This window comes from Bos javanicus, chromosome 15 (genome assembly GCF_032452875.1).
Source record: "Bos javanicus breed banteng chromosome 15, ARS-OSU_banteng_1.0, whole genome shotgun sequence".
NCBI lineage: Eukaryota > Metazoa > Chordata > Mammalia > Artiodactyla > Bovidae > Bos > Bos javanicus.
Window position 1 is genome coordinate 11,043,568 of NC_083882.1, and position 144,179 is coordinate 11,187,746.

The window sequence follows — 144,179 nt, forward strand, 5'->3', positions numbered from 1 at the left end:
TTTTCTGAATACTGAGCTTTAAGCCAACTTTTTCACTCTGCACTTTCACTTTCATCAAGAGGCTTTTTAGTTCCTCATCACTTTCTGCCATACAGGTGGTGTCATCTGCATATCTGAGGTTATTGATATTTCTCCCGGCAATCTTGATTCCAGGTTGTGTTTCTTCCAGTCCCTATCAAATGTAATGCTTCATATTACTTGTGTTCAAAACTGTAACACATACACAGTGTCAGATGAATTATATATAATTCATCTGACAACTCCCAGAGTTCACTCAGACTCACGTCCATTGAGCCAGTGATGCCATCCAGCCACCTCATCCTCTGTCGTCCCCTTTTCCTCCTGCCCATAATCCCTCCCAGGAGGGATTTACACATACACACCATGGTATGTATGTATATGTGTGTATGTATATATATATATATATATAAATTATATATATATAATAGGCTTCATTTTCTAGGTTCACTGCAAAACTTGAGAAGGAAAAACAAAAATGTTTCATAAACCCTCTTCCCTACCCATGCATAGCTTCCTCCCTGATCAGCATCTCCACCAGAGTGGTACATATGTTACAATTAATGAATCTACGTTAATACATAATTATCACCCAAAGTCTATACTTTACGTTAGTATTCACTCTTGATATTGTACATTTTATGGGTCTAGGCAAATTTATAAAGACATGTATCTATCATTATAATATTATGTACAGTGTTTTTTTACTGCCTTAGGAATCCTCTGTGCTCTGCCTGTTCATCTTCTCTCTTCTCTAATGCCTGGCAACAACTAAAATTTTCCATAGTTTTGCCTATTCTGGAATGGCATATAGTTGGAATCATAGAGTAGATGGTTTTTTCAGACTAACTAATTCACTTGTGAATTTAAGTTTCCTCAATGTCAATTAATTGCTTGATAGCTCATCTCTCTATAGCTTTTTTTTTTTTTTTTAACACTAAATAATATTCTACTGTCTGGATGTACCACAGTTTATTCACCCATTTATCTACTGAAAGACACCTTGGCTGCTTTCAAGTTTTGACAATTATTAGTAAAGCTTCTATACATATCTATGTGCAGATTTTTGTGTGTAGACAATTTTTCAGTTCCTTTGGGAATGCAGGGTAATTGTGAGTTCATATGGTAAAAATATGTTTAGTTTTACAGGAAATCACCAAATTGTCTACCAAAGTGTCTATGCCATTTTACATTCCCAATAGTAATAAATGTTTCTGTTGTTTCATAGTCTCACCAGCATTTGGTTTTATTGGTGTTATGAATTTTTTCAATTGTAATAGATGTGAATGATTAGTCTAGTTAGAGGTTTATTTAATTTATTGAATTTTTCAAAGAGCCACATTTTGGTTTTATTGATTTTCTCAATTGATTTCCTATCTTTAATTTCACTGATTTCTACTTTTATTTTTACTATAGGTTTTTTCCTGATTTTTTGGACTTAATTTGCATTATTTCTGTTCTCCTAAGGTAAAATCTTAGATGATTGATCTAATTTTCCTTTTTTTACTAATATATACAATCATTCTCCCTTTAAGCACTGCTTTGGTGACCTCCCACACATTTTATTTAATGTTTATTTTTATTTTCACTTAGCTTAAAATATTTTAAATTAATTTATCTATTTTAATTGGAGACTAGTTACTTTCCATGGGGTCGCAAAGAGTTGGACACGACTGAGCAACTGATCTGATCTGAATTACTTTACAATATTGTAGTGGCTTTTGCAATACACTGACATGAATAAGCCATGGGTATACTTGTGTCCTCCATCCTGAAACCCACTCCCACCTTCCTTCCCTTCCATCCCTCAGTGTCATCCCAGTACACCAGCCCTGAGCACCCTGTCTCATGCATCAAACCTGGACTGTCAATCTATTTCACATATGGTAATATACAGGTTTAAATGTTATTCTCTCAAATCATCTCACCCTCACCTTCTCCCACAGAGTCCAAAAGTCTGTTCTTCACATCTGTGTCTCTTTTTCTGTCTCACATATAGGATCATTGTTACCATCTTTCTAAATTCCATATATATGCATTGATAGACTGCATTGGTGTTTTTCTTTCTGACTTACTTCACTCTGTATAATAGGCTTCCGTTTCATCCACCTCAGTAGAACTGATTCAAATGCATTCTTTTAAACAGCTGAGTAATATTCCATTGTATATATGTACCACAGCTTTCTTATCCATTCATCAACCGATGGACATGTAGGTTGTGTCCATGTCCCAGCTATTGTAAACAGTGCTGCAATGAACATTGGGGTACATGTGTCTCTTTAAATTCTGGTTTCCTCAGTGTGTATGCCCAGAAGTGGGGTTTTTGGGCTGTATGGCAGTTCTGTTTCCAGTTTGTTAAGGAATCTCCACACTGTTCTCCATAGTGGCTGTACTAGTTTGCATGCCCAGCAACAGTGTAAGAGCATTCCCTTTTCTCCCCATTCTCTCCAGCATTTATTGTTTGTAGGCTTTTTGATAACAGACATTCTGACCAGCATGGGATGGTATCTTTTTGTGGTTTTTATTTGCATTTCTCTGATAATGAGTGATGTTGAGCATCTTTTCATGTGTTAGTTAGCCATTTGTGTGTCTTCTTTGGAGAAATATCTGTTTAATTATTTGGCCCATTTTTTGATTGGGTCATTTATTTTTCTGGTATAGAGCTGCATGAGCTGCTTGTATATTTTTGAGATTAATTATTTGTCAGTTTCTTCATTTGCTATTATTTTCTCCCATTCGGAAGGCTGTCTTTTAACCTTGCTTATAGTTTCCTTCATTGTGCAAAAGCTTTTATGTTTAATTAGGTCCCATTTGTTTATTTTTGCTTTTATTTCCATTACTCTGGGAGGTGAGTCATAGAGGATCCTGCTGTGATTTTTGTCAGAGAGTGTTTTGACTATGTTTTCCTCTAGGTGTTTTATAGTTTCTCATCTTACATTTAGGTCTTTAATCCATTTTGATTTTCTTTTTGTGTATGGTGTTAGAGAGTGCTCTAGTTTCATTCTTTTATAAGTGGTTCACAAGTTATCCCAACACCACTTGTTGAAGAGATTGTCTTTTCTCTATTGGATATTCTTGCCTCCTTTGTCAAAGATAAGGTTTCCATAGGTGCATGGATTTATCTCTGGGCTTTCTATTTTGTTCCATTGATCTGTATTTCTGTCTTTTGCCACTACCATGCTCTCTTGATCACTGTAGCTTTGTAGTATAGTCTGAAGTCAGGCAAGTTGATTCCTCCAGTTCCATTCTTTCTCAAGATAGCTTTGTCTATTCAAGGTTTTTTTGTATTTCCATACAAATTGTGAATTATTTGTTCTAGTTCTCTGAAAAATACCATTGTTAGCTTGATAGGGATTACACTGAATCTATAGATTGGTTTTGGTATTATACTCATTTTACTATATTGATTCTTCTGATCCATGAACATGGTATATTTCTCCATCTATTTGTGTCCTTTTTGATTTGTTTCATCAATGTTTTACAATTGTATATATATATATATATATATATATGTATATATAATCTTTTGTTTCTTTAGGTAAATTTATTCCTAAGTATTTTATTATTTTCATTGCAATGAAATGAATTGTTAATTGTTAATGAATTGTTTCCTTAATCTCTTTCTGTTTTCTCATTGTTAGTGTATAGAAATGCAAGGAATTTCTGGGTGTTAATTTTAAATCCTTCAACTTTACTATATTCATTGATTAGCTCTAGTAATTTTCTGGTGGTGTCTTTAGGGTTTTCTACGTAGAGGATCATGTCATCTGCAAACAGTGAGAGTTTTACTTCTTTTCCAATCTGGATTACTTTTCTTTCTTTTTTTTTTTAAATTTTTTAAAATTTTATTTTATTTCCAAACTTTACATAATTGTATTAGTTTTGCCAAATATCGAAATGAATCCACCACAGGTATACATGTGCTCCCGATCCCGAACCCTCCTCCCTCCTCCCTCCCCATATCATCCCTCTGGGTCGTCCCAGTGCACTAGCCCCAAGCATCCAGTGTCGTGCATCGAACCTGGACTGGCAACTCGTTTCTTACATGATATTTTACATGTTTCAATGTCATTCTCCCAAATCTTCCCACCCTCTCCCTCTCCTACAGAGTCCATAAGACTGTTCTATACATCAGTGTCTCTTTTGCTGTCTCGTACACCGGGTTATTGTAACCATCTTTCTAGATTCTATATATATGCGTGAGTATACTGTATTTATGTTTTTCCTTCTGGCTTACTTCACTCTGTATAATAGGCTCCAGTTTCATCCACCTCATTAGAACTGATTCAAATGTATTCTTTTTAATGGCTGAGTAATACTCCATTGTGTATATGTACCACTGCTTTCTTATCCATTCATCTGCTGATGGACATCTAGGTTGCTTCCATGTCCTGGCTATTATAAACAGTGCTGCGATGAACATTGGGGTACACGTGTCTCTTTCCCTTCTGGTTTCCTCAGTGTGTATGCCCAGCAGTGGGATTGCTGGATCATAAGGCAGTTCTATTTCCAGTGTTTTAAGGAATCTCCACACTGTTCTCCATAGTGGCTGTACTAGTTTGCATTCCCACCAAAAGTGTAAGAGGGTTCCCTTTTCTCCACACCCTCTCCAGCATTTATTATTTGTAGACTTTTGGATGGCAGCCATTCTGACTGGTGTGAAATGGTACCTCATAGTGATTTTGATTTGCATTTCTCTGATAATGAGTGATGTTGAGCATCTTTTCATGTGTTTGTTATCCATCTGTATGTCTTCTTTGGAGAAATGTCTATTTAGTTCTTTGGCCCATTTTTTGATTGGGTCATTTATTTTTCTGGAGTTGAGCTGTAGGAGTTGCTTGTATATTTTTGAGATTAGTTGTTTGTCAGTTGCTTCATTTGCTCTCCCATTCTGAAGGCTGTCTTTTCACCTTGCTAACAGTTTCCTTTGATGTGCAGAAGATTTTAAGGTTAATTAGGTCCCATTTTTTTATTTTTGATTTTATTTCCAATATTCTGGGAGGTGGGTCATAGAGGATCCTGCTGTGATGTATGTCAGAGAGTGTTTTGTCTATGTTCTCCTCTAGGAGTTTTATAGTTTCTGGTCTTACGTTGAGATCTTTAATACATTTTGAGTTTATTTTTGTGTATGGTGTTAGAAAGTGGTCTAGTTTCATTCTTTTACAAGTGGTTGACCAGTTTTCCCAGCACCACTTGTTAAAGAGATTGTCTTTAATCCATTGTATATTCTTGCCTCCTTTGTCAAAGATAAGGTGTCCATATGTGTGTGGATTTATCTCTGGGCTTTCTATTTTATTCCATTGATCTATACTTCTGTCTTTGTGCCAGTACCATACTGTCTTGATAACTGTGGCTTTGTAGTAGAGCCTGAAGTCAGGTAGGTTGATTCCTCCAGTTCCATTCTTCTTTCTCAAGATTGCTTTGGCTATTCGAGGTTTTTTGTATTTCCATACACATTGTGAAATTATTTGTTCTAGCTCTGTGAAGAATAATGTTGGTAGCTTGATAGGGATTGTGTTGAACTTATAAATTGCTTTGGGTAGTATACTCATTTTCACTATATTGATTCTTCCAATCCATGAACATCATATATTTCTCCATCTATTAGTGTCCTCTTTGATTTCTTTCACCAGTTTTTTATAGTTTTCTATATATAGGTCTTTAGTGTCTTTAGGTAGATATATTCCTAAGTATTTTATTCTTTCCGTTGCAATGGTGAATGGAATTGTTTCCTTAATTTCTCTTTCTGTTTTCTCATTATTAGTGTATAGGAATGCAAGGGATTTCTGTGTGTTGATTTTATATCCTGCAACTTTACTATAGTCATTGATTAGTTCTAGTAATTTTCTGGTGGAATCTTTAGGGTTTTCTATGTAGAGGATCATACCATCTGCAAATAGTGAGAGTTTTACTTCTTCTTTTCCAATTTGGATTCCTTTTATTTCTTTTTCTGCTCTGATTGCTGTGGCCAAAACTTCCAAAACTATGTTGAATGGTAATGGTGAAAGTGGGCACCCTTGTCTTTTTCCTGACTTTAGAGGAAATGCTTTCAATTTTTCACCATTGAGGACAATGTTTGCTGTGGGTTTGTCATATATAGCTTTTATTATGTTGAGGTATGTTCCTTCTATTCCTGCTTTCTGGAGAGTTTTTATCATAAATGGATGTTGAATTTTGTCAAAGGCTTTCTCTGCATCTATTGAGATAATCATATGGTTTTTATTTTTCAATTTGTTAATGTGGTGTATTACATTGATTGATTTGTGGATATTGAAGAATGCTTGCATCCCTGGGATCAAGCCCACTTGATCATGGTGTATGATCTTTTTAATATGTTGTTGGATTCTGATTGCTAGAATTTTGTTAAGGATTTTTGCATCTATGTTCATCAGTGATATTGGCCTGTAGTTTTCTTCTTTTGTGGGATCTTTGTCAGGTTTTGGTATTAGGGTGATGGTGGCCTCATAGAATGAGTTTGGAAGTTTACCTTCCTCTGCAATTTTCTGGAAGAGTTTGAGTAGGATAGGTGTTAGCTCTTCTCTAAATTTTTGCTAGAATTCAGCTGTGAAGCCGTCTGGACGGGGGCTTTTGTTTGCTGGAAGATTTTTGATTACAGTTTCAATTTCCGTGCTTGTGATGGGTCTGTTAAGATTTTCTATTTCTTCCTGGTCGAGTTTTGGAAAGTTGTACTTTTCTAAGAATTTGTCCATTTATTCCACGTTGTCCATTTTATTGGCATATAATTGTTGATAGTAGTCTCTTATGATCCTTTGTATTTCTGTGTTGTCTGTTGTGATCTCTCCATTTTCGTTTCTAATTTTATTGATTTGAGTTTTCTCCCTTTGTTTCTTGATGAGTCTGGCTAATGGTTTGTCAATTTTATTTATCCTTTCAAAGAACCAGCTTTTGGTTTTCTTGATTTTTGCTATGGTCTCTTTTGTTTCTTTTGCATTAATTTCTGTTCTAATTTTTAAGATTTCTTTCCTTCTACTAACCCTGGGGTTCTTCATTTCTTCCTTTTCTAGTTGCTTTAGGTGTAGAGTTAGGTTATTTATTTGACTTTTTTCTTGTTTCTTGAGGTGTGCCTGTATTGCTATGAACTTTCCCCTCAGGACTGCTTTTACCATTTCCCACAGGTTTTGGGTTGTTGTGTTTTCATTTTCATTCGTTTCTATGCAAATTTTGATTTCTTTTTTGATTTCTTCTGTGATTTGTTGGTTATTCAGCAGCGTGTTGTTCAGCCTCCTTATGTTGGAATGTTTAATATATTTTCTCCTGCAATTGAGATCTAATCTTACTGCATTGTGGTCAGAAAAAATGCTTGGAATGATTTCTATTTTTTTGAATTTACCAAGGCTAGCTTTATGGCCCAGGATGTGATCTATCCTAAAGAAGGTTCCATGTGCACTTGAGAAAAAAGTGAAATTCATTGTTTTGGGATGAAATGTCCTATAGATATCAATTAGGTCTAACTGGTCTATTGTATCGTTTAAAGTTTGTGTTTCCTTGTTAATTTTCTGTTTAGTTGATCTATCCATAGGTGTAAGTGGGGTATTAAAGTCTCCCACTATTATTGTGTTATTGTTAATTTCTCCTTTCATACTTGTTAGCATTTGTCTTACGTACTGTGGTGCTCCCGTGTTGGGTGCATGTATATTTATAATTGTTATATCTTCTTCTTGGATTGATCCTTTGATCATTATGTAGTGACCTTCTTTGTCTCTTTTCACAGCCTTTGTTTTAAAGTCTATTTTATCTGATATGAGTATTGCTAGTCCTGCTTTCTTTTGGTCCCTATTTGCATGGAAAATCTTTTTCCAGCCCTTCACTTTCAGTCTGTATGTGTCCCCTGTTTTGAGGTGGGTCTCTTGTAGACAACATATGTAGGGGTCTTGTTTTTGTATCCATTCAGCCAGTCTTTGTCTTTTGGTTGGGGCATTCAACCCATTTACGTTTAAGATAATTACTGATAAGTATGATCCCGTTGCCATTTACATTATTGTTTTGGGTTCGAGTTTATACACTGTTTTTGTGTTTCCTGTCTAGAGAATATCCTTTAGTATTTGTTGGAGAGCTGGTTTGGTGGTGCAGAAATCTCTCAGCTTTTGCTTGTCTGAAAAGCTTTTGATTTCTCCTTCATACTTGAATGAGATCCTTGCTGGGTACAATAATCTGGGCTGTAGGTTATTTTCTTTCATCACTTTAAGTATGTCTTGCCATTCCCTCCTGGCTTGAAGAGTTTCTATTGAAAGATCAGCTGTTATCCTTATGGGAATTCCCTTGTGTGTTATTTGTTGTTTTTCCCTTGCTGCTTTTAATATTTGTTCTTTGTGTTTGATCTTTGTTAATTTGATTAATATGTGTCATGGGGTGTTTTGCCTTGGGTTTATCCTGTTTGGGACTCTCTGGGTTTCTTGGACTTGGGTGATTATTTCATTCCGCATTTTAGGGAAGTTTTCCACTATTATCTCCTCAAGTATTTTCTCATGGTCTTTCTTTTTGTCTTCTGCTTCTGGAACCCCTATGATTCGAATGTTGTAGCGTTTAATATTGTCCTGGAGGTCTCTGAGATTGTCCTCATTTCTTTTAATTCGTTTTTCTTTTATCCTCTCTGATTCATTTATTTCTAACATTCTATCTTCTAATTCACTAATCCTATCTTCTGCCTCTGTTATTCTACTATTTGTTTCCTCCAGAGTGTCTTTAGTTTCATTTATTGCATTATTCATTATATATTGACTCTTTTTTATTTCTTCTAGGTCCTTGTTAAACCTTTCTTGCATCTTCTCAATCCTTGTCTCCAGGCTATTTATCTGTTATTCCATTTTGATTTCAAGATTTTGGATCAATTTCACTATCATTATTCGGAATTCTTTATGAGGTAGATTCCCTATCTCTTCCTCTTTTGTTTGGTTTGGTGGGCATTTATCCTGTTCCTTTATCTGCTGAGTATTCCTCTGTCTCTTCATCTTGTTTAAATTGCTGAGTTTGGGGTGTCCTTTCTGTATTCTGGCAGTTTGTGGAGTTCTCTTTATTGTGGCATTTCCTCACTGTGTGTGGGTTTGTACAGGTGGCTTGTCAAGGTTTCCTGGTTAGGGAAGCTTGTGTCGGTGTTCTGGTGGGTGGAGCTGTATTTCTTCTCTCTGGAGTGCAATGAAATGTCCAGTAATGAGTTATGAGATGTCTATAGTTTTGGGGTGACTTTGGCAGCCTGTATCTTGAAGCTCAGGGCTGTGTTCCTTTGTTGCTGGCGAATTTGCTTGGTACGTCTTGCCCTGGAACTTACTGGCCCTTGTGTGGTGCTTGGTTTCAGTGTCGGTATGGAGGCATTTGATGAGCTCCTGTCAATTAATGTTCCCTGGAGTCAGGAGTTCCCTGGAGTCAGGGTTTGGACTTAAGTCTCCTGCTTCCGGTTATCGGTCTTATTTTTACAATAGTTTCAAAACTTCTCCTTCTATATAGCACCATTGATAAAACATCTACATTAAAGATGAAAAGTTTCTCTATCATGAGGGTCACTCAGAGAGGTTCACAGGGTTACATGGAGAAGAGAAGAGGGAGGAGGGAGTTATAGGTGACCCAAATGAGATGAGGTGAATCAATAGTGGAGAGAGTGGGCTAGCCAGTAGTCACTTCCTTATGTGCACTCCACAACTGGACCACTCAGAGATGTTCACGGAGTTATACAGAGAAGAGAAGAAGGAGGAAGGTGACAGAGGTGGCCAGAAGGATAAATGGGGGGAATGAAAAGTAGAGACAGATCCAGCCCGTAATCAGTTCCCTAAGTGTTCTCCACTGTCTTGAACACACAGAAATTCACAGAGTTGGGTAGAGTAGAGAGGGGTTAGGGAGGAGACACAGGCGACCTGGTGGAGAAAAAGGAGAGTCCAAAGGGAGATAGAGCAGTCAAGCTAGTAATCTCGTTCCCTAGTGAAAAATGGGTCCTGAAGATTGGGTTCTTAAAGGTACAAAATTGGTAACAAATACATAAAAGCAAAAATTAAAAATCTAGAGCAGAGTTTGGAATTTCAAAAATACGATGTTAAAGAAAAGAAGAAGGAAAAGAAAGAGAGAAAAAACGAACAAACAAAAACAAACAAGGTTGCAAAAATTATAAAGAAAGTACAGGTACTAAATTGATAACTAATACCAAAAAGCAAAAATTAAAAATCTAGAGTAGAGTTTGGAATTTCAAAAATACAATGTTAAAAAAAAAAAAAAAAGAAGAAGAAAAATAAAGAGAGAAAACAAACAAACAAAAACAATGTCACAAAAATTATAAAGAAAATACAGGTACAAAATTGATATTAAATACCAAAAAGCATAAATTAAAAATCTAGAGTAGAGTTTGGAATTTCATATATACAATGTTATATAAAAGAAGAAGTGAAAGAAACAGAGAAGAAGAAAAAAAAAAGTCACAGAAATTATATAAAAAAAAAACTATAGGTACAAAATTGATAACATATACCAAAAAGCGAAAATTAAAAATCTAGAGTAGAGTTTGGAATTTCAAAAATACAATGTTAAAGAAAAGAAGAAAAAAAAAAACAAGGTCAAAAAATTATAAAATATATATATATGAAGTTTGCTGAAGAAGAAAAAAATAGGGTCTTTTTTTTTTTTTTTTTTTTGCAAAGTAATAGGTTATAAAAGTGAAAATTAAAGGAACAATAGAGGACTTAAATTTTTTTTAATTAAAAAAAAAGAAAGAATGATCATAAAAATAATAAAAATATATCTAGGACTTTCTTGGTTTTGTTGTGGGTGTTGTGGGTTCAGTTCATTTTTGGCTAGTTCCTTGGTCAGACTTATATTTCTCAAGATCTATAGGCCCCTTCCTATGTAGTCTGTAGTAACCACAGGGTTTTGATCTATTGCCTGTAGCTTCCAAGGCGTTTCCCTCTGTTATATCTTCTTCTGTTTGCTAGTCTCTTCAGTATCTGGTTTCCGCCCTGACACAAAGGGCACCGTGGAGGACACTTTTTTTTTTTTTTTTTAGGCTTACTTGTTCAGTCGCGCTGTGGGGAGGGAGGGAGGGATGCTGCAAACAGATAACACTGGCGTGGGCTCACAGTGCCTCAGCCACCCTGGGTCTGCCCCTGCTCACGGCGCATGTAGCCACCCTGCCCACACTACTCGGGCTCTAGGTTGTTCCGCCGGGAACAATCCGAGGCCAGCCCTGGGTTGCGTGCACCTCCCAGGTCCAAGCCGCTCAGGTTCAGGCACTCGGGTAGTCCTCAGAGGTGCAGACTCAGTTGGGCCTGAGTTTTGTGCCATTCCCAGGTCCGAGCAGCTCAGGTGATGAGGTGTTTGGCGAGCGCCAATGCTGCGACTTATCGCCTCCCCGCCACTCGGTTATCTGGGTGTAAAACCGGTGCACCTTCTCAGGCAGATGTTGACCGTCCAGACCCCCAAGAAGTTTTAGTTAGCAAAGAAGCCTGCTTACAGTTTTATAGATAATGTCTCTCTGGGGCTGCGATTGCCCCCTTCCGGCTCTGGCTGCCTGTCACTGGAGGGGGAAGGTCTGCAGCCGGCTATCTCTGTTCAGTCCTTTGTTCCATGCACGGGCCTGGCGGTCTTTGGTTAGGGCTGGCTTTTCGCGTGGTAGATATCCCACAGTCTGGTTTGCTAGCCCAAATTATTTCGCTCAGATAGCGCTCAGGGTATTCAGGCCAGATTCTTACTCTCAGCGATGCAGCCCGCGCCACGCCTCCCTGCCCAGCCCCCGCTTGCTAATGGCGGATGCAGGCGTCTGCGCTGCTTCTCCGCTGGGGGAGTAACCATGGGTTTCGCAATCTGCGAATTTTAATTGTTTATTTATTTTTTCTCCCTGTTATGTTGCCCTCTGTGCTTCCAAAGCTCGGCACAGATTCGGCAGTGAGAAGGTTTCCTGGTGTTTGGAAACTTCTCTCTTTTTAAGATTCCCTTCCCGGGACGGAACTCCGTCCCTCCCTCTTTGGTCTCTTTTTTTTGTCTTTAATATTTTTTCCTACCTCCTTTCGAAGAGTTGGGTTACTTTTCTGGGTGCCTGATGTCCTCTGCCCGCATTCAGAAGTTGTTTTGTGGAATTTACTCGACGTTTAAATGCTCTTTTGATGAATTTGTGGGGGAGAAAGTGTTCTCCCCGTCCTACTCCTCCGCCATCTTGGCTCCTCCCCCTACCTTTATTTCTTTTTCTTCTCTTATTGCCATGGCCAAAACTTCCAAAATTATGTTGAATAGTAGTGGTGAAAGTGGGCATCCTTGTCTTTTTCGTGACTTTAGGGGAAATGCTTTCTATTTTTCACCATTGAGGATAAAGTTTACAGTTTGTTTATCATAAAAGGCTTTTACTATGTGGACATATGTTCCTTCTATGCCTGCCTTCTGGAGGGATTTTATCATAAATGGATGTTGAATTTTGTCAAAGTCTTTCTCTGCATCTAGTATGGTAATTATATGGCTTTTATCTTTCAATATGTTAATAATATGGTGTATCACATTGATTCATTTGCAAATATTGAAGAATCCTTATATCCTTGGGATAAAGTCCACTTGGTCATGATGATGATCTTTTTAATCCGTTGTTGAATTCTCTTTGCTAGTTTTATTTTTGTTGTTGTTGTTGTTGTTGAGGATTTTTGAATCTATGTTCATTAGTGATATTGGCCTGTACTTTTCTTTTTTGTGGAATCTTTGTCCAGTTTTGTTATTAGTGTGATGGTGGCCTCATAGAATGAGTTTGGCAGTTTACCTTCCTCTGCAATTTTCTGAAAGAGTTTGAATAGGATAGGTGTTCTCTGTTCTTTAAAATTTTGGTAGAATTCATCTGTGAAGATATCTGGTCCTGGGCTTTGGTTTGTTGGAAGATTTTTTTTTTAATTTTTAAATTATTATTATTATTTTACTTTACAATATTGTATTGGTTTGGCCATACATCCACATGCATCTGCCACGAGTGTACACGTGTTCCCCATCCTGAAGCCCCCTCCCACCTTCATCCCATACCATCACTCTGGGTCATCCCAGTGCACCAGCCACAAGCTTCCTGTATCGTGTATTGAACCTGGACTGGTGATTCATTTCTTATATGATATTATACATGTTTTAATGCCATTCTCCCAAATCATCACCCCTCTCTCTCCCACAGAGTCCAAAAGACTGTTCTATACATCTGTGTCTCTTTTGCTGTCTCGCATACAGGGTTGTCGTTACCATCTTTCTACATTCCATATATATGCATTAGTATACTGTATTGGTGTTTTTCTTTCTGTCTTACTTCACTCTGTATAACAGGCTCCAGTTTCATTCACCTCATTAGAACTGATTCAAATGTATTCTTTTTAATGGCTGAGTGGTACTCCATGGTGTACATGTACCACAGCTTTCTTATCCATTCATCTACTGATGGACATCTAGGTTGCTTCCATGTTCTGGCTATTATAAACAGTGCTGTGATGAACATTGGGGTACACATGTCTCTTTCAATTCTGGTTTCCTCGGTGTGTATGCCCAGCAGTGAGATTGCTGGGTTGTATGGCAGGTCTATTTCCAGTTTAAGGAATCTCCACACTGTTCTCCATAGTGGCTGTACTAGTTTGCATTCCCATCAACAGTGTAAGAGGGTTCCCTTTTCTCCACACCCTCTCCAGCATTTATTGCTTGTAGACTTTTGGATCGCAGCCATTCTGACTGGTGTGAAATGGTACCTCATTGTGGTTTTGATTTGCATTTCTCTGATAATGAGTGATGCTGAGCATTTTTTCATGTGTTTCTTAGCCCTCTGTATGTCTCCTTTGGAGAAATGTCTATTTAGTTCTTTGGCCCATTTTTTGATTGGGTTGTTTATTTTTCTGGAATTGAGGTGTAGGAGTTGCTTGTATATTTTTGAGATTAGTTGTTTGTCAGTTGCTTCATTTGCTATTATTTTCTCCCATTCTGAAGGCTGTCTTTTCACCTTGCTTATAGTTTCTTTTGCAGTGCAGAAGCTTTTAATTTTAATTAGATCTCATTTGTTTATTTTTGCTTTTATTTCCAATATTCTGGGAGGTGGGTCATAGAGGATCCTGCTGTGATGTATGTCAGAGAGTGTTTTGCCTATGTTCTCCTCTAGGAGTTTTATAGTTTCTGGTCTTATGTTTAGATATTAAATCCATTTTGAGTTTATTTTTGTGTATGATGTTAGAAAGTGTTCTAGTTTCATTTTTTTACAAGTGGTTGACCAGTTTTCCTAGCACCACTTGTTAAAGAGATTGTCTTTAATCCATTGTATATTCTTGCCCCTTTTGTCAAAGATAAGGTGTCCATAGGTGCATGGGTTTATCTCTGGCTTTCTATTTTGTTCCATTAATCTATATTTCTTTCTTTGTGCTGGTACCATACTGTCTTGATGACTGTGGCTTTGTAGTAGAGCCTGAAGTCAGGCAGGTTGATTCCTCCAGTTCCATTCTTCTTTCTCAAGATCGCTTTGGCGATTCGAGTTTTTTTTGTATTTCCAAACAAATTGTGAAATTATTTGTTCTAGCTCTGTGAAAAATATCGTTGGTAGATTGATAGGGATTGCATTGAATGTATAGATTGCTTTGGGTAGTATACTCATTTTCACTATATTGATTCTTCCTATCCATGAACATAGTATATTTCTCCATCTATTAGTGTCCTCTTTGATTTCTTTCATTCAGTGTTTTATAGTTTTCTATATATAAGCGTTTAGTTTCTTTAGGTAGATGTATTCTTATTTTATTCTTCTCATTGCAATGGTGAATGGAATTGTTTTCTTAATTTCTCTTTCTATTTTCTTATTATTAGTGTATAGGAATGCAAGGAATTTCTGTGTGTTGATTTTATATCCTGCAAGCTCAAACTACAACACAATTACACTCATCTCACATGCAAGTAAAGTAATGCTAAAAATTCTCCAAGCCAGGCTTCAGCAATACATGGACCGTGAAATTCCTGATGTTCAAGCTGCTTTTAGAAAACTCAGAGGAACCAATTATCAAATTGCCAACATTCGCTGGATCATGGAAAAAGCAAGAGAGTTCCAGAAAAACATCTACTTCTGCTTTATTGATTAGCCAAAGCCTTTGACTGTGTGGATCACAAGAAACTGTGGAGAATTCTGAAAGACATGGGAATACCAGACCACTTGACCTGCCTCTTGAGAAGTCTGTATGCAGGTCAGGAAGCAAGTTAGAACTGGACATGGAACAATAGACTGGTTCCAAATAGGAAAAGGACTAGGTCGAGGCTTATATTGTCATCCTGCTTATTTAACTTATATGCCGAGTACATCATGAGAAACGCTGGACTGGAAGAAACACAAGCTGGAATCAAGATTGCTGGGAGAAATATCAATCACCTCAGATATGCAGATGACACCACCCATATGGCAGAAAGTGAAGAAGAACTAAAAAGCCTCTTGATGAAGGTGAAAATGGAGAGTTAAAAAGATGGCTTAAAGCTCAACATTCAGAAAACGAAGATCATGGCATCCGGTCCCATCACTTCATGGGAAATAGATGGGGAAACAGTGGAAACAGTGTCAGACTTTATTTTTCTGGGCTCCACAATCACTGTAGATGGTGACTACAGCCATGAATGGGGAGCACATGTATACCTGTGATGGATTCATTTTGATATTTGGCAAAACTAATACAATTATGTAAAGTTTAAAAATAAAATAAAATTTAAAAAAAAATAAAAAATAAATAAAAGACGCTTACTCCTTGGAAGGAAAGTTATGACCAACCTAGATAGCATATTCAAAAGCAGAGACATTACTTTGCAAACAAAGGTCTGTCTAGTCAAGGCTATGGTTTTTCTAGTCATCATGTATTGATGTGAGAGTTGGACTGTGAAGAAAGCTGAGCACCGAAGAATTGATGCTTTTGAACTGTGGTGTTGGAGAAGACTCTTCAGAGTCCCTTGGACTGTAAGCAGATCCAACGAGTCCATTCTGAATGAGATCGGCCCTGAGATTTCTTTGGAAGGAATAATGCTAAAGCTAAAACTCCAGTACCTTGGCCACCTCATGTGGAGAGTTGACTCTTTGGAAAAGACTCTGATGCTGGGAGGGATTGGGGGCAGGAGGAGAAGGGGACGACAGAGGATGAGTTTCCTGGAGGGCATCACTGGCTTGATGGACATGAGTCTGAGTGAACTCTGGGAGTTGGTTATGGACAGGGAGGCTTAGCCTGCTGTGATTCATGGTGTCGCAGAGTTGGACACGACTGAGTGACTGAACTGAACTGAACTTTACTATATTCTTTGCATAGCTCTAGTAATTTTCTTGTGGAGTCTTTAGGGTTTTCTATGTAGAGGATCATGTCGTCTACAAACAGTGAGAGTTTTACTTCTTCTTTTACAATTCGAATTCCTTCTATTTCTTTTTCTGTTCTGATTGCTGTGGCCAAAACTTCCAAAACTATGTTGAATAGTAGTGGTGAAAGTGGGCACCTTTGTCTTGTTCCTGATTTTAGGGGAAATGCTTTCAATTTTTTACCATTGAGGATAATGTTTGCTCTGTGTTTGTCATATTTAGCTTTTATTATGTAGAGGTGTGTTCCTTCTATTCCTGATTTCTGGAGAGTTTTTATCATAAATTGATGTTGAACTTTATCAAAGGCTTTCTCTGCATTTATTAAGATAATCATAAGGCTTTTATTTTTCAATTTGTTAATGTGGTGTATTACATTCATTAATTTGTGGATAGTGAAGAATCCTTGCATCCCTGGGATAAGGCCCAACTGGTCATGGTCCCTCATCTTTTTAATGTGTTGTTGGATTCTGGTTGCAAGAATTTTATTAAGAATTTTTGCATCTATGTTCATCAGTGATATTGGCCTGTAGTTTTCTTTTTTTTGTGGCATCTCATCAGGTTTTGGTATTAGGGTGATGGTGTCCTCATAGAATGAGTTTGGAAGTTTACCTTCCTCTTCAATTTTCTGGAAGAGTTTGAGTAGGATAGGTGTTAGCTCTTCTTTAGACTTTTGGTAAAATTCAGCTGTGAAGCAATTTGGACCTGGGATTTTGTTTGCTGGAAGATTTCTGATTACAGTTTCAATTTCGGTGCTTGTGATGGTTTTGTTAAGATTTTCTATTTCTTCCTGGTCCAGTTTTGGAAAGTTGTAATTTTCTAAGAATTTGTCCATTTATTCCACATTGTCCATTTTATTGGCATATAATTGCTGATAGTAGTCTCTTATGATCCTTTGTATTTGTGTGTTGTCTGTTGTGATCTCCCCATTTCATTTCTAATTTTATTGATTTGATTTTTCTCCCTTTGTTTCTTGATGAGTCTGGCTAATGGTTTGTCAATTTTATTTATCCTTTCAAAGAACCAGCTTTTGGCTTTGTTGATTTTTGCTATGGTCTCCTTTGTTTCTTTTTCATTTATTTCTTCCCTAATTTTTAAGATTTCTTTCCTTCTACTACCCCTGGGGTTCTTCATTTCTTCCTTTTCTAGTTGCTTTAGGTGTAGAGTTAGGTTATTTATTTGACTTTTTTCTTGTTTCTTGAGGTATGCCTGTATTTCTATGAACTTTCCCCTTAGCACTGCTTTTACAGTGTCCCATAGGTTTTGGGTTGTTGCGTTTTCATTTTCATTCATTTCTATGCACATTTTGATTTCTTTTTTGATTTCTTCTGTGATTTGTTGGTTGTTCAGCAGCGTGTTGTTCAGCCTCCATATGTTGGAATGTTTAATATATTTTCTCCTGTAATTGAGATCTAATCTTACTGCATTGTGTTCAGAAAAGATGGTTGGAATGATTTCAATTTTTGAATTTACCAAGGCTAGATTTATGACCTAGGATGTGATCTATCTTGGAGAATGTTCCATGTGGGCTTGAGAAAAAGGTGAAATTCATTGTTTTGGGGTCAAATGTGCTATAGATATCAATTAGGTTTAACTGGTCTGTTATATCGTTTAAAGTTTGTGTTTCTTTGTAAATTTTCTGTTTAATTGATCTATCCATAGGTGTGAGTGGGGTATTAAAGTCTCCCCCTATTATTGTGTCATTGTTAATTTCCCCTTTCATACTTGTTAACAATTGTCTTACATATTACAGTGCTCCTGTGTTGGGTGCATGTATATTTATAATTGTTATATCTTCTTCTTGGATTGATCCTTTGATCCTTATGTAGTGTCCTTCTTTTTCTCTTTTTACAGCCTTTGTTTTAAAATCTATTTTATCTGATATGAGTATTGCTACTCTTGCTTTCTTTTGATCTCTATTTGCATGGAACATCTTTTTTCAGCACTTCACTTTCAGTCTGTATATGTCCCGTTTTGAGGTGGATCTCTTGTAGACAACATACATAGGGGTCTTGTTTTTTTATCCATTCAGCCAGTCTTTGTCTTTTTTTGGGGACATTCAACTCATTTACTTTTAAGGTAATTATTGATAAATATGATCCTGCTGCCATTTACTTTATTGTTTTGGGTTTGAGTTTATACACTATTTTTGTGTCTCCTTTCTAGAGAATATCCTTTAGCAATTGTTGGAGAGCTGGTTTGGTGGTGCTGAATTCTCTCAGCTTTTGCTTGTCTGTAAAGCTTTGATTTCTCCTTCATATTTGAATGAGATCCTTGCTGGGTACAGTAATCTGGGCTGTAGGTTATTTTCTTTCATCACTTTAAGTATGTCTTGCCATTCCCTCCTGGCCTGAAGAGTTTCTATTGAAAGATCAGCTGTTATCCTTATGGGAATCTCCTTGTGTGTTATTTGTTGGTTTCCCTTGCTGCTTTCAATATTTGTTTTTTGTGTTTGATCTTTGTTAATTTGATTAATATGTGTCTTGGGGTGTTTTGCCTTGGGTTTATCCTGTTTGGGACTCTCTGGGTTTCTTGGACTTGGGTGATTATTTCCTACCCTATTTTAGGTAAGTTTTCAACTATTATCTCCTCAAGTATTTTGATTACAGTTTCAATTTCCGTGCTTGTGAAGGGTCTGTTATGACTTTTTATGGCTTCTTGGTTCAGTTTCAGAAGGTTGTACTTTTCTAAGAATTTGTCCATTTCTTCCGAGTTGTCCATTTTATTGTCACACAGTTGCTGATAGTAGTCTCTTATGATCCTTTGTATTTCTGTTTTATCTGTTGTGATTTCTCCATTATCATTTCTAATATTATTGATTTGATTCTCCTCCCTTTTTTTCTTGATGACTTTGGCTAATGGCTTGTCTATTTTATTTATCTTCCAAAAGAACCAGCTTTTAGTTTTGTTGACTTTGCTTTAATCTTCTTTGCCGCTTTTTCATTTATTTCTGCCCTAATTTTTATGATTTCTTTCCTTCTACTAACTCTGGGGTTCTTAATTTCTTCTTTTTCTAGTTGCTTTAGCTGTAAAGTTAATTTATTTATTCAATTGTTCTCTTCTTTCTTGAGGTAAGCCTGTATTGCTACGAACCATCCCCTTAGCACTGCTTTTACTGAATCCCATAGGTTTTGGGTTATAATGTTTTCATTTTCATTCATTTCTATGCATTTTTTTTGTAATTTCTTCTGTGATTTGTTGGCTATTCAGAATCATGTTGTTTAGCCTCCATATGTGTCTCTGTGTGTGTGTTTTTCCCTGTAGTTGACATCTAATCTTACTGCATTGTGATCAGGAAAGATGCTTGAAATTATTTCAATTTTTTTGAATCTACCAAGGTTAGATTTATGGCCCAGGATGTGATCTATCCTGGAGAATGTTCAGTGTACACTTGAGAAAAAGGTGAAGTTAATTGTTTAGGGGTGAAATATCCTATAGATATCAATTAGGTCTAACTGGTCCATTGTATCTTTTAAAGTTTGTGTTCCTTTGCTAATTTTCTATTTAGTTGGTCTATCCATAGGTGTGAGTGAGGTATTAAAGTCTCCCACTATTATTGTGTTATTGTTAATTTCCCCTTTCATATTTATTAGCATTTGCCTTATATATTGTGGTGCTTCTATGTTGGATGTATATATATTTATAATTGTTATACCTTCTTGGATTGATCCTTTGATCATTATGTGGAGTGCTTCTTTGTCTCTTTTTGCAGCCTTTGTTTTAAAGTCTATTTTATCTGATATGAGTATTGTTACTCCTGCTTCTTTTTGGTCTCCATGTGAGTGAAATATCGTTTTTGAGCCCTTCACTTTCAGTCCGTATGTGTCCCTCGATATGAGGAGGGTCTCTTGTGGAGAACATATATAGGGGTAATGTCTTTGTATCCATTCAGCCAGTCTTTGTCTTTTGGTTGGGGTATTCGACCCACTTACATTTAAGGTAATTATTGATAAGTATGATCATATTGCCATTTACTTTGTTGTTTTGTGCTTGAGTTTATAAGCATTTTCTTTGTTTTCTGTCTAGAGAAGATCCTTTAGCATTTGTTGAAGAGCTGGTTTGGTGGTGGTGAATTCTCTCAGCTTTTGCTTGTCTACAAATAGTAAAAGGATTATGTCAAGGCTATATATTGTCACCTTGCTTATTTAACTTATATGCAGACAACCTCATGAGAAATGCTGGGATGGAGGAAGCACAAGCTGAAATCAAGATTGCCAGGAGAAATATCAATAACCTCAGATATGCAGATGACATCACTCTTATGGCAGAAAGTGAGGAAGAACTAAAGAGCCTCTTGATGAAAGTGAAAGAGGAGAGTGAAAAATTTGGCTTAAAGCCCAACATTCAGAAAACTAAGATCATGACATCCAGTCCCATCACTTCATGGCAAATAGATGGGGAAACAGTGGGAGATTTTATTTTTGGGGGCTCCAAAATCACTGGATATGGTTATTGCATCCATGAAATTAAAAGACACTTACTCCTTGGAAGGAAAGTTGTGATCAATCTAGATGGCATATTAAAAAGCAGAGATATTACTTTGCCAAAAAAGTCCATCTAGTCAAGGCTATGGTTTTTCCAGTGGTCATGTATGGATGTGAGAGTTGGACTATAAAGAAAGCTGAGCCCTGAAGGATTGATGCTTTTGAACTGTGGTGTTGGAGAAGACTCTTGAGAGTCCCTTGGACTGCAAGGAGATCCAACCAGTCCTTCCTAAAGATCAGTCGAGGGTGTTTGTTGGAAGGACTGATGTTGAAGCTGAAACTCCAATACTTTGGCCACCTGATGCGAAGAGCTGACTCATTTGAAAAGACCCTGATGCTGGGAAAGGTTGAGTGCAGGAAGAGAAGGGGACGACAGAGGATGAGATGGTTGGATAGCATCACCGACTCAATGGACATGGGTTTGGGTGGGCTCCGGGAGTTGGTGATGGGCAGGGAGACCTGGCGTGCTGAGGTTCATGGAGCTGCAAAGAGTCGGACATGACTGAGTGACTGAACTGAATTGAAAGCTTTTGATTTCTCCTTCATATTGAATGAGATCCTTGCTGAGTATAGTAATCTGGGTTGTAGCTTTTTCTCTTTCATCACTTTAAGTATGTCCTGTCATTCCCTTCTGGCCTGAAGAGTTTCTATTGAAAGATAAGCTGTTATCCTTATGGGAATCTCCTTGTGTGTTATTTGTTGCTTTTAATATTTACTCTTTGTGTTTCATGTTCATTAATTTGATTAATATGTATCTTGGGGTGTTTTGTCTTGGGTTTATCCTGTTTGGGACTTTTTAGATTTGGGTGGCTATTTCCTTTCCCATTGTAGGGAAGTTTTCAACTATTATCTCCTGAACTATTTCCTCATGGCCTTTCTTTTTGTCTTTTTCTGGGACTCCTATGATTTGAATGTTGGAGTGTTTAACATTGCCCCTGAAGTCTCTAATGTTGTCCTCATTTCTTTTAGTTCATTTTTCTTTTTTCCCACTTTGCTTCATTTATTTCCACTATTATATCTTCCGCCTCACTTATCCTATCTTCTGCCTCAGTTATTCCACTATTGGTTCCCTCCAGGGTGCTTTTGATCTCAGTTATTGCATTATTCATTACTGATTGAATATTTTTATTTCTTCTAGGTCCTTGTTAAACATTTCTTGTATCTTCTCAATCTTTGTCTCTAGTCTATTTATCTGTAACACCATTTTGTTTTCAAGAATTTGGATCATTTTTACTATCATTATTCTGAATTATTTTTAAGGTAGACTCCCCATTTCTTCTTCTTTTGTTTGGTGTGATGGGCATTTATTATGTTCTTGCTGTTGCATGTACCTGTTGAATATTTCTATGACTTTTCATGTTGTTTAGATCGCTGTGTTTGGAGTGGCCTTTCTGTAGGCTCAATCTTTGTGGTTTCTCTTTATTGTGGAGACTTCTCCCAGTGGGTGGGGTTGGACTAGTGGCTTGTCAAGGTTTCCTGGTTAGGCAAACTTGCATCGGTGTTCAGGTTGGTGGAGCTGGATCGCTTCCCTCTGGAGTACAATGAAGTGTCCGGTAGTGAATTTTGAGCTACCTATGGGTTTGGTTTGACTTTGGGCAGCCTGTCATTTAATGTTCAGGGCTATGTTCCTGCATTGCTGGAGAATTAACATGGCATATCTTGCTCTAGAACTTGTTTGCCCTTGGGTGGTGCTTCGTTTCAGTGTAGGTATGGAGGCTTTTGGATGAGCTCTTGTCAATTAATGTTCTCTGGAGTCAGGAGTTTTCTGGTGTTCTTAAGTTTTGTATTTAAGCATCCTGCCCCTGGCTTTCAGTCTTATTCTTACAGTAGCCTCAAGACTTCTTCCATACAGCACAGATGATGAAACATCTAGTTTAATGGTGAAAAGATTCTCCACAGTGAGGGACACCCAGAGAGGTTCATAGAGTTACATGTAGAAGAGAAGAGGGAGGAGGGAGATAGAGGTGACCAGATAGAGAAGAGTTGGAATCCAAAAGCGAGAGACCAGTCTATCCAGTAATCAATTCCCTATGTTCTCTCCACTATCTGGAACACCCAGAGAAGTTCATGGAGTTACATAGAGAAGAGAAGAGGGAGGAAGGAGATAGAGGTGACCAGGAGGAGAGGACGGGGATTTAAAAGGCGAGAGACCAGTCCAGCCAATAATGAGTTCCCTAAGTATTCTCCACAGCCCAGGACATCCAAATAGATGCACAGAGTTAAGTAGAGAAGAGAAGGTGGAGGGAGAAAATAGAGGTGACCTGGGTGAATAGAGAGAGAGGCAAAAGGGGAGAGAGTAATCAGACCAGTAATCACACTCCTAAGTAATAATGGATACTGAAGATTAGATTCGTAAAGGTACAAAATTGATAACAAATACCAAAAGGCAAAGATTAAGAATCTAGAGTAGAGTTTAGACTCTCAAAAATACAAAACAAAATCAATCACAAACATTATAAATAAATAAATAAAAATACATATATACATATATATGTGTGTGTGTGTGTGTGTGTGTGTGTGTGTGTATGGAATTTGCTTTAAAAATAGGGTCTGTTTTTTTGAAAGGTAATAGGTTATAAAAATGAAAATTAAACGAGCAATAGAGAACTTAAAAATTAAAAAATGAAAATAGTAAAAATATTCTAGGAATTTCTCGAGCTGTTGAGGGCTGTGTGGGGTCAGTTCAGTTTCAGCTAGTTACTTGTTCCAGTTTATACTTCTTCTCAAGGTCTATAGGCCCCTTCCAATGCTTAGTCAATGTCAACTACAGGGTTTTAATCTGTTTGCACCTGTCACTTCCAGAGTGGTTCCCTCTTCTTTGTTTATTTTGGGTTCCTCTGCTTGAAAGTCTCTTCAGTGTCTAATTTCTGCCCTGATACAAGGTGGCAAATGTGGTCACTTATTTAGGCTCACTTGGTCAGTCCTGCTGTGTGGAGGGAGGAACACTGCAAACAAATATCACTAGCTTGTGTGTGGGAGTGTTCGCAGTGTATGGACCACACTGGGTTTGCCCCAGCTCATGGCAGTGTGTGCTTGCTGGGTCTACACTGCTCAGGCTCCAGGTTGCACCGCAGGGGAACTGTCCTAAGTGGGCCCTCTGTTTAGTGCACTTTCCAGGTCTAAGCTGCTCAGGTTTGGGTTATTGGGTTTTCCACATAGGCACAGACTCATTTGGGCCTGCGTTTTGTGCCCTTCCCAGGTCTGAGCAGCTCAGGCAACCAGGTGCTTGGTGAGCACACTGTCCCAGGTGAGCTGTGCATCTTAATCACCTCCCTGGCCCCAGCCGTTTGGTTTATCAGATTTTTCAGGCCACAAGAACACCATCTCAGGTGTGCCCTGTGTCTCCTCTGGGGAGCTGATATGAGGCTGCGACCCTCCTGGCAGATGTCAACCGTCCAGTATCCCAGGAAGACTTGGTGAGCAACTGGGAGAGTGTTCACAATTTGGTGGAGGATGCCATCTTTGGGGCCGAGACTGCCCCTTGCCTTCCAGCTCTGGCTATCTCCTGCCTGCCTCTCTGTCTCTGACAGGGGGATGGGCCAGTCCGCAGCTGGCTAGCTTTCTTTTGGTATTCACTCACTCCTTTGTTCTGCGAGCAGACCAGGCTGCACCTTAGTTTAGAGCTTTGTGCGGGAAAGTTCTCTCTCTCCCTGGTTTTTTTTTTGTTTCTCTCTCTGGCTATGCCACAGTTTGGGTTGCTATCTCACGTTATCTCCCTCAGATTGTCCTCAGGGCATTCAGGCCTGGTTCTTACCCTACATGCAACCTGTGCCTCCCTGTCCAGCACTTGTTTGCTGGTGGTGGATTTGATTGTCTGGGATACTTCTCTGCTGGAGTTGTGGTTAGGCACATATTTTGTGGGTTTCCCCCCACCCTCCCAGTTATGCTGTCCTCTGAGATTTCAAAACCCCCCACAGACCCACCGGTGAGAGGGGTTTCCTGTTGTTTGGAAACTTCTCCTCTTACACGACTCCCTCCCCATACTGGTCTCCATCCCTAACTCTTTTGTCTCTCATTTTGTCTTTTGTATTTCGTCCTACCTCCTTTCAAAGAGAATGGGCTACCTTTCTGGGTGTGTGGTGTCCTCTGACAGCATTCAGAAATTGTATAGTGGAAGTTGCTCCTCATTTAAATGATCTTTTGATGAATTTGTGGGGGAGAAAGTGGGCTCTCCATCCTATTCCTCTGGTATCTTTTTCAGTAACCTTAGCTTAAAATATTTTAAAATTTCTCTTGAAATTTCTTCTTTGATCCATATGTTATTCAGTAGTTTGCTGTTTGCTGTTTAATTTCAGGGATTTCCCAGTTATCTTCATGTTATTAATTTTTAATTTAGTTTCATTATCTGAAAGCAAAGATTGTATGTTTTTATTCTCTTAAATACTTTAAGATGTCTTTCATGTCCTAGAATGTGATCTATCTTGTTGAAAGTCCCATGTGAGCAAAGAGAAAAACATACGTTCTGCTGTTATTGAATGAAATTGCATCAGTTCAGTTCAGTTCAGTTCAGTTGCTCAGCTCTGTCCGACTTTTTGTGACCCCATGAATGCAGCACTTTAGGCCTCGCTGTCCATCAGCAACTCCCTGAGTACACTCAAACTCACGTCCATCAAGTCGGTGATGCCATCCAGCCATCTCATCCTCTGTCGTCCCCTTCTCCTACTGCCCTCAATCCCTCCCAGAATCAGACTCTTTTCCAGTGAGTCAATCCTTCGCATGAGGTGGCCAAAGTACTGGAGTTTCAGCTTTAGCATCAGTCCTTCCAAAGACATCCCAGGGCTGATCTCATTCAGAATGGACTAGTTGGGTCTCCTTACAGTCCAAAGGACTCTGAAGACTCTTCTCCAACAACACAGTTCAAAAACATCAATTCTTCAGCACTCAGCCTTCTTCACAGTTCAACTCTCACATCCATACATGACCACAGGAAAAACCATGGCCTTGACTAGACGAACCTTTGTTGGCAAAGTAATGTCTCTGCTTTTCAATATGCTGCCTAGGCTGGTCATAACTTTCCTTCCAAGGAGTAAGCGTCTTTTAATTTCATGGCTGCAATCACCATCTGCAGTGATTTTGAAGCCCCCCCAAAAAAAGTCTGATGCTATTTCTACACTTTCCCCATCTATTTCCCATGAAGTGATGGGACCAGAGGCCATGATCTTCATTTTCTGAATGTTGAGATTTAAGCCAACTTTTTCACTCTCTTTTTTCACTTTCATCAAGAGGCTTTTTAGTTCCTCTTCACTTTCTGCCATAAGGGTGGTGTCATCTGCATATCTGAGGTGATTGAAATTTCTCCCAGCATCTTGATTCCAGCTTGTGCTTCTTCCAGTCCAGTGTTTCTCATGATGTACTCGGCATATAAGTTAAATAAGCAGGGTGACAATATACAGCCTTGACGTAGTCCTTTTCCTGTTGGGAACCAGTCTGTTGTTCCATGTCCAGTTCTAACTGTTGCTTCCTGACCTACATATAGGTTTCTCAAGAGGCTGGTCAGGTGGTCTGGTATTCCCATCTCTTTCAGAATTTCCCACAGTTTATTGTGATCCACACAGTCAAAGGCTTTAGCATAGTCAATAAATCAGAAATAAATGTTTTTCTGGAACTCTCTTGCTTTTTCCATGATCCACTGGATGTTGGCAATTTGATCTCTGGTTCCTCTGCCTTTTCTAAAACCAGCTTGAACATCAGGAAGTTCATGGTTCACGTTATTGATGTCTTTTATATCCAGTTTATTAACAGCATTGCTGATTTTAACTATGCCCTTATTTTTTACCTGATGTGTCTATCAATTTTTGATAGGGGGCTGTTCAATTACCCCCTCATAGAGTTTTCATTTAATTTTCTTTGTGGTGTGCTGTGTTTAGTCACTCAGTCATGTCTTACTCCTTGAAACCCCATGGTCTGTAGCCTGTCAGCCTCCTCTATCCATGGGGATTCTCCAGGAAGGAATACTGGAGTGGATTAGCATGCCTTCCTTCAGGGGATCTTCCCAATCCAGGGATCGAACCCAGAACTCCCACATTACAGGTGTATTCTTTACTGTTTGAACCACCAGGAAAGCACAGTTTTGCTTGTATTTCTATTAACTTTTGACTTTTGTATTTAATATTCTCTTTTTAGTCATATACATACTAAGGAATGTTATGCTTTCTTTGTGAATAATCTCCTTTATTGTTGTATAATGCCTCTGTGTCTAAGAAATTTCCCTGTTCTAAAGTTTTCTCCATCCAAAATTAATACATCCATTTACACTTTCTTCCAATTACAGATATCCTGAAATGCATTCTTTTGTCCAGTTACTTTTAATCTATTTCTATCTATAAATCTAAATTGGCTTTCTAGTAGACAACATAGAGTTGACATACTGTAATAATTTTTCAGTTCAGTTCAGTTCAGTTTAGTTGCTCAGTCATATCCGACTCTTTGTGACACCATGAATTGCAGCACACCAGACTGGATTTGATCTTCTCCTGCCTGGGAAGTGTCAAGCACTCAGGTTTTCAGTGTGCCCCTGAACTGCACGGGCACAGGAGGGCCTAGAAGAGCTATCCCATGTTGAAGGTCAGGGAAGGGCGGCGGTGAGGAGACACCCCTCATCCAAGGTAAGGAGCAGCAGCTGCGCTTTGCTGAAGCAGCCATGAAGAGGAACCCCACGCCAAAAGTAAGAGAAACCCAAGTAAGACAGTAGGTGTTGCAAGAGGGCATCAGAGGCCAGACACACTGAAACCATACTCAAAGAAAACTAGTCAATCTAATCACACTAGGACCACAGTCTTTTCTAACTCAATGAAACTAAGCCAAGCCTGTGGAGCACCCCAAGATGGACAGGTCATGGTGGAGAGTTCTGACAGAATGTTGTCCACTGGAAAAGGGAATGGCAAACCACTTTAGTATTCTTGCCTTGAGAACCCCATGAACAGTATGAAAAGACAAAATGATAGGATACTGAAAGAGAAACTCCCCAGGTCAGTAGGTGCCCAATATGCTACTGGAGATCAGTGGAGAAATAACTCCAGAAAGAATGAAGGGATGGAGCCAAAGCAAAAACAATACCCAACTGTGGATGTGACTGGTGATAGAAGCAAGGTCCGATGCTGTAAAGAGCAATATTGCATAGGAACCTGGAATGTCAGGTCCATGAATCAAGGCAAATTGGAAGTGGTCAAACAAAAGATGGCAAGAGTGAATGTAGACATTCTAGGAATCAGTGAATTAAAATGGACTGGAATGGGTGAATTAAACTCAGATGACCATTATATCTACTACTGCAGGCAGGCATCCCTCAAAAGAAATGGAGTAGCCATCATGGTCAACAGAAGAGTCTGAAATGCAGTACTTAGATGCAATCTCAAAAAGACAGAATGATCTCTGTTAGTTTCCAAGGCAAATCATTTAATATCAGAGTAATCCAAGTCCATGCCCCAACCAGTAATGCTGAAGAAGCTGAAGTTGAATGGTTCTATGAAGACCTACAAGACCTTTTAGAACTAACACCCAAAAAAGATGTCCTTTTCATTATAGGGGACTGGAATGAAAAAGTAGGAAGTCAAGAAACACCTGGAGTAACAGGCAAATTTGGCCTTGGAATACGGAATGAAGTAGGGCAAAGACTAATAGAGTTTTGCCAAGAAAATGCATTGGTCATAACAAACACCCTCTTCCAACAACAAAAGAGAAGACTCCACACATGGACATCACCAGACGGTCAACACCGAAATCAGATTGTTTATATTCTTTGCAGTCATAGACGGAGAAGCTCTATACAGTCAGCAAAAACAAGACCAGGAGTTGACTGGGGCTCAGATCATGAACTCCTTATTACCAAATTCAGACTTAAATTGAAGAAAGTAGGGAAAACCGCTAGACCATTCAGGTATGACCTAAAACAAATCCCTTATGATTATACAGTAGAAGTAAGAAATAGATTTAAGGGCCTAGAAATGATAGATACAGTGCCTGATGAACTATGGATGGAGGTTCGTGACATTGTACAGGAGACAGGGATCAAGACCATCCCCATGGAAAAGAAATGTAAAAAAGCAAAATGGCTGTCTGGAGAGGCCTTACAAATAGCTGTGAAAAGAAGAGAAGTGAAAAGCAAAGGAGAAAAGGAAAGATATAAGCATCTGAATGCAGAGTTCCAAAGAATAGCAAGAAGAGATAAGAAACCCTTCTTCAGTGATCAATGCAAAGAAACAGAGGAAAACAACAGAATGGGAAAGACTAGAGATCTCTTCAAGAAAATTAGAGATACCAAGGGAACATTTCATGCAAAGATGGGCTTGATAAAGGACAGAAATGGTATGGAACTAGCAGAAGCAGACAATATTAAGAAGAGCTGGCAAGAATAAACAGAAGAACTGTACAAAAAAGATCTTCACGACCCAGATAATCACGATGGTGTGATCACTGACCTAGAGCCAGACATCTTGGAATGTGAAGTCAAGTGGGCCTTAGGAAGCATCACTACGAACAAAGCTAGTGGAGGTGATGCAATTTGAGTTGAGCTATTTCAAATTCTGAAAGATGATGCTGTGAAAGTGCTGCACTCAACATGCCAGCAAATTTGGAAAACTCAGCAGTGGCCACAGGACTGGAAAAGGTCAGTTTTCATTCCAATCCCAAAGAAAGGCAATGCTAAAGAATGCTCAAACTACCACACAATTGCACTCATCTCACATGCTAGTAAAGTAATGCTCAAAATTCTCCAAGCCAGGCTTCAGCAATATGTGAACCGTGAACTTCCTGAAGTTCAAGCTGGTTTTAGAAAAGGCAGAGGAACCAGAGATCAAATGCCAACATCCGCTGGATCATGAAAAAGCAAGAGAGTTCCAGAAAAACATCTATTTCTGCTTTATTGACTATGCCAAAGCCTTTGACTGTGTGGATCACAATAAACTGTGGAAAATTCTGAAAGAGATGGGAATACCAGACCACCTGATCTGCCTCTTGAGAAATTTGTATGCAGGTCAGGAAGCAACAGTTAGAACTGGACATGGAACAACAGACTGGTTCAAATAGGAAAAGGAGTATGTAAAGGCTGTATATTGTCACCCTGCTTATTTAACTTTTATGCAGAGTACATCATGAGAAACGCTGGACTGGATGAAGCACAAGCTGGAATCAAGATTGCCGGGAGAAATATCAATAACCTCAGATATGCAGATGACACCACCCTTAAGGCAGAAAGTGAAGAGGAACTAAAAAGCCTCTTGATGAAAGTGAAAGTGGAGAATGAAAAAATTGGCTCAAAGCTCAACATTCAGAAATCGAAGATCATGGCATCCGGTCCCATCACTTCATGGGAAATAGATGGGGAAACAGTGGAAACAATGTCAGATTTTATTTTGGGGGCTCCAAAATCACTGCAAATGGTGACTGCAGCCATGAAATTAAAAGCCACTTACTCCTTGGAAGGAAAGTTATGACCAACCTAGATAGCATTTTGAAAATCAGAGACATTACTTTGCCAACAAAGGTTCATCTAGTCAAGGCTATGGTTTTTCCTGTGATCATGTATGGATGTGAGAGTTGGACTGTGAAGAAGGCTGAGCATCGAAGAATTGTTACTTTTGAACTGTGTTGTTGGAGAAGAGTCTTCAGAGTCCTTTGAACTGTAAGGAGATCCAACTAGTCCATTCTGAATGAGATCAGCCCTGGGATGTCTTTGGAAGGACTGATGCTAAAGCTGAAACTCCAGTACTTTGGCCACCTCATGCGAAGGATTGACTCACTGGAAAAGAGTCTGATTCTGGGAGGGATTGAGGGCAGTAGGAGAAGGGGACGACAGAGGATGAGATGGCTGGATGGCATCACCGACTTGATGGACGTGAGTTTGAGTGTACTCAGGGAGTTGCTGATGGACAGCGAGGCCTGAAGTGCTGCATTCATGGGGTCACAAAAAGTCGGACAGAGCTGAGCAACTGAACTGAACTGAACTGATGCAATTTCATTCAATAACAGCAGAACGTATGTTTTTCTCTTTGCTCACATGGGACTTTCAACAAGATAGACCACATTCTAGGACATGAAAGACATCTTAAAGTATTTAAGAGAATAAAAACATACAATCTTTGCTTTCAGATAATGAAACTAAATTAAAAATTAATAACATGAAGATAACTGGGAAATCCCTGAAATTAAACAGCAAACAGCAAACTACTGAATAACATATGGATCAAAGAAGAAATTTCAAGAGAAATTTTAAAATATTTTAAGCTAAGGTTACTGAAAAAGATACCAGAGGAATAGGATGGAGAGCCCACTTTCTCCCCCACAAATTCATCAAAAGATCATTTAAATGAGGAGCAACTTCCACTATACAATTTCTGAATGCTGTCAGAGGACACCACACACCCAGAAAGGTAGCCCATTCTCTTTGAAAGGAGGTAGGACGAAATACAAAAGACAAAATGAGAGACAAAAGAGTTAGGGATGGAGACCAGTATGGGGAGGGAGTCGTGTAAGAGGAGAAGTTTCCAAACAACAGGAAACCCCTCTCACCGGTGGGTCTGTGGGGGGTTTTGAAATCTCAGAGGACAGCATAACTGGGAGGGTGGGGGGAAACCCACAAAATATGTGCCTAACCACAACTCCAGCAGAGAAGTATCCCTTGCATTTTTCATTAAGATTTCATTCATTTTACTTATCATAAGTTTTTTTTTCTTTTTTTTTTTTTAAAGAAATTTATTAGAACTTAAAGAAGTTAAACAATTTGATTATAGCTATTAGAGTCAGGATTTGAACCAATGTGAAGGAAGGGGACCCTATACATTCATTCATCCTTTAGGACCTGGTACACAGAATAAAAGGGAATACAGACTTCTCAAAAATGATAATGGGTACAGGTTGTTCCAGAAGATGTGAGAAGCTGTAGCTTCTTCATCCTGAGGCCATGAACCCATGTCAAGGCATCTAGTGGAGAAGACTGAAGGAAAGACAAAGAGGGTACATGCGTTGAGATACAGGTCATAAGTTTTTATAAGAATATTTATTTAAATATATATATACACACAAACATATATATATATTAATTTTGCTTACACATACTCAAATATATTGCTATTTTTTTAGTGAATTATTATCTCTTAGATCAACTAAGAATAAGAAACCAGTAGTTTTTATTTTACATTGACTTATTCTTTCTCTGATTCCCTTATATTCTTTATTTACATTACAGAAAACATTAGTTTTTCTTCTAAAGAACGTCATTTAACATTTATTGCAAAACAAGTCTATTGACAACAAATACTCTAAATTTCTGTTTGTCTGAGAAAGCATTTCTTCTCTCACTTTTCAAGAGTCATTTTGCAGGGTACCTAATTCTAGGTTGGTATATTTTCTCTCAACATGTTAAACATTTCATTCTACTTCTTTTCTTACTTGAATGTCTTCTAAGGAGAAGACAAATGTAATTCTTATCTTTGTTCTCACACAACTAAGATGCTTTTACACTCTGGCTTCTTTCAATTTTTTTTTTTTCTTTATCTTTGATTTTCTGTAGTTTGAGAATGATATGCCTACTTATATTTTTTTTATGACATTCATCATTTTTTGTGTTTTCTAAACTTTCTGAAACTGGGATTTGGCATCTGACATCATATTGGTAAATTTTCAGTCACTGATGCAAATATTACTTGTGTTTCTTTCATTCTCCCTTTTCTGTTATTCCCATTACACATATGCTACACCTTTGTAGTTGTTACACAGTTCTTGGATATCCTGCACTTTTTCTTTTTTTTCTCCAAGTCCCTTGTTGTTGTTGTTTTTTTTCCTGTTTACTTTTCCAGTTTGGTGGTTTCTATGGAGATATGCTCAAGCTCAGATGTTCTTTTTTCAGCTGCATACAGCTTATTAAGTCCATCAAAGCAATTCTTCATTTATGTTGCAGTGGTCTTGATCTCTAGAATTTACTTTGGTACTTTCTTAGGCTTGCCATTTTTCTGTTTTCATTAAACCCTGTTTACTTTACATATTATATCCCTTAGTATATTAATCATACTTGTTTTAAAAACATTTACCTGATAATTCCAACTACCCTGCCACGTGTGAGTCTGTTTTTGATGATTGTTTGGTGTTTTAAAACTATTTTTTTCCTTTAGGTATGCCTTGTAATTTTTCACAATGTACCAGGTAAAAAGAACTTGTGCTAATAAAACAGATTTTTAATAGCATGCTGGTGAGGTGTGTGTGTAGGGGGGTGCAGAAATGTTCTCTAGTACTATGATAGGGTCTCAGTCTTTTACTGAGCTTATGCCTCTAAACTCTAAACTTTATACACACTTCTCAGTTCACTCCCCCTCTCACTACCCTCTTTAGATGGGACAGGATGGTTAGAGTGGGCAGGAGTTTGGTATTTCCCTTTCTACGAGTCAGTTATGTGCTAATCAATCTTCATCAGGTAAGGCTCTGTTTAAATATTTTCTCCTGATATCAGACTTTATTCAAAGAATGCTCTGGCATATTTAAAAATGTCTCCTCTTCTCTTCCTGCTGACCAAAGCTTGGGAGGATTATTATTTGTCACTGTGAAAAGCAAATCAAACCCCTTGTGGTAAAACTCACAAAAGCATGGGCATGCTTTTATACCTGAGTATCCTTCGGGATTTTAACTTTTGGAGTTGTCCACATTAAACAGACAACGATTCAAAAATAACAGTTTAGATTTTCCTAACCCCTTACTTCCCTGATGGCTCAGATGATAAAGAATTTGCCTGCAATGCAGGAGAGCCGGGCTTGGTCCCTGAGTCAGGAAGATCTCCTGGCAAAGAGAATGGCTACCCATTCCAGTATTCTTGCCTGGATAATTCCATGGACAGAGGAACCAGGAAGGCTACAGTTCACAGGGTCGCCAAAAGTCAGATATGATGGAGCAACAAATTCTTTTCCTTTTTTTTTTTTAACCCCATAATTGTTACTATGAAGTTTAAAAACTATGACATTTAATGCCAGATCAATCTCTTAATAACTTCTGGTATCAGGAGAAAATATTTAAACAGAGCCGTACCTGTTGAAGTTTTATTAGGACCTAACTGACTTGGAGAACAGGAAATACCTAACTCCAGGTTTTCTGCTCTTGTAAGTTGTGATTCTCTGAATTTGCCTGTCAATCTCCCTAATTTTGAGTGAAGTATTTTACCTTGTGACCTCCTTCTCTTTAGGATCTAAGAAGGCATATTTATTTTTCAGTTTACTTAGTTGTTAGGATGTAGTGGTGACTTCCAAGATTCTAACATGTAGGGTTGGAAAAATTGGACTTTTATGTTTATATTTGATAAATGAAGTTACACAGTTTATAATAGCTAGTAATATTGAATAGCTAAAGAATAACTCTAATTTTCACAAAACACAGTAAGATATATAATGCTATCACCATTTTAAGAAGAGAAAAATAAGCCTTAGTGATTGATTGACTTGATGCATACAGAGGTTGTAAATGGAGGTCTTTATAATCAAAAACCTTTTTCAAAGTTGGCCTCCTTGTAACATACCTTCAAACAACTCCAACCCAGCAACTCTCCTCTTAGTTCACTCTCTTTACTTTCTTCTCTCTTTTCTCTAACAATTTTTTTGTTTTTGCTTCTTCCACTTGATTACTTCAAATCTCAGATTTCAGCAGTATGTTCCTAGTGCCTTAGGCTTGTCATCACTTTATGGCTTAATATTTCAACAGATATATCTTTAGATGACCACTCTCTCATGTTACTGATCAATTGCTCTTTGGGGCTGAGATGAGATATGCAGGCAATCTGGGCTTGGTATGATGATAGTATATTCATAAGGTTCTTTTTGTTTTGCAATGTTCAAACTGTGGTCCTTATTTTTTCTATGGCAATCTATCTCTTATGACTTTTGTCAGTTTATTTTTTTTCCCATTTCTTGCACTTCAGTTAAATCCTATTACTCTGCAAAGGAACAAGTAATATATTTTTATATCTGTTATTACTTAGTACATTTATAATATTAAATCAAAGGAGAGATGTATTTGAAAACATTTTCTAGATGTTATTTGTTATCCTATTTTTGTGTTTATAGTTTAATTATTTGTTTGAGATATCAAACTCTGCCTCAAGTTCAATTTTTCTTAATTTCAGTTACTTAGAATATTATAGACCATTGTTTTTGTCAGTCTAAATCAAACTAAAGCATCTTCAACTTATGGATCTTACCCTGGAAGAATCTGAATGTTTGGCTGAAATAGCAAAATTTTCCTAAGTGTACTTTCAGTAATATAAAGAGTGAAAGTCACTCAGTCATGTTTGACTCTTTGTGACCCCATGGACTATACAGTCTGTGGAATTCTCCAGGCCAGAGTACTGGAGTGGGTAGCCTTTCTCTTCTCCAGGGGATCTTCCCAACTCAGGGATCGAACCCAGGTCTCAGGCATTGCAGACAGCTTCTTTACCAGCTGAGCCACAAGAGAAGCCCAAAAATACTGGAGTGGGTAGCCTTTCCCTTGTCCAGCAGATCTTCCTGACCTAGGAATCAAATTGGGGTCTCCTGCATTGCAGGCAGATTCTTTATCAACTGAAAGATTAGTGAAGCCCACAGTGATATAAAACTGTACTTCTAAAAATATAGCATTTAAATAAGTACCTGTGGTTGATATCACACATGTTATAGGCTACTGATAACAAGCCTTGTGCAATAAATTTAATGAAAATGACTTTATTTTTAAGCAAACCTTATAACCTCTAACTGTAGATATGCTTCAATCCTTCAATCACATATTAATTACTAATTCATTGTACACTTGGTTTTGTGTGACCCAGACTGAAATCAACTTTTATGAATTAAAATTATTAAATTTAATTGAAAATCCAAGGAATGAGTGCCAGTCTTCTCTGAATCGAAATAGCAGGGTCAGGTTTTAAGGAATTATTCTTAGTGAACCAATACAATTATTCTTCAGGTCAGGGGAGACACAAGTGCAAAGTCTTAAGGTGAAAGTAAGTATGTGGTTTTGGCATCCAGAAAAAGTCTCAGCCAGAACCAAAATTGGCATAGTCACTGCCCAGATAAAATTCAGGATAATAATATAAAATGTAATAACTATTATGAGTGTTATTCATGAGTATTATGATAGGGCTTTTAAAACTACTCCATGCTGCTGAAGAAACAGAGCACTTAACATAATCCATAGGATTATAGTAAAATTCCAAAAGAAGAATTTTGTTTTACTTTCTTTGGAAAGATTTGACTTTTACTGTGTGCCTCCTCCCCTGTCTCCTACTGGAATTACTGATATTGTGGGGTTAAAAAAAGTAAATTTATGAATCTGGAGATACACATGAGTTAGGCCATGGGAAACATGTATGCTACTCAGGATAGGATGCACTAAACTAAATAGACAGTTCTCCAAAGAAGACATACAGATGGCTAACAAACACATGAAAAGATGCTCAACAACACTCATAAAATAAAAATTAATTTTTCTGAAAAAAAAAATTTAAACTCCCGAAACTCAGTTGGTTAACACAATAAAAGTTCATTTCTCACAGACATTTTAGCCCCATATAATTGATACATTCCTCTTACTTCTTTTTTTTAAATTTTATTTTATTTTTAAACTTTACAATATTGTATTGGTTTTGCCAAATATCGAAATGAATCCGCCACAGGTATACATGTGTTCCCCATCCTGAACCCTCCTCCCTCCTCCCTCCCCATACCATCCCTCTGGGTTGTCCCAGTGCACCAGCCCCAAGCATCCAGTATCATGCATCGAACCTGGACTGGCGACTCGTTTCATGCATGATATTAAACATGTTTCATTGACATTCTCCCAAATCTTCCCATCCTCTCCCTCTCGCACAGAGCCCATAAGACTGTTCTATACATCAGTGTTTCTTTTGCTGTCTCGTATACAGGGTTATTGTTACCATCATTCTAAATTCCATATATATGTGTTAGTATACTGTACTGGTGTTTTTCTTTCTGGCTTACTTCACTCTGTATAATAGGCTCCAGTTTCATCCATCTCATTAGAACTGATTCAAATGAATTCTTTTTAATGGCTGAGTAATACTCCATTGTGTATATGTACCACTGCTTTCTTATCCATTCATCTGCTGATGGGCATCTAGGTTGCTTCCATGTCCTGGCTATTATAAACAGTGCTGCGATGAATATTGGGGTACACGTGTCTCTTTCAATTCTGGTTTCCTCAGTGTGTATGCCCAGCAATGGGATTGCTAGATCATAAGGCAGGTCTATTTCCTGTTTTTTAAGGAATCTCCACACTGTTCTCCATAGTGGCAGTACTAGTTTGCATTCCCATCAACAGTGTAAGAGGGTTCCCTTTTCTCCACACCCTCTCCAGCATTTATTGCTTGTAGACTTTTGGATCGCAGCCATTCTGACTGGCGTGAAATGGTACCTCATAGTGGTTTTGACTTGCACTTCTCTGATAATGAGTGATGTTGAGCATCTTTTCATGTGCTTGTTAGCCATCTGTATGTCTTCTTTGGAGAAATGTCTATTTAGTTCTTTGGCCCATTTTTTGATTGGGTCATTTATTTTTCTGGAATTGAGGTGTAGGAGTTGCTTGTGTATTTTTGAGATTAGTTGTTTGTCAGTTGCTCATTTGCTATTATTTTCTCCCATTCTGAAGGCTGTCTTTTCACCTTGCTAATAGTTTCCTTTGTTGTGCAGAAGGTTTTAAGTTTAATTAGGTCCCATTTGTTTATTTTTGATTTTATTTCCAATATTCTGGGAGGTGTGTCATAGAGGATCCTGCTGTGATGTATGTCAGAGCATATTTTGCCTATGTTCTCCGCTAGGAGTTTTATAGTTTCTGGTCTTATGTTTAGATCTTTAATCCATTTTGAGTTTATTTTTGTGTATGGTGTTAGAAAGTGTTCTAGTTTCATTCTTGTACAAGTGGTTGACCAGTTTTCCCAGCACCACTTGTTAAAGAGATTGTCTTTAATCCATTGTATATTCTTGCCTCTTTTGTCAAAGATAAGGTGTCCATATGTGCGTGGATTAATCTCTGGGCTTTCTATTTTGTTCCATTGATCTATATTTATGTCTTTGTGACAGTAGCATACTGTCTTGATGACTGTGGGTTTGTAGTAGAGCCTGAAGTCAGGCAGGTTGATTTCTCCAGTTCCATTCTTCTTTCTCAAGATAGCTTTGGCTATTCGAGGTTTTTTGTATTTCCATACAAATTGTGAAATTATTTTTTCTAGCTCTGTGAAGAATACCGTTGGTAGCTTGATAGGGATTGCATTGAATCTATAGATTGCTTTGAGTAGTATACTCATTTTCACTATATTGATTCTTCCAATCCATGAACATGGTATATTTCTCCATCTGTTAGTGTCCTCTTTGATTTCTTTCACCAGTGTTTTATAGTTTTCTATATGTAGGTCTTTAGTTTCTTTAGTTAGATATATTCCTAAGTAATTTATTCTTTTCATTGCAATGGTGAATGGAATTGTTTACTTAATTTCTCTTTCTGTTTTCTCATTATTAGTGTATAGGAATGCAAGGGGTTTTGGTGTGTTGATTTTATATCCTGCAACTTTACTATATTTTTTGATTAGTTCTAGTAATTTTCTGGTGGAGTCTTTAGGGTTTTCTATGTAGAGGATCATGTCATCTGCAAACAGTGAGGGTTTTACTTCTTCTTTTCCAATTTGGATTCTTTTTTTTTTTATTTTTCTGCTCTGATTGCTGTGGCCAAAACTTCCAAAACTCTGTTGAATGGTAATGGTGGAAGTGGGCACCCTTGTCTTGTTCGTGACTTTAGGGGAAATGCTTTCAATTTTTCACCATTGAGGATAATGTTTGCTGTGGGTTTGTCATATATAGCTTTTATTATGTTGAGGTATGTTCCTTCTATTCCTGCTTTCTGGAGAGTTTTTATCATAAACGGGTGTTGAACTTTGTCAAAGGCTTTCTCTGAATCTATTGAGATAATCATATGGTTTTTTATTTTTCAATTTGTTACTGTGGTGTATTACATTGATTGATTTGTGGATATTGACAAATCCTTGCATCCCTGGGATAAAGCCCACTTGGTCATGGTGTATGAGCTTTTTAATGTGCTGTTGGATTCTGATTGCTAGAATTTTGTTAAGGATTTTTGCATCTATGTTCATCAGTGATATTGGCCTGTAGTTGTCTTTTTTTGTGGCATCTTCGTCAGGTTTTGGTATTAGGGTGATGGTGGCCTCATGGAATGAGTTTGGAAGTTTACCTTCCTCTGCAGTTTTCTGGTAGAGTTTAAGTAGGATAGGTGTTAGCTCTTCCCTAATTTTTTGGTAGAATTCGGCTGTGAAGCCATCTGGACCTGGGTTTTTGTTTGCTGGAAGATTTTTGATTACAGTTTCAATCTCCGTGCTTGTGATGGTTTTGTTAAGATTTTCTATTTCTTCCTGGTCCAGTTTTGGAAAGTTGTACTTTTCTAAGAATTTGTCCATTTCTTCCACGTTGTCCATTTTATTGGCATATAATTGCTGATAGTAGTCTCTTATGAACCTTTGTATTTCTGTGTTGTCTGTTGTGATCTCTCCATTTTCATTTCTAATTTTATTGATTTGATTTTTCTCCCTTTGTTTCTTGATGAGTCTGGCTAATGGTTTGTCAATTTTATTTATCCTTTCAAAGAACCAGCTTTTGGTTTTGTTGATTTTTGCTATGGTCTCTTTTGTTTCTTTTACATTTATTTCTGCCCTAATTTTTAAGATATCTTTCCTTCTACTAACCCTGGGGTTCTTAATTTCTTCCTTTTCTAGTTGTTTAAGGTGTAGAGTTAGGTTATTTATTTGACTTTTTTCTTGTTTCTTGAGGTATGCCTCTATTGCTATGAACTTTCCCCTTAGCACTGCTTTTACAGTGTCCCACAAATTTTGGGTTGTTGTGTTTTTATTTTCATTCGTTTCTATGCAAATTTTGATTTCTTTTTTGATTTCTTCTGTGACTTGTTGGTTATTCAGCAGCGTGTTGTTCAGCCTCCATATGTTTGAATTTTTAATAGTTTTTCTCCTGTAATTGAGATCTGATCTTACTGCATTGTGGTCAGAAAAGATGCTTGGAATGATTTCTATTTTTTTGAATTTACCAAGGCTAGATTTATGGCCCAGGATGTGATCTATCCTGGAGAAGGTTCCATGTGCACTTGAGAAAAAGGTGAAATTCATTGTTTTGGGATGAAATGTCCTATAGATATCAATTAGGTCTAACTGGTCTATTGTGTCATTTAAAGTTTGTGTTTCCTTGTTAATTTTCTGTTTAGTTGATCTATCCACAGGTGTGAGTGGGGTATAAAAGTCTCCCACTATTATTTCGTTATTGTTAATTTCCCCTTTCATACTTGTTAGCATTTGTCTTACATATTGCAGTGCTCCTGTGTTGGGTGCATATATATTTATAATTGTTATATCTTCTTCTTGGATTGATCCTTTGATCATTATGTAGTGACCTTCTTTGTCTCTTTTCACAGCCTTTGTTTTAAAGTCTATTTTATCTGATATGAGTATTGCTAGTCCTGCTTTCTTTTGGTCCCTATTTGCATGGAAAATCTTTTTCCAGCCCTTCACTTTCAGTCTGTATGTGTCCCCTGTTTTGAGGTGGGTCTCTTGTATACAACGTATGTAGGGATCTTGTTTTTGTATCCATTCAGCCAGTCTTTGTCTTTTGGTTGGGGCATTCAACCCATTTACGTTTAAGGTAATTACTGAAAAGTATGATCCCATTACCATTTACTTTATTGTTTTGGGTTTGAATGTATACACCGTTTTTGTGTTTCCTGTCTAGAGAATATCCTTTAGTATTTGTTGGAGAGCTGGTTTGGTGGTGCTGAATTCTCTCAGCTTTTGCTTATCTGTAAAGCTTTTGATTTCTCCTTCATATTTGAATGAGATCCTTGTTGGGTACAATAATCTGGGCTGTAGGTTATTTTCTTTCATCACTTTAAGTATGTCTTGCCATTCCCTCCTGGCTTGAAGAATTTCTATTGAAAGATCAGCTGTTATTCTTATGGGAATTCCCCTGTGTGTTATTTGTTGTTTTTCCCTTGCTGCTTTTAATATTTGTTCTTTGTGTTTGATCTTTGTTAATTTGATTAATATATGCCTTGGGGTGTTTTGCCTTGGGTTTATCCTGTTTGGGACTCTCTGGGTTTCTTGGACTTGAGTGATTTTTTCCTTCCCCATTTTAGGGATGTTTTCAACTATTATCTCCTCAAGTATTTTCTCATGGTCTTTCTTTTTGTCTTCTTCTTCTGGGACCCCTATGATTCGAATGTTGTAGCGTTTAATATTGTCCTGGAGGTCTCTGAGAGTGTCCTCATTTCTTTTAATTCGTTTTTATTTTTTCCTCTCTGATTCATTTATTTCTACAATTCTATCTTCTAATTCACTAATCCTGTCTTCTGCCTCTGTTATTCTACTATTTGTTGCCTCCAGAGTGGTTTTAATTTCATTTATTGCATTATTGATTATATATTGACACTTTTTTATTTCTTCTAGGTTCTTGTTAAACCTTTCTTGCATCTTCTCAATCCTTGTCTCCAGGCTATTTATCTGTGATTCCATTTTGATTTCAAGACTTTGGATCAATTTCTCTATCATTATTCGGAATTCTTTATCAGGTAGATTCCCTATCTCTTCCTCTTTTGTTTGGTTTGGTGGGCATTTATCCTGTTCCTTTATCTGCTGGGTATTCCTCTGTCTCTTCATCTTGTTTAAATTGCTGGATTTGGGGTGTCCTTCCCGTATTCTGGCAGTTTGTGGAGTTCTCTTTATTGTGGCATTTCCTCACTGTGTGTGGGTTTGTACAGGTGGCTTGTCAAGGTTTCCTGGTTAGGGAAGCTTGTGTCGGTGTTCTGGTGGGTGGAGCTGTATTTCTTCTCTCTGGAGTGCAATGAAGTGTCCAGTCATGTGTTATGAGATGTCTATGGTTTTTGGGTGACTTTGGGCAGCATGTATCTTGGAGCTCAGGGCTGTGTTCCTTTGTTGCTGGAGAATTTGTTTGATATGTCTTACCCTGGAGCTTGTTGGCCCTTGTGTGATGCTTGGTTTCAGTGTAGGTATGGAGGCCTTTGATGAGCTCCTGTCAATTAATGTTCCCTGGAGTCAGGAGTTCCCTGGAATCAGGGTTTGGACTTAAGCCTCCTGCTTCCAGTTATCGGTCTTATTTTTACAGTAGTTTCAAAACTTCTCCTTCTATACAACACCATTGATAAAACACCTACGTTAAAGATGAAAAGCTTCTCCACCGTGAGGGTCACCCAGAGAGGTTCACAGTGTTATATGGAGAAGAGAAGAGGGAGGAGGGAGTTATAGGTGACCCAAATGAGATGAGGTGGAATTAATAGAGGAGAGAATGGGCTAGCCAGTAATCACTTCCTTATGTGCACTCCACAACTGGACTGCTCAGAGATGTTCATGGAGTTATACAGAGAAGAGAAGAAGGAGGAAAGAAGCAGAGGTGGCCAGGAGGATAAAAGGGGGGAATGAAAAGGAGGGAGACAGATCCAGCCAGTAATCAGTTCCCTAAGTGTTCCCCACCATCTGGAACACACAAATTCACAGAGTTGGGTAGGGTAGAGAGGGGTTAAGGAGGAGACACAGGCGACCTGGTGGAGAAAAAGGAGAGTCCAAAGGGAGAGAGAGCAGTCAAGCCAGTAATCTCGCTCCCTAGTGAAAAATGGGTCCTGAAGATTGGGTTCTTAAAGGTACAAAATTGGTAACAAATACATAAAAGCAAAAATTAAAAATGTAGAGTAGAGTTTGGAATTTCAAAAATACAATGTTAAAGAAAAGAAGAAGCAAAAGAAAGAGAGAAAAACAAACAAACAAACAAAAACAAAGTTGCAAAAATTATAAAGAAAATATAGGTATAAAATTGATAACAAATACCAAAAAGCAAAAGTTAAAAATCTAGAGTAGAGTTTGGAATTCAAAAATACAATGTTAAAAAAAAAAGAAGAAAAAGAAAGAGAGTAAAAAACCAAACAAACAAACAAAAAAAAAAAAAGTCGCAAAAATTATAAAGAAAATATAGGTACAAAATTGATAACAAATACCAAAAAGCATAAATTAAAAATCTAGAGTTGAGTTTGGAATTTCAGGTATACAATGTTATATAAAAGAAGAAGAGAAAGAAATAGAGAAAAAAAAAGTCACAAAAAGTATCAAATATATATATATATATATATATATATGTACAAAATTGATAACAAATACCAAAAAGCTAAAATTTAAAATCTAGAGTTTGGAATTTCAAAAATACAATGTTAAAGAAAAGAAGAAAAAAAAAAAACAAGGTCAAAAGATTATAAAAAATATATATATGAAGTTTGCTTTAAAAAAAAAATAGGGTCTTTTTTTTTTTGGCAAGTAATAGGTTATAAAAGTGAAAATTAAAGGAGTAATAGAGGACTTAATTTTTTTTTTAAATTTAAAAAAAAAAGAATTATCGTAAAAATAGTAAAAATATATCTAAGACTTTCTCTGGTTTTGTTGTCGGTATTGTGGGTTCAGTTCATTTTTGGCTAGTTCCTTGGTCTGACTTATATTTCTCAAGATCTATAGGCCTCTTCCTATGTAGACGGTACTAACCACAGTGTTTTAATCTATTGCCTGCAGCTTCCAAGGCGGTTCCCTCTGTTATAGCTTCTTCTGTTTGCTGGTTTCTTCAGTGTCTGGTTTCCACTCTGACACAAAGGGGACGGTGGAGGACACTTTTTTTTTTTTTTAAGCTCACTTGTTCAGTCACGCTGTGGGGAGGGAGGTACACTGCAGACAAATAACACTGGCATATGCTCACAGTGCCTCAGCCACACTATGTCTGCCCCCGCTCACGGTGTGTGTAGCCTCCCTGCCCACACTGCTCAGGCTCTAGGTTGCTCCGTCGGGAACCATCCATGGCCAGCCCTGGGCTGCTTGCACCTCCCAGGTCCAAGCCGCTCAAGTTCAGGCACTCGGGTAGTCCTCAGAGGTGCAGACTCGGTTGGGCCTGCGTTTTGTGCCATTCCCAGGTCTGAGCAGCTCAGGTGATGAGGTGTTTGGCGAGCGCAATTGCTGTGACTTATCGCCTCCCCGCCGCTCAGTTATCTAGGTGTACAACCAGCACACCTTCTCAGGTGGATGTTGACCGTCCAGACCCCCAAGGAGTCTTAGTTAGCAAAGAAGCCTGCTTACAGTTTTATAGATAATGTCTCTCTGGGGCTACGATTGCCCCCTTCTGGCTCTGGCTGCCTGTCACTGGAGGGGGATGGTCTGCAGCCGGCTATCTCTGTTCAGTCCTTTGTTCCGTGTGCAGGCCTGGTGGTGTCTTAGGTTAGGGCTGGCTTTTCGCGTGGTAGATATCCCACAGTCTGGTTTGCTAGCCCAAATTATTTCACTCAGATAGCACTTGGGTTATTAAGGTCGAGATCATTACTCTAAGCGATGCAGCCCACGCCACTCCTCCCTGCCCAGCCCCCACTTGCTAATGGCGTGTGCAGGCGTCTGCGCTGCTTCTCCGCTGGGGGAGTTACCGTAGGGCTGGTAATCTGTGGGTTTTAATTGTTTATTTATTTTTCCTCCCTGTTATGTTGCCCTCTGTGCTTCCAAGGCTCTGCACAGATTCCGCAGTGAGAAGGTTTCCTGGTGTTTGGAAACTTCTCTCTTTTTAAGATTCCCTTCCCAGGACGGAACTCCATCCCTCCCTCTTTTGTCTCTTTTTTTGTCTTTTATATTTTTTCCTACCTCCTTTCGAAGACTTGGGTTGCTTTTCTGGGTGCCTGATGTGCTCTGCCGGCATTCAGAAGTTGTTTTGTGGAATTTACTTGGCATTTAAATGTTCTTTTGATGAATTTGTGGGGGAGAAAGTGTTCTCCCCATCCTACTCCTCTGCCATCTTAGCTCCTCCCCAAAACCTCCTCTTACTTCTTGTACCCATGAGATCTGGAACACAGGATTTCTAGGTAGCTACAGAAAGAAACCAAGGAAGAGAATTGTAAGATGTTTGTATAGTCAGGCTGAGAATTGGCTTGTCTTAGATTACTTATGTTCATACACCGATACAATATTGCTTCACATGTTCCAGATGTAATTGCAAAGGAAGTTTGGAAATGTAGTCTCTATGTCCAAGAGAAACATGTGGCTTGAAGAACACCTAGTGTTGTTGTTCAGTCATTAAGTTGAGTCCAACACTTTTTGACTCCATGGACTATAGCACACCAGGCTTCCCTGTCCCTCACTATATCCTAAAATTTGTCCAAGTTCATGTCCACTGAGTTGGTGATGCTATTCAATCAACTCATCTTCTGCCACCCTCTTTTTTTACCTTTAATTTTTCTCAGCATCATGATCTTTTTCAGTGAGGCAACTGTTTGCATCAGGTGTCAAAAGTATTGGAGCTTCAGCTTCAGCATCAGTCCTTCCAGTGAATTCATTGGTTCAGGGTTCATTTTCTTTAGGATTTACTTTTTGATCTCCTTGCCATCCAAGTGACTCTCAAGAGCCTTCACCAGCAACAAAATTCTAAAGCATTAGTTCTTCAGTGCTCAGCCATTTTTATGGTCCAAATCTCAAATCCATACATGACTATTGGAAAAACCGTAGCTTTGACTGAATTTATTGGCAAAGTTATGTCTTTGCTTTTTAATACACTGTCTAGGTTTGTCATAGACATCTTCTAATTTCAAGACTGAAGTCACCATATGCAATGATTTTGAAGAGAAAATCTGTGACTGCTTCCACTTTTTCACCTTTCCTTTGCCATGAAGTGATGGGACCATATGCCATGGTCTTAGCTTTATGAATGTTGAGTTTTAAGCCAGCTTTTCACTCTGTTCTTTACCTTCGTCAAGAGGATCTTTAGTTCCTCTTCCCTTTCTGCCATTAAAGAGGTATCATCTGCATATCTGAGGTTGTTGCTATTTCTCCCAGGCATCTTTATTCTATTTTGTAACTCATTCAGCCTGGCATTTCACATGATGTATTCTGCATATAAGTTAAATAGGAATGGTGACAATATATAGCTTTGTCATACTCCTTTCCCAGTTTTGAACCAGTCTTTTTTTCCATGTAAGGTTCTAACAGTTGCTTCTTGTTCTGTGTACAGGTTTCTCAGTAGACAAGTAAGATTATGTGTTATTTCCATCTCTTTAAGAATTTTCAATAGTTTGTTGTGACTTACAAGTCAAAGGCTTTAGCATAGTCAATAAAGCAGAAGTATATGTTTTTTTCTGGAATTACCTTGCTTCCTCTATGATCCAAAAGATATAGGCAATTTGATCTCTGGTTCCTTTGCCTTTTTAAAATCCAGCTTTTATATCTGGAAGTTCTTGACTCAAGTGTGCTGAAGCCTAGCTTGAAAGATTTTAAGCATAATTTACTTGCATGCAAAATGAGTGCAATTGTCTGTTAGTTTGAACATTATTTAGAACTGCCCTTTTGGGGGATTGGGATGAAAACAGACATTTTCCAGTCCTGTGGCCACTGCTGCATTTTCCAAATTTGCTGACATATTTAGTGCAGTACCTTAATAGCATCATCATTTAGGATTTTAAATAGCTCAGCTGAAATTTTTGTCACTTCCACTAGCTTTGTCGTTAGCAATGCTTCCTAAGACCCCTTTGACTTCACATTCTAGGTTATCTGTGGTGAATGACCACACCATTACAGTTATCCTGTTCATTAAGATCTTTTTTTTATATAATTACTCTGCATATTCTTGCCACCTCTTCTTGATCTCTTCTGCTTCTGTTAGGTCTTTACCTTTTTCTGTCCTTTATCATGCCCAACCTTGGGTGAATTTTTTTTTTAATATCTCCAATTTTCTTGAAGAGAACTCTAATTTTTCTCATTCTCTTGTTTTCCTCTGTTACTTTGCATTGTTAATTGAAGAAAGCCTTATATCTCCTTGCTATTCCCTGGAACTCTGCATTCAGTTGGGTATAGCTTTCTCTCCCTTGCTTTTCCAGTCCTGTGGCCACTGTGAGATTTTCTCTTCTTTCCTTAGCTATTTGTAAAACTTCATCAACCACTTAACTTTCTTGCATTTCTTTTTCTTTGGGATGGTTTCGATCACTCCTTCCAGTACAATGTTATGAACCTATGTCTATACGTAATCTGTCTACCAGATCTAATCCCTTGAATCTATTTGTCACCTCCCCTGAATAATAACAAGGGATTTTATTTAGGTTATAACTGAGTGGCCTAGTGGTTTTCTCCACCTTCTTAGTTTAAACCTGAATTTTTCAATAAGTAACTGATGATCTGAGATATAGTCAGCTCCAGGTCTTCTTTTTGCTGACTGTATAGAGCTTCTCCATCTTTGGCTGCAAATAATATAATCATTCTGATTTAGGTATTAACCATTTGGTGATATCCATGTGTAAAGTCATCTCGTGTTATTGGAAAACGATGCTTGCTGTGACTACTGCATTCTCTTGTCAAAGCTCCGTTAGCCTTTGCCTTGCTTCATTTTGTACTCCAAGGCCAAACTTGCCTGTTACTCCAGCTATTTCTTGACTTCCTATGTTTGCATTCCAATTCGCTATGATGAATAGGACATGTTTTTTGGTATTATATCTAGAAGGTCTTGTAGGTCTACATGGAACTGGTCAGCTTCAGCTTCTTCAGCATCAGTGGTTGGGCATAGACTTGGATTACTCATGTTGAATGGTTTACCTTGGAAACAAACTGAGGTCATTCTTGAGAATGCACCCAAGTACTGTTCATTTTTTATTAGACTACCATGTTAAAGAGTGAAAAGTGCAGTCTAAACATAAAGGTTTTTGTTGTGTGTGTGTGTTTTTCCAAATAAAGAGCTTAATTTCTCTATATATGAGTATCATGCTATCAAGGAATTTATGAAAAGCATTTATAAGTGAGAATAATTAAAGTGGCATTAAGGTATTTACATGAGGATTAATTGACAGCCTAAAAGGATCAAATTAGCAGAAGTACTAAAATGAAAATATATTTGAGACTAAGCATTTATTAAGGCTATTTTCTAGAAATCAAAGGACATGTAGAATGGATATAAAATGACATTTAAAGATAAATCATTTGTGAAACTAACTTACAATGCAGTAATGCTACTACTCAGCCTATACCCTCAAAAAACCATAATTGAAAAAGATGCATGTACCCCAAGGTTCATTGCAGCACTATTTACAATAGCTGGTACTTGGAAGTAACCTAGATACCCATTGACAGATGAATGGATAAAGAAATTGTGTACATATATACAATGGAATATTACTTAGCCATAAAAAGGAATTAAGTCAAGTCAGTTTTAGAAGTGGATGGACAAAGAGCTTAATTTTCAATTTAATAAATTAGGATGTAGATCCTAATTATTAATAAAGCCAGAAACACTTTATTAAAAATAAATTTAAAAAGAAACCAAATCAGTGTTAATCAGTGTCAAACTACTATACCTTCTCATCCTTCATCTTTAGCTTTATATATTTCTTTTTCAAAAGACACTAAGGTTTTCTATAGAAAGTAAGTTAAATTTTAATCAAATTATTACAGTTTAGTGTAATAAAAATCAAGCTCAGAAATAGAAAAGCAAATGTCTAATGTTAACACATACACATAGACTTTAGAAAAATGGTACTGATGAACCTATTTGAAGGGCAGGAAAAGAGACTCAGACGTAAAGAATAGACTTTTGAACATAGTGGCAGAAGGAAAGAGTAGGATGAATTGAGAGAATAGCATTGAAACATATATATTACCATATGCAAAACAAATAGCGACAAGGAAGTTGCTGTATAACACAGGGAGCTCAACCCTGTACTCTGTGACAACCTAAAGGAGTGGGATGGGGTGGAGGATGTGAGGTTGAAGGGATGTTAAAGAGAGAGAGGGCATATATATTTTATTGTTGTTGTTCAGTTACTAAATCGAGTCCGACTCTTCGTGACGCCATGGCCCTTCAGCATGCCAGGCTTCTTTGTCCTTCACTGTCTCCCAGAGTTTGTTAAAATTCATGTCATTTGAGTTGGTGATGCTATCTAACAATCTTATCTTTTACCACACCCTTCTGCTTTTTCCTTTCATCTTTCTGATCATCAGGGTCTTTTCAAAGAGTTAGATGTTCACATCAGATGACCAAAGTATTGGAGCTTCAGCTTCAGCATCAATCCTTCAAGTGAATATTCAGGATTGATTTTCTTTATGATTGACTGGTTTGATTTCAAGGGACTCTCAAGAGTCCTCTCCAGTACCACAATCAGTTCTTCAGCACTCAGCCTTCTTTATACTCCAACTTTCATATCCATACTGATTCCTGGAAAAAATCAAATAAAGTTAAATAAAATCTTTGACTATATAAACTTTTGTTGGCAAAGTTATGTCTTTGTTTTTCAGTACATTGTCTAGTTTTTCATAGCTTTCCTTCCAAGGAGAAGCATTTTTTTAATTTCATGGCTGCAGTCACCATCTGCAGTGATTTTGGAGCTCAAGAAAATAAAATCTGTCACTGCTTTTACTTTTTTCCCTTCTATTTGCCATGAAGAGATGGGACCAAATACCATAGTCTTGGCTTTCTGAATTTTGAGTTTTAGGCCAACTTTTTCACTTTCTCATCAAAATGCTTTTTAGTGCCTCTTCACTTTCTGCCATTAGAGTGGTATCATCTGCATATCTGAGGTTGTTGATATTTCTCCTCGCAGTCTAGCCCAGCATTTCACATGATGTACTCTGCACATAAGTTAAATAAGAAGGGTAGCAACGTATTTACTTTTCATACTCCTTTCCCAATTTTGAACCTATTAGTCGTTCCATGTAAGGTTCTAACTGTTGTTTCTTGATACACATACAGGTTTCTCAGGAGACAAACAAGGTGGTCTGCTATTCCTATATCTTTAAGAGTTTTCCACAGTTTGTTGTGACCTACACAGTCAAAGGTTTAGTCTAGTCAATCAAGCTGGAGTAGACATTTTTCTGGAATTCCCTTCCTTTCCCTATGATCCAATAAATGTTGGCAATTTGATCTCTGGTTCCTTTGCCTTTTGTAAACCCACTTGTATATCTGGAAGTTCTTGGTTCATGTACTGCTGAAGCTTAGCTTGAAGGATTTTGAGCATAACCTTACTAGCATGCAAAAAATGCAACTGTCTAGTAGTTTCAACATTCTATGGACCTGCCTTGCTCTGGTATTGGAATGAAAATTGACCTTTTCAAGTCCTGTGGGCACAGCGGTTTACTTTCTACTGATTCATGTTGTAGTAGGCAGATAAACACAACACTTTAAAACAATTCTCAAATTAAAAATAAATTAAAAAAAATCAGTGTCAATCAGAGTCAAATTAATATGTCTTCTCATTTTTCATTCTTACGTTTATACATTTCTTTTTCAAAAGACACTAAAGTTTTCTATATAAAGTAAGTTAATTTTTAATCAGATTTAATATAGCTTAATGTAATCAGAGACATTATTTTGCCAACAAAACTCCAACTAGTCAAGGCTATGGTTTTTCCAGTGGTCATGTATGGATGTGAGAGTTGAACTGTGAAGAAAGCTGAGTGCTGAAGAATTGATGTTTTTGAATTGTGGTTTTAGAGAAGACTCTTTTTTAAAAAAATATACATTTCTTTATTTTAATTGGAGGCTAATTACTTTATAATATTGTATTGGTTTTGCCATACATCAACATGAATCCTCCACGGGTGTACACGTGTTCCCAGTCCTGAACCCCCCCCCCCTTCCACTTCCCTCTCAGTACCATCCCTCTGGGTCATCCCAGTGCAGCAGCCCCAAGCATCCTGTATCATGCATCGAACCTGGACTGGTGATTCATTTCATATATGACATTATACATGTTTCAATGCCATTCTCCCAAATCATTCCACCCTCTCCCTCTGACACAGAGTCCAAAAGACTGCTCTATACACCTGTGTTTCTTTTGCTGTCTTGCATACAGGGTTATCGGTACCATCTTTCTAAATTCCATATATATGCATTATTATGCTGTATTGGTGTTTTTCTTTCTGGCTTACTTCACTCTGTATAATAGGCTCCAGTTTCATCCACCTCATTAGAACTGATTCAAATATATTATTTTTAATGGCTTAGTAGTATTCCATTGTGTATATGTACCACAGCTTTCTTTATCCATTCATCTGCTGATGGACATCTAGGTTGCTTCCACGTCCTGGCTATTATAAACAGTGCTGCAGTGAATATTGGGTACACATGTCTCTTTCAGTTCTGGTTTCCTTAGTGTGTATGCCCCGTAGTGGGATTGCTGGGTCATGAAAGTGAAAGAGAAGTCGCTCAGTCGTGTCCAACTCTTTGCGACCCCATGGACTGTAGCCTACCAGGCTCCTCCCTCCATGGGATTCTCCAGGCAAGAATACTGGAGTGGGTTGCCATTTCCTTCTCCAGGGGATCTTCCAAACCTAGGGATATAACCTGGGTCTCCTGTATTCCAGGCAGATGGTTTAACCACTGAGCCACCAGGGAAGCATAAGGCAGTTCTATTCCCAGGTTTTAAGAAACCTCCACACTGTTCTCCATAGTGGCTGTACTAGTTTGCATTTCCACCAACAGTGTAAGAGGTTTCCCTATTCTCCACACCCCCAGCATCTATTGCTTGTAGACTTTTAGATAGCAGCCATTCTGGCTGGCGTGAAATGGTACCTCATAGTGGTTTTGATTTGCATTTCTCTGATAATGAGTGATGTTGAGCATCTTTTCATGTGTTTGTTAGCCATCTGTATGTCTTCTTTGGAGAAATGTCTGTTTAGTTATTTGGCCCACTTTTTGATTGGGTCGTTTATTTTTATGGAGTTGAGCTGCAGGAGTTGGCTGTATATTTTTGAGATTAGTTGTTTGTCAGTTGCTTCATTTGCTATTATTTTCTCCCATTCTGAAGACTGTCTTTTCACCTGGCTTATAGTTTCCTTTGCTGTGCAGAAGCCTTTAATTTTAATTATGTCCCATTTGTTTATTTTTGCTTTTATTTCCAATATGCTGGGAGGTGGGTCATAGAGGATCCTGTTGTGATTAATGTCAGAGAGTGTTTTCGCCTATGTTCTCCTTAGAGAAGACTCTTAAGAGTCCCTTGGACTGCAAGGAGAGTCAACCAGTCCATCCTAAAGGAGATCAGTCCTGGGTGTTCGTTTGAAGGACTGATGCTGAAGCTGAAACTCCAATACTTTGGCCACTTCATGCAAGAGTTGACTCATTGGAAAAGACCCTAATGCTGGGAGGGATTGGGGGCAGGAGGAGAAGGGGATGACAGAGGATGAGATGGCTGGATGGCATCACCGACTCGATGGACATGAGTTTGGGTATACTCTGGGAGTTGGTGATGGTCAGGGAGGCCTGCTGTGCTGCGATTCATGGGGTCACAAAGAGTCGGACACGACTGAGTGACTGAACTGAACTAAATGTAATCAAAATCAAGCTTTGAACATGTTTATACATGTTAGCATTTTCCTTTAATATGACATTTGTTGATGCAAATATTATATTTTAAGGTATATTTTAATCTTTGAGTGTGAAAATTATACATGATCATGCTAATTTCTGTCAGTAATATGAGTGAGTTGGCATTTACATTCTCCTTGAAGAATGAGATTGTATGGAGTTTTTGGAACAGAATACAGCAACACTATCATTCAATTATAACATGAATTCTGCTTATGAATGTATCCTATAGATTTAAAAATGCTAGTATGCATATTTGGCTTCAGAGGCAGCAAAAAATTCATAATAATTGACTTTGGTAACTGTCTCAATAGATTTTACTGCACATAAACTGCAGTATCGTTAGATAGGAAGTTTTGGGTAAACACAATAAGATGATTTTTTAGAAATAAGTCAATATAAATATATCTGTATTTTTGCATGATTAAAATGTTATTCTCATGATAAAAATTGTGGGGATGTCATAGTATTAGACTTTTAATCTCCATTGTCACAAAGGGCTGGGGTTTGTGTGGGAGAAAGATGAAATATTGGAAAAAAATTTCAACATCACTGTAATAAATGATATTTTATTCAGTGAAAATGCAATACAAAACCCTATGAAACATACTACTCAAAATTCAAAAATGGTTAAGAACTGTATCTGTAAGTTTATATGGACAAATGAACATTTACTTCTTCAGCTGACCCAGGAAGTAAGAAGTGTATATCTTGAAGTTCTATAATTTTAACAGGTTTTCAGGAATCAATATTAGTTTCTTAAAAATAAATCAAATACTCATGAAAACTTTTATATTATGATAAGTAGTTACTATTTTCCATATTGGTACTTTTGTACATGCTCAGATGGAACGTGGGCCTTTACATAGAGTCTAGTACTTGAAATATAATCAGTTCAGTTGTTAAGTCGTGTCCGACTCTTTGCGACTCCATGGACTGCAGCACACCAGGTTTCCTTGTCCATCACCAACTCCTGGAGCTTGCTCAACCTCATGTCCATAGAGTCGGTGATGCCATCTGACCATCTCATCCTCTGTCGTCCCCTTCTCCTCGCTCCTTCAATCTTTCCCAGCATTAGGGTCTTTTCAAATGAGTCAGTTCTTCACATCAGGTGACCAAAGTAATGGAGCTTCAGCTTCAGCATCAATTCTTCCAATGAACAACCAGGACTGATTTCTTTAGGATTGATTGGTTGCATCTCCTTGCAGTCCAAGGGACTCTCAAGAGTCTTCTCCAACACCATAGTTCAAATGCGTCAATCCTTTGGTGCTCAGCTTTCTTTATAGTCCAACTCTCACATCCATACATGACTATGGGAAAAATCATAGCTTTGACTACATGGACCTTTGTTGGTAAAGTAATGTCTTTGCTTTTTAATATGCTGTCTAGGTTGGTGATAGCTTTTCTTCCAATGAGCAAACGTCTTTTAATTTCATGGCTGCAGTCACCATGTGCAGTGATTTTGGAGCCAAGAAAATAAAGTCTGCCACTGTTTCCATAGCTTCCCCATCTATTTGCCATGAACTGATGGGACCAGATGCCATGATCTTAATTTTCTCAATGTTGACTTTTAAGCCAAATTTGTCACTCTCCTCTTTCACTTTCATCAAGAGGCTCTTCAGTTCTTCTTTGCTTTCTGCCATAAGGGTGGTGTTATCTGCATATTTGAAGTTACTGAGATTTCTCCTGGCAATCTTGATTCCAGTTTGTGCTTTATCCAGCCCAGCATTTCTCATGATGTATTCTGAATAGAAGTTAAATAAGCAGAGTGACAACATACAGCCGTGACGTACTCCTTTCCTGATTTTGAACGAGTCTGTTGTTCCATGTCCAGTTCTAACTGTTGCTTCCTGTCCTGCATACAGATTTCTCAAGGGGCAGGTCAGGTGGTCTGATATTCCCATCTCTTGAAGAATTTTTCACAGTTTATGGTGATCCAGACTGTCAAAGGCTTTGGCATAGTCAGTAATGCAGAAGATTATTTTTCTGGAACTCTCTTGCTTTTTCAATGATCCAATGGATATTGTCAATTTGATCCCTGGTTCCTCTGCCTTTTCTAAATCCAGCTTGAACACCTGGAAGTTCACCATTTATGTACTGTTGAAACCTGGCCTGGAGAATTTTAAGCAGTATTTTGATAGTGTGTGAGATGAGTGCAATTGTGTGGCAGTTTGAAAATTCTTTGACATTGCCTTTTGGGGATTGGAATGAAAACTGACATTTTGAAGTCCTGTTGCCACTGTTGAGGTTTCCAAATTTGCTGGCATATTGAATGCAGGACTTTCACAGCATCATCTTTTAAGACGTGAAACAGCTGTACTGGAATTCCATCATCTTCACTAGCTTTGTCCATAGTGATGCTTCCTAAGGCCTGCTTGACTTTGCATTCCAGGTTTTCTGACTCTAGGTGAGTGATCACACCATGTTGACTATCTGGATCATGGAGATCTTTTTGTATAGTTCTTATACTGAAATACAATAGTCACATGGATTATATCCAATGCTGCTATTTAACATTAGGTCAGACGTTTACTAACCATAGTAAAGATGACGAGGTAAGAATTTGACTTTTCATGAGCTTTTCAAAATTCTGATCCCCTCTATTACTGCATTATATCTGTCAGAACTTTGCCTCCTTTGGGGCTCTTTTTGTATTCTGTTGGTTAATATGTCAAAATCCAGTTTTTCTTATTCTTATGAATTTGCTCAAGACATTTCCCCCATCACCTAGTTCTGAGCTATGTCAGACCAAAAACCACAAACATTTGAACTCTGAGTAAAAGGCAGCATTCTTAAGTAATTCAGTAACTTTTTTTTTTTTTTTTCAGTGACAGCCTATTACACTGAAACACACAGTGCAAAATTTTAAAGTAGTTAGACTCTCACAATCTATCCCTCCCTTTAGAAAGCACTTTTCCCTCTTAAATTTTTTTATGCCTATGGCTTGGTCCTCGAAATATGAAACTTGAAGTGGGCAATGACCTTGTGTGCTTCTCCTCAACAGGAGCTTGTTTCTTTGTAAATCTTGGTACTAAAAAATGCTCAATGCTTGTCCCCAAAAATTCACATTCAAAAAGGATTGTCTCTGCCTACAAGTGCCTGTGAGTTTTCAGCCTGCTTCAGATAATGCATTTTCAAAGGTCAGCTGCCTTCTACTGAGGCTTTGATGAAGGCTTTGAAAGAAGGTTCTCAGAAACAGCCTGTGTGCAATGGCCCAAAACTCCTGTTAGCTACCAACTGAAATAATCTGATTTCTCATTTCCGAGCTGCTAGTTTTCAGTAAACAATTAATTATATAGCCTATCAACAATTTTGTTAAAAAGAGAGAGAGAGAGAATAACAAAATGAAATGTCTTCAATATTTCTAAAAATTGTGATATTCTGTTTCCACAGTATACACTCCTCTTCAGCAAATAGGTTTTGAGCTCATATATGGCATTATACAGTGAACAGGAAAAAGCTGAGTCCTTGAACAAGTTACACTCTAGGCAAGAATAGAATACATTACTGATGAATACTTATGTTTTATATATTATAGTTTATCTGTATTGATTCTTCTCCCATATTTGAGAGAATTCTTAATATTCAATGGATTCATTAATTCAAGTGAATAAGGCAGTCTATCCTGTGTTCTGATTTCTAGACAAACAGGCACACACATGCACACTCACACACACAAATGTACATTTAGTTTTACAAATAGATGATTGTTTAAAAGACTAGAAGCAGAAGAGAAAAATAGGCCTTGAAAATCTAACTTCAAATACTGAGGATAATACTATTTATTACTGTCAGATATCAGTCCCAATATCTGATAAACCAACTGAAGAAACAAATGATTTAGGTTTTTTTTTTTTCAAAATTCACTTCTACTAAGTGATCCACATTGCTCAGAGACAGAAGAACTTGACATAAAGTGAAATATAGTAACTGTATGCACAATTAAAGGGAGGATAAGTTGACCTAAAGAGGGAAATGGGAAGAAAAAAATAAAGAGACAGGCAAAGTTAATCCTGTCCTTACCATTTTATTTTTTTCTCAGAAAAATTTTCATATGAGCCTTTTGATCATTAAGCAATTGAGATTGAAATGTATCAACTTTAGGTAATCATGTCTTGAATTCTAATTTATCTCCATGGGGTCAATTTAAATGTGGCAAATTGAACTGAGCACGAAAGATTAATAAAAGTGAAATGGCAGTCATTCCTTTAATGTACTGCACACAATTTGAACCAATTTTACTGCACCCCTATGAGGAGAATTTTATCTTTGAAGTAATTGAAAAGATTAATCCACTTAGAAATAATGAGCTGCAGGTTAGTGACTTTTCATTCCACACTTAAAAATTTTTGTTAAATCCAGTTTGAAATCTAGATTTAAAAAGTCCAATAGTCAGCTCATATTTTAATATGAAAATCTGCTGGTCTGTCCCCACAGTTCACCTGTCACATAACTACACACATCTCCCTTGGTGCTTCTTCTGTATGATTAACCATATTCCCCCCCCCCCTTTAATATTGAACTTTTTTTTTTTTACATAACACAGTTTATATGATTATATCTTTCTTCTTCAATATCACATTAAACTGTCAGTTCTGACCTATCTAATCTTTTTGACTGGTTTATATCCATATTTTTGCACACTACATATCAGTGTGTACCATTGCATATTAATAGGCAAGCTGTTTGACGATAGCCATAACTTAGAAAATGGTAAATATCATACTTATTTCTGGTTTTAAAAGTTCCAGAGCCAGGGTTGCATGGGTACAAAACAAAAATAGATACCAAAATATAATTGTATTCTGTTCTGAAGGGAAATTTTATATTTATTAAAAAGTGAAATGGATATATCATAAATAATCCTGGTTATTTCAAGGCAACTCACGAGCATCCCCTGATATAAAGTAGCATACTAAAGGCCTGCTGAAACTCATCATCCTTACAGTGAAGAATTATATTCAATTTCCCCATTTGAAATATATTTGAACTCCCTTCTCCTACTGCTCAGGAAGAGAGGAGGCTCATTCTTTCTCCTCTCTACCTCCTACTGCCTGGAGAAAGAAATTCAGAAATACTGACTACATAATAAGAGGAAAAGGTGAGGACCTGAGAATCACTGGGAGTAGAGGAAGAACATTCTTTTTGTACAGATTTCATGACACTCATTCCCTTTGTAACATCCTTTTTAATAATCAATTGATTTGATGTAAAAAAGGTATCCAACAGTAGTAATGCACAATTCCACTGAACCAGAAGGTAAAGCACGGCATGCGTACGTGCTCAGTCATGTCTAACTCTTCGTGACCCTGTGGACTGTAGATCCCCAGGCTCCTCTTGTCCATGGAATTTTCCAGGCAAGAATACTGGAGTGCACTGCCATTTCCTTTTCCAGGGTATCTTCCTGACCCAGGGATCGAACCTGTGTCCCTTACGTCTTTTGCAATGACAGGCAGGTTCTTTACCAGCTGAGTCAGCAGGGAAGCCGAAACATAGACAGATGCTAGACTATAATGAAGGACAAATTACTCTTCAGGCAAGTAGAAGTTTTCCCTATTGGGAAAATAACTCTACATAGCAAGTTTATTGACAGGTAAGTGATCACTTAATAGGGTACTGATGCAAGGTATTGGGATAGTCAAGATTTCTTCCTAAGAGTTGAGTTAGATCCTAAAGTATGTGTCATTCAAATGTAAATGAGAGGAAGGGCATTCTAGACTCCATGCTGCTGCTAAGTCACTTCAGTCGTGTCCGACTCTGTGTGACCCCATAGACGGCAGCCCACCAGGCTCCCCCATCCCTGGGATTCTCCAGGCAAGAACACTGGAGTGGGTTGCCATTTCCTTATCCAATGCATGAAAGTGAAAAGTGAAAGTGAAGTCGCTCAGTCGTGTCCGACTCTTAGAGACCCCATGGACTGCGGCCTACCAGGCTCCTCCGTCTATGAGATTTTCCAGGCAAGAGTACCGGAGTGGGGTGCCATTGCCTTCTCCGTCTAAACTCCATAGAAATCCTTTTCATGTGTAACATGAATTATTTAGACAGAAAGTTTCTATCACAATAATTGGGTCTGGACCACAAATGTCCTTGTGGCTCAGCTGGTAAAGAATCCACCTACAATGCAGGAGACTTGGGTTCGATCCCTGGGTTGGGAAGATCCCGGGAGAAAGGAAGGGCTATATCTTCAAGTATTCTGGTCTGGAAAATTCCATGGATTGTGTAGTCCATGGGTCACAAAGAGTTGGACACTACTGAGCGACTTCCATTTTCACAAATGTCCAATGAGGATAATTATTTTGAATTCTCACATTGAGTGTATGGGATAGGGAAGAAGTGGAGGAAAATGCTTTTAATAAGGAAAGTAAAAATAATTGGATCTGAGGATGAGTTTAGCTTTCTTTAACCCTAGAGAAAAAAATTGGGAAAGCAAGGTTGGTTAGGATTGTTTTACAATGAGACTCCTCAGTGGGGTAATGTTTGTGGAGTGCTAAATCCACATCAGATGGAGAGAGATAGGAGAAGACAGTTTTGACATGCCCAGAGAAGAGAAGATGGTCATTAATAAATGACAAACAGTAAGAATCAAGAACAGGACCTGGCTTCCCCTGTAGATTTTTGGAACTCAAGTATTTGAGATAATTTGATGAAATTGTGGAGAAGCAGATGCTTAAATATAAAGTAATTTTAAATAACTGACTAAAAGGATATAACAAATATTGTATTCAAATGTAATTAAACTGAGTATACATTACTATAAATTTACAGTATTTTAAAATTAGACATTATTATTATGCTATGCTATGCTATGCTAAGTCACGTGTCCGACTCTGTGTGACCCCGTAGATGGTAGCCTACCAGGCTCCCCCATCCCTGGGATTCTCCAGGCAAGAACACTGGAGTGGGTTGCCATTTCCTTCTCCAATGCATGAAAGTGAAAAGTGAAAGTGAAGTCGCTCAGTCGTGTCTGACTCTTAGCGATCTCATGGACTGTAGCCTACCAGGCTCCTCCATCCATGGGATTTTCTAGGCAAAACTACTGGTGTGGGGTGCCATAAAAAAAAAAAAAAAAGAGACATTATTATTATTATACATTAAGTAATTTTATATGGCATTAACCACTTCCAAGAATGGGAGTGTAAAAATGTATCCCATCCTGAACCCTCCTCCCTCCTCCCTCCCCATACCATTATTCCTCTGGGTCGTCCCAGTGCACCAGCCCCAAGCATCCAGTATCATGCAATGAACCTGGACTGGTGACTCATTTCATATATGATATTATACATATTTCAATGCCATTTTTGGAAGGGGATTAAGTCTCTAAATTCATAATAACAAACACAAGCACAGAGCCTGTATGAAAATATAAAAGTTAGCTTTTAGGAATTTAAAATGAAAAACTAACCAGTTTGTCAATCATTAGATATCACCAGAGGAGGCAACTTTAACCTGCTCAGAAATTACTCATTGCTTGGTAAAATTCATCAAAGTCTGGATAATGCATCTAATTTACCTTAGCTCATTTGATGCCGTACAGTTGTTTCGATTAGAAAACATGAAATCATGCTAAGACAATTTTCTAAGAATTGTATAGAAAGCTACACTTGTATTACTTTTCATGATAGATCAAAGCTTCAGACTTATGCAAGGTATGTTTAAGCCTAATCAGCTCACAATTTCACTTTATTTTCTAAGTAGGCTATTGGTCCTAATATTGTCAGTGCTGTTTGATAAGCATGCAGTCAGTTTACTAGCTGATTTTACTAGTCAGTTTATTAGCTGATTCAAAACCCTAACTGTTGTGTTCTGCTTTTCTTTCTCTTCTTAATAATAACTGAAATAGCACTTTTGTCAAAACCATTATAAACCCAAGACAAAACAAATAGAATAATTACAAAAAAAAAAACAAAACTGGTGGATATTTACTCTTGAAAGAAGGAAGCACAATAACTGATATCCACATTACACGTGTCCCTTAGAATACTTCCCAGTTCCTGTGGCTGCATTTTGGAGAGAACTAGTAAAGACTCCTCATTTTTGATTGAGGGAAGTGAAGGTGAAAATCTCTCAGTTGTGTCTGACTCTTTGTGACCCATGGGATCCTCTGTCCAAGGAATTCACCAGGCAAGAATACTGGAGTGGGTTACCATGCCCTCCTTCAGGGGATCTTCCAAACCCAGGGATGGAACTCAGGTCTCCTACATTACAAGCAGATTCTTTACCATCTGAGCCACCAGGGAAGCCCTTGATTGAGGTGTCAATGGGTAGAGTTCAGTGTTGTATGATCCAACTAACAATAAAAGGGAAAATCCCAGAAAGGAGGGAGCCAAAAATAAGGATTGAACTTAAAATTCTGTATGATAACAATAACACAAAGGAGGAGGTGGAAACAGGCATATAATTAAGTAGATTTTTGTAGTTAATTTTTATTGAAATAAAGTATTTAGAATGTTTTATGTCACAATGTTAATTTTCATCTCCCAGATAGTTTTTAAATAATTGAAACATATAATAAAAAAGAATTAAAATAGTACAATAGAGAAAATCTATTGAAAATAAAAACAGGCTGTAATGGAGATAAAAAGAAAAATAATAAGACACTCAGAAAACAGATAGAAAATCGTGGATATAAGCCCTACATATTCAGTAATTATATTGAACACAAATTAATTGAACACTCCAATCAAAAGGCAAAAACCGGGGGAAGGCGCCAAGATGGCGGAGGAGTAGGACGGCGAAAACACTTTCTCCCCCACAAATTCATCAAAAGAACATTTAAACGTCGAGTAAATTCCACAAAACAACTTCTGAATGCCGGCAGAGGACATCAGGCACCCAGAAAAGCAACCCAACTCCTCGAAAGGAGGTAGGAAAAAATATTAAAGACAAAAAAAGAGACAAAAGAGGGAGGGACGGAGTTCCATCCCGGGAAGGGAGTCTTAAAAGAGAGAAGTTTCCAAACACCAGGAAACCTTCTCACTGCCGAATCCGTGCCGAGCTTTGGAAGCACAGAGGACAACATAACAGGGAGAAAAAATAAATAAACAATTAAAACTCGCAGATTGCGAGCCCTACGGTAACTCCTCCAGCGGAGAAGCAGCGCAGACGCCTGCACGTGCCATTAGCAAGCCGGGGCTGGGCAGGGAGGCGCGGCGCAGGCTGCATCGCTTAGAGTAAGAATCTGGCCTGAATACCCTGAGCACTATCTGAGCGAAATAATTTGGGCTAGCAAACCAGACTGTGGGATATCTACCATGCGAAAAGCCAGCCCTAACCTAAGACACCGCCAGCCTGCGCACGGAACAAAGGACTAAACAGAGGTAGCCGGCTGCAAACCTTCCCCCTCCGGTGACAGGCAGCCAGAGCCGGAAGGGGGCAATCGCAGCCCCAGAGAGACATTATCTATAAAACTGGCTTCTTTGCTAACTAAAACTTATTGGGGGTCTGGACGGTCAACATCTGCCTGAGAAGGTGCGCCGGTTTTACACCCAGATAACCAAGTGGCGGGGAGGTGATAAGTCGCAGCATTGGCGCTCGCCAAACACCTCATCACCTGAGCTGCTCAGACCCGGAAAGAGCACAAAACGCAGCCCCAACTGAGTCTGCGCCTCTGAGGACTACTTGAGTGCCTGAACCTGAGCGGCTTGGACCTGGGAGGTGCATGCAACCCAGGGCCAGCCTCGGATCGTTCCCGGCGGAACAACCTAGAGCCTGAGCAGTGTGGGCAGGGAGGCTACACGCGCCGTGAGCGGGGGCAGACCCAGTGTGGCTGAGGCACTGCGAGCGCACGCCAGTGTCATTTGTTTGCAGCATCCCTCCCTCCTCCCCATAGCGCGACTGAACAAAGAGAAGAAATACAGCTCCACCCACCAGAATACCGACACAAGCTTCCCTAACCAGGAAACCTTGACAAGCCACCTCTACATACCCATACACAGTGAGGAAACGCCACAATAAAGAGAACTCCACAAACTGCCAGAATACAGAAAGGACTCCCAAACTCAGCAATTTAAACAAGATGAAGAGACAGAGGAATACCCAGCAGATAAAGGAACAGGATAAATGCCCACCAAACCAAACAAAAGAGGAAGAGATAGGTAATCTACCTGATAAAGAATTCCAAATAATGATAGTGAAATTGATCCAAAATCTTGAAATTAAAATGGAATCACAGATAAATAGCCTGGAGACAAGGATTGAGAAGATGCAAGAAAGGTTTAGCAAGGACCTAGAAGAAATAAAAAAGAGTCAATATATAATGAATAATGCAATAAATGAAACTAAAGACACTCTGGAGGAAACAAATAGTAGAATAACAGAGGCAGAAGATAGGATTAGTGAATTAGAAGATAGAATGGTAGAAATAAATGAATCAGAGAGGATAAAAGAAAAACGAATTAAAAGAAATGAGGACAATCTCAGAGACCTCCAGGACAATATTAAACGCTACAACATTCGAATCATAGGGGTCCCAGAAGAAGAAGACAAAAAGAAAGACCATGAGAAAATACTTGAGGAGATAATAGTTGAAAACTTCCCTAAAATGGGGAAGGAAATAATCACCCAAGTCCAAGAAACCCAGAGAGTCCCAAACAGGATAAACCCAAGGAGAAACACCCCAAGACACATATTAATCAAATTAACAAAGATCAAACACAAAGAACAAATATTAAAAGCAGCAAGGGAAAAACAACAAATAACACACAAGGGAATTCCCATAAAGATAACAGCTGATCTTTCAATAGAAACTCTTCAAGCCAGGAGGGAATGGCAAGACATACTTAAAATGATGAAAGAAAATAACCTACAGCCAAGATTATTGTACCCAGCAAGGATCTCATTCAAGTATGAAGGAGAAATCAAAAGCTTTTTGGACAAGCAAAAGCTGAGAGAATTCTGCACCACCAAACCAGCGCTCCAACAAATACTAAAGGATATTCTCTAGACAGGAAACACAAAAATGGTGTATAAACTCGAACCCAAAACAATAAAGTAAATGGCAACGGGATCATACTTATTAGTAATTACCTTAAACGTAAATGGGTTGAATGCCCCAACCAAAAGACAAAGACTGGCTGAATGGATACAAAAACAAGACCCCTACATATGTTGTCTACAAGAGACCCACCTCAAAACAGGGGACACATATAGACTGAAAGTGAAGGGCTGGAAAAAGATTTTCCATGCAAATAGGGACCAAAAGAAAGCAGGAGTCACATGTAAGACAAATCCTAACAAGTATGAAAGGAGAAATTAACAATAACACAATAATAGTGGGAGACTTTAATACCCCACTCACACTTATGGATAGATCAACTAAACAGAAAATTAACAAGGAAAAAAAAAAAAAACATGTATCTATAAAGTTCACTAAAGCAAAGCACAGAAAATGAGGCATGGCAATAAAAGGCGTTAAATTTATCAAATAAAAAAAAATAAAGTGCTGAAAAATTAAAGCTCTAAAAAAAAAATAAATAAAAAAATAAACCTTTGTGTAAAAAAAAAAAAAAAAGAATATATTGTACAATACAGAGACCATAGCCAATATGTTTTAATAACTATAAATGGAGTATACTATTTAAAAATTATGAATATCTTGTACACATGTAATGTATATAATATTGTACATAAATTATACTTCATTAAAAAAAAGGGAAAGTTGCCAACTAGTTATGGCAGATCATTATGAAGCAGATCTGAGAGGGAGCTGGATGAAGAAACTAAGGCTGGAGAAACTAAAGTTCAGTGGATCAGGCCCAATTTTAGCTCAAATATGGCTAGTTCATTTTGCAGCACAAAAAAAAAAAAAAAAAAAGGCAAAAACCGTTCTGCTACAATGTTTAAAACATTTTTGATCCAACCTTTAGGCATTGTAAAACACACATAGTTAGGACTCAGAGACACAAGTAAGATTGAAGAATGGGAAAGATTAATACTGATCCTTTACAAAGTTTTCAAAAAAAGGATAGAGAAGACTTCCCAAGATATGCAATGTGCATTTTAATACTCTGATATCATAATCAAAAAAGAAAATAATAAGATATTTTAAAATAATTAACAGTATTTAATATAAATGTGCAAGTTCAACAACATGGAAACAGATTGAAGCTTATGATTGAATGGGATTTACCTCAAGAATGTAAAATGTGATTAATATATGAAAATAAATGCAATGTGTGAAAGATACAAACCGTATGACTATCTTGATGTTTGCTGAAAAACATAACAAAATTCAACATATATTCATGATAAAAATGATGTTAATAAATTAGATGTAAAAGGAATGTAGATATGAGATCAACATATATGACAAGCTCACAGCTCACATTATATTCAAAATGAAAAGGTAAAAGCTCTATCTATAATACAGAAACAAGATAAGAATGCCCACTTGCACTACTATATAACCTAATACGAAAAGGTTAGACAAGAAATGAAGGTTGGGCAAGACATGAAAGGTGTCCAAATTGGAAAGATATAAATAAAAAGTCTCCCTGCTCACAGTTAACATGACAGTATATGTAAAAAACCTTAAGATGCCATCAACATGTTTTTTGGAACAAGGTAACAAATTCTGCAAAGTTTCAGGTTTAAAAAAAAACAATGTGTTTTTGTACAGTAACAATGAATCATGAAATAAAAGAAAAAGTCTCACAATATCATCAAAACAATAAATTAATCAAGAAATAAAATTAATCAAACTGGAAAATTGCACACTGGAAACTCCAAAACATTCATGAAAGAAATACAACAGTACACAAATAAATGTGAATATACCCTGTATTTAGGGACTCTAGGTGGTTTCAGTGGTAAAGAATCTGGTTATCAGGGCAGGAGACACAAGATACCCTGGTTCTATCTCTGGGTTGGAAAGATCCCCTGCAGTGGTGGTGGTGGTCGTTTAGTTGCTAAGTCATGTCTGACTCTTGTTATCCCATGGACTGTAGCCAACCAGGCTCCTCTGTCCATGGGATTTTCCAAGCAAGCAAACTGGAGTGGGCTGTCATTTCCTTCTCTAAGAAATTGTCCCGACCCAAGGATTGAAACTGCAGTCAGGGAGTAGGAAATTGCAACATGCTCCAGTATTCTTTCCTGCAAAATTCTGTGGACAGAAGAGCCTAGTGACCTACAGTTGTTAGAGCCTCAAGGAGTCAGAAGTAACTGTGCAAATGAGCACACACACCCTGCACTTATGGATTAGGAGAATTAATATGTCAACTGTTCATACTATCCAAAGTGACCTACAGTTTCAAAGAAAACCCTTTCAAAATTCCAACTCATTTTACACAGAAATAGAAAAAAGTTCCTAAAATTTGTGTGGAATCACTGAAGACCCCAACTAGTTAATACAATCTTAAGAAAGAAAAACAAAGCTAGAGGCATAATGCTTCTTAACTTCAAATTATATTACCAAATTATGTTAGAAACTTCCATAATCCAATAGCTAAATAAATAAATAACCTGATTAAAAAATAGGCAAAATGCATCATGCAAAATGCTGGGTTGGACAAATCACAACTAAGATTATGGCATCTGGTCCCATCAATTCATGGCAAACTATTGTAGTTGCTCAGTCACTAAGTCATGTCTGCCTCTTTGCTACCCCATGCAATGCAGCATTTCAGGCTTCCCTGTCCTTCACCATCTCCTAGAGTTTGTTCAAACTCATGTCCATTGAGTCAGTGATGCCATCTCACAGTCTTCCCCACTGTCAACCCCCTTCTCCTCTTGCACTCAATCTTTCCTAGTACAGGTCTTTCCCAATGAGTTGGTTCTGCATCAAGTGGCCAAAGTATTGGAGTATTAATGCAACAGTCCTTTCAATGAATATTCAGGGTTGGTTTCCCTTAGGATTGACTGGTTTGATCCCTTTGCTGTCCAAGAGATTCTCGAGAGCCTTTTCCAGCAATACAGTTTGAAAGCATTAATTCTCCAGCTCTCAGCCTTCTTTATGGTCCACATTTCACATCCATACTTAACTACTGGAAAAACTATACCTTTGACTATAGAAGAGGAAAATATGGAAACAGTGACAGATTTTATTTTCTTGGTCTCCAAAATCATTGCAGATGGTGAATGCAGCAATGAAATTAAAATATGCTTACTCCTTGGAAGGAAAGCCATGACAAACATAGATAGCATATTAAAAAGCAGCGGCATCACTTTGCCAACAAAAATCTGTATGGTCAAAGCTATGATTTTTTCCAGTAATCAGGTACATATGAGAAATGGACCGCAAAGAAGGCTGATAAAATTATAAATTATTTTATAATAGCTTTAATCAGAGAAGTTCATGTATGTTCCCAGAAAGAAGAAAATACCACTGATAAAAGTTGAAGAAGACCTAAGTGATAAGATATTGTTTAAATTAACTGAAAAGGTTAAAATTGTTAATATGACAACACTACTGAAATTCATACAGATTTAATATATCCACTATAAAATTTTGCACAGATTGACAAGCTAATAGATAAAATGTAAATGCAGAATAGCCACAGCAATCTTGAAAAAGTAGAACATAGTTTGCAGATTTGTAATTTTCAAACTTATTACAAAGCTGTAGTAATGGAGACAATGTGATACTAGAATAAGGAAAAACATACAGAAGAATGGAATAGAAATGAGTATGGAAATAAAGTCTTACATTTGTGGTGAATTGATTTTTGATAAGTACCCAAAGGCAATTCAGTGGAGAAAGCCTATAGTATTTTCAAACAATGATGGGACAAATGGATGAATACATCAAAAAGAATGCACTAGGTACCTTGCCTTCCATAACAGACAAAAATTAACTTAAAATGGATATAGATCTAAATACAAGAGACTGAATTGTATCAATTGCAGAGGAAAACAGAAAGTACATTTTTGTGACTCAATTATTGCAATAATTCTAGATATGACAAGAAAACACAAGAACTAAAAGAAAAGTTAGATAAATTTGAAACTGAAAGTGAAAGTCTTTCAGTCGTGTCCAAATATTTGAAACCCCATACTGTCCATGGAATTCTCCAGGGTAGGATACTGGACTGGGTAGCCATTAACTTCTCCAGGGGATTTTCCCAAACTAGGGATCAAACCCAGATCTCCCACATTGCAGGTGGATTCTTTACCAGCTGAGCAAACAATAGAAGAAAGAAGACCTTAGGACATCACATTAACTATGGAGAAGAAACAGTGTCTACAACACTTTGCAAATAAAAAATAACTTAAAGAGGACTCTATATAGTCATTTTATTGACTTTCTTTATATATTCTCCTTCAGTTCAGTTCAGTTCTGTCGCTCAGTCATGTGCGACTCTTTGTGACCCCATGGACTGCAATACGCCAGGCCTCCCTATCCAACACCAACTCCCAGAGCTTACTCAAACTCATGTCCCTTGAGTCAGTGGTGCCATCCAACCATCTCATGCTCTGTCAGCCCCTTCTCCTCCTGCTTTCAATCTTTCTCAGAATCCAGGTCTATTCAAATGAGTCAGTTCTTACCATCAGGTGGCCAAAGTAATGGAGTTTCAGATTCAGCTTTATAATCAGTACTTGCAATGAATATTCAGGTCTGATTTTCTTTAGGATGGACAGGGTGGATCTCCTTGCAATCCAAGGAACTCTCAAGAATCTTCTCCAACACCATAGTTCAAAAGCATCGATTCTTCAGTGTTCAGCTTTCTTTATAGTCCAACTTTCACATTCATACTTGACCACAGGAAAATGATAGCCTTGACTAGAAAGAGTTTGTTGGCAAAGCAATTTATCTCTGCTTTTTAATATGCTGTATAGGTTGGTCATAACTTTTCTTCAAAGGAGCAAGAATCTTCTAATTTCATGGCTGCAGTCACCATCTGCAGTGATTTTGGAGCCCCCCAAAATAAAGTCTGTCATTGTTTCCATTGTTTCCCCATGTATTTGCTGCAAGGTGATGGGACCAGAAGCCTTGCTCTTAGTTTTCTGAATATTGAGTCTTAAGTCAACTTTTTCACTCTCCTCTTTCACTTTAATCAAGAGGCTCTTTACTTCTTCACTTTCTGCCATAAGAGTGGTGTCATCTGCATATCTGAGGTTACTGATATTTCTCCAGGCAATCTTAATTCCAGCTTGTGCTTCATCCAGTCCAGCACAGCCTTTTTCATGATGTACTCTGCATATAAGTTAAATAAGCAGGCTGACAATATACAGCCTTGCCATACTCCTTTCCTGATTTGGAACCAGTCTGTTTTTCCATGTTCAGTTCTAACGATTGCTTGTTGACCTGCATACAGATTTCTCAGGAGGCAGGTCAGGTGTTATGGTATTCCCATCTCTTTCAAAATTTTCCACAGTTTGTTGTGATCTACACAGTCAAAGACTTTGGCATAGTCAATAAAGCCGATTTTTTTTTTTTTTTTTTCTGAATCTCTCTTGTTTTTTCCATGATCCTATGGATGTTGGCAATTTGATCCCTGGATCCTCTGCCTTTTCTAAATCCAGCTGGAACATCTGGAAGTTCATGGTTCATGTACTGTTGAAGCCTGGCTTGGAGAATTTTGAGCAGTACTTTGCTAGCATGTGAGATGAGTGCAATTGTCCAGTAGTTTGAAAATTCTTTGGCATTTCCTTTCTTTGGTATTGGAATGAAAACTGACATGTTTGAGTCCTGTGGCCACTGCTGCATTTTCCAAATTTGCTGGCATTTTCAGTGCTGCACTTTCACAGTATCATCTTTTAGAATTTGAAATAGCTCTTCTGGAATTCCACCACTTCCACTAGCTTTGTTTGCAGTGAGGCTTCCTAAGGCCCATTTGACTTTGCATTCCAGGATTTCTGGCTCTAGATGAGTGATCACACCATTGTGATTATCTGGGTTGTGAAGATGTTTTTGTATAGACCTTCTGTGTATTCTTGCCACCTCTTCTTAATATCTTCTGCTTCTGTTATGTCCATACCATTTCTGTCCTTTATTGTACCCATCTTTTCATGAAATGTTCCCTTTTTATCTCTAATTTTCTTGAAGAGATGTCTAATCTTTCCCATTCTATTTTTTTCCTCTATTTCTTTGCATTGATCACTGAGGAAGGCTTTCTTATCTCTCCTTGCTATTCTTTGGAACTCTGCATTCAAATGGGTATCTTTCCTTGTCTCCTATGCCTTAACTTATCATATATATTCTCCTTAACTTATTGTAATTAGCCCTTTTCCAAAATCTTCCCCTCCATGTTTCCCTTTTCTGTGTCACCAACTATAATCTGTATAGTCAAACTCAACAACCTCTCTCTCTCTATTTTTTTTCTATTTAAATTAATTTTTATTGAAGTATAGTTCCTTTGCAATGTGGTATCAACTCTCTGAGACCCCATGGACTCTGAGGTTCCTCTGTCCATGGAATTTTCCAGGCAATATTCTGGAGTGGGTTGCCATTTCGTCCTCCAGGAGATCAAACCAGGGTATCCTGCATTGCAGGCAATTGTTTACCAACTGAACCACCAGGGAAGTTCATGTTAGTTTCTACAATACAGCAAAATGAATTAGCCATTCCTATACAAATAAGCAGAAAGTGAAGAGGAACTAAAAAGCCTCTTGATGAAAGTGAAAGTGGAGAGTGAAAAAGTTGGCTTAAAGCTCAACATTCAGAAAACAAATATCATGGCATCTGGTCCCATCACTTCATGGGAAATAGATGGGGAAACAGTGGAAACAGTGTCAGACTTTCTTTTTTTGGGCTCCAAAATCACTGCAGATGGTGACTGCAGCCATGAAATTAAAAGACACTTACTCCTTGGGAGAAAAGTTATGATCAACCTAGATAGCATATTGAAAATCAGAGCATACTTTGCCAATAAAAGTCTGTATAGTCAAGGCTATGTTTTTGCCAGTGGTCATGTATGGATGTGAGAGTTGGACTGTGAAGAAAGCTGAGTGCTGAAGAATTGATGCTTTTGAACTGTGGTGTTGGAGAAGACTCTTGAGAGTCCCTTGGACTGCAAGGAGATCCAACCAGTCCATTCTGAAGGAGATCAGCCCTGGGATTTCATTGGAAGGACTGATGCTAAAGCTGAAACTCCAGTACTTTGGCCACCTCATGCGAAGAGTTGACTCATTGTAAAAGACTCTGATGCTGGGAGGGATTGGGGGCAGGAGGAGAAGGGGACGACAGAGGATGAGATGGCTGGATGGCATCACTGATTTGATGGACGTGAGTCTGACTGAACTCTGGGAGTTGGTGATGGACAGGGAGGCTTGGTATGCTGCGATTCATGGGGTCGCAAAGCGTTGGACATGACTGAACTGAACTGAAGTGATACATACACCCCTCCCTTTTGTACTTTCTTCCCATTAGGTCACCACTGTGTATTAAGTAGAGTTCCCCGTGCTATGCAGTATATTCTCATTAGCTATCTCACATATAGTATCAATAGTGTATATGTGTCAATCCCAGTCTCCGAATTCCTCCCTCCTCCTCCTTTCCCACTTATACAAGAAAAATGTATATATTTCTTGTACACATATGGGAAAAATGTATATATTTCTTGTACACATACAAGAAAAACATATATATTTCTTGTCTATGTTTCTGTCTCTATTTCTCCTTTGCAAGTAAAATCATCTATAGTGTTTTTCTAGATTCTTCTTGCTTGACTTCACAGCATAATAAAACTTTGACCCTCCTTGCTACTTATTGAAACAATTTTACTGTTGGCTTCAGTAATGCACATTCTAGTTTTTAACTGTATCACAGGGCACTCTACAGTCATTCATTTATAGTCCCAACTCTTTGCATACGTTTCTGAATATTTAAGGGGCAAGGCTCAATCCTAGATTCTCACTTTACAACTATAGGGCAAATTAGTTTTCCTGTTTCAAACCTTCAGTGCACATCTCTGGCTAGTTTTGTATATTTCTTCAAACATCTCCCTTGACCTGGCCCAGAGAAGAATGCCAGGATTCTTGTTAATGCCAGGATTAACAAGAAGGCTATTTCATGACAATTTTTAACATTTTCATAAATATTTATAATCTGAGGCTAAACATAATAGATACAATCTGTTGAAGTTCTTGATACTGATATTAATAAGCTCATTCAAATTTTGGCAGTTTGTTGGAGTATGTGCCCTGAAAGATGATATTAAGAACAAGTTCACTCACATTTTTGATTAAAAATAATGTTTATGAAGATAGATATTGTATTTTATTGATATATTATTTATAGTTGATAAAATTATTTTATATATATTCTATAATTATGTATTTGATATATTTGATAAAATTATATATTTTATTGATATTTCATATCCACATATATTATTGTTATTATGCACTAGAAATTAGCAAACTACATCAATTATATCTGTTTTTATAACTGAAAAAGTGTGTTTGGATTATGTAGAAGTATGGTAAAATATATATGATTTAGATTTTTTGTTCAAACCTATTTTTACTAAATTGTTGCTAGGATGGGGAACAAAAAAAAAAGAGAGACCCATTGACGTGGAAACAAGGATCATAAGTTCATTAACACTGTACTCCTAGTCCTGCAGGCTTACATGGTGTTTACCACGTACCAGACATTCTACATAGACAGATAAACATAGATATACAGATAGATAGTACAGAGATTATATAAACCATATTCAGTCCTCTTGCTCATCCTCATTATCATCCCTGTCTGATAGTTTAGAAACTAAGATACAGAGAGGCTAAATAATTGGCTCAGAGTCGCACAGCTACTAACAGACATCCAAGATTTAAACCCACATAGGACAGTCCGCAAAAAAAAAAAAAAAAAAAAAGCCTTGGTAAAATTGAATTTAAAAAATAATATGGGCAAATGATATCTTATACATTCAGAATATGTTAAAACAAAGTACTTATTTCTTTTATGATTTCACTTAAGGTTTTACAATATAGCCATTGTTTAAATTGCAGATTGAAAATTGATATCTTGGGTATCATTTGCTCCCAAGTCTTCCCACATCAAAGTATTTAAAAGTATCAATTAGGTTTAGCATTCAACTCCACAAGTATGTTAATGTAGACTATGATTTATCTATCAATAAACACACAAAATGTATATAAAATTGCTAAATTGATCATTTTCAATGGCCAATATTAACTTTTTTTTAACCAATATTTTTGATAGTAATTGCTTCTTTTCACCCAGATGGTCATGTTTTGATATTACACAAGCAGGGGATTTTTATGCAGATTGCATTTATTTTTTGAAGCTTGGCAAAGAAAGTTGCCAAATATAAATGTTTGGCAATTTATATTCAATATGAAACATGATCAATAAGTTAAATAAATAATATCACCAAATACACCTAGATATATTTTAAAAGCTACATTATTTGTGGATAAAATGAATCTTATAACTCCTATAAAATCTTAAAAAGAGTAAACACAAGGCAACATTATTTTCTAACACAGAATCACTGATCACAATATATATTATGTTCTAGATCATAACATTTTTTAAAAACCCTCTTTGAATAGTATGCTGAATTTTGCTATCATGTTGTACCCTATGAATAAAATTTAATCTGTGTGGCCCTTTATTTTTATTTGAAATAATAGCAAGTCAGCTATCCAATATCTTATAGGAGTAAAAGTAATCTTAATTCCACTACCTTCACTTTCACTACCTTCACTTCAATTTCCTAATACTATAACCAAGACCAAGAGAAGTTGTAACCTGCTCAGGTTATAAAACTAGTATTAACTGAAATTAATTCAGCATCTAAGATGTTTACCATACTTTTATTTATATGGGTATCCTTCAGTTTTGCTATTCTTCTTTGTGTCTTTCTTACAAGCATTCTGCTAAATTTGAGTCTTCCAAAATATGCCAACATACACCATTTTCTCAAAAGTACTTTTTAATTGCTTTTACTGATATTACCATTTTAAATATGGTACATATTTTGGCTTTAGGGATAATAAAGAACTTCCCTGTAGATCAAAGGGTAAAGAATCTGCCTGCAATGCAGGAGACCAGGATTCAATCCCTGGGTCCGGAAGATCCTCTGGAGAAGGGAATGTCAATCCACTCCAGTATTCTTGCCTGGAGAATCCCATGGACAGAGGAGCCTGGCGGGCTACAGTCTGTGGGATTGCAAAGAGTTGGACATGACTGAGCAACTAACAAACACAGAATTCATAAAATCAAGTCATTCATAAGGCCATGTGGCATTAGATGTTAGGATAGGTACATACTTCAAGAAATTTAAGGCAGTACATTTTGAGCTATGTACATGCAGTAAACCACTTCTTCCATTGTAAATGTTATAATCCATACCTACTTGTACCTCTCTCCTCACCTACTATAATCTTTTATCTGCCAGCAATACATCTGATACCACACATTTGTGTTTCTCTTGTTCATCATCAATAGGGCAGGCAAATAACTAGTTCATTATTGTATATATTAACCTAGTTAAAAGTTCAACGATTTTAATACAAAGCTAGAGTAGTTAATCTCAAGATGGCTTTATTTAAAAGTTAGAGAAATCAAAAACAACTAAACTGCCTAATCTTGAAGAGGAGGAGAAATTCTCATGAAAATCAACTTCAACTCTTTCAACATAGTAACGTACAAGGCCTCACTGATGTGGTAGTTGCTCATCTTTCCATTCATACTTTGCACCTCACTTTGGCTTTCTCACCCAGCTCCAGCCGTTAGATCTCTTTTTAGCTCTTGTGCTGTGCTGTGCATAGTGGCTCAGTCATGTCCGACTCTGAGACTCCATGGACTGTAGCCTGCCAGGCTCTTCTGTCCATGGGATTCTCCAGCCAAAAATACAGATGTGGGTTGCCATGCCCTCCTCCAAGAGATCTTCCCAACCCAGGGATCGAACTCTGGCCTCTTGCATTGTAGGTGGATTCTTAACCATCTGAACCACCAGGGAAGCCGTTTTAGCTCCTCCTCCTGCTGCTGCTGCTAAGTCGCTTCAGTGGTGTCCGACTCTGTGAGATTCCATAGACGGCAGCCCAGCAGGCTCCCCCGTTCCTAGGAAGCATCAAATCTTGGAAAAGTTTTCTTTTTCCTTTTCTCTGTCTTTCACATGGATATATTCTGTTTATCCTTTGCCTGTTAGCTTAAATATCATTTTCACAGAACATCTTTAACCTAAGTTTAAACTTCTTATTATAATATTTCACATCAACACATTTACAGAATCAGTGAAATTTGTAAATATATATTTTTATTCATCTAATCATTGTTTAATATTTTTCAAAATAGACTGTAAGTACCAAGATGGCAGAAAATTAGTTTCTTTATTATTCATATGCAGATTTTATGTTAGCAAGTAGTATATATCAATTTTTTTCTGTTCTAGGAGATAATTTATGGTTATATCCAATAATGAAATCCATTGCTTATTTCTGTTACTTATGTCCCTAATACACAAAATTTATTCCAATGCTTTGGTTTAATCTACTAGTTAGTAAAACTATGTTTTAATATGTCTTGTTTCTGAATATAATAAAAATGTCCACTGAAATGAGCTACTTCACACATCAGTGATATCTAATTCAATCAACAATAAGATATTTCTCAGTTGTATATCATTACCTATAATTAATTTTGCATTGCACTTTAAATAAGTAGTTTGAATACTTTAATGCCTGATTACTTTCTATTATGGAAAAATACCCCCTTTTTGAGTCCTGGGAAGATTCAGTTTATTTGATTGACTCCATTGTAATCATATGCAATTGAGGAGTTGATAAAAGTAGACATTAAACAGATGCCCAGAAATAAGATAACGTCATAGTCATCTGGAAATGTTTAGTTAAAAATTTATCTCCTAAAAATGGAAAATTTGCCCTTATAATACTATACCAGAAATAGCAAGCAGAACATTTCACTTTTATTGAACTAAGGTTCATTATTTAAAATAGCTAATTGTATTGCATAACATAGGAAAAAAAATCAAGTTGCTTACAGACTATTTACAGAATGCAATTTCTTCTATACTTTTATTAAGTGAGATAAAACCTCCAGATGCCAGTACTTTAAAATGTGTTATACAGAAAATTAGAACAGTTTAATATTTTTCAAAACATAAAAGAGGAAAAGAGTCACTTGTCATCTTCATCAAAAAGAGGTCTTGGTTGAGGGTGAGAGCATATAATTAGCAATTTTATTCATTAGCATTTCCTTCCTCTTTAAAAAGAAATATTGGCTTTAATTTTGCAAAATATATAAACTGTACATAATATTTCAAAATACATAAAATTTTTAGTAAAGACACCCTCATTCATGTGGATTCTTTTTTTTAGTTTCTTTAAGTACTAGCAATGTTCATATTATGGTGCACAACATGAAATAAGAGAATTCATTATCAGCAGCATTACCCACCAAAAGGCATGGAATACTGCTTGGACTTATATAAAAGATCTATTAAGAAAAAGTTGTCCAGGGGAAAGAATAGGGCAGGAAGAAAACCCTCAAAATAATATGCTGACCTGAAACAAATAGACTGTCAGGTGTTTTTCTAGCAAAAATGGGTTTATTGAAGATCAGCAGAGACTAGGGATTGGTAAACAAGGTGAGACATCTGAAATCCCTGCTCAGCAAGGGAAGGATACAGCTTTTACAGAAAAAAAGGAAGTGGGGAAGGTTGCAGTAAACCAAGAGTCTATGGCTTTTCTTTATCTGAGTCCTTGCCAGGAGAGAAGAGTCTTTCTTCATGCTGTTTGGCTCTGCTATAACTGCAGGAAACAAGAATGCACCCTTCAGTTTTTCCAAATTCATTTAATTGAATTTTCTATTATGTTGTACAGTATAAACAGAAAAGCAGAAGTTATAGTCAAAACAGGGCACAAAGTCTTATTTATTCTTGCTGTTGTAGCCTCTTTCATTTCCAATTATCCCCTCTTCCCTGGTATTTTTACTTGATAATGGAAAACTGTAATGGTAGATTCTTCTTTTCCAGAGACATGGAGTAATATTGTATAGGTCTTATTAGTTTAAGACTGTCACAATAAATCTCCCTGGGGAGAAGATACTATTTTCAATTCACAAAGTTAGCAGAATGTGAAATCACTTCTGATTACTCTTCTTCTATTTCATCCTGGTTCAATTAGCATAGGATATTGTATTTGTGAATTACTTGTCATCCAAGGCTTCCTGGTATGTTTATAATGGCAAATGAATTATATGCTAAGAATTTTCTATAATGTACACATAAAGCTATTTATTATGTGATGTACAACAATTGTGTTGGAATATTAGCAAAAAAGAAAGTGATATATTCATTTATTTTACAATCAGTATAATCTTTGTCATGTCATCAGTTTATTCACTATTAAAAAAAAATAAAACCTAGAAAGAATACAAAGTATTTTCATTGACAATTCAGGTAGAATTCTCAACAATAGATAAAATTTTTAGGCTTAAAGAAGAAAAATGATTAAAATCATCCATATTCAGATACTTTTTTTCTGCACTGAAAATTTATTAACAAGAGAAAGGAGAATAATTAGAGACTTTGTTCTTGCAATTGATGTCTTTTGCTATTTTATTTGATATATACCTGATGTAAAATGTTGTGTTAGTTTCAGGTGTATAGCAGTGATTAAGTTTTATATTTACATATATATATATATCCATTATTTTTCAGATTATTTTATTATAAAATAGTATAGTTTCTATACAGTACAGTGCTATACAGTAGTTCCTTGTTGGTTATATGTTTTATATATAGTAAAATGCATATATTAAACCCAAAGTCCCAGTTTATTTCTGCTCTCCTATCCACTTTGATAACCATAAGTCTTTTCTATTTAGGTGCATCTATTTTTGTTTTGTAAGTAAGTTCATTTGTACCTTTTTTTTTTTTTTGATCCCACGTATGATCAATATCACATATCACATAGTATTTGTCTTTGGCTTATGCACTTAGTGTGATAATCTCCAGGTCCTTCTATGCTGCTATGAATGGCATTATTTAATTTTTTAATGGCTTAGTAATAGTCCATTGTGTATATATATATAACATATTTTATTCATTCATTTGTCAATGGAAATTTATGTCACTCTCATGTTTTGGTTATTGTGAATATTGCTGCTATGAATACTGGCATGCGTATCTTTTTGAATTAGAGATTTTTCTGGATATATGCCCAAGACTGGGCTAGAAGGATCACTGGATCATATAATTAGTCTATTTTTAGTTTTTAAAGGAATCTTTGACTGTTTTCCAGTGTCATACCAACTTACATTACAATCGAGGGTTCCCTTTTCTCCACACCCTCTCCAGTGTTTATTATTTGCAGACTTTTTGATGATGCCATTCTGACCAGTGTGAGGTGGTACCTCATTGCAGTTTTGATTTGCACTTCTCCCATAATTAGTGATGTTGATCGTTTTTCTATGAACCTGTTGGCTATCTATATACCTCCTTTGGAGAAATGGCTGTTTAGATTTTCTGTGCATTATTTGATTGGTTGTTTTCTTTTCCTTTGGAAGAGGGAGAGAGTTATAGCTCTGTATCAGCTGTTTGTATATTTTGGAAATTTACCCCTTTTTGGTCACATCATTTGAAAATATTTTCTTTTATTCTGTAGGGCTTCCTAGGTGGTCTAGTGGCAAAGAACCCACCTGTCAATGCAGGAGACAAAAGAGATGCAGATTTGATCCCTGGGGTGGGAATATCCCCTGGAGGAAGGCATGGCAATCCACTTCAGTTTTCTTGCCTGGAGAATCCCAAGGACAGAGGAGACTGGCGGTCTATGAGCTATAGTCCATAGGGTTACAAAGAGGTGGACAAGACTGAAGTGACTTAGCATACTATAAGGTTGGTTTTTCATTTTGCTTATGGTTTCATTTGTTGTAAACACACACACACACTTTTATTTAGGTTCCATTTGTTTAGTTTTATTTCCATTGCTCTAGGAGACATCCAAAAAGATATTGCTGCAAATTATGCCAAAGAGTGTACTGCATATCCTGTTTTCCACTCTGATTTTCGTGGTATCTGGTCTTACATATAAGTCCCAGAAATAAGCCTATGGTCAGTTAATCTAAGACATAGGAGGCAAGCATATACAATGGAGAAAAGACAAGCTCTTCAATGAATAGTGTTGGGAAAATTGGACAGCTACATGTAAAATAATAAATTTAGAACACTTTCTAGAATCATATACAAAAACAAACTCAAAATTTATTGAAGATATAATTACAGCTTATTTCTAACTGGATTCCAAAATTTCCAATGATTTTTATTTTTATGATTGTTGAAGCAAAGCAGTTAAAACTAATTTCTTGTTTGTACTAGAGACATGTGAAACAGAAGAATTTCCTCTATTGGGAAAACAATTATTTTCTTCTCTAGAAATTTGAATACTGAAATCTCAAATGGTAAGTGTAACACTTTGAATGTATTCATGGTTGAGTAATACTGAAAGCTCATGCAGGACTAGTGCATTATGGCAATTAAAATATCTAATATATTTTTAATATCCTAAAATGGTATATCATTTTATGTATGCCATATTTAACACTGCCCAAATGAAGAATAGGAACTTATTACTGGGAAGAAAATACAAAATTATTTGACTATCTTCAACATTTTACAAGTTATATAATATTTAATGTAAAGGAAAATAATCATATTAGTTCTCTGTAATTTTTGAACTGGTCTGAATTATTTTCACTTTTTAAATGAATACATTTCCTTCTTTCTTTCTTTCCTCTACTCCTTTCTTCCCTTCTTTCTAGAGTGGATTAGAAATTAAAGGATAGATATGTAACAGAAATATGTATGATAAATATTAAAAATAATTAACATTATCCTAAATCAAAGTAGATAAAGCTGAATTATTGAAGAAAAAGGAGACTTCAGGCTAACTTAGAAAATAAATTGTATCTTTGTAAGAAATGAAAATCTCTTCCACTCAGAGCATGGATCACTGTCAATAGGTAAAAAAAGAAAAAAAAGATAATCATTTTCACTGTATCATCTCACTGAGTAAATCATTGCTGGGAAATAATAAAACTTCCTGTCTTTAAAGTGGCACTTTTATTTCCTTAAGTACAAATTCTATTTCCTCTCCTGGAGGGTTTTGATAGCTAAAATAGATATTTCCTTTCTTTGACTTTCTCGGACAATTTTGCTGGTTAACACTTCCCTAGATAAAACAGAAATTTAATTGTGAGATTTTTGTTGTTCTATTGTTCCAATATGCATCCAAACAACCTCTCAGAATCTTAGGATAAAATGTTGCAATATTGGAATCTACCAGCTATTTCCAATGCAAGATAATTGTCAATTGTCAATAAGAAAATTATGAGTTGACTACATTTTTTTATTTTCACTGTTTCAAACTAAAAACCAAGAGTACCAACTTTTAATTTTCCTTTACAAAGATATCATAACTAGTTTAATTATTCAAATTTATTTTTCTGACCTATAAAATGGAAATAATAGTATCTGGTGCCTGTCTTCTTTTTTAGGTTAGCATGGAATTGCTAGGTGGTTAATGGAAAGTATGACTAGAATTCCATCCAGTTGAGAAATAAGTAACTTAGATTTATTTTGCTTGACTGGGCTTGTTGATCGAGGGTGTTGGGAATGGTCATTTTTAAAAGCTTTTTCATAAGTTAATTATAATATTAACTAATACTAGAAATTGAAGTTATAGTTGTAGAATTAAAGAAGGAAAATTATTTTTCAACATGACCACAAGTTTTATTTTTGCTGTAAAATTTATGAAATTTTCCTATGTTTATCAAATAATTTATGTATTCTACACTCATTTAATGCTACTCTGTTGGATGACAGGCAAAGTACTAAAGATAAAAGGGAAAATATTACTTATGTTTAGTCCTAGAAACATGACAGAGAGAAATACAAATCAATAATTATGAACAGAAATCTTTGATAAATGCTAAGAAAAATACTAAGGATGAGAAATAAAACTAGAAGGATTTCCTAAGTGGCCAGGGAAAGGTTAAATTTGGCCTGAGAGAATGATGAATGTAAATACAGAAGGTCATGGACCATCATCATGCCTCTGCTATTAACAGGTATTTATTTAAGACTAGAAGACTTGGTGAGACTGGTGGAAGTTGCACCTAGAAGTGAGGACAGGAACTAGAATATGAAAGACTAAATGTGCTTGATAGTATATTTTATTTGAAATATACTAGGAAGATCATCATTTGTGGTATACACTGGAGAATTTTGTTGAAGTTTTTGTTTATTTATGCTTGGCTTTTTACCTAGTGGAAAAATTTTTTTTTGTTATTGAGAATATATAAAGATGCATTTTGGGATAGAGATCAGAATCATGAAGTTATATAAATTCTAAACAGACCAATTACAGAAAAATATTAAAAGTTATTGAAAAGCCCTGCTGTATCTCATAACTCAGTAGATTCACCAACCTAGATGATTTCATGAGGGAATACTAAAAAAAATCTTAAATCACACAGTTCCAGTACTAGTTGAAATGTTTCAATAAAGAGAGAAAGAAAATATTCAAAAACTTTTCTTTTAATCAAAACAAGGCAAAAGTGGGCTGCCGTCCATTGGGTTGCACAGAGTCGGACATGACTGAAGCGACTTAGCAGCAGCCAGCAGTAGCAGCAGCAGCATCATAAAAAAAAAGAAAAAGAAAAAAAAACTATCTTGTTTACCATTTATTTTGGTATGCAAAATATTTCATATTTAATTAGAGCTTATGTTTATTTTTTATTATTATTTTTCCCCCGTTACTCTAAGAGGTGGGTCAAAGGGGATCTTGTTGCCATTTTTGTCAAATAGTGTCTTGTCTATATTTTCCTCAAAGAGTTTTATAGTGTCTGGCCTTACATTTAGGTCTTTACTTTGTTTTGTGCTTATTTTTGCATATGATGCTAGGAAATGTTCTAATTTCATCTTTTACATGTAACTGTCCAGTTTTCCTAACACCACTTACTGAAGAGGCCGTCTTTTCTCCATTGTATATGTTTGTGCCCTTTGTCAAAAATGAAGTGCCCATAGGTGCATGAGTTTATAACTGCCTTTCTATCTTGTTCTATTGATCTATATTTCTGTTTCTGTGCCAGTACCATACTGTCTTGATGACTGTAGCTTTGTCGTATATTCTTAATTCAGGAAAGTTAATTCCTCTAGCTTTATTTTTCTTTCTCAAAATTGCTTTGTGTATTTGGGGTCTTTTGTGTTTTATACAAATTGTAAAAAGTGTTGTTCTAGTTCTGTGAAAAATACCATTGCTAATTTCATAGATGCTTATTTGAATTGGTAGTATAGTCATTTTAGCAAAATCATTCTTCCAATTCAATGGAAGAATGGTAAATCTCTCCATCTGTTTGTATTGTCTTTGATATCTTTCATCAGCATCATAGTTTTCTGCATATAGGTCTTTTGTCTAATTAGGTAGGTTTCTTCCTAGGTAGTTTATTCTTTCTGTTGCAATGGTGATGTGAATTGTTAATTTATCTTTCTGACTTTCTCATTGTTAGTATATAGAAATGCAAGGGATTTCTGTGAAAAGAAGACCCTTGGAAGGGGAGAAAATAATTGCAAATAAAGCAACTGACAAGGGGTTAATTTCCAAGATACATAAACAACTCATGTAGTTCAATATCAGGAAGACAAACAATCCAATTAAAAAAAAAATGGGTGGAATACCTCAACACATATTTCTCCAAATAAATACAATGTTCTTTCTTTATAGCTTCTGCTGCTGCTGCCGCTAAGTCACCTCAGTCATGTCCGACTCTGTGCGAACCCATAGACGGCAGCCCACCAGGCTCCCCCGTCCCTGGGATTCTCCAGGCAAGAATACTGGAGTGGGTTGGCATTTCCTTCTCCAATGCATGAAAGTGAAAAGTCAAAGTGAAGTCGCTCAGTCGTGTCCGACTCTTAGCAACCTTATGGACTGCAGACTACCAGGCTCCTCCGTCCATGGGATTTTCCAGGCAATAGTACTGGAGTGGGGTGCCATTGCCTTCTCCATTCTTTATAGCTAATAAACATTAAAAGATGTCATTAAAAGAGAAATGCAAATCAAAGCTACAATAAGTTATAACCTCACACCTGTCAGGATTACCAACATCAAAAAAATCTACAAACAATAAATGCTGGAAAGGATGTGGAGAAAAGGGAATACTCTTCAACAGTTGGTAGGAATGTAAATAGATACACTTACTATATAGAGTGGTATAGATATTCCTTAAAAAACTACGTATAAAACTACCATACAGGCCAGCAATCCCATAACTGGACATATACCCTGAGAAAACCATGATTCAATAAGACACATGTACCTCAATATTCTTAGAAGAATTATTTACAGTAGCCAAGATATGGGAGCAATCTAGATGTCCATCAACAGATGAATAGATGAAGATCTATTCTATGAAGATCAAATATCAAAATATATTCGATACATATATACAAAGGACTATTACTCAGCCATAAAAAGGAATGGAATTGAGTCAGTTGTAGTGAGATGGATGAAACTAGAGTCTGTCATATAAAGTAACATAAGACAAAAGAGAAAAACAAATATTGTATATTAACACAAAGATATGGATCTAGAAAATGGTACCGATGAACTTAATTGCAGGGCAGGGATAGAGACGCAAATGTAGAGAACAGACTTGTGCACACAGCAGGGGAAGGAGAGGGTGGGACCAATTGAGAGAATAGCATTCACATATATATACCACTATGTGTAAAATATATAGCTGGTAGGAAGCTCCTGTATACCACTGGGAGCTCAACTTGATGCTCTTTGATGACTTAGAAGGGTGGGATGGGGTGAGATGGGAGGGAAGCTAAATAGGAGGGTATATGTATATACTTAGAGCTGATTCATGTTGTTGTATGGGAGAAACCAACACAAAATTGTAAACCAATTATTCTCCAATTAAAGCAAACAAGAAACATCAAAATAAGTCAAAAGGTGAAAAGTGTGTATCCTAATAAAGCTGAATAAGTTATTATTTGGCATTAATTAAATGATAAAGAAAAACAAACAAACAAACAAAAAATCCTAGAACTCAAAACACTCGTATATATTTTGCCAAACTTCTAAACAAATAGAAAACAAAATCCTGTAGGATATCAATATCATGATTTATTTGTTTCAATCTAGATTTGTAAAATAGTAGAATATTCAGTTCAGTTCAGTTCAGTCCCTCAATCGTGTCTGACTAATTGCAACCCCATGAATCGCAGCACACCAGGCCTCCCTGTCCATCACCAACTCCCAGAGTTTATTTAAACTCATGTCCATCAAGTCGGTGATGCCATCCAGCCATCTCATCTTATCTTCTGTCGTACCCTTCTCCTCCTGCCCTCAATCCCTCCCAGTATCAGAGTCATTTCCAATAAGTCAAGTCTTCACATGAGGTGGCCAGAGTACTGGAGTTTCAACTTTAGCATCAGTCCTTCCAATGAACACCCAGGACTGATCTCCTTTACAATGGACTGGTTGGATCTCCTTGCAGTCCAAGGGACACTCATGGGTCTTCTCCAACACCACAGTTCAAAAGCATCAATTCTTCAGTGCTCAGATTTCTTCACAGTCCACTCTCACATCCATACATGACCACTGGAAAAAACATAGCCTTGACTAGATGGACCTTTGTTGGCAAAGTAATGTCTCTGCTTTTGAATATGCTATCTAGGTTGGTCATAACTTTCCTTCCAAGGAGTAAGCATCTTTTAATTTCATGGCTACAGTAACCATCTGCAGTGATTTTGGAGCCCCCAAAATAAAGTCTGGCACTGCTTCCACTGTTTCCCCATCTACTTCCCATGAAGTGATGGGACCAGATGCCATGATCTTCATTTTCTGAATGTTGAGCTTTAAGCCAACCTTTTCACTCTCTTCTTTCACTTTCATCAAGAGGCTCTTTAGCTCCTCTTCACTTTCTGCCATAAGGGTGGTGTCATCTGCATATCTGAGTAGAATGTTAGGAATTCTATAAATATAAGTCATAATAATAAGTCAAAAAGAAAAAATAGATTATCTCCATAATTCCAAGTAGGGTGTTTCATAAAACTCAGTAGCCATTATGGCTAAAAACTCACATTCGCAAGTGAAACACAATAAAACAAACAAAAAGAGATAAACAGAAACTACCAAAATTACAAGCAAAAAATAAACAGATGAATAGATAGAAACTGCTTTATCATGATGATAGGTTTGCATGAATAAAAAGCCATCAGTTTGCTTAATGGTGAAATTTTAGAAGGACATCCATTAAGTCAGAATATCACTATTGCATTATCATTTCATATTTTTCTGACTGATGCAATTAGGAGAGCAGTAGGCAAGTCATCAACACTCATTAGGAGGAGAATAAATAAATTGTGAAACATACATACAGAGGACTATAACTCAGGTTTGGAGTAATAAGATAACAGAAGTGAGCTAGTACTATATATATATATATATATATTACTATATATATATCCTAATGGATCTGTATTGTATATGAAAATAGCTAGATAAAGAAGAATATGTGCAATGAACTTCCATTTCTTTAAAAAACATGAATATATGTAAATATGCTTATATAAGCATGGGCAATTTCTGGAGTGATACACACACACGCACACATGAACAAACTACTATGCTTTAGTGTTGGGGCTGGAACTATTGAATGATAACAGAGTTTATCTTTTGTTATACAATATGTATCCTTTATAATTTTTAGCCAAAACAATATAGCCAAACCAATTATTATTTATCCTTTTAATAGATTACTTACTCTATAAAAAATAAATTCCTTAAATAATCTGGTATCTAGAATTCGAAATTTACACAAAAATATCACGTCTCCACACCATACTACTAACTACCTATCCCATATTCATTTTAGCAATATTAGCTTAGCAACCGTGCATTTAGCAATATTTCTAAGTTGTTATTTTAGAGTCCATTATTTCTTAACTATTCTTATTTTATTTATTGTGGTTTAAACTTGAGGCTACATTTCTTATCTCCAGTTTCCTTGGAAAGACACTGAGTTAAAGACTAACACTTTATCTTAAAAAGTGTTACTGAAGAATTCAAAGTGAAAGCAATTACATTTTAAAATTTAACTTAGACATGATTGAGGATAGTGGTATTGAAAGTGAAAAATGAAGTTGTTCAGTTGTGTCCGACTCTTTGCGACCACATGGACAGTAGTCTGCACCAGGCTCCTCCATCCATGGGATTTTCTAGGCAAGTGTACTGGAGTGGGTTGCCATTTCCTTCTCCAAGTGGTGTTGAAGGGGTGTAGATTATGGCTTATATACTGATACAAATATGACCCTTAATTGCTGCTGCTGCTGCTAAGTCGCTTCAGTCGTGTCTGACTCTGTGCGACCCCATAGACAGCAACCCACCAGGCTCCGCCGTCCCTGGGATTCTCCAGGCGAGAACACTGGAGTGGGCTGCCATTTCCTTCTCCAATGCGTGAAAGTGAAGTAGCTCAGTCGTGCCCGGCTCTTAGCGACCCCATGGACTGCAGCCTACGAGGCTCCTCATCCATGGAATTTTCCAGGCAAGAGTACTGGAGTGGGGTGCCATTGCCTTCTCAGATGACCTTTAATTAGTATCTAATAAAATAACTTACTCCTGTTTATACATTTAGCATAGGGCAAACTCTAATCTTATTATATGGAATACATGAGATGAAAGCAAAATAGATCAGTGCACACATAATGTGACTTCTGAATTAGAAGTTGTTTTTGAATGGCTCAAAAAAAATTGTTTTTGATGACATTAAGAGGCAGAAACAGTAACAAAACAAATGAAATAGAACACAAATGATGTAAATAATTGAAGATGAGCCATTACCATTAACATAGACTCTTCTCTAGATTGTAAGACAAAAAGGGTCTCCATTCAACAACCATCTAGATGACTGATACCTAAAATTGATTTTTAAGCATAAATAATCCTGATCAGTTTAACTGCATAGAGAAATGTTCAACTTATACAACAATTTTTATAATAACATGATTTCATATAGAAAATTTTATTTCCTTCACACTGATGCAGTAACAGTGGTAGTAATATCTCTAGGGCAATTTATTCTAAAATCATCAGTGTAAACAAATAAGGATTTCTGGAATACAGAAAAACTGAGGTTAAGCAAAAGGATGTTTTACTATTGGGCTGCTTATCCAAGATTAATATGCATCACAATGATGGAACACTTTGTAATTAAGCTGTTGTTTCCTTTTTTAAATTGACTTTGATTTTCAAGTGTACTAATAAACGTGTCAATTATATTAAATAGAGAACTTAGGTTTCAATAATTTTCAACAAATGTTTTAAATGTTCTTACCGTAATGATAACTGGTAACTTGGGCTCTAAAGTAACAAATTATTCCTCCATTGCCTTTGGTTTTTCTATTCTCCTTGATTCGTTTAGTTATTTTTCTTTATCTAAGATGCAGATTCAGTCATTTAAATAAGCTGCAGGTCAGGAAGGTTTTACTGTAGGTGCATTACTTTTTTTTTTTTTTTTAATAGATAGCTGAATACACCCTGTTGATAATCTAATATTGTTAATTTTCATTTGCCTATGCTACTAGGAATTTCTCAAATATTGCAATTTTCATAAAATTATTATAAAATGTTAGCTACACAAATCTCTTTGTAAAGATGAATATTAATACATTTGGCTATTTTTTCAATAACTGATGTTCAATACTAAAAGAATATGAGATAATATCACTCATCAATAGCTGCTGTTAGAATCATTTTTTATTATTGCTCCAATGTAGGAACTTTTTTAATTTTTAAGTTTAAAGTCTTGCCAATTTTCTTTCTCTATGACATTCTTATTTTTTTAATTTATTTTTATTTTTAAATTTGATTTTATTTTTTAACTTTGCAATATCCTATTGGTTTTGCCATATACAGGCACAATGAATCCACCACAGGTATACATGTGTTCCCCATCCTGAACCCTCCTCCCTCCCCATACCATCCCTCTGGGTCGTCCCAGTGCACCAACCCCAAATATCCAGTATCGTGCATTGAACCTGGACTGGCAACTAGTTTCATATATGATATTATACATGTTTCAATGCCATTCTCCCAAATCATCCTACCCTCTCCCTCTCCCACAGAGTCCAAAAGACTGTTCTATACATCAGTGTCTCTTTTGCTGTTTCCTACACAGGGTTATTGTTACCACCTTTCTAAATTCCATATACATGCGTTAGTATACTGTATTGGTCCACCAATGGCACCCCACTCCAGTACTCCTGCCTGGAAAAACCCATGGATGGAGGAGCCTGGTGGGCTGCAGCCCATGGGGTCGCTAAGAGTCAGGCATGACTAAGCGACTTCACTTTCACTTTTCACTTTCATGCATTGGAGAAGGAAATGGAAACCCACTCCAGTATTCTTGCCTGGAGAATCCCAGGGACAGAGGAGCCTAGTGGGCTGCCATCTATGGGGTTGCACAGAGTCGGACACTACTGAAGCGACTTAGCAGGAGCAGCAACATACTGTATTGGTGTTTTTCTTTCTGGCTTACTTCACTCTGTATAATAGGCTCCGGTTTCATCCACCTCATTAGAACTGACTCAAATGTATTCCTTTTAATGGCTGAGTAATACTCCATTGTGTATATGTATCATGGCTTTCTTATCCATTCATCTGCTGATGGACATCTAGATTGCTTCCATGTCCTGGCTGTCATAAACAGTGCGGTGATGAACATTGGGGTACACGTGTCTCTTTCAGTTCTGGTTTCCTCAGTGTGTATGCCCAGCAGTGGGATTGCTGGGTTGTATGGCAGTTCTATTTCCAGTTTTTTACGGAATCTCCACACTGTTCTCCATAGTGGCTGTACTATTTTTCATTCCCAGCAACAGTGTAAGAGGATTCCCTTTTCTCCACACCCTCTCCAGCATTTATTGCTTGTAGACTTCCAAGCATCTTTTCTGACCACAATGCAGTAAGATTAGATCTCAATTACAGGAGAAAAACTATTAAAAGTTCTAACATATGGAGGCTGAAGAACAAGCTGCTAAACAACCAATAAATCACAGAAGAAATCAAAATTTGCATAGAAATGAATGAAAATGAAAACACAACAACCCAAAACCTGTGGGATACTGTAAAAGCAGTCCTAAGGGGAAAGTTCATAGCAATACAGGCATACCTCAAGGAACAAGAAAAAAGTCAAATAAATAACCTAACTCTACAACTAAAGCAACTAGAAAAGGAAGAAATGAAGAACCCCAGGGCTAGTAGAAGGAAAGAAATCTTAAAAATTGGGGAAGAAATAAATGCAAAAGAAACAAAGGAGACCATAGCAAAAGTCAACAAAGCCAAAAGCTGGTTCTTTGAAAGAATAAATAAAATTGACAAACCATTAGCCAGACTCATCAGGAAACAAAGAGAGAAAAATCAAATCAATAAAATTAGAAATGAAAATGGAGAGATCACAACAGACAACACAGAAATACAAAGGATCATAAGAGACTACTATCAGCAATTATATGCCAATAAAATGGACAACATGGAAGAAATGGACAAATTCTTAGAAAAGTACAACTTTCCAAAACTGGACCAGCCAGGAAGAAATAGAAAATCTTAACAAACCCATCACAAGCACGGAAATTGAAACTGTAATCAGAAATCTTCCAGCAAACAAAAGCCCAGGTCCAGATGGCTTCACAGCTGAATTCTAACAAAAATTTAGAGAAGAGCTAACACCTATCCTGCTCAAACTCTTCCAGAAAACTGCAGAGGAAGGTAAACTTCCAAGCTCATTCTATGAGGCCACCATCACCCTAATACCAAAACCTGACAAAGATGCCACAAAAAAAGAAAACTACAGGCCAATATCACTGATGAACATAGATGCAAAAATCCTTAACAAAATTCTAGCAATCAGAATCCAACAGCACATTAAAAAGATCATACACCATGACCAAGTGGGCTTTATCCCAGGGATGCAAGGATTCGTCAATATCCACAAATCAATCAATGTAATACACCACATTAACAAATTGAAAAATAAAAACCATGTAATTATCTCAATAGATGCAGAGAAAGCCTTTGACAAAATTTAGCATCCATTTATGATAAAAACTCTCCAGAAAGCGGGAATAGAAGGAACATATCTCTATGACATTCTAATAGTACCTGGCACATTAACTGCTCTATTAAGAAAACTTTATTAAAGTAAAATTGTTGATAATAAAAATATGATAAAAGCCATTCTATCTACATGAGTCCATGCAAATATTGTGAAGTAGAATTATACTTGACAAACATAATTATACTTGATAAACATAAAATATTGATCTAATTTATTTAGTACTAATATAACTATTTATTCATTGTTTTTACACATAGCTGCGAGTGTATATCTAGGTTTCAGTTTATTAAATTTATAAAGATTAAGTTCAACAACGGGAAATATAAGGGGAAGTAGAGAACTTCAAAGTCTGAGATATTCTTGGACCAGGGAGCTGTAAGCATTACTTCCTTAGAGTTCTTTAGCAATTTTGATAAGGAAATTTATAAATGAAAGCTGAGAAAAATATCATGCTAAAAAAATTTAGAGCACTTGCTTCTTGATGAGTTAACCAAGGAAATATTTCAATGTTTTACAGTTTTTAGAATGTGTGGCTTCTTAGAAACATAGATGTTAGATGTCTAGTGGCAAAATTCAGATTTGCTATATCACGTGTGGTTTAGGAATTTGCATTTGAACTAGTACCTCATTTGAGTCAGATGATGAGAAACACTAGCCTAGGGATTTTTCTCAAATTTCCCACATTCAATAATTGAATTTTTTCATTGCCCAAAGAAAGAGAAGCACATGAGACTTATTTTATGAAACAGATTCTCAACAAGCTAACATAAAATAAAATGATTAAGGCTTAATAGCAACAAAAGACTTCCAGACATATTAGACTGGTTTGTCTTTATAGTATCTTCTACATAAGAAGCCAAATTCTTTCATGTAAACATATTTCTAGAGCTTGGAATTTTAAAGAGTAGTTTATCTTGCTAGATAGATTTAAGAAACTGTGGTGGATAATTTGCTCATATCCACAGGTCTGGCAGGGTTTCTCAAACTTTGAAAAATGTGCATATGAACCCAGGATATCTTGATGAAACACACAGATCTTAATTCTGTAGGATAAGGCCCTAAATTCTAAATTTGTAACAAATAGCCAAATAATGGAGAGACTGAAGGTGCTGATCTAGGGACCACACTTTAAGAAGTAAGGCACTGGTAGGATTCAATAAAATAAAATATTCTAATCAGCCAGTGAATATATTTCCTGTAAGCTATAATTTCTTCACTCAATGAAATTTGTCCAGGCTAAACCACTCTATGATTGAACATGCAAACGTTTTTTCTTCTTGTAAGCTTCCCTATGCATATACATCTTTTCTGGAGTACAAACGAACAAAACTCTTAGCTAGAAGATGTAACTCTTGAACTGTGGCGCCAAGTGAATGGAGCATGAATATTTTCAACTTAGCCAAATAAAATTAATTTGCTTTCTAAAGTTATAATATTATCACCTATGAGTAAAGTGTATGTGCTGAACTGTATTTTATTGTAGTTTATATTAGTATTTTCATTTCATGAACCAGGTTGATAATTTCTCATTAACTTCATTTTCTATTATTTATTCTGTCATGCAGTAATTTATTTTGCTCATTTTACTATTGTCATTTTCTTGTTAATTTCAGAGTTTCTAATATGGATACTAATGATTTGTCTAATATGCTGCTGCTGCTGCTGCTGCTAAGTCGCTTCAGTCATGTCCGACTCTGTACGACCCCATAGACGGCAGCCCACTAGGCTCCCCCGTCCCTGGGATTCTCCAGGCAAGAACACTGGAGTGGGTTGTCATTTTCTTCTCCAATGCATGAAAGTGGAAAGTGAAAAATGAAAGTGAAGTTGCTCAGTCGTGTCTAACTCATAGTGACCCCATGGACTGCAGCCCACCAGGCTCCTCCACCCATGGGATTTTCCAGGCAAGAGTACTGGAGTGGGTTGCCATTACCTTCTCCGTTTTTCTAATATAGATACTAATAATTTAGCTACATGAATGGCAAACATCCAGCTTCTTTTATTCTTTTCTTCTGTATATGGTAGCCTCTGAAGAGTAAATATTATTGCTTTCAATGTTGTAAATGTCTATCACCTGTCTCTTTTTAATACTTTTTTACTTTTTGTACTCTGCTTGAGAATATCTCTGAGCAAAACTAATACAAATATTTTCCTATATTATAATTTAAAAAACTCTAAAATTTTATCTTTCACAAATAAATGTTCATTCTTCCTGGAACTGATTTTTTGTGATGTGAGAAGGAAGGATTCAGGTTTTTATTATTTATTACATATAATCACAGTTTGACAAATGATCTCCCCACTACTCTGCAATGTCAATTTTGTTATGGATCAAGTTTTCACATGTGAGTGGGTCTGTTTATCAATTCTCTATCAGTTTCATAGAACAATTTATGAATTCCACAATAGTTCCATTAGTGCAATTGATATGAGTTAGAACAATTTTCCCCTCATGTTCTATTTCTCCAGGGATGTCTCAAATATTCTTTACTGTCTTAATGGAAGTTCATGTATTTCAAATCAGCTTTTCCAAAAATGTATTAGACCCCAATGAATTTTTTGTGAACTGGGAAAGACTATTTTCATAATCTTGAGTCTTCTTAAAATCAGTGTAATTTTTCACCAATTTTAAGGACTTCATTTATTGTTCTGTGATCAATAGAAAACTATGAATTGTAACTGAGTGTGATTTCCAGGGCTAGGATATAAAAGGGATTTCAGTCTCTGCCTTGGTCTCCAGATTTCTTATCATGGGAGCAACCAGCAGTCATGCCATGGGGATGTTCATGAGGCATAGTGGAGCGACCCGCAGGAAAAAAACAAGCTTGTTAACAATGTGGGGGGGGGGGGAAACTTGGAGATAAATCTTTTTGAAGACTGTAGCCCCAGCCAACATCTGACTGCAATCTCACGAGAGAGCTTATCATAGCTGCCCAACTATATCACCCTTAAGTTACTGTCCCACAAAGAGTGTGAGATAAAAAATCATTATTGTTGTTTCAGGTTGGTAAACTTTTCAGTGATAAGTTAGGCAGCAATCAATAAGTGATACAGTAATATAATAATAATATTGATATATAATAATACAATGTATTATAGTTATTACATTATATGATTGATATTTGGATTAATTTATTCCTGTTTTACTATTATGTACAGCTCTTTGCCTTACTTTTCAGTTTTTCCTTTTGTAAAAGACAAACTTTTCTTATCAAAGTATATGTTTCGGAAGTGACATAAATGAGCTTTGGGCTTAAATTTTCCTTCAGTTTTAATCTTTCTAAAATTGTGTTCTTTTCTTTGCATATTTGAAAGTAAGTTTGCTGAGTTACCATTTTACCAGTAAATTTCTGTTTATACAGGCCTAATTTACTTTATGCAAGTCAGGAAGCAACAGTTAGAACTGAACATGGAACAACAGACTGGTTACAAATAGGAAAAGGAGTACATCAAGGCTGTATATTGTCACCGTGCTTATTTAACTTATGCGCCGAGTACATCATGAGAAACCCTGGACTGGAAGAAACACAAGCTGGAATCAAGATAGCTGGGAGAAATATCAATAACCTCAGATATGCAGATGACACCACCCTTATGGCAGAAAGTGAAGAGGAACTAAAAGACTCTTGATGAAGGTGAAAGTGGAGAGTGAAAACGTTGGCTTAAAGCTCAACATTCAGAAAACGAAGATCATGGCATGCAGTCCCATCACTTCATGGGGAATAGATGGGGAAACAGTGGAAACAGTGTCAGACTTTATTTTTTGGGCTCCACAATCACTGTAGATGGTGACTACAGCCATGAAATTAAAAGACGCTTACTCCTTGGAAGGAAAGTTACGACCAACCTAGATAACATATTCAAAAGCAGAGACATTACTTTGCCAACAAAGGTCCATCTAGTCAAGGCTATGGTTTTTCCTCTGGTCATGTATGGATGTGAGAGTTGGACTGTGAAGAAAGATGAGTGTCTAAGAACTGATGCTTTTGAACTCTGGTGTTGGAGAAAAACCTTGAGAGTCCCCTGGACTGCAAGGAGATCCAACCAGTCCATTCTGAAGATCAGCTCTTGGATTCCTTTGGAAGGAATGATGCTAAAGCTGAAACTGCAGTACTTTGGCCACCTCACACGAAGAGTTGACTCATTGGAAAAGACTCTGATGCTGGGAGGGATTGGGGGCAGGAGGAGAAAGAGACGACAGAGGATGATATGGCTGGATGGCATCACTGACTCGATGGATGTGAGTCTGAGTGAACTCTGGGTGTTGGTGATGGACAGGGTGACCTTGTGTGCTGCAATTCATGGGGTCACAAAGAATAGGACACGACTGAGCAACTGAACTGAACTGAACTGAATTTGCTTTATAGATTCATGTTACGTTTTGTTTTCAGAACATAACAATAGAGTTAATTCTAACCTCACACTAATATAGTCATTATTCAAATTCTAAGAAGAAACATTTATAATTTTTCTCCTAAATGTTCAGATTGATATCTGACAGAACTGTGTAAGCCTCTGGTAGAAATATTATTATCATTATTTCTTTTCTGCTTTGTCTGAGTGCATTAAACATCTGATATAAATCCACAAATTTTTCATTAATTAATTTTAGGTTTATGACATGATTAAAAAAATTGAAGCTCTAAGGTATTGGTGAAATATTAATAACCCTGATGCCTGCTGACCTTTCTAGTCATATTCTCCTATAAATCCTTTGGCTTTAGAAGAGTTATCATCTTGTTGGGTCATCCACACTCTAAAAGCATTGTTACAGTTTTTCTGACATTGTTACATATTTTGTAAGAAGTCTATTTTGGAATATCAGATTTACAATGTTGCTATAGAGAGCTCTGGAGAAGGCAATGGCAACCCACTCCAGTACTCTTGCCTGGAAAATCCCATGGATGGAGGAACCTGGTAGGCTGCAGTCCATGGGGTCGCTAAGAGTCGGACACAACTGAACGACTTCATTTTCACTTTTCACTTTCATGCATTGGAGAAGGAAATGTCAACCCACTCCAGTGTTCTTGCCTGGATAATCCCAGGGATGGTGGAGCCTGGTGGGCTGCTGTCTATGGGGTCACATAGAGTCAGACACGACTGAAGCAACTTAGCAGCAGCAGCAACATAGAGAGCTCATTGACATAGAAGATGTAAGCTAATGTTTCTGAAAATCATTCTTGCAATGTTATAGGAAATTATTTGGAAAAATAGATAAAAATTAGATTCAAGGACTTCAAATAGGCAAATTTTTAAAAGATGACAAAAAGCAAGGTTCAGGTATGATACTTTGTGTCTCAGACAGATGATTGCCATGTGTAGAAAGAGAATGCATAATCATTTTAAAAATGTTTTCTGATGAAGACCAGATAATCAAGACAATAAAGAATTTAGAACTTAGAGAACTTTTAGATATTTTCTATCTTCTACATAAATAGTGCTATTAGAGAATCTGTGAAGAATGGAAGTAGCAGAATTGTGGAAATTTGGATGTTTTCTAACACCTATTCTAAGGATTGTTTAAGGATTCTAAGGACTGTAAGTTTAAGGAAACTAACTAAATGTTAATTTAAATGCTATAGTGTTTCTAAATGCCTAGTCCCAGTTGCATAAAATGAATTTATTCATGATCATTTTAGATCATTTCTGTGGTTCTGAATTGCTGTATAATTGAGTGGTCATCGTGAAAGTGTAGAATTAGGAAATTATGACAACAAATAAGGGCATAATTTCATACTTGGAAATCCCCAAGGTGGACATGCCAAAAAGAAAAAAAGTGAAGACATAAAACAAAAACCACACATTGAATAAACTGCACAAGCTACACTTGCTGTTTAGTCACTAAGTCATGTTTGACTCTTTGTGACACCATGGACTAAAGCCTGCCAGGCTTTTCTGTTTGTGGGATTTTCCAGGCAAGAGTGAACTATCATCTCCTCCCCCAGGGGATCTTCCCAACCCAGGGATTGAACCTGTGTCTCTTGCATTGGCAGGTATACACTCCACCACTAAGGCACCTGAGAAGCCCACACAATACACAAGTTGAAGAGTCTTGTGCCAGACTCTATGCATGGACACTCTAAGTGAAAAATATAAAAATCAAAATAATGAGCTTGAGGAATATATTAATTTTTTGTCTTATTGCAGCTAAATAATATCCTACCTAAAGAATAATATTGCACAGGAACCTGGAATGCTAGGTCTATGAATCAAGGCAAACAGAAAGTGGTCAAACAGGAGATGGCCAGAGTGAATTTTGACATTTTAGGAATCAGCGATATAAAATGGGCTGGAATGGGTGAATTTAACTCAGGTAACCATTATATCTACTACTCTGTGCAAGAATCCCTTAGAAGAAATGGAGTAGCCATCATAATCAACAAAAGAGTCTGAAATGATCTCTGTTCATTTCCAAGGCAAACCATTCAATATCATATTAATCCAAGTCCATGCTCTGACCAGTAATGCTGAAGAAGCTGAAATTGAATGGTTCTTTGAAGACCTACAAGACCTTCTAGAACTAGCACCCCCACAAAAGATGAATTTTTCATTATAGGGGACTGGAATGAAAAAGTAGGAAGTCAAGAAATACCTCGGGAAAAGGGTAAATTTGGCCTTGGAGTACAGAATGAAACAGAGCAAAGGCTAATAGAGTTTTGCCAAGAGAATGCATTGGTCATAGCAAACACCCTCTTCCAACAACACAAGAGAAGACTCTACACATGGGCATCACTAGATGGTCAATACTGAAATCAAGTTGATTATATTATTTGCAGCCAAAGATGAAGAAGGTCTATAAAATCAGCAAAAACAAGAATCAGAGCTGACTGTGGCTCAGATCATGAACTCCTTATTGCCAAAATCAGACTTAAATTGAAGAAGGTAGGGAAAACCCCTAGACCATTTAGGTATGACCCAAATCAAATCCGTTCCTATTATACAATGGAAATGAGAAATAGATTCAAGGGATTAGATTTGATAGACAAAGTGTCTGAAAAACTATGGATGGAGGTTTGTGATACTGTACAGCAAGACCATCTTCAAGAAAAAGAAATGCAAAAAGGCAAAATAGTTGTCTGAGGAGGTCTTACAAATAGCTATGAAAAGATAAGAAGTGAAAGGAAAGAAGGAAAGGAAAGATACACCCATTTGGATGCAGAGCCAGAGAATAGGAAGCAGAGCTATGAAATAATTACTAAGTGATCAGTGCAAAGAAATAGAGGAAAACAACAGAATGGGAAAGACTAGAGTTCTCTTCAAAAAAAATGGAGATAACAAGGGAACTTTTCATGCAAAGATGGGCTCAATAAAGGACAGAAATGGTATGGATCTAACAGAAGCAGAAGAAATTAAGAAGAGGTGACAAGAATACACAGAAGAACTGTACAAAAAAAAAAAAAAATCTTCATGAGCCAGATAATCATGATGGTGTGATCACTGTCCTAGAGCCAGACATTCTGGAATGTGAAGTCAAGTGGGCCTTAGGAAGCATCACTATGAACAAAGCTGGTGGAGGTGATGTAATTCCAGTAGAGCTGTTTTGCATCCTAAAAGATGATGCTGGGAAAGTGCTTCACTCAATTTGCCAGCAAATTTGGAAAACTCAGCAGTGGCCACAGGACTAGAAACGGTCAGTTTTCATTCCAGTCCCAAAGAAGGGCAATGCCAAAAAATGTTCAAGCGACAGCACAATTGACCACATCTCATATGCTAGTAAATCCTCAAAATTCTCCAAGCCAGGCTTCAACAGTACATGAATGGTGACCTTCCAGATGTTCAAGCTAGATTTAGGAAAGGCAGAGAAATGAGAGATCAAATTACCAACATCCAGTGAATCATCGAAAAAGCAAGAGAGTTCCAGAAAAACATCTACTTCTGCTTTATTGACTATACCAAAGTCTTTGACTATGTGGATCTAACATAGTGTGGAAAATTCTTAAAGAGATGGGAATACCAGATGACCTGATCTGCCTTTTGATAAATCTGCGTGCAGGTCAGGAAGCAACAGTTTGAACTGGACATGGAACAACAGACTGGTTCCAAATAGGAGAAGGAGTATATCAAGGCTGTATATTGTCACCCTACTAATTTAACTTATATGCAGAGTACACCATGAGAAATGCTCAGCTGGATGAAGCACAAGCTGGAATCAAGATTGCCAGGAGAAACAATAATAACCTCAGAAATGCAGATAACACCAGCCTTGTGGCAGAAAGTGCAGAAGAACTAAAGAGCCTCTTGATGAAAGTGAAAGAGGAGAGTGAAAAGGTTGGCTTAAAGCTCAACATTCAGAAAACTAAGAAAATGGCATCTGGTCCATCAGTTCATGGCACACAGATGGGGAAACAATGGAAACAGTGACATAATTTATTTTCTTGAGCTCCAAAATCACTGCAGATGGTGACTGCAGCCATGAAATTAAAAGATGCTTGCTCCTTGGAAGAAAAGCTGTGACCCACCTAGACAACATATTATAAAGCAGAGACATTACTTTACCAACAAAGGACCATATAGTCAAAGCTATGATTTTTCCAGTAGTCATGTATGGATGTGAGACTTGGACTATAAAGAAAGCTGAGCACCAAAAGATTGATGCTTTTGAACTGTGGTGTTGGAGAAGAATCTTGAGAATCCCTTGGACTGCAAGGGGATCCAACCTGTCCATCCTAAAGAAATCAGTCCTGAATATTCATTGGAAGGATGGATCCTGAGACTGAACCTCCAATACTTTGGCCACCTGATGCAAAGAACTGACTCACTGGAAAATATCTTGATGCTGGGAAAGATTGAAGGTGGGAGGAGAGGAACAACAGAGAATGAGATGGTTGGATGGCATCATCGACTCAATGGACATGAGTCTGAGTAAACTCCAGGTGTTGGTGATGGATAGGGAGGCCTGGCATGCTGCAGTCCATGGGGTCTCAAAGAGTCCGACACAACTTAGTGCATGAACTAATCCTATTGAATATTCTACCATCCTACTTTTTTTTCTTTTTTTACCATCCTACTTTTTAAACTTAAGATACTGAAAACTCATAAAATACAGAGCCATTTTGTTAAGAAAATGTAATAAAATTTATGATTCTTTATTTTTTATGTGGGTTAATATCATTTACAGTTACAAAAATATATAAATAAATCCAGAGGAAAAATTTCCATGACATGGAAGAAATTCCCTTGTCTAATATGTTGGTGGTATGGAAATATTGGATATCAAATATTGTTTTCCAACACCTAGAGTCACGTAAAGACATATTTTTCATTATAGTTATAGGTGGCCTGTTTACAAAATGCTTGTAGCCACACTTACTCAAGACTAATAAACACTTTCTCACTCTTCCTAGTTTTGAGTCTATTTATGAGTGACAGGAAATACTTATTATTCATCTTGTGTTTTATATCAATTCATCTTGAAAGTCTTAAAAATAAGGCAATAATTTCTTCTCTTCTAGCTTAATGGAAGCTTTTAGTGGGAGTAGTGTTTGTGTGATTAAGCAGAAGCCAAGTAGCATTAGGTTTCTATTAGGATAGGGTTTGGGCTTCACTGGTGGCTCAATGGTAAAGCATCCATCTGCCAGTGCAGGAGACACAGGTTTGATTCCTGGGATGGAACGATCCCCTGGAGAAGGAAACTGCAACCTAATCCAGTATTCAGAAATCTCATGGACAGAAGAACCTGGTGGGCTACAGTCCATGGGTTCAAAAGAGTCAGACACAGCATAGCAACTAAACACCATAACCAAAACAGGGTAAGATTTAGGCAACTTCCCAAGTGAATATTTCTTGACTAAGAAAATTGAAGATCTTCTGACTTTGTAATTATATGCATACTAAATATAAGGTTGTTGTTCAGTTATTAAGTCATATCTAACTCTTTAAGATCCCATGGACTGCAGTACACCAGGCTTCCCTGTCTTTTACCATCTCCTGAAGTTTGCTCAAACTCATGTCCATTGAGTCCCTGATACCATCCATCTATCTCATTCTCTGTCATCACCTTCTCCTCCTGTCTTCAATCTTGCAGAGCATCAGGGTATTTTCTAATAGTTTGATTATTCTAATCAGCTGACCAAATTATTGGACCTTCAGCTTCAGCATCAGTCCTTCTGATGAATATCCAGGGTTGATTTCCTTTAGGATTGACTGGTTTGATGGCCTTGCTGTCCAAGGGATTCTCAAGAGTCTTCTCCAGCACAACAGTTTGAAGGCATCAATTCTTCTGTGCACAGCCTTTTTTATTGTCCAGCTCTCACATTCATGCATGACTATTAGAAAAACCATAGCTTTACGCAAGCCTTTATTGGCAAACTAACGTCTCTACTTTTTAATACACTGTCTAGGTTTGTTCTTCATTATCTCCCAGAGTTTGCTCAAACTCTGTTTGCTCATGTCCAATGAGACAGTGATAGCATCCAACCATCTCATCCTCTGTCATCACTTCTCTTCATGCCTTCAATTTTTCCAAGCACTAGGATCTTTATCAATGAATTGGCTCTTCACATCAGGTGGCCAAAGTTTAGAGCTTCAGCATCAGTCCTTCCAATGAATATTCAGGGTTGCTTTCATTGAGGGTGGATTGGTTTGATCTCCTTCCTGCCCATGGACTGTCAAGAGTCTTCTCCAACACCACAGTTCAAAAGCGTCAATTCTTCGGCAGTCAGCCATCTTTATGGTCCATTTCTACATCAGTACATGACTACTGGAAAACTATAGGTTTGACTACATGGACCTTTGTCAGCAAAGTGATTTTCTTATTTTTAATACTCTATGTTTTTCATAGATTTTCTTCCAAGGAGCAAGTTTCTTTTAATTTCATGGCTAAAATCACAATCCACAGTGGTTTTAGAGACCAAGAAAATAAAGTCTGTCGCTGTTTCCATTGTTTCTCCCCCATCTGTCTTACATGAAATGATGGGACTGGATGCCATGATATTAGTTTTTTGAATGTTGAGCTTTAAGCCAGTTTTTTTCACTCTCCTCTTTCACCTTCATCAAGAGGCTCTTTATTTCCTCTTTACTTTCTGCCATCAGGGTGACATCATCTGCCATTAGGATGGCATCATCTGCATATCTGAAGTTACTGATATTTCTCCCAGCAATCTTGATTCCAGCTTGCAATTCATCGAGCCTGGACTTTTGCATGATGTACTCTGCACAGAAGTTAAGTAAGGAGGGTCACAATATGCACCTTTGATGTACTCCCTTCCCAATTTTGAACCAGTCTGTTTTTCCATGTCTGGTTCTAACCGTTGTCTTGACATGCATACAGCTTTCTCAGGAGGCAAGTAAAGTATTTCCGTCTCTTTAAGAGTTTTCCACATTTTGTTTTGATACATGCTTTAAAAGGCCTTAGCGTAGTCACTGAAGCAGAAACAGATGCTTTCCTAGAATTATCTTGCCTTCTCTGATTCAGTGGATGTTGGTAATTTGATTTTCATTTCCTCTGTCTTTTCTAAATCCAACTTGAACATTGGCAGGTCTCCGTTCACTTTCTATGGAAGCCTAGTTTGAAGGATTTTGAGCATAACCTTGTTAGCATGTGAAAAAGTGCTATTGTGCCATAATTTGAACATTGTTTGTCATTACCATCTTTATCATTGGAATGAAAACTGAACTTTTTTAGTCCTGTGGCCACAGCTGAGATTTCCAAATTTGCTCGCATAATGAGTGCAACACTCTCACAGCATCATCTTTTAGAATTTAAAATAGTTCAGCTGGAATTCCATCACCTCCACTGGCTCTGTTTGTAGTAATGCTTCCTTTTTTAAAATTTTATTTTATTTTTTAACTTTACAATATTGTATTGGTTTTGCCATATATCAAAATGAATCTGCCACAGGTATACACGTGTTCCCCATCCTGAACCCTCCTCCCTCCTCCCTCCCCATACCATCCCTCTGGGTCGTCCCAGTGCACCAGTCCCAAGCATCCAGTATCGTGCATTGAACCTGGGCTGGTGACTCGTTTCATATATGATATTATACATGTTTCAATGCCATTCTCCCAAATCATCCTACCCTCTCCCTCTCCCACAGAGTCCAAAAGACTGTTCTATACATCAGTGTCTCTTTTGCTGTCTCGTATACAGGGTTATTGTTACCATCTTTCTAAATTCCATATATATGGGTTAGTATACTGTATTGGTGTTTTTCTTTCTGGCTTACTTCACTCTGTATAATAGGCTCCAGTTTCATCCACCTCATTAGAACTGATTCAAATGCTTCCTAAGGCCCACTTGACTTCACACTCCAGGATGTCTGGCTCCAGGTGAATGATCACACCATCATGATTATCTGGGTCACTAAGACCTTTATTGCACCATTTTTCTAAGTATTCTTGCCACCTCTTCTTAATCTCTTCTTCTTCTGATAGTCCCTACTATAAGCTAGCTAAGTAAATAAACACTCTTGGAGAGACCACTGTTATAAACCTAGATAGAAGTATCACATTTGGAATCAGGTCCCAAGTGGCTCATATAGTAAACAATCTGCCTGCAATGCAGGAGACCTGGTTTCAATCCCTGGGTCAGAAAGATCCCCTGGAGAAGGGAATGGAAACTCACTCCAGTATTCTTGCCTGGAGAATTCCATGGGCAGAGGAGCCTGGTGGGCTACTGTTGATGGGATTGCAAAGAAGCAGACATGACTGAGTGACTAATGCTTTCAAGGGCCAACACTTCTGAAAACAAGCAGATATTAAAACAAGTAGATTATACCATGAGCTTATTTATGAAATGGAAACAGACACAGACTTAGAGATCAAACTTATGGCTGCCAAGGAGGAAGGTGGAGGAGGAGAGGGCTAGTAATGCAGCTTGGGTTACACATCCAACACACTGCTACAGTTAAAATGGATGAACAACAAGGACCTACTGTATCACCCAGTAACAACCTAAATGGGAAAAGAATTTGAAAACATATAATAAAAATAAATAAAACAAGTAGAAAACGAGGGTAAATCTCGAATAACATCAGCTTGCTTCTATGACTTAAGTTTACAATCCCAGAAGGGTGCATTGTAAGTGTGTTTCTAGTCAACTTAACTGATCCAAGTTAAGACAAAGGAACACTGAATGTAGCTTTTCTTAGAGATTTAATAGATGCTCAGTACTTTTAAATAATGTTTTGTCAGTTATGCAAATTCAGATTTAATAGAATTTTTTATCTCTGAAATTATATCAAACAAGTTGGTGAACCCAAGCCTAAACATTTTGATCAATAAATGCAGTAGTAGTTATTACTCCAAGAGCAAAATTATGACTAAACACTTCTAATGCAGGACAGATCGTATTTTAATTTTCATAATTTCTTTTTGTCAGTATCTGAATATCGTAAAAAAATCTTCATGTGGTTGCAGATACTGATTGTTTGAATGCAAATAATAGGAAGCTAGATTGTCAAACTCACTAGCATTTTCTCATTAAACCCTTGAAATGGATGGCAAAGCCTTAATTTGAAATCTGTTTGATCAAGCAATGTAAAGGAGCAGATGATTAGACTTGCAAACTTTAACCTGTTGGCAAAAAATGTTGTTTTCTAAACATATGCTGCCTTTTTGTGATCTTCTGTGTGAGTGCCAGGTATATTCTCTTATGCAATTGCCAAATTTAAATCAGTTATACAATGTTCATTGATAAACCAATGACTCATTAATATTTGTTTTTATTATTACCAGAGGTGGTGGTGACAGTTATTAATTACAAAATATTTGAAAAAGAAAATAGTTTTTGTTGTTGTTGTTGTTATTATTGTTATTAGTTTCCTAAAGACATGAATATTACTTGGGTGCTATTTTTAATGAGTAAAGACTAGGAAGAAACTTGTAAACTTCTGAGAAGAACATTGATATTGAATTTTTGCAACATTTAGTTAACCTCAGGAAACATTAGAAGTTATATATATATATATATATATACACATATATACACACACACATACATAAACATTGTGTGTATCTTAATGATTCCTGACAGAAATAAACTGAACATAGCTTAAAGGGTTTTAATAAATGCCTTCCATCTTTTATACTCTTCTATACAAGTGTAGAAAATAGACAGATGTCATAAGGATTAACCAGAAAATATTCCAGATGGCTAGCATAATTTTTATAATTCTCAACTTCCAAATTCTACAAACACAATAACATTAAGCTCAAATTAAAGCAGCAGATATTTAATTGATTGATATGCACATGAAACATATGCTTCACCTTTTTCTTAAAAAAAAGAAAAAACTAAAGAATTACAAATGCCAAACAGTATTCTTAATGTTCTCACTGTCAAAATGTTGAATAGTCCTGTTTATTTCAAATATATTTTTCTCTAGAAAGGTACCATGCATCTCTGTAGTGGGACTGCCCATGCTACAACATAGCTACCTTGTGGAATGCCACCTGTTGCACATGGCAACTCAGGAAGAATTCAACAATATTTCACAACTTAAGTTAGGGAGAGATTTTAATGTGTGATAGACATAATTACAAGTCATAGACCAGCAAGAGAAGACATATGATGCAATATGAAGAATTTTAAATGAGCCCCTCATCCTTTCATTATTTTATGGGCACTCTAGTCTCTGTGCAATTTGATGGATTCATTTAGTGAGTGCTTTTGTGTTTAACTATAGGAATCTTTCACACTCTCCCATTGGTCTGGTCTTCTGTGTCATAAAGTAGGCATAGAAACAAACTTGATGGGGGATGAAATTTACACTCTTCCATCAGGATGTCTGGATATAGATGGTAGTTATTGATAGGCGTTAACCTAGAAATATCAGCTTCCAAATGCTAAGAGGCATTGGGCCAAAGGGAGAGATTTAGTCTCTTCTGGCATGAATAATGTCACAACTTTTCCTGGCAATTTAAGCTTGGTTCAACCTCTTCAGTAGGTAAATGTACTCAAGTTTTGTTTTGTTTTTTGTTTTTTTTTAAACAACTGTACTCATTATTTTATAATCATTTTCAATGGAAATATTTTGCCCTCATTTATAGAGGCTTCTAATTAAATATAGAGGAATTGGTTCACAAAAAGACAAATGGATCACCTGATTAATCACATTCTTCAGGCTGAGTGCTGAAGAATTGATGCTTTCAAACCGCAGTGATGGAGAAGACTCTTGAGAGTCCCTTGGACAGAAAGAACATCAAACTAGTCAATCCTAAAATAAATCAACCCTGAGTATTCATTGGAAGGACTGATGCTGAAACTGAAGGTGTAATACTTTGGCTTCCTAATGCAGAGAGCCAAGTCATTGGAAAAGACTGATGCTGTGAAAGATTGAGGGAAAAAGAAGAAGGGGACAACAGAGGATGAGATGGTTCGATGGCATCACTGACTCAATGGACATGAGTTTGAACGAATTTCAGGAGATCGTGGACAAGGAAATCCTGGCATGCTGCAGCTCATGAAGTTGCAAAGAGTCAAACACGACTTACTTACCTATTGAACAACACCAACATCAGAAAGGACACAAATGTACTTGAATATGTGCCTGGATGGAAACTGGAAAGGATGGAATCTGGATGGAAAGTGAGTACTCTATATAATTTACTGTTTATGCTTAACTGTATGATATATGGATTTTGCTAAGTAAAGAGCAAAAATAAAAGCTTTAGATGTCAAGGAAAAGAGTACAAATGTAAAGCAAGGGGAAAAAAAGATAGTTAATAAGCCAGTTGTTCTCTTGAACAGAAAGAACCAAGAGAAATATTTTATTAATATCTCTTCTTCTCTCTTAACTCTTGTAATAAGCATGACAACAAACAACAGTTCAAGAGGTTAATACTCATTCACGCTTGCACTGTTGAAAAAATTTATAGCATATATTAGCTTTTAAATATGTAACTCTCAGCTGGAGCATAAACTCACAATTTGATTAAAAAAAAAAAAATAACACTCTAAGTTCCTGTTTAGCAACAACGTTCTATTTACCTCTGGCTGATATCACATCCTGTCATTCTAAGAACCACTGTTAATACTGAATTAGAGTTTTTAATTTTAATTTTGTATGAAGATCTTCTATTAATGAAGTTGTATTTCATGCAGTTAGCTTATTAAATAGTCACCATGTGTTAGTAAATGATTCTTACATTGAAAAATATAATGTTCACACTACTTTTCATTTGGGAAAGTGAGACCCAGGAAAAAAAGATGACTGGTAATAATGTGATTAAAAGGAGAGGATTGCATTGCAATGGTCCTTTTTGAAAGAGCAAACTAGAATTGTTCCTAAATATTATATCACCATTAAATAATAAAGGCAGAATAGATTTTTCTTCTCTCTTCTTAGCCATATGTAAATATGTATGTGTATACACACAAACTCTATATATGCATGTATTTCATATATTAAGAGAAAAGAAAGGGAAGAGAGATGACAAGCCAATCTCTAAAATTACTTAATAACAGTCATGTATTTTGGGAGGTAAAAACTACAGTCTTTTATCACTTTATGAAGTAAAATTTTTCACATTTTAGATCTACACATGACATCTTAAAATAACTATTAGCTACATGGCAGAGGCATCAAAATTTTAATTCCTGGTGGTGTGACCAGACACTTCATTTCTCAAGAATTCAGTCATGAAGCATTTAAGAACAAATTGGATAACAAAAAGAAGTCCAGCTTATATCTGAAAAACTTTCCATTGGACATTTTTGGGGAAAATAAAACGTTCAAAATTTGCAGAATTTGCCTTAGAGGCTTTGAAGAATATTCTTTAGACTCATCCTCCAGGGAACTATAATGACTATCTGCTTGTGGGTATGTAGCATTTGATATGCACTTAGCATAGATTAAAATATGATGTAAGCAAAAAATATTCACCAAATCTAAAAAATTAGTATGTCAGTTTAGTTCAGTCATTCAGTTTTGTCCAACTCTTTGCGATTTCATGGACTGCAGCACACCAGGCTTCCCTGTCCATCACCAACTCCCAGAGCTTGCTTAAACTCATGTCCATCGAGGTGGTAATGCCATCCAACTGTCTCATCCTCTGTTGTCCCCTTTTCCTCCTGCCTTAAATCTTTCCCAGCATCAGGGTATTTTCCAGTGAGTCAGTTCTTCCCATCAGGTCACCAAAGTATTGGAGCTTCATCTTCAGTATCAGTACTTCAATGAATATTCAGGACTGACTTCCCCTAGGATTGACTGTTCAATCTTCTTGCAGTCCAAGGAACTCCCAAGAGTCTTCTCCATCACCACAGCTCAAAAGCATCAATTCTTCAGCATCCAGCTTTCTTTGTAGTCCAACTCTCACATCCATACATGATTATGGGAAAAACCATAACTTTGACCACATGGACATTTGTTGGCAAAGTAATGTTTCTGCTTTTTAATATGCTGTCTAGGTTGATCATAGCTTTTCTTCCAAGGAGTAAGTATCTTTTAATTTCATGGCTTCAGTCACCATCTGCAGTGATTGTGAAGCCTGAAAAATAAAGCCTGTCACTCTTTCCATTGTTTCCCCATATATTTGCCATGAAGTGATGCATCTTGATACCATGATCTTTGCTTTTCGAATGTCGGGTTTTAAGCCAGTTTTTTCTCTCTCCTCTTTCACTTTCTTCAAGGGGCTCTTCAGATCTGCTTCACTTTCTGCCATAAGGGTGGTGTCATCTTCATATCTGAGGTTATTGATATTTCTCCCAGCAATCTTGGTTCTAGCTTGTGCTTCATCCAGCCTGGCATTTCACATGATGTATTCTGCATATAAGTTAAACAAGCAGAGTGACAATATACAGCCTTGATGTATTCCTTTTCCAATTTTGAACCAGTCTGTTGTTTCATGTCCAGTTCTAACTGTTGCTTCTTCACCTGCATGCAGATTTCTCAGGAGTCAGGTAGGGTGGTCTGATATTCCCATCTCTTGAAGAATTTTCCACAGTTTGCTGTTATCCATACAGTCAAAGGCTTTAGAGTAGTCAAAAAGCAGAGGTAGATATTTTTCTGGAATTCTTAAATTTTCTTTTTTTTTTTTTCCTGGAACTTTTAAATTTATTATTGATAAAAAGAAAAGTTGGTTTATACTGTGATAAATAAAATACAATATTGTTTAATTTAATATGTTTTACATTTTAGTGTATTATAAGTAAACAAAATTACATATGTTTCTCACATTATATTTCTATTGCACATTTTGCTTAAAACCATATGGAACATGCTTTTTTGAATGATGCTTCATCAAAAGCATTTTGATGGATCAGAATAAGATATTGTATAGAAAACATAATTGTTAATGATCCTGAGTCAATAACAATTCTGAAATTTTGAAAAGTGAATGTTAGTAGTTTGGGAGTTTTTTTTTTTTTTTTTCTCCCCAGGACTTTGTGAAGTATGGCCAGAAATCAAATTCCAGCTATTATCAGTTTCTGTGAAAAAAAAAAAATAGAACACATCCATGTCTGTTAGATTGCATTTTGTGTTTGTTTATGGGCACTTCTTGCTACAGTGGCAGCTTTGAGTGTTTGTACTGAGACCTTCTGGCCACAGACTCTTAAATATTTACTATCTGATTTTACAGAAAATATTTGCTAGCCTCTGTCTTAAGCAATTTATTTTGTTTATTTTTTATTATTGCACAGAAATGATAAAATATATATGCATAAAATGTAAGTATGTAATGAATTCTAAATAATAAAACATCAATAAGAGAAAATATGGGTAATTTGTTTAACATTTTTTTCTGAGAGTTTATATTGCTATGTGTTCCTTCAAATGGATGCTTGGGGCTTGTGCACTGGGATGACCCAGAGGGTTGGTATGGGGAGGGAGCGGGGAGAGGGTTCAGGATGGGGAACACATGTACACCCATGGCAGATTCATGTTGATGTATGGCAAAACCAATACAATATTGTAAAGTAAAAAATAAAATAAATAAATAAATAAAATAAAAATAAGCAAACTCATTGAAGAAAGACATCAGGTTTGTTGTTAATAGAGATGTGGATGAGAGAGGGATCAGAGGAAGGATGTCAAAGAGTACTAGGTTCCAGTTACAAGATAAATAAGCACCAGTAGTGTAAGGTACAACATCATTAATATAATGAACATTGTTGAAAGTTAGATTAAAACCTAACAGTTCTCATCAAAAGAAAGAAAACTTGTTTTATTTTGTATCTATATGAGATAATGAATGTTTCCTAGTGTTACTGTGATTATCTGCTGTATGTATATTATATATCAACAAAATTGGGGAAAAAAGATACTATGTGTTCTTATCCAGTCTTAGAATTGATGAATTGTGTTTATATCAAGAATAGATTGTTTTCCTGTTTATATAGATAAGTATGAAAGTTTATACTCACTTAGTAAATAATTTTTGAGAGATTTCCATATATTATACATTGTTTAGGACAAATATGTAGAATTAATTATATGGAATAAACTAGTATTTAATTAGGAACATCATCTGGAAAGAGAAACACAAAACACACAACTGCAGGTGTTAAAGTGCACATCAGTGAGAAAAAGAGGTTTATCATTTTAGAGAGAAATAATAAGCTGTTTTAAAAATGATGTTAGATCAAGCAATTAGTCATATTGGGAAATTAAATCAGATTTATCTCTCACAAAGAACATTATGAAAAATTCCAAAGAATCAAAGACATATTTTAAGATGCAGCAAATCAAAATATATTAGAAAAACATAACAATTTTTAGATATTTTGGAAGGTAAAACATTTTCTAAAGTTCAAAAAGTAGAAGTAGTAAGAAAGGCTAATGAATTCAACCAAAAATTACAAATTTAAGCATTTTTACAGGGAAAAATACACAATATCAAAAGGCAAATAACTTCAATTAAGAAAAAATAGTTGTAACTATTAATACAAAAAATAGGCGATATGAAGTATGTGAAGTGCGAGATGTTAGAATTAGGGTGGGAAACAAGCAATTAGCTGAATTTGCAGTTAATACTAGAGGGAACAACACAGAGAAAACATAGTCGAAATTGGCACATGGTTCCTTTTAATTCTTTCCCTGAGTAAAATTAGTGCCTGCATCTTGTGAAATTCAATAAGACTGGGCAAAGAACAACCATGGAACTGTAACATCAACAATTACCAGTGCACACGCAAGGCCAAAATGATGTTCAAGTTCTAGTCCATCAAATTTGAGAACTCACATTGAACACTTGGAATATTCAATGGATGAGTTCTTTGCAGGGTACATTGTCTAAAGTGTACCATATAAATGAGCTAATGAAACAACCAAGCTCATCCTTTAAAAACAGGAAATGTTTTCCAAAAATATGTTTAGTACTCTTAAGGGAAAATAATACTATTCTGATATTCAACAGATTATTATTAGCATGATTGAGATAATGGAATTAAAAGACAGTCTCAAATAGCTCTCACAAATATACTCAAAGATTTAAAGAAAACTATAAATAAAGGGGTGAGAGAATTTGCATTTTTAACTAATGAAAAATGAAACTTCTAAGTAAAAAGTAAAATATATGAAATTTTAAAAATCACTGGATTTGCTTAAAAATTATGTACTGCAGAAAAGAAAAGTAATAAATTTAGCAGGGTAGAAATAGGAACTAGTCAAAATGAAACTGTCCAGAAGGCAGAGAAAAAAAAAATCTGAAAAAAATATAGCAATATAGAAAGAAGAAAGAACAAAAGTTTGTTTCTTTGTTTGTTTTTTTCAAAAGTAATAGCTTAAAATGCTTCAAACTTGATGGAAAGGTGATAAGCCCATACATTTAAGAAGGTAAATCAACCTAAAGCATTTGAATAAACACAAACAATGCAACATAGACAAGCTACAATTAAATTAAAGAAACCAGAGAAAGTAAAAGCATTGAAAAATCACTCAGAGAAAATGGGGATATTACATACAGGAGAGCAAGAGAAGAGCTATTACTAGTTTTTCATCTGAAAAAGATGTCACTCTGAAGACAAGAAAATAATGTCTTTACCATACTAAAAGAAAGACAAATAAACAAATAAAAATTGAATTCAATCTAGAATTCTATATTGAATATAAATTTACTTCAAAAATGAAAGTCAATTTAAGATGCTTTTCAGACCAACATAAAGACATTTTCAAAGAAACACAAACGGAAATTTTTCTTTTTTTTTTTTTTTTGTTTAACCTGTATCACTTTTCTATAAGACACATTGTTCTTCAGAGTATGGACCAGATGAAAACTTACATCTAATATAGGAAAATAAGGAGATCTCAAAATTAGCAATATACAAATAAATGTAAAAGTCTTTTTATTCATTTTAAATTTTTTTAAAAAAATGTATTGACTGATTGAAGCAACACATACAATGTATTTTATATAAATTCAAAGATATAGCATGCAATTAATAGGAATTCTAGAAAGATATAAGAGAGAACATAGAAAGTTGAAAGAAGTAATTTTTCAATTACATAATGAACACAGTGTCCAAAAATAAAGAACACAAACAACCCAAATTTCTCGATTTAATGAGCATTTTGATTGTTGACTTTGGACAAGAAAGGAATAACAATATCACATCACATAATTTACAAAGTAATGGGGAAAAAACAGAAAATCCTAATTATTTCCAGAGAAAGAAAAAATATGAAAGCTTACTTATAAATGTAAAGTAATTGAAATTGAACTGATATCATAATCACGATGGTGTGATCACTGACCTAAGCCAGATGTCCTGGAACGTGAAGTCAAGTGGACCTTAGAAAGCATCACTACGAACAAAGCTAGTGGAGGTGATGGAATTCCAGTTGAGCTATTCCAAATCCTGAAAGATGATGCTGTGAAAGTGCTGCACTCAATATGCCAGCAAATTTGGAAAACTCAGCAGTGCCCACAGGACTGGAAAAGGTCAGTTTTCATTCCAATCCCAAAGAAAGGCAATGCCAAAGAATGCTCAAACTACTGTGCAATTGCACTCATGTCACACGCTAGTAAAGTAATGCTACCAGAGATCAAATTGCCAACATCCACTGGATCATGGAAAAAGCAAGAGAGTTCCAGAAAAACATCTATTTCTGCTTTATTGACTATGCCAAAGCCTTTGACTGTGTGGATCACAATAAACTGTGGGAAATTCTTCAAGAGATGGGAATACCAGACCACCTGACCTGCCTCTTGAGAAATTTGTATGCAGGTCAGGAAGCAACAGTTAGAACTGGACATGGAACAACGACTGATTCCAAATAGGAAAAGGAGTATGTCAAGGCATATGGAAGAAACACAAGCTGGAATCAAGATTGCCAGGAGAAATATCAGTAACCTCAGATATGCAGATGACACCAGCCTTATGGAAGAAAATGAAGAGGAACTAAAAAGCCTCTTGATGAAAGTGCAAGTGGAGAGTGAAAAAGTTGGCTTAAAGCTCAACATTCAGAAAACTAAGATCATGGCATCTGGTCCCATCACTTCATTGCAGATAGATGTGGAAACAATGAAAACAGTGTCAGACTTTATTTTGGGGGGCTCCAAAATCACTGTAGATGATGATAGCAGCCATGAAAGTCATGTATGGACTGTGAAAAAAGCTGAGCACTGAAGAATTGATGCTTTTGAACTGTGGTGTTGCAGAAGACTTTTGAGAGTCCCATGGACTGCAGTGATATCCAACCAGTCCATGCTAAAGGAGATCAGTCCTGGGTGTTCATTGGAAAAACTGATGCTGAGGCTGAAACTCCAATACTTTCGCCACCTCATATGAAGAGTTGACCCACTGGAAAAGTCCCTTATGCTGTGAGGGACTGGGGGCAGGAGGAGAAGGGGATGACAGAGGATGAGATGGCTGAATGGCATCACCAACTCGATGGACATGAGTTTGAGTGAACTCCGAGAGTTGGTGATGGACAGGGAGTCCTGGCCTGCTGCGATTCATGGGGTTGCAGAAACGGACATGACTGAGCGACTGAACTGAACTGAGCTATTTTTCACTTTAGGCATGAAATAAGTTCAGTCGCTCACTCATGTCCTACTCTTTGCTACCCCATGGACTACATCACACCAGGCTTCCCTATCCATCACCAACTCCAGGAGTTTACTCAATCTTATGTCCATTGATTCAGTGATTCCATCCAACCATCTCATCCTCTGTTGTCTCCTTCTCTTCCTGCCTTCAATCTTTCCCAGACTCAGGGTCTTTTCAAATGAGTCAGTTCTTTGTATCAGGGAGCCAAGTGTTTATAATTACCATTTACTTTACAATACGATTTCCTTACACTGAGACAAATTCATGAAGAGATTATAAAAGTCTTAAGAAAACTACTGCAAATTATCTGTCATGATTTTTTTTCTTCTAAAATACAGAACTTTTCATTTTATAATGAAATTTAATTTTTAAAGTAAACTTCAATTGTGTATCACTATGATGTCTTCCCTACTGGCTCAGACAGTAAAGAATCTGCATGCAATGCAGGAGACCTGTGTTCCATCTCTGGGATGGGAAGATCCCCTGGAGAAGAGAATGGCAACCCACTCCAATATTCTTTCCTGGACAGAGGATCCTGGCAGGTTACAGTCCATGAGTTTGCAGAGAGTTGTACACAACTGAGTGACTAACACATTCACTTTTTACATTTACATTTTTATGTTTTACTTTAAAATAAATTCAGTTTTATACTTTATAATTGTGTGTCCTCTTACATGTGGAAAAAAACATATATTTCAAAAGGAGACTATTACTAGTGAGCTTTTGCTATATAACATTAACTCTGGATTAGGATATTTGAAACTTAGCACTCACTAATTGCATTTAGGACCAAATAATTCTTTATGTGAGGATGCAGTGTAGGATATTTAGCAGATTCCTTACCTCTACCCATTTGATGTCAGTGAAAATCCCCAGACACCAGCCACATGCCATGACAACTAAACATGTCTTGAGATATTTCTCCACTGGGGGGATAAAACTCATCCCTGACTGGGAACCACTGCTCTGCATTTAAGAGGAATTTCAGGTCATTCAGCATTGAAATTTAACTGTTAGAACAAAATAACTATAACATGATTTAGAATACATTCTGTGTATTTAATTATGTTAATGCATATTACTATCCTGTGGATTATCATATTATGATTTTTTCTATGAAGGACTGTTGCTTTTCTACTTTAGAAATAATTTTCATAATAGTTCTCACTCAACTGCAAGGGTAATCCAAATGCATAATAGAAATTAAACAGTGCCACTAAGAAAAAGTTATGATTTAGATCAATTTTTTTCCCAGAAGCTTCCTGGCAAAACATTAATTTTATTCTATATCTTGTAGGCTTTTGTCAATCTTTTGAACTATTTAAGTGATTTAGGATTGCAAAAAGGAGATAAGAATGAAATTATCTGTCATTGATTTCAGAATTTTTCCTGATACCATGACTGCAGCTTGAAACATGTCAAATTCATAAATAGTTGATTTTAACTTGACTGGTACATTTGATTGTAGTTAGTATAGTTGAACTTGTTTAATATGTGCATTCTAGGCTATGGTTTATATAATGAACCATTTGATACCAGGCCCCACACAAGGTGGCTCCCCTCTTGCTCTATGTACAACCTCTGCCTCAATTTTATCTTACTTGCATGTTTGCTTTCAAGCATTATCAGTATATATGAATGGCCTGACCTCCAGCTAATACTTGATCTGAACAGCTTCATTATATTAGGTTATTGACAAGAAACTTTGGCCCTCATAATGGTTGCTAACCTGATTAGTTGTGAGGGATGCATTCCTTTAGCAGTTCCCCTGGTAACCAGGAGTCTTCTGACAGCATTTCCCCTGTTACTGGTGTTCCCATTCTTCCTTGAGTAGCAAAAATTGCCACTGTGTTCTTCATGTCCTCAGTCATACACACTGGTGTGTCTCTCCAAGACCTTTGCCTCAGACTTGTAATATTTCCTATTCAATAATCACTGATAGCTCTGTTTCAGATTCCAGGCTCTTTCTTCAGTCTGCTGGCTGGGCTGTTACAAAGACTGCACAGGGTAAAGGATATACTCCAAAAAAAAATGGGGATGTAAACCAAAATAGAAAATACATATAGTCCAGGAAACAAGTGTTCAAACACAGGGGAACAGGTATGAAAATGATCTAGAAATCAATCAGTCCCAGACTGAAAATTAAAGAAAGTTTGAGAATGTGGTTTATAAAACAGATTATGTGACTAGGTAGCAAAGGAATTTTATAGGTCTATGGGAAAGTTATAGTAAATTTAGCAATATAAGACGAAACTAAGCCCTGAAAAGCAATGATTAATTCCAGGAAAAGCAAAAAAGTAATTACAGTATACCATTTTATTAACCTTGTGACTGAGAGGGAAAAGAATCAGCCTGTAATACAGGAAGCCTGGGTTTGATACCTGGATTGGGAAGATCCACTGGAGGAAGGCATGGAAACCCTCTCCAGTATTCTTGACTGGAGAATCCCCATAGACAGAGGAGACTGGCAGGCTACAGTCCATGTGGTAACAAAGAGTCTGACATGACTGAGTGACTACGCACATATTCGACTTAGCAATGGGTGATATCTACAAAACCATAACAATGCAACCTCTGGATATTAAGCTAGCTAAAAAAAAAATTAGAGTTGTGATAAAATTATACTGAGGGGATGTAGAAAGGAAGTAGAATTGAGTAGTGTAAGATACTTAATCATCGTCTCTCATATCTGGAAGTTGTGAAAGCCATTACTCAGTTCAGTTCAGTTCAGTTCAGTCAGTCAGTCATGTCCGACTCTTTGCAACCCCATGAACTGCAGCACAACAGGCCTTCCTGTCAATCACCAACTCCTGGAGTTTACTCAAACTCACATCCATCGAGTCAGTGATGCCATCCAGCCATCTCATCCTCTGTCGTCCCCTTCTCCTCCTGCCCACAATCCCTCCCAGCATCAGTCTTTTCCAATGAGTCAACTCTTCACATGAGGTGGCCAAAGTACTGCAGTTTCAGCTTCAGCATCAGTCCTTCCAATGAACACCCAGGACTGATCTCTTTTAGAATGGACTGGTTGGATCTCCTTGCAGTCCAGGGGACTCTCAAGCGTCTTCTCCAACACCACTGTTCAAAAGAATCAATACTTAGGCTCTCAGCTTTCTTCACAGTCCAACTCTCACATCCATACATGACCACTGGAAAAATCATAGCCTTGACTAGACGGATCTTTGTTGGCAAAGTAATGTCTCTGTTTTTGAGTATGCTATCTAGGTTGGTCATAACTTTCCTTCCAAGGAGTAAGCATCTTTTAATTTCATGGCTGCAATCAACATCTGCAGTGATTTTGGAGCCCAAAAAATAGTCTGACACTATTTCCACTGTTTACCCATCTATTTCCCGTGAATTGATGGGACCAGATGCCATGATCTTAGTTTTCTGAATGTTGAGCTTTAAGCCAACTTTTTCACTCTCCTCCTCACTTTCACCAAGGGGTTTTTAAGTTCCTCTTCACTTTCTGCCATAAGGGTGGTGTCATCTGCATATCTGAGGGTATTGATATTTCTCCTGGCTATCTTTTTGTTTTTGTTTTTTTTTTTACAATTGAAAAAATGGATTTGAATAGACAGTTTTTCCCAAAGATATACAAATGACCAATAAGTACATGAAAGTTACCGTTCAACATCATTAGCCATTAGTGCAATGTAAATCAAGACACCAGTGAGATACAGCTTCACTCCTATTCAGTTCAGTCGCTCAGTCGTGTCCGACTCTTTGCAACCCCATGAATCGCAGCACACCAGGCCTCCCTATCCATCACCAACTCCCAGAGTTTACTCAGACTCATGTCTATTGAGTCGGTGATGCCATCCAGCCATCTCATCCTCTGTCGTCCCCTTCTCCTCCTGCCCCCAGTCCCTCCCAGCATCAGAGTCTTTTCCAATGAGTCAACTCTTCACATGACGTGGCCAAAGTACTGGAATTTCAGCTTTAGCATCATTCCTTCCAAAGAAATCCCAGGGCTGATGTCCTTCAGAAAGGACAGGTTGGATCTCCTTTCAGTCCAAGGGACTCTCAAGTCTTCTCCAACACCACAGTTCAAAAGCATCAATTCTTTGGTGCTCAGCCTTCTGCATAGTCCAGCTCTCACATCCATACATGACCATAGGAAAAACCATAGCCTTGACTAGATGGACCTTTGTTGGCAAAGTAATGTCTCTGCTTTTGAATATGCTATCCAGGTTGGTCATAACTTTCCTTCCCAAGGAGTAAGCATCTTTTAATTTCATGGCTGCAGTCACCATCTGCAGTGATTTTGGAGCCCAAAAAATAAAGTCTGACACTTTTTCCCCATCTATTTGCTATGAATTGATGGGTCTCCTGGCTATCTTGATTCCAGCTTGTGTTTCTTCCAGCCCAGCATTTCTTATGATGTACTCTGCATATAAGTTAAATAAACAGGGTGACAATATACAGCCTTGACGTACTCCTTTTCCTATTTGGAACCAGTCTGTTGTTCCATGTCCAGTTCTAACTGTTGCTTCCTGACCTGCATATAGGTTTCTCAAGAGGCAGGTCAGGTGGTCTGGTATTCCCATCTCTTTCAGAATTTTCCACAGTTTATTGTGTGTGTTCCCTAGTACCCACTAATATCTGGTTCTCCCTGCTTCTGAGCACAGAAAAGACAATACTTTCATTCTCTTGAAGGTGGGTGGGGCCATCTAACTACTTTTAGTCAGTTGCTATTTGATAGAAGAGCTTTCTTACATCTAGATGAAAGTCTTAGATAACCCTGCAGCTTTCTTTTTTCCCTCTATAATAATCAATGAGATCTTGGGTTAAAACAGCAGAACCACAAAATTGAAGCAGGCTGGAAATGCCTCATGGAATATTGTTGTCCTGGAGATACTGAGTGGAATCTATAATGGTGAAAGATAAGACTTATTGTGTTAAGTTAAACAAAATGGGAACTTCCCTGGCAATTCAGTGGTTAAGATTCCACTCTTCCACTGCAGGGAATATAAGTTTGATCAGTTCAGTTCAGTTGCTCAGTTGTGTCCAGCTCTTTGTGACCCCATGGACTCTAGCATGCCAGGCTTATAGTCCATCACCAACTCCCAGAACTTACTCAAACTCATTCCATCCAGTCAATGATGCCATCCAACCATCTCATCCTCTGTCTTCCCCTTCTCCTGCCCTCAATCTTTCCCAGCATCAGGGTCTTTCCAAATGAGTCATTTCATCACATCAGGTGGCAAAAACACTGGAGTTTCAGCTTCAGCATCAGTCCTTCCAGTGAACATTCAGGACTGATTTCCTTTAGGATTGACTGGTTTGATCTCCTTGTAGGTCAAGGGACTCTAAGGAGTCTGCTCCATCACCACAGTTCAAAAGCATCAATCCTTCAGCTCTCAGCTTTCTTTATAGTCCAACTCTCACATCCAAACATGACTACTGGAAAACCAGATCTTTGACTACACGGAATTTTGTTGGCACAGCAATGTCTTTGCTTTTAATATGCTGTCTAAGTTGGTGATAGCTTTTCTTCCAAGGAGCAACCATCTTTTAATTTCATGGCAGCAGTCACCATCGGCAGTGATTTTGTAGCCCAAGAAAATAAAGTCTGTCACTGTTTCCCTATCTATTTGCCATGAAGTGATGGAACTGGATGCCATAATCTTAGTTTTCTGAGTGCTGAGTTTTAAGCCAACTATTTCACTCTCCTCTTTCATTTTAATCAAGAGGCTCCTCAGTTCTTCTTCATGTGCCATAAGGGAGGTATCATCTGGATATATGAGGTTATTGATATTTCTCCCGGCAGACTTGATTCCAGCTTGTGTTTCCTCCAGCCCAGCATTTCTCATGATGTACTCTGAATAGAAGTTAAATAAGCAGGGTGACAATATACAGCCTTGACATACTTCTTTCCTGATTTGGAACCAGTCTGTTTTTCCATCTCCAGTTCTATCTGTTGCTTCTTGACCTGCATACAGATTTCTTAGGAGGCAGATCAGGTGGTCTTGTATTCCCATCTGTTTAAGAATTGTCCAGAGTTGTTCACAGTCAAAGACTTTGATGTAGTCAATAAAGCAGAAGTAGATGTAGAAATATATGTGGTTTTGTTTTTTTCCTGGAACTTTTGTGTTTTTATGATGATCCAGCAGATGTTGGCAATTTGATCTCTGGTTCTTCTGCCTTTTCTAAATCCAGCTTGAACATCTGGAAATTTACAGTTCACATATTGCTGAAGCCTGGCTTGGAGAATTTTGAGCAGTACTTTGCTAGTGTGTGAGATGAGTGGCAGTTTGAGCATTCTTTGACATTGTCTTTCTTTGTGATTGGAATGACAACTGACATTTTTCAGTCCTTTGGCCACTGCTGAGTTTTCCAAATTTGCTGGCATATTGAGTGCAGCACTTTCACAGCATCATCTTTTAGAATTTGACATTGCTCGACTGGAATCCCATCACCTCCTCTAGCTTGGCTCATAGTGATGCTTCCTAAGACCCACTTGACTTCAAATTCCAGCATGTCTGGTTCTAGGTGAGTGATCACACCATCGTGGTTATCTGGCTCATGAAGATCTTTTTGTATAGTTCTGTGTATTCCTGCCACCTCTTCATAATATCTTCTGCTTCTGTTAGGTCCATACCATTTCTGTCCTTTATGGTGCCCATCTTTGCATGAAATGTTCCCTTGGTATCTCCAATTTTCTTGAAGAGATCTCTCATCTTTCCCATTCTATTGTTTTCCTCTATTTCCTTGCATTCATCATTGCAAAGAAACATTTTGTCAGAACTCTCCACTATGACCATGCAGGGCTTAAATGGCCCTGCATGGCTTGGCTCATAGTTTCATTTAGTTAGACAAGGCTGTGGTCCATGTGATCAGTTTGATTCATTTTGTAAATCTGATACCTGGTTGTAAAACTAAGATTCCATATGCCATGTAGCGTGGGCAAAAGAAAGTGACCATGCCACCCCCACCCCAACATAAATAATACGAGAGGAAAACAAAAAAGAAAGAAAGGAAAAAAAGAGCATGCCACTCCCAACATAAACAATAAGAGGAGGAGCTATCATCTCAACGTAAATTAAAAATGATACTTGGCAAGATATCTTTATTAAGGAAACAGTGCTTTCTGTTTCATTCTAGCCTAAGCTCCTTACTTCACTGGTATTAGCACTGAGTAGCCTTGATCTAGTAGAAGAGGGTTTTAGGTGTAATATTTAGGAAACACTCTGAGGTACGGATGTATTTATATGTTCAAAAAACAACAAGAAAATCACTGTGGTCAGAAAATACTAAAAGAGTGAGAAGTAGAACGCAAATCTCCTTTCAAGGATAACTTTGGTTTTTGAATGTGGACAAAAGAGGAATCAGAGAGACTAATTTAGGATACTGCAAATAATAGTACTGTATATTGATGTATTTACTAAGTAAATGGTGGTACTATTTATTGAGAAGAGCACTGCTTGTGAAAACAAAGATGAAATCAAATGGATTTCCTAACCAGTTGATTGAATAGGCTTGCAATTTAATGAGATGGGGGCCACTAGAGCAGTAAATATATGTGAAGAAACATGAAATCAATAGTATGCTTTTGGGCATGTTAAGTTGGACATTCTCATAAAAAGTCCATTGGCAATACCAAACCATCAGTTGAATACAAGGGTATGAAATCCAGGTAGGAGGGCAGAGCAGGTGATCAAAATTTATGTCACCATTATCTTGATAGTTTTTAAGGTTATAGAAGTAGGTAAAGTAGTTTATTTAGGGAGTGGATGTGTACATGGCTTTCTAGTACATTAGGTGCAGAAAATAGAGGAATATTCTGCAAAGAAAATAAAAAGGTGTTGCCAGTGAAATAAAAGTAGATTCAAGAGATTTTGTTACATATCAGACTAAGTGTATAAAAGGGAAACTTATGAAAAGAAATGAGGAAGTAGATTAGATATGAAATAAGAAACAGACTGGTCACTGTAAAAAATAGTACATATGTTAGATTTTAAAGCAATAACATTGCTTTCTACTATTCTCTTTTTAAGTTTAGAGCCTAATCAGAAGCAATTATCATATAATCACTTTGCTATTATACTGTAAAGATAATTTCCTATATCAGTATTTCTGTGAACATCACATGCATTGATTGAAAGGGATGGAGGAAATACAGGCATAATATTCTGTAATAGATTGAGTCTAGAGTGTCCACTTTTAATAATAAATAATAAAGGCTGAAATAGAAGTTTATAGATTTCAAGTATCCATAACTCTGACACATTGGGATTCAAATTGATGCTACATGTAGGTGATATAAAAATTACAAATGTATATTTTGGGGTATCTTGAGCTGTTTATACTCAGTATGGAGGCTTATACAAGTATTCTATAACTTCATTACTTCTTCCTCAGCACTAAGCTTTACTTTTACTTCCTGAAGGAATTCAGTTGTTAATAACATCTAACAGGTGGATGATGAAATATATTGTGAACTGCATTTACAATAATGGGGTTACATTCTGTACAAAATGAGGATTCAGGCAATATTCCACTTATTCTGCTAGGATAGGTAACCATGAATTGATGAGATTAATTATTTGTTAGAAAACAAGTTGGATCAATAGTAGATTTTTTAAATTAATTTAATAAATATTTACTGCTATGTTCCATATTTTTGCTATGTTTGTGCTCAGATTTGGCTTTAAAGAGTATGTGAAATAAGAATGCTTTGTCCAACTAGCATCTCATTAGGCATAACTATGACCTAGGGAGAAGGTTAGAATTTGTTGTTGTTCAGTCGCTCTGTCATGTCTGACTCTGTGACTCCATGGACTGCAGCACACCAGGCTTCCCGGTCCTTTACTTTCACCTGAAGTTTGTTCAAACTCATGTCCACTGAACTGGTGATGCCATCCAACGATCTCATCTTCTGTGGTCCTTTTCTCCTCCTGCCTTCAATCTTTCCCAGAATCAGGGTCTTTCCCAATGAGTTGGCTCTTTGCATCAGGTTAGATTAGAATACTTTCAGAATTGATTACTATTACATCTGCTTCTAATAACCAGTTAGTGGTAGATGCCTCTCTCTATATATATATCCCAATCAAATTATCATAATAATCCTGCAATCAATTATCTTCATTTATAAATGAGAAACTAAGGTTCCGTGAGTTTAATGAGATCATTCAGTTAAGACATGAAAGTGTTTCATTAGATAGAAGAAATGATTTTGTCAAAGCTGCTTGGAGTCCAAATGAAATTAAGTTATACAAATGATGGAATTTACAGTCATTGGTAAACTTGAAAAGATGGTGTTCATACAGTCAAATCATTGATGAACTTGATAAGAATGGTTATTTTAGAGTCAAGGTAATAGTAATTCAAAGACTTATAGAAAGATGTCATAAGGAAATGAAAACCTGATTAGAGAGGTTTAAAGACAAAATAGGAGGTAGAGAATTTGAAAAAGGAAATGTAAACAGATTTTGTGGAAACTGTCTATAAAATGGAACAGATAATTCGTCAATTGTCAAAGCTGCTTAAACTGTAAGGTCAAGGGAATGTTTTATAAAATTGGACAATTGTTTTGTGTTTATGCTAAATTTAATGTGTACAATAGAGAATAAATATAGTGATGCAAAAAGAACAGAGATAAGTGCAAGAATGGAAGTTTTTACTGCTAAGATGTAATGAGTTATAGTGACATACTAAAAATTTGGACTCAGGCAGGCAGAAGAAGAGTTTTGAGTTTCAAAAAGAGAGAGGACAAATATATGGGGATATAGTGTAGAAACCGAAAATGTTTTGTTAATAATTAGATTACTTTTACTTTCATAGAGAATTACAAAGTGGAGTCATGGAGGATATTAATTATTCCTTGACTAGAATGAGAAAGTTAATCTGTCAAGGCAAAAATAGTACTGTAAATTCAGAGAGTTCACTTGAGATCTGTGGCTTTAAAAGTGAAGTGAAGATGATCTGCATTGGTGTGTATTACTCCAAATACATTTATCTGAGCTGGTGTAGGCCTCCTTGCTCTATTCTAAATTTAGAGAAAATGAATTTAACTTAAATAGAATTTTTGGCATGAATAAGGGAATGGGCTAATGAAGAAATATTATTTGCAATAAATTGACTATAGTGAGGCTATGAAAAACAAGATGGGTAATGAGTGAAGAGAGGCATGAGGTGATAATGACTGAAAATAACCAAGAATGTAAAACATTTTGACACAGAGAACAATAAAAACACCTGGAAAGTTAGGAAATGACATTCAGAGAATGAGATTCTTGAAATGCTATATTGTGAGTTGATGTACTTATATTTGATTTTGAATGTCTATGAAAGGACCAACGGCAGAATGAGAGGCTGAGCTGAGGTGAAGAACATGATCTTTAGAAGTGATGAGGTCAAAGGGACAGAGACCCTGGATGTTGTTTATATCTTCCCCACAGAGGGTGAAGTAGTGAAGAATTAGCTCAACCCAATCATATATTTTGAGGTTGGAGGGAGAACTGAAAGTATGGAAGTGGATAACAAAAAGTTGAGGGGCATATTTCTGTTCAATAGACCACTTCATTTACTAAACTCAATTTTACTTTATGACTCCTTAAACATGTGCAATCTCCGAATTTTCTCCTGTTACTTCTAGGCTCAATTATTCATGACATCCTTGCTTTCTCTAGTGTTCTTTGTTTGCATTCATGCATTGGTGACATCTTATATTAATTAAATAACTGGTTTAAAGGTTTTATTCTGCCTTTGGTCATAAATAATTTTAGGGCAAACAGTGCATCTTATGAATTATCACAACTAAAATACATAGCATAGAGCTTATCATATAGTAGTCACCTTCTGAATAATCTATGGATTCAAGCAAATTTTACTATAAAATGGCCAATACTTAGATGGCATTCAGTGTACTACACAATATTCTAAGAAGGGAGTAGTTAATTCTGCTTTAGCTCAAGCCCTTGTCAGGAAAAGCTTTAAGTCAGGTGTGGACTTTTAAGCCTAAGTTTAAATTTTAAATAAGTTCATGTTTTTAGTGTATTTATCTATGTTTTATCTGTTGTAATTAGGAGACAAAGAAAAAAACTTTAGGGCATACTCAATGTCTAGAGATATAAAATGTATGATTCCTCTACAATACTCTGCCATAATAAAGAAGAGGGTACAGCAGGAGATAAAGCAAAAATGGTAGGTAGAAACTAGTCTATACTAGTAATTGTAATTTTTGTTGTTGCTATTATTAGCAAGTTTTGGTTTGAGACAGTATTCCTAGACAGGTATTTAGCAAAATAAAGGATGTACTTGAAACTTGTTTAAGTCTTTTCACTTAAGGGAAGGATGAAAGAAGGAAGGAAGGTAGGATGGAAATAAAGAAGGAAGGGTGGAAAGAAGGAAAGGAGGGAAGGGAGAGTAATTGATTATTACTTAATAATAATTATTATTATGGTGATTATTATTATTTGTTTACTAGCATTTTTAGCAACTAGGAATAAAGAAGCATTTTTTTTTCTAATAAGCTCAGTTTCTAGAAAAAGAAAATGAATTAATATTATTGTCCATACATCATGTGTCCAGTCACGTCCAACTCTTTGTGACTCTATGGACTGTAGACAGCCAGGTTCTCTGTCTATGGAATTTTCCAGGCAAGACTACTGGAAGGGGTTGCCATTTCCTCCTTCAGGGGATCCTCCTGACCCAGGGACTGAACCTGTGTCTCCTAAATCTCCTATATTGCAGGTGGGTTCTTTACCACTTGAACCATTGGGAAAGCCCCAAGTATTACTACAGGATAGAGCATCTTGTGGTAGGCAGTTTCTAATAGTGTCTCAATAATTTCCACTTCCAGATATTTACAAATTTATGTGATACTCTCCTTTTGAGTATGGATTGAAACTAGTGTTGTTGTTTTTGTTCAGTCACTCAGTTATGTCTGACTCTTTGTGACTCCATGGGCTGCAGCACACCAGGCTTCCCTGCCTTTCACTATCTCCCAGAGATTGTGCAAACTCATGTGCATTGAGTTGATAATGCCCTCCAACCCTGTCATCCCCTTCTCCTTCTTCCTTCCTTCAATTTTTCCTAGCATCAAGGTCTTTTCCAGTGAGTTAGCTCTTCACATCAAGTGACCAAAGTATTGCAGTTTCAGATTCAGCATCAGTCCTTCCAATGAATATTCAAGGTTGATTTCCTTTAGGATTGACTGATTTGTTCTCCTTGCAGTCAAAGGGACTCCCAAGAGTCTTATCCAACTCCACAGTTCAAAAGCATCAATTCTTTGGTGTTCACCATTCTTTATGGTCCAACTTTCATATCTGTACATGACTACTGGAAAAACCATAGCTTTGACTATGGGGACCTTGTTAGCAAAGTCATTGCTCTGCTTTTTAATATGCTATCTAGATTTCTCATTGCCTTTTTTTCTAAAGAGCAAGTGTCTTTTAATTTAATTTCATGCCTGCAGTCACCATCTGCAGTGATTTTGGAGCCCAAGAAAATAAAATCTGTCACTGTTTCTATTGTTTGCCATCTATTTTCAATCAAGTGATGGGACTGGATACCTTGACCTTAGCTTTTTGAATGTTGAGTTTTAAGCTAGCTGTTTCACTCTCCTCTATCACCTTCATCAACAGGTGAAGTTCCAATCCTTTGGTCACCTGATGCAAAGAACTGACTCATTGGAAAAGACCATGATGCTGGGAAAGACTAAAGACAAGAGGAGAAGGGGATGACAGAGATGAGATGGCTGGATGGCATCACCGACTTGATGGACATGAGTTTGAGCAAACTCTGGGAGTTGTTGATGGGAACTTCACCAGGGAAGCCTAGCATGAAGCAGTCCATGGGGTCGCAATGATTTGGACATGATTGAGTTTCTGAACTGAACTAAAATGGGTGGGAATGAGCGAATTTAACTCAGATGACCATGATATGTACTTCAGAATCAGCAAGAGTCCGAAATGCAGTACTTGGGTGCAGTCTTGAAAATGACAGAATGATCTTGGTTCATTCCCAAATCAAACCGTTCAATATCACAGTAGTCCAAAACTATGCCCCAACAACTAATTCTGAAGAAGCTGAAGTTGAATGGTTCTATGAAGACCTACAGCATCTTCTAGAAATAATAACCAAAAAAAAAAAAAGAAGAAGAAGAAGAAGTCCCTTCATCATGGGAGACTGGAATGCAAAAACAGGAAGTAGTGACTTGACTATAATGAGTAATAAAAGTGTTGAAATACCACTTCTGAAATTGATTTACATAAAAGATATTTTATTAGAAAATATTTTATTTTCATAAAAGCTATTCTACTTTATGGTGTCTCAAGTTTCTCTTGCTCTGAGAAACTTACATAAAGTGTTTTTTTTTTTTAATTAACATATAATAGTGTATAAGTTTGAAGTGTATGATATGTTGATTTCTTACATTTATATATCGCAGTATGCTTATTATCATAGAGTTAGCTAGTACGTTTATTACATCACACAGTTTCCTCCATTTGGTAAGAAAAAATGAGAGCTAGTCTCTGTGGAATTTCAAAGTGTATAGTATAATATTGTTGATTACATTCTAATCTTTCTGGGACACTTACATGGCAAGGGCTGATGTTTCTTGTCAATAGCCAGTAAGGACAATAGTCCTGCCAACAACTACTTCAAGATCAATTGTGTCTTCTCCCCTAGTTGAGTTTTAAGATAACTGCAAGCCCTGGGTAAAAACTAAACTGTGACTTTGTAAGAGGTCTTGAGCTAGATGAATCTAAGCTAAGTCTTAATAGTGCCTGAAATACTGATTCACAAAAATTGAAATAATAAAATTCTGCTAAGTCACTAAAGTGTATGGTAATATCATACACTATATATATATATATATATATATATAGTGTGTGTGTGTGTGTGTGTGTGTATCAACTGCTCAGTCTAGTCCAACTTTTTGCAACCCCATGGACTGTAGTCCAGCAGGCTCCTCTGTCCATAGAATTCTCTAGCCAAGAATACTGGAATGGGTTGTCATTCCCTTCTCCAGGGAATTTCCTGAACCAGGGATCATACCTGTGTCTCCTGCATTGCAGATAGATTCTTTACCACATGAGCCACCATGGAATGTAGTAACAGATAATTAAAATGCCTTTTTTTAAATACCAAATGGCTTTTGATTTTCTTTTTCTTAAGTCACAATATCTTGGGTTACACAGTTTCTCTTGGCACAGGGATAGGAATTGTCTGCACTAGTCAAAACCAGTGTTAAACAGGCAGAGTGTGGCAGCAAACATTTGGATGTCTAAAGAAGAATGACTTTGGACAATGCCAACCTCAGAAATCCATATATGCAATGAGTATTAGCCAAAAAAGGAAAAAAATCTGAGTCAGTTGTAAGATGGATGAACCTAGAGCTTGTTATATGAAGTTAAGTACATTAGAAAGAGAAAAACAAATACTGTACATTAACACATATATGTGGAATCTAGAAACATAGTACTGATTAACCTCTTTACAGAGAAGAAATGGAGACACAGACATAGAGCATGGACTGGTTGACACATTGGGGAAAGGAGAGAGTAGGGCAAATTGATAAAGGAGTATTGACATATATACACTATCATTAATAAAATATATAACTAGTGTTAAGCTGCTGTATAACACAGGGGGCCTAGAATGGCACTCTGTGATGACCTAGAGGGATGGAATGGGAGGGGAGAGGCTCAAGAGGGAGAGGGTATGTATATAATTATGACTGATTCACGTTGATGTACTGCAGAAACCGTTGCAGTATTGTAAAGTAACTGTCCTCCAATTAAAAAAAAATTCAGTTAAAAAAAAAACGAATAAAAGAAAACTAAAGACAAAGAAAGGAATGAGGATCTTGAATCCTTCCATTTTTAGAATTGAATACTTTTTCCTACTAAGAAACTTCTGATATGATCCCCTTTAAATTATACCATGACCGAGAATGCATGCATTGTATATCAGATCTTTTCTAAAAAAAATTCTATAGAAGATAATGTGTATAATTATCAGCTCTCTGGGGAAAATAATTTAACTGTTTTAATGGAAGAGGGCATGTACTACTTTGCTATGGATGCCATAACAAAATAGCTCAGATTTGGTAACTTAAAGCTTTGTCTTGGATTTCGTAGTAGGAAGTCTAACATCAAGGTTTGGTCTCTTCCAAAGATTCTCCCCTTGTCTTTCAGCTGGCTGCCTTCTGCATGTGCTCTGACTGGCTTGTCCCTGGTGGATGTACACATATCTGATGTCTTTCTCTGTGTGTGTTCTAATCTCTTCTTTCATAAAGACAGCAGTCATACTGGCTTAGAACTTATCCTAAATGAGATCATTTACCTTAATTACTTCTCTGAATGCCCTATCTTCACATACAGTCACAGTATGAGGTACTAGGGGTCGGGACTCCAACACAGAAATTTTAGGGGGTATAATTGAGTCTATAACAGGATCTCAGACAAAAATTCAGAGCTTTTTTGTTTTTATTTTTAATTTCAGTAATTGGGCATTCAGGTTACATGCTTGCCTATATATGTTGTATGAAAGGAGGGAAACTGTAGTCCTATTTAAGACCCACAGAGTTAATTGGCCTTACGTTTCAACTATCTTTACAGTGTGATGAATTAGTGGCAGGTCAATTAATCAAGAAGTGTTTGTAGAAAACCAAATTTGTTCAAAGGAAATATTCACTCAAATGTAACATACTACACTATCTTTGTAAATAATCACTATTAAAATTTTTGACAAAATTGAGATAATAGTTTTTAAAATTATTCTGATTTGTGAGTTTGTAATGCTGCTCAAAACAAGTATGAGAATCTATTTCTCTCTTTTTATTTGATATGAAACATGCAATGAGGATATAAATAGAGAATTGTACATTTGTGGGTAAATAGTATGCATCTCATTCTATTTATTTTGATTTAGGCTTTGAAATGGCTTGGAATGTTGAAGAGACTTGGTTTGAGGTTTTGTCTGACTATTTACTAGTTGTAATGTCTTTAGTAATCAATTTAATTTCCCTAAATATTGACATCTTCATCTTTGAAAGAAAAGAAAATTATGCGAAATTTATAGCAGTTATATGTGGGGGGAAAAAAAGTTTGTGAATATACTGCGAAATGGATGAGTATAGAAAAAATAAGCTGAAAAGATAGAAAATTACTAAAAATTAAAAAATCAGTTATTTACATAAGTCTGCCTTTAAAATTGCTTTGTCAAGTAATGTACCATGTATTACAGAAACCTACAGTGATATTATATGACAAAATGAGCGAAAGAGTGAAAAGCTTTACTTTCCTCAGAATTCCTGAAGCATTTTCTGTTCTCTAGGAAATATTGCCTTGATATGCTAAGTAGAAAAGCAGTATGTTTAAGAGTCATTAATCTCAATTAGCTTTATTTTCCACCAGAAAATTGTTCAAATGACCTTATGTGTGTAAATTAGGTATAATTACTTCCAGTAAAGGAGCTAAGTTCAATCATCTGATATCTTGGAGTTTAGCCAGTGCATTTTGTCCTAAATATTTCAAACCTTCAGGAACTAATTTAACATTTCTTTTAACAAAATGCCCTTTATGACACCCAGAATCTATAGAACTGGTGATACACCTTAATTTGTAATTTATTGTGTTTTGCCTTTTCAACATATGTTAATCATGGCTTCAGTTCAAGCTAAACTGGTATAATAAGAGGTCCTGCCAAAAGAAGCAGCACAAGTTCACTTCAAAACTAGAAAATAATACAATGGAAATCATAAATGTGATTGCTTATAAAAGAAAAGTGAGAATTTTTAAAAGTCATATTCAATATACTTCTACTATCTTACTTGTCTTAATACCAGGGCACCTGTTTACATACTGTTAAGAAACTTCTGGGACCCACAACAGATTTCCCAACATGGGGATCTGGCAAAAGGCCTGAGAACCTGCACAGAATTTGACTTTGGAGATCAGTGGGATTTTATTACAGAACTTACATAGGACTTGGGAAACAAACTCTTAGAGGGCACAGACAAAACCTTGTGTACACCAGGACCCAGGAGAAAGGAGCAGTGACCCCACAAGAGACTGACTCAGACCACCTGTGGGTGTCCAGGAGTCTCCAGCAGACGTGTGGGTCAGTGGTGGCCTGCTGTATGGTTTGGGCACTGAGTGCAACACTGTATGCATGGGACCTTGTGGAGGATGTCGCCATTGTATTCACTGCCTGCACCATAGTTTGGTCACATGTCAAACAACAGGGAGGGAACACAGTCCTGCTCATCAACAGAAAATTGGATTAAAGTTTTACTGAGCAAGGCCCCACCCAGCAGAACAAGACCCAGTTTCCCCCACAGACAGTCTCTCTCATCAGGAAGCTTCCATAAGCCTCTTATCTTTATCCATCAGAGGGCAGACAGGATGAAAACCACAAGCACAGAAAACTAATCAAGCTGATCACTTGGACCACAGCCTTGTCTAACTCAATGAAACTATGAGCCATGCCATGTAGGGTCACCCAAGATGGACCCAAGATGGGTCATGGTGGAGAATTTTGACAAAACTTGGTCCACTGGAGAAGGGAATGGCAAACCAGTATTCTTGCCTTGAGAACCCCATGAACAGTATGAAAAGGCAAAAATATATGACAGTGAAAGATGAACTCCCCAGGTTGGCAGGTACCCAATATGCTACTGGAGAAGAGTGGAGAAATAATTCTAGAAAGAATGAAGAGATGGAGTCACAGTGAAAACAACACCAGGTTGTGGATGTGACTGGTGATGGAGGTAAATTCTGATGCTGTAAAGAGTAATATTGCATAAGAACATGGAATGTTAGGTCCATGAATAAAGGTAAATTGAAAGTGGTCAAACAAGATGTCAAGAGTGAACATCAACATTTTAGGAATCAGTAAACTAAAATGGACTGGAATGGGCAAATTTAATGCAGATGAGCATTATATCTAATAATGTGGGCAAAAATCCCTTAGAGGAAATGGAGTAGCCCTCATGGTCAACAAAAGAGTCTGAAATGCAGTATTGGATGAGATCTCAAAAATGACAGAATGATCTCTGTTCATTTCCAAGGCAAACTATTCAATATCACAATAATCCAAGTCTGTGTCCCAAGCGTGAATGCTGAAGAAGATGAAGTTGAAAGGTTTTAGGAAGACCTACAAGACCTACAAGAACTAACATGCAAAACAAAAAAGATGTCCTATTCATCATAGGAGACGGGAATGCCAAAGAAGGAAGTTGAGAGATACCTAGAGTAACAGGCAAATTTGGCCTTGGAATACAAATTGAAGCAGAGGAAAGGATAACAGAGTTTTGCCAAGAGAATGCACTGGTCATAGCAAACACCCACTTCCAAAAACACAAGAGAAGACTCTACACATGGACATCACCAGATGGTCAATGACAAATCAGATTGATTATATTCTTTGCAGCCCAAAATGGAAAAGCTCTATATAGTCAGCAAAAACAAGACCATGAGCTAACTGTGGCTCAGATCATGAACTCCTTATTGCCAAATTCACACTTATATTGAAGAAAGTAAGGAAAACCACTTGACCATTCAGGTATGACCTAAATCAACCCTCTTATGAATATACAGTGAAAGTGACAAATAGACTCAAGAAATTAGATCTGAGAGAGTGCCTGAAGAACTGTGGGCAGAGCTTCATGACATTGTATAGGAGACAGTGACCAAGATTATTCCCAAGAAAAAGAAATGCAAAAAAAAAAAAAAAGATGTTTGTCTGAGGAGGCCTTACTAATAGCTGAGAAAAGAAGAGAAGCAAAAAGCAAAGGAGAAAAAGGAAGAGATACCCATTTGAAAGCAGCATTCTAAAGAATATCAAGGAGAGATAAGAAAGCTTCAGTGATCCATGTCATGAATTAGAGGGGAAAAGTAGAATGGGAAAGACAACAGGTTAGAGATACCAAAGGAATATTGGTTGCAAAGATGGGCACAATAAAGGGCAGAAATGGTATGGACCTAACAGAAGAAGAAGATATTAACAAGAGGTGGCAAGCACACACAGAAGAACTATACAAAAAAGATCTTTATGACCCAGATAACCATGATGGTGTGATCACTCACCTAGAGCCAGACATCCTGCAATGCGAAGTCAAGTGGGCCTTGGGAAGCAACAATATGAACAAAGCTAGTAGAGGTGATGGAATTCCAGTTGAGCTATTTCAAATCCTAAAAGATGATGCTGTGAAAGTGCTGTACACAATATGCCAACACACCTGGAAAACTCAACAGTGGCTAAATGACTGGAAAAGTTCAGTCTTCATTTCAATCCCAAAGAAAGGCAATGCTAAAGAATGTTCAAACTACTTCACTATTGCACCTATGTCACACACTAGCAAAGTAATGCTCAAAATTCTACAAGTGAGGCTTCAACACTACATGAACCATGAACTTCCAGATGTTCAAGTTGGACTTAGAAAAGGCAGAGAGTCAAGAGATCAAATTGTCAACATCTATTGGATCATTGAGAAAGCAAGAGAATTCCAGAAAACCGTTTACTTTTGCTTTATTGACTATGCTAAAGCCTTTGACTGTGTAGATCACAACCGTGGAAAATTCTTCAAGAGATGTGAATACCAGACCACCTTACCTGTCTTCTCAGAAATTTGTATGTGGTCAAGAAGCAACATTTAGAAACGGACATGGAACAACAGACTGGTTACATATTGGGAAAGGAGTATGTCAAGGCTGTTTATTGTCACCCTGCTATTTAACTTATATGCAGAGTACAGCATGAGAATACCTGACTGGATGAAGCACAAGCTGTAATCCATATTGCTAGGAGAAATATCAATAACCTCATATATGCAGATGACACCACTCTTATGGCAGGAAATGAAGAGGAACTGATGAGCCTCTTGATGAAAGTGAAAGAGGAGAGTGAAAAAGCTGGCTTAAAACTCAACATTCAAAAAATGAAGATCATTGCATCTGATCCCATCACTTCATGTCCAATATATGGGGAAACAATGGAAACAGTGAAAAACTTCATTTTCTTGGGCTCCAAAATCACTGCAGATGGTGACTGCAGCCATGAAATCAAAAGACATTTGGCTCCTTGTAAGAAAAGCTATGAGGAACCTAGACAGCATATTAAAAAGCAGAGATATTACCTTGCCAAAAAAGTCTGTCTAGTAAAAGCTATGGTTTTTACAGTAGTCATGTATGGATGTGAGAGTTGGACTATAAAGAATGCTGAGCACCAAAGAATTGATGCCTTTGAACTGTGGTGTTTGAAAAGACTCTTGAGACTCCCTTGGACTGCAAGGCAATTAACCCAATCAATCCTAAAGGACATCAGTCCTGAATATTCATTGGAATGACTGATGCTGAAGCTGAAACTACAATACTTTGGCCACCTGATGCAAAGAACTGACTCATTGGAAAAGAAGATGTGGGAAAGATTGAAGGCAGGATGAGAAGAGATGACAGAGGATGAGATGGTTGGATGGCATCATTGACTTCAGTGATGCCATATCATCACTGAACTACTGATATGATGGTTTGTGCTGGGGACAAACACTGAAATCTTAATAATACTGTATAATGATAGTGTGCAATTTAAAATGTCAGGCACAGTTTTTGTGTATGCATGTGCAGGATTAATATCCTAGGTGCTATAAATAGACATTCAAGATTTGACACTTAACTGTGTAATATTCTGTCACCATGAATTTTCCTTAGTTTTTAAATTAACCTCAGTTTTTCTCATGTTTGAACTTGGAACAATAATAGTACCCTAGCATTCAATCAGAATGAAATGTAATAGTTCACGGAAATGCTTAGCATAATGTTTTATATAGGCAGCAAAGAACATCAACCATTATTATTGCTGTGTTATTTGACATCCTTGTCAAGGTCAATGAGTGCTTAATTTTGTTTTCTGAAGCATATCCTTGATGTACAGTTGCTGAGCATACATAGAATTCAGCAAATACAAACACATAAAATGTACAAAATACATTGACTGTTTCAGGACAATTATGCTTCTAACAATACACATGAAAATATTTGGAAAATAGACAAAAATGTCTCAATTCTGTTAATCCAAAAATTTGGCATTACTTTTGCAAAATATTGACTATTGCAGTGCTGTCAAACCAACAGATAATTTTGCATGAAAAGATGTTAGCATCCTCTACCTTTTTCTCATAAATCTGAGAACTGTCCATATTGTATAGGAGATGCCAAAATGCTTTATAATCACCTTAGCTTTCACTGCCCTAGAAATAATGCTATTGTTGAGATTAGTTACAATAAAATGCATTCTGGAGAAGCTGTATTTTCTTGGATAAAATTGAGATTACAGCTAAAAGCCCTTAAAAGCTCTTAAATCTCTGCCACATATTTTGATTACCAGTTTATACCTTTTTGTGACAGCAAAATAATAAAATTTCCTTTTTTCTTATAGAAAAAGAAATTCCATCAAGACCTTAATGTCATTTTGTTGTTTCTTGTGATACATAGAGAAATACCCTTAGCAAAGATGCTCATGTCCTAATCCTCACAATCTTAGACTAGGTTAGACTGCAGAAGGGACTTTGCAGATGTAATATGGTTTTGGGACATGAAAATAGACATTATCCTGATGGGCCCAATCTAATAAACTGAGCCTTTAATATCCAAGAACTTTATCTGACTCAGAGCAGTGGAGCATATAAGGCAGGTGGAGAAATCAGGGACAGCTGAAGAATATGAGGCACTTGACCATCTGTTGTTGGAATTGAAGGCAGAGGAAGATGGACATAAGCCAAAGAATATGAGTATGCTCTAGAAGCTGAGAATCACCTAAAACCAACAGACAAGAAATGGAAACCTCAGTCTCACAACCTTAAGGAATTGAATTAGGTCAACAATCTGAAATGGTTTGGAGAGGATTCATCACAGAGCCTCTGAAAAGAATACAGTTCTATTGATACTGTGATTTCTTTCTTATGAAAGCTGTAACAGAACCCCTTGAGCTAAGCCATGCCAGGGATCTTTTCTACAAATTGTGAGATAATAAATGAATGTTTTAAACTGCTGAATATGTGGCAATAATAGAAAATTAATAAATTTATTTACTATCTTTAAATTCTGCACCTGTAATGCTAATGTTTTTGAATCCAGTTAGATTTGGATAGGAAAATTGAGACTTTTGTTTCCATTTCATAACTTCCCTCTTTGAATTTGCTTTCTGAAATCCTTGCTTGAATTTGTCTACTTCTTTTCTCAAAAAATGTGATATTTATTGCTGCTATTTAGTTATGACAATACTTGGGACGAGTTAACCTTTTAAAAAATAGCATGAATGAACTCTTGCACTGAGCATCTCTTTCTGTTCTTGACTGAGTGATCTCGTGGCTAGAATCCTGCTTGTGTGTTTTGAAAGTGTGCTCTCTCCCAAGCGCTGGTTGTGTCCCAGTGAGCAGGAGGTTTGGTCTAGCGTGGCCGAGGTCTGCTGTCCCCAAGCTTCGGAGAGCACGGTGCTGGGAGGTGGCCCCAGCCTGCGGGTCGAGGGTACTCTCTTGGGCAGAGAGCCTCTCCTCGGGGAAGTCAGGACGAGCTGTGCCGGGCTGGCAGGCTGGTGGGGTGGACGTGGCTGCCCCACCATGTTTCTGGAACCAAGGCGGGTGGTCTGAGCGCCTTCTCCCCTGGTGTGGACTTGTTCCCCGGCATCTGCCCTGCAGGGCGCCCTGGACGGAGGTCTTCCCGTCCTCACCTCGCGTGTTCTCCTGCTCGTCTAGTTGGTTCTGGCTCCAGGTCTCCTGTGCTTTAGGCGTCCCCTTCTTCCCTGGATGGTCAGCCTTCTTCCTTCTTTTCAGCTTGGCTTCCGCCTCCAAGATCTCTCATGGGATCTCAGCTACTTCTGCATCCGCGTATGCCGTCCGGCCCCGGCCTTGACCCGTGGGTCTGCCCCTTGGCCCTCAGTCCCCTGCCACTCTGAATGCCTGTGACTCACTTTCGCGGAAATGTTTTGTCGTCACCCCATATCCCTCCAACAATCTCCCAATCCGACTTCTCCTAACATGTTAGTTACTTCAGTAACATGACTCCCGTTTATCCAACGTCAGATTTCAGGCTCATGTTCACTGATTTGCCTTAAAGTATTTAATACATGCTTACTAAATTCTACCTCTTCTGTGACTTAAATTAGGCTTGCCTGTTGGCGCCATGGTAAAGAATCCTCCTGCCAATGCAGGAGACACAAGAGATGCTGTTTGATCCTTGGGTCGGGTAGGTCCCCTGGAGAAGGAAATGTTAACCTACTCCAATATTCTTGCCTGGAGACTCCCATGGACAGAGGAGCCTGGTGGGCTACAGTCCATGGGGTTGCCAAGAGTCTGACACGACTGAGTGAACAGCACGCAAATCCCTACTGGAATACATTTGTTTCCCAGGAGCATACAATTCTAACACTAGAATATTGAACCTAACTGTTGCAGACACTGCAAGTTGGCTTCCATCACCCAAATTTCTGTTATTCATGTCTTTGTATTATTCTTCTCCTTTGAGTAAGTGAGAAATATGCTTCAACTATGACAAGTAGAATATGATAAAGTGAGTTTTCTATAAAATTACATTACATACACTGCAATATTGACCTTGCTAGGGATACTCTCTCCCTTACTGGATTTGAAAAAGCAAACAGGCTGCTAATTTTGCCAACAACACTGTTATACAGAAGTAGATAACAATTTAACATCCTTATTTAGATTAATAGTAATGCTTAATGACACCTATTGCTGCTACTCAGAAAACGCCAGAAGGTGAAAGCCAATAAAGGTACCCATCAGTTAAGTACCTCTATCATGAATTTCCAAAATAATAAACAAACTGCTCAATTTATCTAGATAGAACTATATTTGGAATATGTTAATATTTGTAGCAGCTGGTATAATTATTATATTTAATCAGTAAAGAGTTTTGTTTAGAGCATATTTGATGCACCAGCATTTTAATGAAGTTAGGTTGGACTTGAGGTTTTACAAGGCAGATTGAATCTAGGTTCTCAGTAGTAAAGAGATCAGAAGGAATAGGTCAAAGACAAGAAGAGAGAGAAACAACAACAACAATGATAAACTAAGGGTTAGTAGGAATATAGAGCTTCCCAGAAGGCTCTAGCAGTAAAGAACTCACCTGCCAATGGAGGGGATGCAAGAGACATGGGTCCAGTTGCTGGATTAGGAAGATCCCCTGGAAGAGGGAATTGCAACCCACTCCTGTATTCTTGCCTGGAGAATGCCATAGACAGAGGAGCCTGTGGGCTACACTTTACAAGATTGCAAAGAGTTGGATGCAACTGAAACAACTTGGCATGCATGCAAGGAGGAGATAGGCCTTGAGGAAAAATAATATTATCTAATGATAGAGTTTAAATAAAATTATATGTACTATTCTTACTTCAAAAATCTTCAGTAAAACTTTAAAAAATAATAATCTGGGTGTGATTTGAGATTATTTTGCTAGTAAAGTCACTGAAGCTACTGAATGTATATCAAAGGTTCTTTGAAACTTATACGCTATTAACCCACAAAAACATTGTATTTAATTTTTTGTTTACCTTGATGATTAATAAGTAATGAATTATTTAAAATGAGGCATCCTGCTAGTATATTTGGTATCATAGTATATCTAGAATAAGACTAGATGTTGAGAGTTACTTAATATCTCTGAGCCTTAGTTTAGTTAATAAAAAAGTTAAATAATATCTCTGAGCCTTATTTTAATTAATGTATAGAAACACAATATTTTCTTTATTAGATTATTGTAAAGATAAGATGAAATAAAAACAAATTAAGTACATAATATATTATTTACTCTAGGCATTATACTGTAAAGCAGTTCTCTATAATGAATTAATTTTGCATAATTTAAACTTTATATTAATTCAACAATTCCTCATTCACCCTATTTTCTTGGTTTGACCTTTTTAAAAATTGCTATACCTGTGGCGGATTCATTTCGATATTTGGCAAAACTAATACAATATTGTAAAGTTTAAAAATAAAATAAAATTTAAAAAAAAATTGCTAATGCAATGTATTTTTTTTTTTCTGCTTCTTCGTATGTCAGGTAACATCTGAATGCATGTAGGACATTTTGGCAGCTCCATTTTTCAAAGTTTAATTTATCTCTTCCCTAAAGGGAGTGTTCTGCTTGTTGTGTAGGCAATTTATTTCCAAGTAGTTCATCTTGATCCTACAGAGCCTTGATTTCAAGATTTGTTAGGACTTGTCTAGACAGTCCTTACCATATAGGTAGGATAGCTTTACTTCTGGTAGATAGACATTCAGGGATCTTAACTGAATATCTAGAGTGGAACAAGGTTTGTTTATTTGGTAGAACTTTATCATCTCTAAGAACTCTTCTATCATTGGCATCTGCATGCACCTCATAACCTGTAGTGTGTGTCTCTGCCAGAGCTTGTGGAGTCTTTTGCTCATCATTTAGAATTTAATATGTGCCCAAATAATCAAAGCAATCCTCATGTAGACTTGTGGAATTTCTCCTCCATGTTGCTGTTTTTCATACTTGGCCCTTAAAATTAGTCATCTAATTGCCATCAAGTTTGTGGTATACATATTATTTTTAGAGTTTTCTGGATAGATAAAATGGTAAAAAATCTGCCCATAATGCAGGAGACATGGATTCAATCTCTGGTTGAAAGGGTCCGCTGGAGAAGAGGAAGGCAACCCACTCCAGTATTCTTGACTGGAGAATTCCATGGACAGAGGAACCTGGGGGGCTACAGTCCACCAGGGGTCACAAAGAGTTGGACACAACTGAGCAACTAACACATACACATTTTTTAGAAATAATGCTACTGCACTTTTTTGTGATACTTGCTTCACTGTGGTGGTCTTGAACTGAACCTGTAATGTTTCTAAGGTACACCTTTATGTTCATATCATGTGTTTTCCTTTTCTCAAAAATAATATCCCTCTGTATGTTTTCCATTGTCAAAAATGATTTCTCCTTATATTTTTCTAAAATTGTTTAATATATTCTGTTCTAAAATTGAATATAGTAGGGGAGTCAAAGCTTCCCTGTTGGCACTAGTGGTAAAGAACCCGCCTGCCAATGCTGGAAACATAAGAAACATAGGTTCTAACCCTGGTTGGAAGATCCCCTGGAGGAAGACATGGCAAACCCCTCCAGTATTCTTTCTTGGAGCCTGGCAGGCTACTGTCCATAGGGTCACAAAGAATAGGTTACAACACAAAGCAACTTAGCATGCACACACACAGGGAGCCACTCCTATAGATTTTATTTTGTTAATATTCAGCTGCTGTCTACAAATCAGTATAAGTTCATATCAATGGTAATTTTTTCATCCAGGAAACTAAGCAATAAGATATTTTGTTCAAACTGTTTCCCGCTGGGAAAGTTTTCCACCTGCACTGCCATTCAGAAGAAACCTTGTGTGAGTCTATAATATGTTAGTATTTTACACCAAACCATAAAAAAACAAAACCAAGATCTTTTAATGCTTTAGCCATAAAGGGATTATTCATAAATCCATGGATGCATAGACAACTAGGATATAATTCAGGAAGTAGAGATGTTTGAAGTTATAAATTATCTACATATATAAATTATTATGCCTTCTAATTCTGCTCAGAAAATGTATAGATGTAGATTTATACTTTTATATAAATTCGTATAATTTACTCTCAATCATAGAATACTGATTATGATTATGAGGCACCTAACCAAATAAATGGTTTGGTGGGCCATTTCCTCATTCATGATATGCAGTTTAGTTCAAATGATTATATTGTGTCCTATGGTTCAGTAAGAATCTATTGCATAAAATGATAAAAGTTGCTTGTAGAAGATAACTTGATTTCACTACAAAGTTTCTTGGTTTTTATATCCTGACTTCTATTATTATGGCATGTCAGAGGCTCCACACAGCATTCCTGTATGCAGAGACACTTCTTATACCACTGAGACTATTGGATATTAAACCCAGAAGGGCAGCATGGACAGCTTCAAATTATTTTCCTACTCTGGAAAGCTTTAAAAGTTAACCTCTAAATGAGTTGGAACAGGGTTCAACATACCATGAACCGTGAGTTGGACATTTGTTCTTGTTAATAAAGTTTTACTGGAATACAGTCATATGCATTTGTTTATGAATTATTCATGGTTGCTTACACATTACAATGACAGAGTTGAGTAGTGTCGACAGAGATTATATGCCAACAAGTTTTAACTCTTTTCTATGTAGCTGAGAAACAAAACTGTTGGCTCTCAGTTAGACCTTAAAGAAAATATGTTATATAGGGCCCAGCAAGTGATATATCTCACTCTAAGTATTTGGTGGGACAATGCTCACCAACTATTTTTTTCACTTTGTGGAGGCTATTCCAATGCATTCCATACTGTAGATCCCATGAAATTTCACCAATCAATGAGGCTCATAAAATTAATGTAGCTAATGATAAAAGTAATGGATTAAACAATTAAGAGAGCAGAGATTATGAGACCAAATAAAGAAATGAGACCTAACTGTATTTTGTCTGCATAAGTTGCACTTTATATTGATTTAAATATGCAAATAAACTGAAAGTAAGATGACTGAAACAAAGATATATCATGCAAATAGCGATCACAAGAAAATCTGGAGTAGCTATATTAATGCCAGGCAAAACTGAAGTTAATAAAAGTGTTACTGAAGATAAAGATGGCATTTCTAAAAATAAAAGGGGAAATCTATCAAACAATAAAAAGATATATACCCCTGATAAGCAAACAACAAAGTATGTGAATCAAAAGCTAATAGAAATGAAAGGATATTAGATAACTCAGTAATTCAACAATAATAATCACATACTTCACACTTCAATTCCAATAATAAGTAGAGTAACTACAGCAAGAAATAAAAGACTTGATTAACTTGAGTGACATAACAAACATCAACAGAACACTCTACCCTCTAGTGGCAGAATATAAATTATTCTAAGGTACACTTAAAACATTCTGCAGTTCTGCAGTTAGACCATACTCTAGAACACAAAACAGAACAAACTTCAGTGAGTTTTAAAAGACAGAGAAATATAAAACATATTCTCATACCGTATAAAACATGTTCTCATACCATCTGATACCAATTCAAAAATGAATTAATTTAGAAATCCATTACAAATAGAATTTGAGACGTTCATAAATATGTAGAAATTAAACAGCCCAGTCTTAAATAACTAATAATCATCTTCATTAGCAATGAAGTTGCTATATTTACACTTTTACATTTCTCAACTAATTAAAAATTTGGAAGGAACTCTCAAAAGTGTTTAATAATATTGAACAACTTAATGTGTGTGTAATTAGAGTGCCAGAAGTAAGCGAGAATGATGCAGAATATATATTTGAAGAAATAATAGCCAAGAATTTTCTGTAATTACTGAAAAAACTAAACTACAAATTTAATAACTTACGTGTGTTTATATACATACTTTATAGTGCATCAGATCCTCTCCTATAAATAGTCATAAAACAAATGTGTAAAAGAGGTATGTCAGCAGTCATAAGCAAGAATGTTTATAGTAGTGCTTTTCATGGTAAACCAGCATTGGAGAAACCAAAATGACTAACAAAAAGACTAGATAACCAAATTGCCATATGATCTTTCAATGGAGCAATATGCAGTAATAAATTGGACACGACTTAGTAACTGAACAACAGAAAGACCACTGTTAAGTGAAAAAAGAATACATATATGCTATATATAAAATAAATATTCAAAAATATATAAAATAAAAAATAGATAACCAATGAGAACTGATTATGTAGAATAAGAAATTATACTGAATACACTGTTATAAAAGAGAAGAGAATGCCAAAAATATATATATATATATAAAACTGTCTCTTTTTTATATACCTAAAACTAACTAAATATTGCAATTCAACTATATTTCAAAGAAAATTTTTAAAAAGAATAACTATAAATTATAAAATATTGATCATAGCATTTACATATAATTTATAAACAATTAATTTGTTCTACTTAAAGTCAGAGTAGTGTTCCTTTCTGTGTAAGAGAGGGTTATGATCAAACATTGTCATGAAGGACATTATATAGTCCTAAGTTTTTACATATTACAGTATGTATGTTATATTTCAATAACAAAGTTTAGTAGAGAAGTTAATATTAATATGTACTTTCTTATTCTCTTTTTGTATTTATGCTAGCTGGAACCTTATAAATATTATTTTGATATTATTAAAGAACTCTGTCACAAGAATTGACCTGGTTATGTTTGACTTTCTAATTCACTAATTTCTATATTACCTCAGTGTTTAGTCCTTCACTCTTAGTTTATTTTTCTAATTGCCTTTCAACCTGTGAAATGGAATTGGTTAATTTTTTTTTCTTTTATAAATGAAAAAGGCCAATGTTTTCTTCTAAGAGTTTATAGTTTCTGATTTTACATTTAGGTCTTTAATCCATTTTGAGTTTACCTTTATGTATAGTGTTAGGAAATGTTCTAATTTCATTCTTTTGCATGTAGTTGTCCTCTTTTCCAGCACCACTTATTGAAAAGACTATCTTTTTCCCATAGTATATTCTTGCCTAGTTTGTGAAGGAAAAGCTGCCTATACAAGTGTGGGTTTGTCTCTGGGATTTCTATACTCTTCCACTGGTCTATATTTCTGCCTTTGTGCCAGGACAACATTGTCTTGATGTCTGTAGCTTTGTAGTATAGTTTGCAATCAGGTGAGTTAATTCCTCCAGCTCCATTCTTCTTTCTCAAGATTGCTTTGGCTACTTGGGTCCTTTTGTGCTTCCATGCAAATGGTGAAACTTTTTGTTCTAGTTCTGTGAAAAATGCCATTGGTAATTTGATAGGGATTTAATTGACTCTGAAGATTGCTTTTAGTAGTATAGCGTTTTCACAATATTGATTATGTCAACCCGGGACATGGAGTAACCCTCCATCCTTTTATGTTGTCTATGATTTCTTTCATCAGTGTCTTATGGTTTTCTGTTTAAAGCTATTTTGTCTACTTAGGTAGGTTTATTCCTAGGTATTTTATTCTTTTAGTTGCATAGCAGAACACTGTGACATAAATCATAGCAAAATCCTTGATGACCCACCTCCTAGAATAATGGAAATTAAAACAAAAATAAATAAATATGACCTAAGTAAACTTAAAAGCTTTTTTACAGCAAAGGAAACTATAAACAGAGTGAAAGGACAACCGTCAGAATGGGAGAAAATGATAGCAAATGAAACAACAGAAAATAATTAATTTCCAAAATATACAAGCAGCTCATATTAACTCAATACCAGAAAAAAAACAAACAGCCCAATCAAAACGTGTGCAAAAGACCTAAACAAACATTTATTTCCAAAGAAGACATACATAATAAATACATGAAGAGGTGATCAATGTCACTCATTATTAGAAAAATGTAAATCAGAACTACAATGAGATATCACTTCACCCCAGTCAGAATGGCTATAATCAAAATATCCACAAACACCATGTGATGGAGAGAGTGTGTAGAAAAGGGAACCCTTCTACACAGCTGGTGGGAATGTAAGTTGATACAACCACTATATAAGGCAATATGGAGATTCCTTAAAAACTAGGAATAAAAACCACCATCTGACAAAGCAATACCACTTTTGCTTTGAAGAAACTAAAACTAAAAAAGACACATGTACTCCAACGTTCATTGCAGCCATATTTACAATAGTCAAGACATGGAAGCAACCCAGATGTCCTTCAGCAGATGAATGGATAAAACAGCTGTGGTACATATATAGAATGGAATATTACTCAGCCATAAAAATGAACACATTTGAGTCAGTTCTAATGAGTTGGATGAACCTAGAGCCTATTATACAGAGTGAAGTAAGTCATAAAGAGAAAAACAAATATTGTATATCAATACATATATATATGGAAGGACTCTGAAAGGATGGTACTGATGAATACATTCACAGAGCAGCAATGAGGATGCAGACACAGAGAACAGACTTATGGACAAGGAAAGGGGAGACAAGGGAGAGAGTGAGATAAATGGAGAAAGTATCATGGATGCATACACATTAATATATGTAAATAGATAGGCAATAGGAATTTGCCATATGACTCAGGGAACTCAAACTGGGGCTCTATAATAACCTAGAGGGATGAGAATGGGTAGGAGGTGGGCGGGAGAGTCAAGAGGGACAGCACTATGTACATTTATGGCTAATTCATGTTGATGTATGACAGAAATCAACTATTATTGTAAACCAATCATCAATCAATTAAAAATAAATTAATATTAAAAATTGAAAAGAACTTTTCCTAATTTCTAGAAAGAATGGTCTTTACAGTTTGAGTTAGTCCTCCATTTCATTAAAACATGTTTCAATAGAGTAAAGTAACTTATAGGTTATATTACACCTTCATGAGAGAAAGTTGGCCCAATGAAAGCAGACTCCAAGTAAAATTTTCCTACAATTTTCCATATTTACAGCACCTATAAGTTTTCATTGAGCTGGAGAAAACTTTAAGACTATTTGGGAAAGGCTGTTGTATTTAGAAATATTAGATGAAACAAAGCAATATGTAAGGTAGTGTTAGGTACACTGCTAGGAATATGCTGCAGACTCTTAAATAGTTAAAAATGTGTAAATTTTCAAGGACATGTTTTAAGGGGAAAAAATAAAGAAAGTAGAGATATAAATCTTTAATGTTTATTAATTATTCATATTTTCTTAAAGTTTTAAGGAAAGTTTTAACATATAGGACTCAATGAAAATAATTGCTTGAAAAATTACTATAAATCAAATATGCACGCATACACACAATATGTAATATTAACTATGGAATTTATTCTTCTGAGAAGTTAGTACCCAAAAGTCTTGTGGAGAGAAAAGTGGTTACAGTATGGTGAACAATAACAAGTTTTTAGTCAGGCATGCTAAACTGAAATAAAATCTAATATCAAAATTTCAGGATGTACTGATAGTAAATGTTATTTTAGGGCGTAGTATACAATTTTTATATGATCTGTGCCTTGATACTTTTCAAAATCG